This window comes from Lissotriton vulgaris, chromosome 4_1, assembly GCF_964263255.1.
Source record: "Lissotriton vulgaris chromosome 4_1, aLisVul1.2, whole genome shotgun sequence".
Taxonomy (NCBI): domain Eukaryota; kingdom Metazoa; phylum Chordata; class Amphibia; order Caudata; family Salamandridae; genus Lissotriton; species Lissotriton vulgaris.
Genome location: NC_141691.1, coordinates 2,066,657,577 through 2,066,801,755, shown reverse-complemented (window position 1 = coordinate 2,066,801,755; position 144,179 = coordinate 2,066,657,577). Strand labels below are relative to the sequence as shown.

At 46.8% G+C, this 144,179-nt stretch overlaps 2 protein-coding genes and 1 pseudogene across 2 annotated transcripts; all 3 read right to left on the bottom strand.

Moving 5' to 3' along the window:
- Positions 1 to 51,100: 51,100 nt before the first annotated feature.
- On the bottom strand, positions 51,101 to 133,504 carry LOC147725002 (uncharacterized; annotated as a pseudogene).
- On the bottom strand, positions 104,650 to 106,497 carry LOC147725004 (uncharacterized). The gene is made up of 2 exons (XM_086966623.1): positions 105,535 to 106,497; positions 104,650 to 105,033 (listed from the first exon to the last, which is right to left on the bottom strand). The coding sequence occupies exons 1-2, from the start codon at positions 106,495 to 106,497 to the stop codon at positions 104,650 to 104,652; spliced, it is 1,347 nt and encodes a 448-aa protein (XP_086822749.1).
- On the bottom strand, positions 108,355 to 111,273 carry LOC147725003 (uncharacterized). The gene is given in 1 exon segment (XM_086966473.1): positions 108,355 to 111,273. A coding segment is annotated over 1 exon segment (2,919 nt).
- Positions 133,505 to 144,179: the final 10,675 nt, after the last annotated feature.

The window sequence follows — 144,179 nt, the reverse complement described above, 5'->3', positions numbered from 1 at the left end:
CAGGCTTTAGTAAGGGAAACATAAAACGATGACATTCAAAATAAAAAAAACTAAGACAAGACAAAAAGTGATAGAATCTGGACTCTATTCGCAAATCGCTGATGTCTATTTTGACTTGGTTTCTGTCGAAGGGGCTATACTTAAGTACTGAATTATGACAATGACCTATATGGACACAGGAGGGCGCATGTTACCATGTTTTTTAGGAGAACAAAAAATATATACTTTGAAAAGAAGAAGAACCCGTTAAGATTATCTTTAACGTAAAAAGTAGCCTTTTGTTTTAAGGCAATAACAAAGGTGACCATTATCGTATCTTGCAAGACCAGAAATGGCAGCTTTCCTATAAAGTCTGACTCACCCGGTTGCAGCGCCACAATCAGACAGACACACAGACAAGGCGCTTGTTTTTACATTTTGCCAAACTAGGCAGGACCAGTGTCCTAATCTAGACGATTACAGCAGCACAATGGTGACCGCAGGAACATGCAGACAAGAAAAACACAGCGGGATGCCCATGGTTCATGGTTCATTATACATAAATTGTTATATATTTGCTTTGATATAGCGCTTCACAAAACGCTACCTCGTTCTGTAAGCACTGCAAATAACAGGTGTAAAAATCACTCAATTTAATATGAATCAATTTACCATCATTAGAAGGATGGAAGGCTTAATTGGTCTGTGTGTCTGCGTTGCATAATACGCTCGTTAGGGGCGGGTGGGGGGTGGGGCTGCAGCTGCAGCAGAAACTGGAGCCACTGGCCGGCACAGGGGGAGTCTCTCTCGATCAGGGTTAAATCTGGAAATGAGTGACCTGCCCACAAGCTGCTGTGTTTAACTGCTGTTACCCTGTGAAGAGCTTAGAGCTATAAGGAAACATACTTTGGAAATATCAGTGGGGAATAATAAGTGAATTAAAATTGTGAAGCGGCCAGTACCATAGAGCCAAGCTTGAAATGAATGGAAAAGCCTGTTATTACAAGCTATATTTTGGGTGAAGCTGTTGAATGCTGGTTGCGGGTAAGCGGAGTGCTGAAAGCATTGGCGGCCCCTTTGAAGTGAAGCTCACGGCCTGGTGGCCGTGAAAGTGAAAGCGGGATGTTTTTTAGGAGAACAAAAATTATATACTTTGAAAAGAAGAAGAACACAACCCTGCTTCTTGGCGAGAAGACAACGGACACATCTGTAATTAACTAAAGACAGAGGAGAAGATGCAGCTCTTTCTCGTGATACCGATGCAAAGTAGATCATTGTGCACTAACAGGAAAAATAATTAAGCAGTGATTCTTTTAACATCTTCATGTTACATTTTTAAGAAAGACTGGGAAACCGAGATTCTCTCTGTTCGGCGGGCATGTACTCTTCGTTTAAGTAACATGACAAGCAAGCATACTTTGAGGAGCCTGCTGACAGTGGGGAGGCCGTGGGCAGCAACAGCAGGGGTAAATAATTAGGGGGTGGAGGAGAAATGCGAGACACGGCCTGGCGGCTGTGAAAAGTGTGAAGCAGGGGGCGGTGGAGCAGATGCCTTTGAAGTGAAGCTCTCGGAGGCAGGCGGGAGCAAATGACAAGCGCGTGCATGAGCTTATGCACTCGACGAAATCTGCGATGGTTTAGACCTTGGTTTGCCCCCAATACTCTTGTCTATTTATTCCTTGCAGAATATAATAGACAAGACCTAAAAAATGATGTATACATTTCTAATAATTCTCAGCAAGTCTTAAGAAGGAGCGCCATTCCTCCTTATTTCCAGGACAAGGAGCATTTGCTACTCACGGCGATAATGCAAATATGAGCCAATCCTTTTGTGATTTACTTGCCGCCACTCTTCAATCCAAAGTATTAAATGTCTTCTCAGCTTTTTTCTGCCGGTACCTTGCAACAAACAGATAACCCTCCTCAAGATATCTTAACCGACAGCCAACGGTCTCTTTCCAACTTCTCGCCCCTCAGTCCTGATCAAGTTTTTAATCTATTATCTAGGTCCAAATCAGGTTCTTCAGATGATCCTTGCCCTCCTAAAATCCTTCACGAAGTTGCAAAGATCATTACTACACAGCTGACACTCATCTTTAATGAAATTGTCCAGACAGGTACTTTTCATAAAGTATGTAAAAAATGTAAATAAATAAATAAATTTAAAAAAAACCCAGAAGAGTTGAGTTCCATTAAGTGGGGCTGGGTACTGTGTGGGACGCACCGCCTGTCTTCTTCCTTTGGACTGCTGCCGCCGGCAAGCTCTGGGTCATTTCTCTGGCATCCGCGATGCTTCCGTGGCACCTCAGCTATCTCCCTCGGAGCGGGTGTGTCTAGCTGCCATTGATAGAGCTCAACAGCACGGCCCGATGCCTGAGGGGTAGTGTGCTTCTCAGGTCCCCAGCACTGTTTCACACTGTTGCAAAGCTACTGTCGGGCTGTGGGAATATTGCGCCCCATGAAACCGGTCTGTGATGGGGCAGAAAGCTCAGTTGGGGCAGAGTTGGGCCCTCAGGAGTGGGGAGACGATACAGAGCACTTCTTACCCGCTCGCCATCTTGGCCACGCCTGAGTCAATACAATTTAAAGTGAACACTGGATGTGCTGGTGATTTCAAAGGTACCTTCCAGTGTGAGACGATTAGAAAAAGAACACCAAATTCATATAGTGATTCCAAAGGTACAATACAGGATCAGTCTAGTGTATGCACTCGCCGGTGACCAATGAACATTTCTGTATATGTGAGACGTTCAGCAATGAGTAACCACATTCCCATTCAGGGTCGTCACCCCATTCTAAGTGATGCCTCATCTTCCTCCTCAGTATTATCCAGCCACACTCCCATGTGGGATCGGTGCCCCATCTATCAGTGAGGTCTCATCTCTCTGATGACCCATGGAAACACGCCAAAGTCACCCCTCTTTTGAAACTACCCTAGAGGAGGCACTTTGTTAAGGAGTTTTTTTAAATTAACATTTTGAAATTGCTTTTCACAAATTAAAGCTACACATCATGCCCCCTGGATAATAATTAGGTGCATTAAGTGCAAAGAGAGGGAACATCATTTTATATCATCAAGTCATCCAAATGAGGAAAAAAACGTGTTATAATTTGCAGATTTTGCTATGGAGTAACTAGGGTTGCCGCTAGGCTCTTTTACACCAGTATTTTCACGTCATAGGTGTCAAGCTTTCAGGTTGCTTAGGTGTGAATCAGTGTTTCAGTGTACATTTAAGTGACATTCAACTGCCAAATGTGTGACACTTAAGGCGGCACTTTCACACAAGTTACAGCTAGTGATGACACCGCCTTGATAATTGTACTCATGAGTTTAGTGCTCTGCCGCACTCACCCTTGCCATTGTAAGCAGGGCCACTGGAATGATGCGATTCTGCAGCCCCAGCTTTTCCCCCGCATAATTAAGGAGTGGCCATATTTGCCACGTAATCCATCATCTGCTGCATAATCTACAGATATTAACAAAAAGCAAATTGTTTCTAGCTCAAATGATCAAAAGTTAAAAAATGTGGCAAAATGCGTTTGTGTGCTTTGGGGGGACCCTTCAAATCTTTGCCCAAACAGTATTACCACGTGCAAATATTACAAGATATTGTAGTAATACTATCAAAACTGTGCTGCATTATACCACACAACTTGCCTTTACTTGCCGCATAATTTAGTCAACACTGCTGCATAATTTGTTGCTACCCTGCCGCATATTTCCATGGTCCTGATTATAAGTGCCTTCTCAGTGACTGGAAGGCAGAACCAGAGTCAGTCTTCAGGCTGGGCTAAGCAGGGGGGGGGGGGGGGGGGGGGGGGGGGGGTTCAGGCAGCAAGCAGTACTGATTGTAGGCTGAGGCGCCTCAGTAGTGTTTGATTCCCGAGCAACAGTCTGTGCCATTGCTCACTATCCTAATCATGTTTCCTGTTTCGCTATACCTGTTCTGCAACCCTATTCCAGTCCACAGCATTAAACAGGAACTCTTACTCCTCTGGCATCCCATTCTCTTGAGCTCCCCTTGGCCACTGTTAACCCTCATACACATCCCATCCCTGGTGTGCATGACACTGCCCCTTTTGCACTCTCTTTGTAAACCTCTCTCTTGTACTCTGCCTGTTGCTACATTCCTAATTTATAAAAATCACACATATTTAATTGGATTAAAGTAGGAGATGCTCTTTAAGAAAAACATTGTTTTATGGCCTGCATGAAAATGTAAAGCAGATGTACAATAAACAAGACGCTGGTGAACTCTAGTGGTCCAGGTGTATCACAAAAAGAGGCATCACTCATGCCTTTTTCTGTAACACCCCCATGCATTCATGCCTCCTTTAATACACTTACCATTGATTATAGTGACATACACTTCTTTTGGTAACAGTCTGATCATGACGCCAATAAGTGATGTCATTTTGATGCAATCCAAGACACATTTTCGAAAGCAAAGACAATAAAGGGCCACGTGCAATCTGGTATATTCTTGTTGCCTATAATAGGCAAATCTTGGCCACTGAAATGGCTTTTACCAGTCTCAGAATAATTTGTAATTGATGTTTGGTAACAGAAGTTCAACATGGCAAGTATTTCAGCACATCCCTGCCACGACTTCCTGGAATAGAGCACTTATCCTTACGATGAAGAAGGAAAAAGGGGTAGATGGAGGTGGACGTTTAGAGAGCAAGTACTTCTAAGTATGCTTCAGGAGTGACCGCGAAGGCTGTTCGCATAGACAGGAGATTCCTTTTAAGGTCCGAGAAGTGTTGAGATGTACAGAGTTCCTTCATCTATTAGCCTGGACACATTCAGGAAGATGACTCTGGTATGAGGATTCTGCGTTTGTCAGGATGGGCTCTAGTGGGTTTTGGCTGACAAGCTTGTGCCACTAGAGTGGGTGGTTCGTTTGGATAAGTCTGGAGAGTGTGCGTCTGAGGCAGAGCGTTCCTTTGGGAAGGCGCAGGGAGGCCACTAAACACGACAACGATACCTGTGTAAGAGATTTTACTGACAAGGCTCTCTCCACTAGGAGTTATAGAAACACAAATTAAACAAGTCAAAATATGATAGACTTAGATGATTGAAATCAAGCCAGCCATGAGGCCTTCCTCTTGGCAGCACACCAGTCCACTGCATTGTACATTGTCTCCACTATTAGAGATGGGGATCATCTCTATCAGGGTTTCCAAAACTGTGGGCCCTGACCCTGTGGTCGCTCATGAGCTGGTGGGTTGTGAAAGTCCAAGAAATAAATAAAGATGCCTTTAAATTCTGTATTTATCTTGTCACATTCATTGCCCTTCTAAATCAGAGGGCTCAATGTCAGTCTAAGTCATCTGACAAATTGCTGCTTATTTTTTAAAGATGGGCATTGGTGTTTACAAACGCCTCTCACTTCACTTTGCAGTTAGAAACAGAAATGTAAATTGAATTATATGGCAATCTTACGAGGGAACAGAGACAGTGAGAGGAAAAGCTGCAGAATGTTATTTTTTGTAACACGCAACAAAATGTAATTCCCTATCAATAAATTGGGCAAATTCAGCAGTTCGGAAAGTAAAAATGAAGCAAATTTTTGTGTAATTCTGAAGTGTGATGGAAACAAAGTTTTTACCTCGTGATGCACAAATGGTAATGGCCACACATTATCATTTGTGTGCAATATATATAAATTGTAGGTCTGTGCCTAGACGCCCTCGGGTAGTAGTGCGCTATATAAATAAATAAAGTGCTAATTTCAACGGAAAATATGCTGTTTGTAACTGACAGTGCCCCACCACTGTCAGTTACATTGCATTGCGCTGGTTACACTGAAAATATTGCCCACCTCTTGTCCATGTGCTTCATGACAGTTTGATGATCTAAAAAGGGGGTCCTGGTCCAACAAAAGTCTGTGAAGCAGTGATCTCTATGCAAGTCGGTCTTTTTTTTATTCCAAATGGGCAGGCCAGCCCTTACTCGCACATCACTTCCTCTCTGATTGGGACCTAAACAAACAACCTAAAACCTTGCTCTGGCCTGGTTGGTCCTCATCAGTGTAGCGAGTAGCTACAAAAGTGTGTATACACCTCTCAGGTAAGGAGACAAATGTAATACACCAATGCTACACAGAGACATACCACAATAGCACAAGGCTCTCTCACTTCATTTAATACCTCTCAGTATTTCCTGAGATTGACACTCAATTTCTCTTGTGTGACCAACCTCCCTTCAGAAAATGCTTGATTTTCACAAGTTCACCATCCTTTTCATATGCAGTTGTCTGCTCACTCTTAGTAATGCTGTATTCCTCACCATCTTCTACAATGGCTACTGCAAAATCCTCACAATTATCCATTGGCACTTCCTTTAATGGTAAAGGTAATCTGCTGAGACAATCCGTAACCCAATTTCTTGCCAGTTACATACGATACCTTGTAAACAAAATCTTGTAATCTTATTAACATTTTTGCAATATGTGTTGACACTTTTTGTACCATGCAAGTAGTAAGTATTTTTGTGAGTGGCTTGTAATCTGTTCTTAAATCTAAATCATTTCCCCCCCACAAATGGCCTAAAATGTTCCATCCCCCCACATACTTGCCAAGGTCTCACATTCAATCACAGAATATCTTTCTTCAATGTGTGTCAAACACTTTAATGCAAATGCTATCACCACTTCCTTACCATATACCTCTATCTGAGTGAGAACAGCCTCTAGACCCTTACCTCTTGCATATGTTGTAATCACACTCAGTAGATTTGAGTCAAACCCCTTCAAAGGCAGTGCACTCATTATGTTGTTTTTGATACTCTCAAAGGCATTTACACACTCATTCGACCACAAAAATTCTTATTTAACCTTTAATGTATATATACTGGTTCTTGTTGAGCGCATATATCACCCTAGGGTCTTATAGCACTTTGCCGAGACTCAGGAACAGACCAGAAAGATGACTGGAAAGAAAATATAAATTTAAAATAGCCATGTCTTGAGGGACCTACGGAACTTCTTGTGGTTAATCTCAGTACGAAGGTAAGGTGGCAAGGAGTTCCAGAGAGTGGGAGCTAGTTTCGAAAATGATCTACTGCCGTACTTGACTGTACAAACCGTACAACAGTTGTCTGAGAACAGGCGCCTACAATGAACAAGCATTTGCAATGCAATATGTCTCGCTTTAGGAAAGTTTGAGCTATTGGTCTTGTAAAGGACAATTTTTTCATTTATATGTTGGTTTTGAAAATAGCTAAATTATTAGCTTTGTCATTTACAATGCCAATAGTTATAGCTTTCGCAAATGTGACACCTTAACCATTTGTAATGCAACATGTTTTGTATTTTCGTGACTCAGATGTATTGATATTACAAATAACAATGGCTTTTAATTTTTTTAAATAATTAATACTTAAATAAAAGTGATTTATAATGGCAATAGCTTAAACTTTTGTAAATAACTTTTGTGAAGATTATGTTCAGTGTATTTTATTGTGATGAAAATCCAAGAACAGAAGTGAAATATTAACATCTTTTTGTGACATTTGTAATAAAGCTCGAAACATTGAGAGAACATATTTGAACCAGTTGTTGTTGAATGGTTGCACAGATTGATGCTGTGATGGCACGGAGTGATGTTGTGGTGGCGCTGAGTGATGCTGTGGTGGTGCTGAGTGATGCTGGGGTTGCGCTGAGTGATGCTGGGGTGGTGCTGAGTGGTGCTGTGGTGGTGCTGAGTGATGCTGTGGTGGTGCTGTGGTGGTCCTGTGGTGGTGCTGAGTGGTGCTGTGGTGGTGCTGAGTGGTGCTGTGGTGGTGCTGTGGTGGTGCTGTAGTGGTGCTGAGTGGTGCTGTGGTGGTGCTGAGTGATGCTGTGGTGGTGCTGAGTGGTGCTGCGGTGGGGTTGAGTGGTGCTGTGGTGGTGCTGAGTGAAGCTGTGGTGGTGCTGACTGATGCTGTAGTGGTGCTGTGGTGGTGCTGACTGATGCTGTAGTGGTGCTGTGGTGGTGCTGAGTGGTGCTGTGGTGGTGCTGAGTCATGCTGTGGTGGTGCTGAGTGATGCACAAAAGGTGCATTCAACAGGAAGCAATGAGGTGCATGATATAAAAAAGAGGAAGCAATGTACGTTGTTGTTGCTATCATCATCAACGGTGTTGTTGCCTTTGAACATTCATAATCAACAACGTATTAAAGAGGAAATACAAGCAAAGAAAAAAGGTAACGTATTGATGAAAAGAGCAGAAATCAGGAATTGATGGAAGAAGAATGAGCAGGCTTTAGTAAGGGAAACATAAAACGATGACATTCAAAATAAAAAAAACTAAGACAAGACAAAAAGTGATAGAATCTGGACTCTATTCGCAAATCGCTGATGTCTATTTTGACTTGGTTTCTGTCGAAGGGGCTATACTTAAGTACTGAATTATGACAATGACCTATATGGACACAGGAGGGCGCATGTTACCATGTTTTTTAGGAGAACAAAAAATATATACTTTGAAAAGAAGAAGAACCCGTTAAGATTATCTTTAACGTAAAAAGTAGCCTTTTGTTTTAAGGCAATAACAAAGGTGACCATTATCGTATCTTGCAAGACCAGAAATGGCAGCTTTCCTATAAAGTCTGACTCACCCGGTTGCAGCGCCACAATCAGACAGACACACAGACAAGGCGCTTGTTTTTACATTTTGCCAAACTAGGCAGGACCAGTGTCCTAATCTAGACGATTACAGCAGCACAATGGTGACCGCAGGAACATGCAGACAAGAAAAACACAGCGGGATGCCCATGGTTCATGGTTCATTATACATAAATTGTTATATATTTGCTTTGATATAGCGCTTCACAAAACGCTACCTCGTTCTGTAAGCACTGCAAATAACAGGTGTAAAAATCACTCAATTTAATATGAATCAATTTACCATCATTAGAAGGATGGAAGGCTTAATTGGTCTGTGTGTCTGCGTTGCATAATACGCTCGTTAGGGGCGGGTGGGGGGTGGGGCTGCAGCTGCAGCAGAAACTGGAGCCACTGGCCGGCACAGGGGGAGTCTCTCTCGATCAGGGTTAAATCTGGAAATGAGTGACCTGCCCACAAGCTGCTGTGTTTAACTGCTGTTACCCTGTGAAGAGCTTAGAGCTATAAGGAAACATACTTTGGAAATATCAGTGGGGAATAATAAGTGAATTAAAATTGTGAAGCGGCCAGTACCATAGAGCCAAGCTTGAAATGAATGGAAAAGCCTGTTATTACAAGCTATATTTTGGGTGAAGCTGTTGAATGCTGGTTGCGGGTAAGCGGAGTGCTGAAAGCATTGGCGGCCCCTTTGAAGTGAAGCTCACGGCCTGGTGGCCGTGAAAGTGAAAGCGGGATGTTTTTTAGGAGAACAAAAATTATATACTTTGAAAAGAAGAAGAACACAACCCTGCTTCTTGGCGAGAAGACAACGGACACATCTGTAATTAACTAAAGACAGAGGAGAAGATGCAGCTCTTTCTCGTGATACCGATGCAAAGTAGATCATTGTGCACTAACAGGAAAAATAATTAAGCAGTGATTCTTTTAACATCTTCATGTTACATTTTTAAGAAAGACTGGGAAACCGAGATTCTCTCTGTTCGGCGGGCATGTACTCTTCGTTTAAGTAACATGACAAGCAAGCATACTTTGAGGAGCCTGCTGACAGTGGGGAGGCCGTGGGCAGCAACAGCAGGGGTAAATAATTAGGGGGTGGAGGAGAAATGCGAGACACGGCCTGGCGGCTGTGAAAAGTGTGAAGCAGGGGGCGGTGGAGCAGATGCCTTTGAAGTGAAGCTCTCGGAGGCAGGCGGGAGCAAATGACAAGCGCGTGCATGAGCTTATGCACTCGACGAAATCTGCGATGGTTTAGACCTTGGTTTGCCCCCAATACTCTTGTCTATTTATTCCTTGCAGAATATAATAGACAAGACCTAAAAAATGATGTATACATTTCTAATAATTCTCAGCAAGTCTTAAGAAGGAGCGCCATTCCTCCTTATTTCCAGGACAAGGAGCATTTGCTACTCACGGCGATAATGCAAATATGAGCCAATCCTTTTGTGATTTACTTGCCGCCACTCTTCAATCCAAAGTATTAAATGTCTTCTCAGCTTTTTTCTGCCGGTACCTTGCAACAAACAGATAACCCTCCTCAAGATATCTTAACCGACAGCCAACGGTCTCTTTCCAACTTCTCGCCCCTCAGTCCTGATCAAGTTTTTAATCTATTATCTAGGTCCAAATCAGGTTCTTCAGATGATCCTTGCCCTCCTAAAATCCTTCACGAAGTTGCAAAGATCATTACTACACAGCTGACACTCATCTTTAATGAAATTGTCCAGACAGGTACTTTTCATAAAGTATGTAAAAAAAGCCTCCATTCTTCCTTCCATTAAAAAAAAGTGTAGTTTCATCTTTGGACCCAAATAACTATTATCCCATATCCCTGCTTCCTCTCCCAGCAAAAATCATAGATAAAGATTTGAACCTACAACAATCCACTTTTATTAATGAGAACAACTTGTTATATTCCTCTGAAATCGGTTTCCATAATCAACACAGCACCGAGACAGCCCTTATAGCGGCAACTGAAAAACTAAGAACTATTATTGACAAATGTGACAACGCTGTTCTTATTTTATTAGATCTCTCAGCAGCGTTCAACACCGTCCATCACAACATTCTCATTGCTCGCATACTTTAGCTGGGCATTAGGGATTCAGCCTTTGCCCTCTTGTTTCTTTCCTTTCCAATAGGTTGTCCTAGATTCCTTTACCTCAAACTCTTTCACTCTTCCTAGTGTGGTGCCACAGGGGGCCCTCTCTCAGTCCCACCTTATTTAGTTTATACATCAGTCCACTAGCTAAACATAAAAAATCCTTTGGTTTTTCCATTGTATCATTTGCAGACGACACACAGTATCTCTCGATCTGGCAACCCTTCACACACAGCATCGAGATTCAAGTCCTGCATGATAAGCATAAACAACTGAATGAGCGAAAACTGCCTTCGTCTTAATTCCGGAAAAAAATAGATTTTCTTCTTTGGCAGTAACACCATCCTCTAGGCTTCTGACTGGTGGCTACCAGCGCTTAGCTCCCTACTTACACCAGTGGACAAGGTTAGAAAAGTTGGTGCAATTTTTGACAGAAGACTCGCTTTTGCTAATCAGGTAAATCATATCGCTTTCTCAGTTTTTTTATCTTTTATTAAGAAAATGCTTCCTTTCATCCCTCCTACTCTCAGTTGTAACAGCTCTGATTTTATCTAAACTGGAGTGGTTTGTACCTTAATGTGCAGCAACATATTCTTGACAACTCCAAGTTTTACAAAATGCAGCAGCTCAGCTAGCCTTCAATATCCCCAAATATCACTCTGCCTCTACACAAAATTTATTGGCTTCCCATAAAGAAAAGGATTGCTTTCAAAGCCCGGGCTATTGCCTTTAAGGCATTACACAACATTGGACCTGAATGCTTTATTCAAACATCTTACTGGTATATTCACCCTAGATCTCTTCATTGGCTAACTTTAAAGAACAGGATGGTCACTAAATTTAGAAAATCTTCCTGAGGCAGCAAAAGCTTAGTCGTGAGTACCGCCAAATTGTGGGACTCTCTGTTCTACTGGACCGTAAATGTTGGAAAAACTTCTTGCAGTTTAGAAAGGCCTTGAAAATATGGCTTTTATTTGCTCTAGCTCAGCTCTGTAAATTTTTATCTGGTTCCTCTGCTCAAGGCAGCGCCAAGATACCCTAGGGTATTCGAGCGCTATACAAACTTAATACAACACATAACATTTTTCACAGCATGAACCAATTCAAGCTTGTGTTTCATTCCGTGGTTACATAGCTCATGAAAATAAAAATGTATATAAATATTTTAAAGGGGGGTCAGAGACGATTTTAAAGGCCAGCATGGATACCTTGCCCCAAATTACTATCATCACAAACTTAGAGTATCCATGGGTCTATATTAAATATTCTGTAACCTGCAAAAATCTGCAAGAGAAACAACAAGGATACCGACGTCACAAGAAAGAAAGAAGAAATCTTAAAGAACATTTCGGATTCCCATCACTCACCAAACCTGGTGACATGCTTTATCATCTGGGTCTCCTCTTTTTTAGCCACACTAGTGGCTCTAAGGCATGGGTACTCAAACTTTCTCTCGGGGGCCAAATTTACAGTGTGGTTTGTGTCCGAGGGCCGCACTGGTGGGGGCGGGGTCAGGGGGGGGCGGGGCTAGAGCAAAAAAAACTGTGACCATGAGGTTGAACACAGGTCCCTGCAGCAGACGCCTTCGTCCACTGAGCCCCCAGACTCGACACACACGCCTCTCTCTCTCTCTCTCTCACCCACCCTCTGTCACCCTCACTCTGACTGTCTCTCTCTCTCTCTGTCTCCCTCCCTCCCTCCCTCTGTCTGTCTCCCTCTGTCTGTCTCCCTCCCTCTGTCTCCCTCCTTCCCTCTGTCTCACTCCCTCTGTCTCCTTCTCTTTGCCACCCTCCTCTCTCTCACTGTCTCCCTCCCTCTCACTGTCTCCCTCCCTCTGTTTCCCTCCCTCTCTCTGTCTCCCTCCCTCTGTCTCCCTCCCTCTGTCTCCCTCCCACTGTCTCCCCTCCCTCCCTCTGCCCTTCCCTCTGTCTATCTCCCCCTCCCTCCCTGTCTCCCTCCGTCTCCCTCTCCCTGTCTCCCTCCCTCTGTCTGTCTCCGTCTGTCTCCCTCTGTCTGTCACCCTCCTTCTGTCACCCTCCCTCTGTCACCCTCCTCCCTCTGTCTCCCTCCTCCCTTTCTCTCCCTCCCTCTCTCTCACTGTCTCCCTCCCTCTCACTGTCTCCTCTGTCTCCCTCTGTCTGCCACCCTCTGTCACCCTCCCTCTGTCACCCTCCTCCCTCTGTCACCCTCCTCCCTCTCTCTCCCTCCCTTTCCATGTATCCCTCCCTCTCACTGTCTTCTCTGTCTCCCTCTGTCTGCCACCCTCTGTATCCCTCCCTCTGTTTCCCTCCCTCTGTCTCCCCCTCCCTCCCTCTGCCTCCCCCTCCCTCCCTGTCTCCCCCTCCCTCCCTCCGTCTGTCTCCCTCCCTCTGTCTGCCTCCCTCTGTCTGTCTCTCTCTCCCTCTGTCTGCCTCTCTCCCCCTCTGTCTCCCTCCCCCCTCTGTCTCCCTCCCTGTCTCCCTCCCTCTGTCTCCTTCCCTCCCTCTGTTTCCCTCCCTCCCTCTGTCTGTCTGTCTCCCTCCCTCTGTCTCACTCTCCCTCTGTCTCACTCTCCCTCTGTCTCACTCTCCCTCTGTCTCACTCTCCCTCTGTCTCTGTAACGACTGCACGTCTACACCCAAAAACTGATCTCACTAGTCGGCTTTAGTCTGATGTCCAGGAACTACTGGGTCACCCACCATAAAGTGTTGTGGTGCACAGGGGTGGTGTGATTCAGCAGGGGAAGACAGCGCTAAGCTTCTGCATATTTCTGCAACACCACTGGTCTAAGGTACCAAAGGAACAAATCTGAGTGGGAAAAATCAGAGTGGGCACCAAGCTCCTAAGTATCAATACTCAACCTAAAGTCTAAATGATCTTGATATTACTCATGGTTTTAAGTGAACAATGATACAACATGAGTAATGCAGAGGACTTCATTAAGCTTGAAGTTCACGAAATCTAAAAATATCTGCTTGTGTGTTCAGAAAAAATAACCGGGCGGTTTGCCGTAATGGGATATAGAAATAAAAAATCAGTACCCTAAATACATACCGAAAGTGTTAAGATGAAATACTTTCACTATGAAATATTCTATTTTATAAACACAAAGGCACGGGTTTGTGTTAGGCTTAGGTTTAGCATTGATTCAAGACATGTTTTAATGCATTTCATATTACTATTTTAGAATTATAGTAACAGAAATCGTTACTGTTGTTCAGGTATGGAAATGTCATTTTCAATAAAAATACATTTACGTTTTTGTCCAGTTAATTAATGTGCACATCTAGCATTTGGGAAATATTAGCTTTCCTAACATCTTAAATTGTGTCAAGTTGAGACAGGAAGGCGGAAGAGCATTGTAAAGCTCACAAATTCAATGTAATTGGTATTTTAAATAGTTGGATTATGAAGAGGAAATGCCAACCTATTGTAAAGCGCTCTGATATCCTTCGGGATCTTGTGTGCGCTATATAAAACTTAACAAATAAAAAAATAAAACCTGTTTACTTTCTGCTTTTTTACTTCTTGCCTTGGTCACTCAGCAACAAATATGAGGTTATTGATGGGAAAAGGATGCAAAAAGCAGGCAACCCTGTGCCTCCCTCCCTCTGTCCGCCTCCCTCTCTCTCTCCCCCTCTCCCTCCCTCTGTCACCTCACCTGGCGTGCGTGCGTGTGTGTGTGTGTGTGTGTGTGTGTCAGCCGGGGCCGAGACAAGACAGCTTCCAGGCCGCACCGGAGTACTTCACAGGTCTTTAAAAGACCACTTACTCGTTAATGAGGCTTTGATATGTTTCACCTCTTGGCGCCCCTGTATCTCCGCTCTGACCTTCCCTGGATTCGCCCGGCCGCATAGAGCGCTGCTGCCACCGGCAGAGTTTGCGGACACAGGACACTTTAAAAAAAAAAAAAAAAAGACACAGGTAGGATGGCTGCATGGTCCGCGGGCCGCCAAGGAAGCCTTGCCGGGCCGCTGGCGGCCCGCGGGCCGTACTATGAGTACTCCTGCTCTAAGGGCTACAACCTTATCATAGTGATAGGGAGCCTGAGGATGTTTTAGTTTGATTGTTTTAGGTCCTACCAGATGAGAGTGGTTGTTTTGTGTGGGAACTAAGTGCAGTGCGTGGGTGAAACATGAAGATAAAATTGAGTTGTGGCAGACCGAAACTTTATTGATGTCTCCCACAATTCAAATTAAAAACAGTGCAAAGAAGACAGTGTCAACAGATAACTGTCTAGGATATTAAAGTGGTCAACATGTTTCAGCACATGAGGTAAAGATTCAACCAGTGCCTTCGTCAGGACCCACCCAAGGTTTACTACTGCAACAGTGTCAAAAGCAAATATAATGTGAAAAAACAATACTAACATTAATCAAGGATAAAGAATCGTTCATCAAAAATCACATTTCCGTTCGCAAGGTCAGAAAATATTTCTTTTCACAATCGACTTTTCTCCGAGCCACTCCATTTTCCAATGTGACCACATCACTCAGACATTTCTAGAAGCTGACTGTGAATTCAAAGTCAATTCCCAATGAAAACACAGGCAACCGATGAGTAGGGATCTCTTAGGTGTGTAATAAGATGCCCTGGGCCGCAGAATACTGCATGAGAGGAGTGGTTGCCATCATTAGAGCTGCAACCAACCACACAACCAGCGCTCTGAATGGGAGTATTCATAAATAGGTGAGCTAGAAAACCAACCAAAAAATAAATAAATATAAGTAAATATATATTATTGAGCTGCTGTCTAGTGATATGTACTGAATTACATCTAAATATATATGCGCATGCATCACCTATCTTATATGCCAAAGATGCCCTCTCCATTAGAACAAGCATTGGCATAGCCAATAGGTCTAGATTTTGGGACCTCATAAGTATTTAGCACAATATCCTTGCTGCAACAACATCCACTGTTGCATGGCTAAACACTAATAAGGTCCCAAATACGAGACCTATTGGCTATGCCAATGCTTGTTTATAAATCCTTTTGCCATATACTGGCCCCAAAGGGTGTACAATGCTGTTAGGTCTACATCGCAGATTCCCCAAACCATGATATCAGTGGTGTTGATTCCCAAGCCTGGTAAGGATAAGAGACACTGCCTCTTATAGGCGGATCACTCTGCTTAACGTAGATCTTAAATTATTTACAAACATGCTGGCCGCCAGACTGTCCCCCCTCCTCCCTGGCCTAATAGATCCAGACCAGGTGGGATTCATCCCCGGCTGCCAATGCGCTGGTAACACGAAGAGATTACTCCATATCACGGATAAAGCACAGAGTTTTGAGACAGCGCATATGCTACTATCGATCGAAGCTGAGAAAGCATTTGATAGTGTCCATTGGCCCTATCTAAAAGCAACCATGGGACATTTTGGGATCCCCGACAAATTCATTTGATGGGTTTTTAACTGAAGCTATAGGATTGGTATAGCCACTAGAGTGAACGGATATACCTCCTCTCCCTTCCCAATACAAAGAGGGACTAGACAGGGTTGTCCTCTTTTCCCTCTCCTTTTCACCCGCTACATGGAGCCTATGACTCAAATTGTGCGTGATAATGCTCAAATTACTGGGGTATGGTTTGGGGAGACAAGCACACCCTAAGTTTGTATGCAGTTGATGTCATAGTGTCTCTGGAGGTCCCTGAGGTATCATTCCTGGCCTTTTTGGCTGAGTTGGAGGAATTTTCTCAAGCTGCAGGGTTTAAAATGAATATTCAGAAATCCCAGGTTCTTAGCCTATCCCTTAAAGCATCCAAGCTAGCAGACCTACAAGCAGCATACCCTATCCAATGGGCACCAGACACAATTTCCTACTTGGGGATACAATTAGCCGCTTCCCTACAACAAATGGTATCACTGAATTACAAAACCCTGCTCAAGAAAATACAAACCTCTTTTAGCCATTAGAAATCATCATATACCCAATCCTGGCTGGCCCGAATAGTGACGAACAAGATGACAATCTTACCCCAAATTCTATTCATTTTCCAGACCTTGCAGTTCGACCCCCCTCCGGGTACCATACTTACCTTACACCAAGAATTAGAGAACTGTATTTGGGCCGACAAGAAAACCCGCCTATTCTGAGATCTAAGTCCTAGACCCCCCAGGGGGAGGGTGGCCTCGGGATTCCGAATCTTCAAAACTATTATTGGGCAGTGCAGATCAGGCCCTTGGTGGAATGGTCCCAGTCTGAATCTGAAAAGCACTGGCTGTTAATGGATAGGGCCCTGACTAAAACACCCCGTAGAAGATACTCTTCCCTCCCGAAACGGAACTGTCCCAGGAATTTCTACCTTTCACAGGTCACGCAGACAGCTCTGGGGCCTTGGGATAAAGTGGCTGAGAGAAAGATGTTAACGACGTTCCTAACTCCCCTGACACCCATAGCAGGACATTTTGATTTTACTCCTGGGTTAGGTATACAAAATTACCACTGGTGGACATGAGAGGGTAGTCGATCCATTGGGCACCTCGTTGATGAATCTGGTCCCCTGACATTCCAGGATTTTCGTCAACGTGTAGACCTGAATAGAAACCGAGAGTTTTAGGTATCAACAAATCTGGCATTGGGTGATGCAACCCAAGATACGGCCTTAAGCACAACGACAGCTGAAGTCATTTGAGAAGTAGCTTCTGTCCAAGTCATCAATTTCTCGCCTTATCACAGAACTACATAACCACTTAAGGCCCCCTCCCCCAACTATCAAATCTCCTAGCCAGAGGCGATAAGAAACTGAACTGGGTGGAGAACTCAGATTGCGCGAGTGGGAAAACATACACTATAGAGCTAGGCACACAGCTAGAAACGTAACAGGTATAGAAACAAACAGCCTAAAAAATATCTACCTATTGACACCTCACACCAATCAGATAATATCGTGGAAACCCTGCACGGGACCCTTTATGTTGGCGGGTGTGGGGCTCAGGGAACCTTGACACATATCCTATGGGACTGCCCAAAATTATCTGAATATTGGACGCAGGTCCTGAATGATATAGAAAAGTGCTTTGACATACAACTTCGCCGCTTTCCGAGCTATGTTGTGTTGGGCCTACCTAATGATCTTATGTTTCCGCTTAAATGTCGGAAAGGCAGACAGATAGGCCTTGAACTAGGTACAGCTCTATTTTGGCATTTTGGGGAACAGATAGACATCCAACCGATATGGGCTGGCTGCATCGCATATGGCATATCATGGGCATGGAGCGGATATCTTACTCTTTGGTTAACTAGGGGATATCTTTTTCTGAACTTTGTAAGCCATTTATAGAGATCCTCTCAATTGAATTTAAGGAACTCACGTTCCCCAAGATGAATGATGCCGCCCGCCTCATCTTCAGACGGCCAAGACGCACTAAAGAATCCCCCCTGCTGCAAAGTCTCCACTGGCTCCCTGTCAAGGAGCGAGTGGAATTCAAAAACTTGTGCATAGCCCATAAAGCCATCCATGGTACGGCGCCCGCATACATCAAAGATCGCCTGGCAATGTATAGCCCAAAGAGAGCTCTTAGATCCTCAGACTCTCAGCTACTAGTCTGCCCTCGGTATAAACTCGCCACCAAGGGCGGAAGAGCCTTTTCGGTGTTGGTTCCGCATCTATGGAACACACTACCTGAGCCACTACGTAAGGAAGGAAACCTCCTACGTTTCAGAAAGGGGCTGAAAACGGTGTTGTTCAGGAGAGCTCTGTGAGCCACTTAGGCTAGTGGCTGCCCTCTGTACTGTCAAAGTTGTTGTTTACCATCGATTCCCGAGCGCTTAGAGGCCTGTAGGTGATTGAGCGCGCTACAAATCAAAAATAACAATAACAAAATAACAATTTACGAATACTAACACTTAGGAAACCAACGCAGGTGGAACATTAATAGATTGCAAGGGGGATTTTTATGAGAAAGGGCCGGAGCTGGGAGGGAGGGGGTTGGAAGAGGGAGGGGGAAAGGGAGTAGGGAAGGGGGTTGTTGGGGTGCACTCTTCAAAAGGCAGTGGGTTGGCGAGGTGTACAGTTAATCAAGTTGTTTTCTTCTTCATGGTTCATTTATGTACCTAACATGAAATGTAAAAAAAAAATTACAATCCTAAAAAGATTATAGGAGCTCCCACATTAGGGATTCCATGTAGTGTTAAATGTGCATAGACTGCTGGTCAGCACTTGTTTGTAATAGCAGCAGGGTGCGCCATAATTAGTTACAAATAGATTCAAGGTGTAACACAAACTGGGTTGTAACCTTTTAATAGTCAAGCTTGAAAAGCCAACATAACTAGTTGATCCCTAAAAACTGGAGGATTAATCCGTAACACCACGGATTGCTCCGGTAAAAGGTGTGTGAGTATTTTGAACAAGTACAAACACGATTCAAAGTTCCCGCAAATAAGTACCTGACCAAAACGCTGGCTGCGCCATGTTGCATGGATTCTGCTCAGGAACAGAACATCAGCATGTAGGGACTGAGAAACCATACCACCTCAGTATCTGTGAGCCTGAGACCAACCACCTCAGTATCTGTGCCTTACTTGCTCCCCTACCCTTTCCAGAGAAATAAGTGAGTTGGCACCCAAGAATACAACACTCTCGACCCTCTCAGGGATTACTATAACAGGACCCACCCTTTTGCTCTCTCTCACTCATACTTGTCAACAATCAGATAAACAACAAACACAAAGGAAGTTTGTAATACTTATTTAAACTATTGTGGTCTAAGATGTAGTACGAGCACCACAATTAGACAACAAATGCATATCAAAAATATCATTAGCATGGTTAACAAACCATATACCATAAAAGGCCCTGTCATGTTATAAAACAGCTTAGCCTAATACCCCTCCTTTCTACTGAAGCTAAATGATTATATATATTATAGATCTCTGTGATTTGTGGCGGACCCCGTACCTTAGCATACATAGGAATCTTGCTTTAGGACCTTGATTCAGTGTGTGTTTTTTCAGAACCGCTGACCTCAGTTATATGACAAGATACGTGTGCTCAAAAAGAGAAGCGGTCCAGGGAAGGCATGGCTTGGCAGTTCGGGCTGGACTGTTCCCATGAGGCACAGGGTCAGACTGATTTGCATATAGCCATGTCTGAACTGGGGTGACAGAGTGGGCTAAAGAACGGTGATGGATCAAACCCAGATCTTTTGACCGGGTGTGAGTGTTTGATTGGTTCAGATGCTCCGTCCATCACCACCCCCTTTTGTACCACAAAGAGAAGCAGCATTCTCTTGTTATGTCTAAATGCTAGTGACTCACCAGAAAAAACAACAAGGGGCATTGTTGTTTGACCATTTTTTGTGTGTTCAGACTAAATCACAGGAAAAGAATAATATTATACGAAAACGTGCAGTTTCTGTGCAAAAAGACAATGTGGCACAAAGGCAAGCGTGTGCTAAATTAAACTGCCCCTTAATGTTTACAGTTAGGCTAACATAGTTAAAACGACAATAGGCACTGCAGGAAACACACAACTGTGGTTTTCCCTTTCAAGCTCGTCTTCTCGGCTCGACACCCTACTGGCCATCCTTCCAGAAGATAACACCTCTTACCCTGGGCAGACTGTTCTCACATCTTCGCAGGGGGGCAGCAGGCTGTCTCAAGGACAACAGTTGTGTGTAACTAAAGACGGTTAGTGGAATGTTGTTGGGCAACTAAGTGACAACCTTCTAAAAAGTGCCATTATAAAATAGTTACACTACACTCAACGTGGGCATCTAGCTGGATTTAATGCAACTATTCTTTTGAAACCTTAAAGCTTCACCTTTAGTAGGTCCATTTGGAAGTAAGCAATACTGAGTTGCAAGTGTGTAACTCCACACTAACCAATGGGGCTATTAGTCTTAATACAGTGAAAACAACAATGCAGGGTTTTTGCTGTCAAAACATGTAAAACATAACGGATATCCTTCTCTTTATTATAATGCACACTTCCTTTGAAGCTCGTTAGACCTACCTTAGGTGAGACTTACAGGTATTAACAAGCATTGGCATAGCCAATAGGTCTCGCTTTTGGGACCTTCTAAGTATTTAGGTATGCAGCACAATATCCTTGGTGCAACAACATCAACTGTTGCGTGGCTAAACACTTATAAGGTCTCAAAGGCGAGACCTATTGGCTATGCCAATGCTTGTTATGTTTTGTTCTTGAGGTGAGGAAATAGAAATTTTTAGGTAATCAATGTGTCCCCCCACTCGCACCCTATCCATGCACCCATGTTCCATGTATGTCGTGTAATTTCCTTTCCCGTGCATGCCATGAAAACGCATATGCATTTGCGTCCAACGTTAACATGTCAGTTATTCAGTCCTCCAAGAAAACTACGTTAATTTGGCTTTTAGGCCTATGGTGCCAACGTCTTTACATGGTGCACTTTTAAATAACGCGAAGCACACGTTTTCCACGTTTTCTGGCTCAGTCGAGCCAGGCCCTTAATTGAGGCTCCGAGTCTCTTCTGTCTCTGAAAACTGCAGTTTAGGTATGCCTCCCTGACCTCTGTCTTACTTCCTGCCCAGCGAAGCGGTGCCCGGCTCAGCCTGGCCTGCCTGCCAAGACAGTATTTTGCCTACAGTTATCTGCTCAGCCTCCTCGAAAACACATTCTAGTCTAGTGAAATAGGTAAACATATTCCCGGCTGCAGAGCAAGGGCCCGGCCTTCCTGTCCTCCTTGCAAGTGATTTACAGAACCCGTTACCATGGTAGGCCCATGGCCACGCGCATTACACCAAGACACGTATGCACGCACTAGCATTCAGTATTGAACGGCCTCTGCCCGAGAGACCTTTTACTTCAGACAACACATCCTCCAAACATAAGATACCAGATATGCTATAGGTACAGGTCGTTCTGACATCCCAGACACCAGACTCCTCTACTAGTGCTAAAAGTCAAACCCCCCAGTTTCCCCAGTTACACGTCTATACCACGTCATGCTCAGTTGCGCACGCACCCATGCCAAAGGTTTCTGCTGACCCTGCAGAATTTCACTATGCATCCACCCACTTATGACACTTCTGTGACGTTTCCAATACACGCCTACGTGTACGCCCTCTTGCACGCCTCCTGTTACGCACATGTGTTCTTATCTCTCTCTTTTCACTTGTTACGCCTACTGTATTCATTTCAATTATACTGTTTTACTATATATAATGTGTGATGTTAATAAAATGTTGAATATCCCTTCCTGAACCTTAGTGGTGATGGAACTCGATGTCCCGGTTCTCGAGAATCTTAATTAAAGCCCGTATGACTCAGATACCACGGACTCTGCCTCTCATTTATTGAGCTATCCTTTATTGTCATTTAATGTATAGAAAAATAGTCCGGTAATTTTATTTACCACATAAATCTGGCGCCCGAATAGGGACCCCTCCCCTTCATCACGCGCCGGTGATGTACGCAGGCCCCTGACCCCTTCTACAGCCGTGACGGAATCCTGTGCACACCTGCGGGTTTTCCTGCTATCTCCCTCAGACCCACGTAGGAGACGGAGACTGCGGTCCGGCATCCAGACGAGGCGGTGAGGAATGCGGAGAGTCCCAACCAGAGCCCCAAGCCGAGAGAGCAAGGTCCGAGGTATCCGGAGGCCCACCTGTTCCGAAGCGCATGCGTAGTAGCAGCATAGACGTCGTAGCAGTCCAGTCCAGTCCAGTTTCCGAGGCCTTCAGTTTTGCTTCCCGGTGAGTACCGTTGTTGGGAACGCATCTAGACGGGTTCATTAATTTGTGCCCGGTCGAGACGGGTCTGGGTACACAGACCTGGTCCAGACATGTTCACTTAGGTGAATACGGTATGACGTGTCTCTTTATGGGACCGGTATTGTCTGTACCGTTTTAGCAGTGCATCTAGTGATTCAGTATTCTAGTATTGTTTCAGAATTTGTGTTTTCTATGTACCAGGTAATATCAGGCTGAAATGTTTTAATGTGTTTAATGTCGTGGTATGAATGATTGTTTGCTATTCATTACTGTGTTTATTGTGTTCACGTTCAAGTCAGTTCAAATATGCCGCTGTTCTCGAAATATCGTCAGATAGGAACTAGGAAAGGGATAATCGAAGAAGCAGTTCCCGTCCCGCCTAGGGACACTCCAGGACATTTTATGTACCACAAGCATGGCTTAGATGCCATATTGTACTTAGACTTGTGGGTTGATTATACTAGGGATCTGGAAGAGAAATATAGATGGCCTGTCTCAGGGACATGGGATGCTGAATGCATCATGAGAGTAGAAGAAGCACTATGGAAAAAGAAAGCCAGACAATCCCAGAAAGATGCTATAGAATTGTGGCGTAAAGAAGCGCATAGAAGAACAGAGAAAGAAATCAGGAAAGCAGAGAAAAGTAGAGAAGAATCTGAAAAAGCTAGAGAAAGAGAGCTACTAGAAGAAGGTGAACGAGTTAGAGCAGAACAATTAGACAGACAAAGAAATGCCCTTATTACAGGCATGTATCCTGTTCTCGCCGAGGGCCTGCCCAGGGCGACCCCGGAAGTATCCCGTAATTTGCCCCCACCATTGGTCCCGACTAAATTACGTCATAAACAGACCGCCGCGGAAATTTTCCTTTCTTCTTATTTAGATGACACTGTCCCCGAATATGCAAACAGAAATCCTCCTCCAAATGCTCGTCCTCCCAACCCTGTTCACATTCCTGTTGATGACACGACCCCTCCCACTGTCTCATCTGCCACCGTTCCGGCCACTGGTCCTACCAATCCTTTTAATGCGCCTGCAACTCAGGGCCCACCTGTATTACCTGCATCTACTTTACCGCCTACACTGCCACCAGTGACAGCACAGCCAGTAATAGTCGACGATCCCGCTTCAGGGGGAGCAGTAGGAGGTCTCCCTATCACCCCGCCTCAAATAAAACGAACCACACTCAGAGAAGCAGCATTACAACGCACACCAAAAGTAGCTACATACGCAGCTCTTAGACAGTACATTACAGATTGTAGATATGATCCAGTACCAGGTGAAGACGAGATGATATTATATTCATTACGTATACGACGTGTTACAAACTATTTGACTATTTTACCAGACATGACTAAACATCTAGACAACATATATCATTTTATTAGAACAGGGGAGAAACCAGAAAGTATTCACGAGGCCATGGCACACAGAAAGGTGGAGACTCAAGGTATGATCCTGCAGTTTTTGATAAATTGTTTGATTAGGGAACAAGACCAGCCAGGTAAACACAAAGAAGAAATGAAACTTCTGATTAAATGGAGTGACAACATAGCTGATGGAAAACACAGTAAGCAAGCTTGTATAGAATCTATGTACAGAAAGATTCGTAAAGAGATTCTAGACATACACGCAAGGGAAAAAGCAGCGAGAGAAAGCGAGAAAGCAGATGATGACGTCTCAGAAGACGATGATATAGAAACAGAAACACAAGGCAGGATAGCGTACGTAGGTAGGGCGAGACCTTTTGACAGACCCTTTGACAAACCCATACGCCTAGAATGTAAGAAAAGTTTTCTTTCTCCCATACCAGAGCAATGTTCTCTTGAACATCTATTCCAAGCCACCGATAAAATACTGAAAGAACGAATAGGTTACAGTGAACTTAGTACCATGCCTGAACAGGAACTGGCCCGGTCAGCAGTCCAATGGGCTGGCAATACTAGTGTATATAAAGATGACATAGTAGCGCAAACATTTTTGAGTCTTTCCCCAGACGAACAGCGACTAGCTGGTATGTACATGATCCAACACCTCATTACACTGTATGAAAGTCAGCATTCTGATCCAGGTCCCCTATATAATATATTGGAAGAATTACTACTAAAAAGATGGAGAGGCCTAGGTACCGATTTAATTAATATCATTCTAGAACAACGACACAAATACAGAACTTTCCTGACTCCACATTTCGTTCCTGTTCCACCCCCAGTAAGAAAACCATTTTACATAGACAGACAGAATCCCTTACGAGAAGTTCATCCCGTCCGGACCACAGGAGGTGAGCTAGAACGAGTATTCGTATACACCCCCTTGACTAAAATGGAATTATTGGAAATGAAAAAATTAGTACCGTGTCATGATAAAGATCCAGCAGGGTTCCATCGTGAATTAAAAGACATGCTACTCATGGGGGATTATACGTATCCCGATATTCTTAAAATGTTAAAGGTATTGTTGCCAGCCGGCATTTACGAAAAACTTAAAGAAAAAGAATGGGAGGTAGGAGATAAAAAGATCATTTGGGCAGAATTAGAAACCGAAGAAGATGGGTGAGTCCCAGGTACAGGTCTTGGGGAAAAAGCTAAAGCATTACCAGGATTATTAGTACAGGTCTTGCCGAGGTTATTGACAGTTAAAAAGGAAGACTGGGATGCAATCTCAGCCTGCAAACAGAAACAAGACGAAGACACTAGTGATTTTTATTCCAGATTCGAGAAATGTTTCATTATTAATAGCGGCATGAAAACAAGTAGTGAATCGTATCCACATCTTTTTGTGACCAAACTAGTCGAGAATTCCTTGCCACAGGTTAAAAACAGAGTACTGAAAGTCGAGAGTACCTGGCAAGCTAATACCCCTTCCCAAATGCTACAAATGTTACAGTACCACCAGAACCGAATCAGAGAGGAACACGAACATGAACAGAGACGTATGAAAGACACGAAAATGAAAGTACTAGTTGCCCAGTCCGTCCCAGCAGATGGTCAGAAGAGGGGTACGACACAGACTAGTCATCCTGCAGCTCCTGTTAAAGGGAACTGCAATTATTATAAACAGCCAGGTCACTATATAAACGAATGTACCGTTATAAAATACAATATCGCTACAGGCAGGACGAAAGAAAGACCGCGTCCACCTAGACCAGAACAAGTTCCACAGAATATTCCACAGAACACGCAACCTCCACAGAATGCACAGCAGACAGTAGCTGTACCTCAGCCCCAACCCATTGCTGCCACGCAACATGTCACGCAACAAATGTATCAGTCAGATTACCCCGATTATCAACAGTATTCATGAAACAGCCTAGAGAGGGAGGTTGGCTTGCCCCTTATCAAGATTCCTGTAGATCAAGAGGGTGCCTATGTACATAGTCAGGTATTAGGGAAAGACAGAAAATTTTTGATTGACACAGGGGCGAGCAGAACTACCATCAGTCATGACGAGGTTCCAGGGGCACCCCTTTCAGGCTCACAGAATGTTTCCCTTGGATTTTCAGGAAAGCCTATTGTTAACGAAGTGTCAAAGCCAGTTTCCTTAGAAGTTGGTCCATTGTCTCGTACTACAGACTTGTTACTTACGAAATCATGTCCTGAAAACTTGCTTGGTATAAAAACGTTGAAAGCACTAGGAGCAGTGATATGTTGTTCTCCGGAAGGAGTGAGATTGTTTTTACGTGATTTTAAAGGACATTATGTGTTGAGAGATTTTGATTCAAGATTGCAGAATGTACCACAGCATTTATGGGCACAAGGTCCAACTGATGTAGGTTGTATGCACATTACACCATATCGTGTCACTCTCAAACAAGGTGTTGTACTGCCTCAAATCCGACAATACAAGTTGCCACCTGAGGCTGTAGCAGCCTTACTGAAAATTATAGATGAGCTCATTGCACAAGGAGTGGTTGTAGAAACTGACTCCAATGTATGTAATTCTCCAATCATTCCGATTCTTAAACGAACTGACCCGAATGCACCACCGGTCTACAGACTGGTGATCGACCTTCGAGAACTAAATAAATGCATAATACCCCAGTACCCAGTGGTCCCAGATATTTCTTCCCTATTGACTGCCATTGATTCCGAAGCAGCGTTCTTCACTGTTATCAATCTCAAGAACGCCTTCTTTAGTGTCCCCATTCATCCGGAAAGCCAGTACCTTTTCGGATTCTGTTTAAATGGCCGAAGCTTCAAATTTGCACGTGCACCTCAAGGGTTCACAGAAAGTCCTAGTATTTACAGCCAAGCACTGAAACGACAACTAGACTGTATTCACATGCCTACTGACACTGCCCTACTCCAATATGTTGACGATCTGTTAATTACAGCACGGACCGAACGTGACTGCGAACGCGCATCACTGACAGTCTTGTATTTTCTGGCCGAAAAGGGGCATAAAGTGTCCCCTTCGAAGCTACAGTTCTGTGCCCAGCAAGTGGTATACCTTGGACACTTGCTGTCCAAGAGGGGTAGACAGTTGACACCTGATCGTATTCAGTTAATTGCACATCTGCCACAACCCAGGACACAAAAGGAAGTTCGGGTCTTTATTGGCCTAACTTCGTACTGCAGACAATGGATTCCTCAGTATGCATTTCTAACCAAGCCACTCATACAGTTGACAACACAGGAGGCAGCGACTTCGACTGTCCTCCCTTGGACAGAAGAACATACACTAGCTTTTGATGAACTGAAGAAAGCTTTATGTCAAGCACCAGTTTTAGCGAAACCATGTTACAGTAAACCTTTTACACTTTTTGTTACTGAACGCGATGGCACAGCATTATCTGTTCTCACACAAGATCAAGCAGGGAAACACAAGCCTTGCGCTTATTTTTCTAGTACATTGGATCCAGTAGCCCAGGCTCTGCCTGCGTGCCTAAAATCTGTTGCAGCAACAGCTCTAGCTATCAGACAAAGCGACTCAATAGTGTTAGGACATCCTCTGACAGTACAAGTTCCACACTCCGTGGAAGTTCTCCTAAACCGAACCCAAACTCAGAACTTGACCATAGCACGACTGACAGGTTATGAACGGACACTGTTCCAACCACACATAGAAATCAGACGTTGCAACATACTCAACCCTGCTACACTGTTATCCTTGATTACAGCAGATCCAGCACCACATGACTGCGTGGAAGTCATTAATACCGTGACAAAGCCCAGACAAGACTTGACAGACATTGCGTTGCCCGACCCAGACCTGACACTTTATGTGGATGGTTCATGTAGGAGAACAAGTACAGGAGAGTTAGTGGCCGCATATGCAGTGACCACTGAAACCGAAGTCATAGAAACACATTATATTGACACATTGTCTGCTCAAGCAGCAGAGCTCATCGCTCTGACCCAAGCCTGTATACGAGCCAAGAACAAGAAAGTAAACATACACACAGATTCACAGTACGCATTCGGAGTCGTTCACGACTTCGGTGTTCTCTGGCAAGAAAGAGGTTTTTTAACTTCTCACGGCGCCAAGATACAACACGGTCCCCTCATTCAAGCCCTGTTAGAAGCAATACATTTGCCTACAGCCATAGCCATCATGAAGTGCAAAGCACATATTAAAGTCACCGACACTATTTCCCAGGGTAACGACCTGGCAGATCGAACCGCTAAGCTCACAGCTCAGACTCAAACAGACATACCGACTGACACGACAAAGACTGAAGTAACGTCACTGACACATTGCATGACAGTTAAGGATCCCACACTAGATGTACTTGACATACAGACACATGCAACCCCAGATGAAATCAAGAAATGGACTGAACAAGGAGGGATCCAGACAGATCAGGGATGGATGACGAAGGGAAGAGCCACATGGTTTCTCCCCGACTCTATGTTTCAAGTTATCATTAATACAGCACATAGTCCAGCACACTTAGGAGAGAAAGCCATGTTAGACAGCATTCAGAATCTTTGGTTCAACAAGCATTTACGTGCAGCAGCAAAACAGAAAGTGCGTACCTGCATGATCTGTTGTCAGTTCAATCCAGGCAAAGGTATCCCCGTGGAACAAGGTGGATTTCATCCTCCTGACCATCCTTTTGAAGTCCTCCAGATGGATTATATCCAGATGGACAGATGCCGAGGATTCAAGTATGTCCTCGTAGTTGTATGTGCCCTTTCCCGATGGACAGAAGCATACCCAGTCCCAGATTGTACTGCTGTAACCACTGCCAAACAGTTGGTCCGTGAATTCTTCCCGCGATACGGTTTGCCCCGTGTCGTTTACTCTGATAATGGACAGCTATTCTCGTCCGAGCTTATGAAACAGGTATCACTCCTGTTAGGATACCAGTGGAAATTCCACTGCGTACGACACCCCGAAGCCGCCGGTCTCATTGAGAGACATAATCAAACCCTGAAAACACGGATAGCGAAGGTCTGTGCAGAAAAAGGAGTAGATTGGATGGTAGCCCTGCCGGTTGCCCTCTTTTACATGCATATGGTAGCCCATTCCAGAACCGGACTGTCCCCGTATGAAGTAGTCTTCGGCCGTCCCCCAAATATGTGGGGTACGCCTATGCCTCGTAAAATAACTGATGTTGATAGTAACATGCTGACAGATTACCTGGCTTCCTTGATGTCTGCACTACTATCTTGTCGTTCACAGGTCGCGGCTGCCTTCCCGGACAACACCCAGGTGAAACCGCATGAAATCGTTCCCGGAGACCTGGTGTTGGTCCGCAACTTTGATCGATCAAGCCCTCTGGAGCCCAGGTGGAAGGAACCCAAACTGGTGTTGATGACCACGAGGACCGCTGTGAAGATTGAAGGCAGGAAGGGGTGGCTCCACTCCAGCCACGTTAAAAGATTTCATGGACTGTGTCCAAAGACTTTTCCCAAGGACTGCCCCGCTACAGACTCTAAACTCCCCCTGTTAGAGAAAACTCCACAACAGGAGTACCGAGCCAAGTTGAGGTCTAGTAAGTCAGACAGCATTTAATTGTTTAAGTCCCCCTCGGGTGAAGCGGTTAGACAGGTTTCTGACATGTATAAGATAGACCCAAGTAGTCAGAGAGATAGGCGAATTGAAAAGAGAGAAAAATATTGCAAAAACCTGCACAGCAGATGCGTCATTACTTTAATTTTTATGTTTTTTCTGAGTCTTACGATCATATGCAGAAGTTTAATGCTACATGTTTTCTTTCCTTTTGGTTCTCATGTACATATTTCCTCTAATGACACTGTAGAGCACACTTTCAGTGACCTGCCCCCTCACGAGCTGTCTTATCGATTAGCAATGCGCAACAATACTTTTATCCGTATGTTACACCATTCTCACCAGACCAGCAATGCCACAAAATGCTGGGTATGTGGCCGACTCCCTCCCTATCAGAAATACAAGGGAGCTCTGCCCCTCTTTCCTTATCCGTTTACACATAATGGTTTGTGCGGTGCATGGTTTACTTTAATGTCCTCCCTAGACAGTAAGTCCACAGTTTCCCAAGGCAATTGGATATGGGGGAACCTTAATACAGTTATGAATAAAATATGTTTCCCAGACAAGGAAGGTCTTCCCCAAAGGACAGGGACCGATCTAGAAAATGAAGTGTATGGATTAGGTAATTTTACACTTAACCTCATGATTCTGAACGTTCAATCCGAGACTAATTCGGACTTGCCGTTTATTACAGTTTTGCCAGTGAAAGGCGAATTATGCGTCAGAAAGAATGGTTCAGTACATCTAGGACACAGTGATTGTAATACTGTGGTCGAATTCAGTGATAAAGGAAAGTCTACTTTCAAAGCTTCCCGCCATTCTTATTTTATGTGTGGTCAGACAGCTTATGTACGTCTGCCATTAGATTGGGATGGAACGTGTTATATCGCGTTCCTATTACCACCTGTTTTCCTAGCCCCACCTGATTACCATCGAAATCCACATCTTGTGCATGTAAGACATAGAAGGGAGATCAAGACCCCGATTGTCGACCAGACTGAAACAACATGGGAACAATATACAGATTTCAATAAAGGATTCTTTTTCTTTGTAGGTCCTGCCCAAAACAGTAAACTGATACGCAAATTAACCAGAACTATGGAAGCAGTAGTGAATGAGACTACTTCTGCTTTAGGTAACCTGACCGAAGAGCAATCTGCTATGAGACTTGTTGTTCTTCAAAACCGCCTTGTACTTGACGTCATCCTGGCCGATAGGGGCGGAGCTTGTAGAGTGATCGGATCCAGTTGTTGTATTTTCATTCCTAATAACGCGCCATCTGTGTATAAAGCGATAACAAGGCTTCATGAGATAGCTCACCCGATACACCAGAATCCTGGCACCTGGACTTGGTCCGGTTGGCTTTGGAGTGTGATATCCGCCTGGGGATGGAAAGCATTGTCATTCCTAGGAATAATACTGCTCATAGTATTCAGTTGTTGTCTCTGTCTGCAATGTGGGCCAGCGATTTGCGGCTTGTGCACCACAGCTTGTATTCCCCGTCCAAGTGCACGTTCCCGTTCCCGAATAAAAAAAGATGAACAAATGATGCTATACGAACAGATAGAAAGTCTCATGAAGATAGACATATCCTAAAGGGAGTAGTAGGGGCCAAGGAGGGAATGAGGAAATAGAAATTTTTAGGTAATCAATGTGTCCCCCCACTCGCACCCTATCCATGCACCCATGTTCCATGTATGTCGTGTAATTTCCTTTCCCGTGCATGCCATGAAAACGCATATGCATTTGCGTCCAACGTTAACATGTCAGTTATTCAGTCCTCCAAGAAAACTACGTTAATTTGGCTTTTAGGCCTATGGTGCCAACGTCTTTACATGGTGCACTTTTAAATAACGCGAAGCACACGTTTTCCACGTTTTCTGGCTCAGTCGAGCCAGGCCCTTAATTGAGGCTTCGAGTCTCTTCTGTCTCTGAAAACTGCAGTTTAGGTATGCCTCCCTGACCTCTGTCTTACTTCCTGCCCAGCGAAGCGGTGCCCGGCTCAGCCTGGCCTGCCTGCCAAGACAGTATTTTGCCTACAGTTATCTGCTCAGCCTCCTCGAAAACACATTCCAGTCTAGTGAAATAGGTAAACATATTCCCGGCTGCAGAGCAAAGGGCCCGGCCTTCCTGTCCTCCTTGCAAGTGATTTACAGAACCCGTTACCATGGTAGGCCCATGGCCCCGCGCATTGCACCAAGACACGTATGCACGCACTAGCATTCAGTATTGAACGGCCTCTGCCCGAGAGACCTTTTACTTCAGACAACACATCCTCCAAACATAAGATACCAGATATGCTATAGGTACAGGTCGTTCTGACATCCCAGACACCAGACTCCTCTACTAGTGCTAAAAGTCAAACCCCCCAGTTTCACGTCTATACCACGTCATGCTCAGTTGCGCACGCACCCATGCCAAAGGTTTCTGCTGACCCTGCAGAATTTCACTATGCATCCACCCACTTATGACACTTCTGTGATGTTTCCAATACACACCTACGTGTACGCCCTCTTACACGCCTCCTGTTACGCACATGTGTTCTTATCTCTCTCTTTTCACTTGTTACGCCTACTGTATTCATTTCAATTATACTGTTTTACTATATATAATGTGTGATGTTAATAAAATGTTGAATATCCCTTCCTGAACCTTAGTGGTGATGGAACTCGATGTCCCGGTTCTCGAGAATCTTAATTAAAGCCCGTATGACTCAGATACCACGGACTCTGCCTCTCATTTATTGAGCTATCCTTTATTGTCATTTAATGTATAGAAAAATAGTCCGGTAATTTTATTTACCACAGAGGGAAACCGGGCTAGTGCGAGGAGGGTCAAGGGTGAGTGGCAGGGAGGTGAGGAGTGAATGACAGGAGGGACAAGGGTGATTGTCAGGCCATGGGGGTGAAGGGTGACTGCCAGAGGGGTGAGGAGTGAGTGCCAGGGAGATGAGACGTAATTCTCAGGAGGGTCAAGGGTGACTGCCAGGGAGGGGAAGGGTGAGTGCCGAGAAGGGGAATTATGAGTGCCAGGGGTAAAGGGTAGCTGCCAGGCAAGGAGGGTGAAGGGCTAGTGCCACCGAGGTGAAGTTTGAGTGCCAGGTCAGGGGGATGAAGGGTGAGTGCCAGGGATATGAAAGTTGAGTGCCATGGAGGTGAGATGTAAGAGTCAGGAGGGTCAAAGATAAGTGCCAGGGAGGGGAAGGGGGAGTGCAAGGGGTGAAGGGTAGCCTCCAGGCCAGGGGGGTGAAGGGCTAGTGCCATGGAGGTGAAGGGTGAGTGCCAAGGGGGCGAGTGGTAAATGCCAGGAGGGACATGGGTGAGTGTCAGGGAGGTGAAGCATATGTGCCAGGGAGGGGAAGTATGAGTACCAGGACGGTCGAGGATGAGTGTCAGGGAGGTGAAAGTTGAGAGTCACAGAGAGTCAATGCTGAGTGCCAGAGAGGGAGAAGGGTAAGTGCCAGGTGCAAGGAGTGACTGCCAAGCCTGAAGGGTGAGTGCCAGGGAGATGAGGGGTGAGTGACAGACTGCAAACAGTAGTGAGCTGGGGTCTAGAAGGAATTGCGGAGATCATCACCCAGTGTGTGCCAGGCTGGGATGCACCAATACGAGGCCAGAACTGGGTGGTTGCAAGAACCTCTGAAAGGCGGGTGCCAAGTCACTCGTAACCTTAGTACAGGAGTGGGGTGCGCAGGAGAGAATTACATCTTCAAACAAGAAACTATTCAATATCCTGAAAACTCCACTTTATGGTCTTACAACCTTATGTGGAAAATAATTAGCAAATGAATGGACTTCTATTGAGATAACGTTTGCATTGCAAATAAGCCTAAGCTAACACAATTTGAATTAGTAACGGTAAGATTCGCAATGAACTAGCAACAAGTTGAAAAAGCACCTCAGAATTGAACTGAGGATACAGAATAATAATAATGGGGGCAATATTGGTCTCCTTTTCACAGCTGACAGCCAAAAAAACAGGGTGTTTTGGAGGACTCGGATGTGTGGTTGTGTGTGTATGATTGTGCGTGTGTGGTTGTGTGTTTTTGTGTGTGTTTGTCTGTGTGGTTTTGTGTGTGGGTGTGTGGGGTTGTGTGTGTGGTTGTGCATGTGGTTGTGTATGGTTGTGTGTGTGGTTATGGTTGTGTGTGTGTTTGGTTGTGTGTGTGGTTGTTGTATGTGTGGTTGTGTGTTTTTGTGTTTGTGTGGTTGTGTGTGGCTGTGAGTGTGGTTGTGTGTGGTTATGTGTGTGGTTGTGTGTGTGGTTGTGTGTGGTTGTGTGTGTTGGTTGTGTGTTTTTATGTGTTTGTGTGGTTGTGTGTGGCTGTGAGTGGTTATGCGTGTGGTTTTGTGTGTGGTTTTGTATGTGGTTGTGTGTGTGGTTGTGTGTGGTTTTGTGTGTGGTTGTGCTTGTGTGTGGTTGTGCTTGTGTGTGTGTGGTTGTGTGTATGGTTGTGTGTGTGTGGTTGTGTGTGTGGTTGTGTGTGTGGTTGTGTGTGTGGTTGTGTGCGTTTGGTTGTGTGTGTTGTGTGTGTGTGGTTGTGTGTGTGGCTGTGTGTGGTTGTGTGTGTGGTTGTGTGTGTGGTTGTGTGTGTTTGTGATTGTGTGTGTGGTTGAGTTGAGTTGAGTTGGGATTTATAAAGCGCATAGCTACCCTAGGGCATCCCAGCGCTAGTGACCATAGATCCAGAGAGTGGGAAGCAGAGAATAATGAGGGTTCAGGGGAAGAGCCAGGTTTTCAATTGTTTCTGAAAGCTGAGGAGGTTATGTTCTCTCCTCAAGGTAAGTGGGAGGGAGTTCCACAGTTTAGGGGCGTTGTCGGAGAACAGACGACCGCCGGTTCTGGCCTTCCTTATCCTTGGAACGCTGGCAAGAGTGAGAGAGTCGGATCTTAATTGTTTATTGGACTGATGTGGTTTCATCAAAGGTCTCAGGATAGGGGGGCCTTCATCGTGCATTATTATGTGGGAGATACACAGAGTCTTGAAAGTAACCCGTTCTTTCAATGGAAGTCAGTGAAGGCTTCTGAGAGGTGGTTTGGCCGAGCATCTCGCTTTAGTTCCAGTCAGGATTCTGGCAGCCGTGTTCTGCGCGCACTGCAGTCTATGAACTACTGAAGCTGGGGCCCCCAGATACAGGACGTTGCCGTAGTCTAGTCTGGAGTTCACCAGCCCCTGCATCAGAAGTTTTCTAGATTGGGGTGGAAACAGATGGAGGATCTTTCAGGACATCTTGATGAGGCCGAAACAAATGCCTTCGGTTTTTCTGGCCTGAGTTTTAAAGCTAAGATCCTGGTCCAGCCAGATACCAAGACTCTTAACTTCGGACTTGGGGATTGGGGGCTTTCCCATGCATGGTGGCCAGGAGAGGGATGTGGGGATCTTGTTTGAATTTCCCAGGAGAAGTATCTCCGATTTATCTCCATTTAGTTTTAAACGGAATTCACACATCCACTGATACACCTTGTCTAGGCAGCAAGCCAGATTGTGTTGGCTATTGCTTAATTGGTTGAGGGAGACCACCAGCTGGGTGTCGTCGGCATACATTATAGTTTTGATCCCAAAGGGCGCTACAACGTCCTCTAGAGGGGACATGTAAACATTAAAAAGCGTGGGGCTCAGGGAGGAGCCCTGTGGAACCCCACACTGGAGTGGCTGGGCCTTGCACGTGGCGTAACCATCCGACACTTGGAAGGAGCTATCTTCCAGGAAGGATTTGATCCAAGCTAAGGCGGAGCCAGCGACTCCTATCAGACTTAGCCGGTGGACAAGGATTGCATGGTCCACCGTGTCGAAGGCGGCACTCAGGTCGAGGAGGATCACTGCCACTGATCCTCCTGCGTCCATGATGCTCCTAGCTTCTTCGACCACGGCTAACAGTGCAGTGTCTGTGCCTTGTCCAGGTCTGAACCCTGTCTGGGATTGGCGAAGCAGATGGTTGACCTCCGCGTACCGGTCCCGGAGGACGATATACTAGTATCCCGGATAGTGTAGACGAAGGAGGCCGGTGGATGGAAAAATGAAAATTTTCACAGTCTAAGATGGGGCTTTCTTTAAACTGGCAGGATAGGTAGTCACGATATATGATCGCTAAACCCCCTTCAATACCCGTGGGTCTGTTGTGGTATTTTATGAGGTAGCCAGGTGGTAGTGTTTGAATAATATCTGGCTCCGAACCTGATGAGAGCCAGGTTTCCGTGAGGAAGAGGACCTCGATATCAGAGTCGTTCAGGAGTAAATTGATTTCTGTCTGATGCTTCGGAAGGGATGACTTATAACTGCTGCGCCCACCATAGAGCTTTGAGATCTAAAGCGATACATAGGTTTAATCGACTAACCAGTCACCAACATGCTGTGCTTTTAAAGAGAATATGCCAAAAGTGTCCAGCTTCCTCATCATGTCCTCATGAAAGCGCCAACAAAAGGACTCCCTGCATGGTGCAACGGACATGAAGCAGCCGCTGCGATCAGAAATAAACACTATGAACGTTGTCCAGTTTCACGGAAACATTTCCTTAATGTTCCTTAAGTCAAGCCGAGTTTGTGGAAGAGAAAGCATGTTGCAAGTCAAACGGGCGCAGCAAAGCATTAACACAACAACAAAACAAGATCACTTAGCAGAAGCGCTCATTCTACATATAACAAGCCCTGGAGTGGAAAATACAAACCAGCACAAGCGCGCGCCTCGGGGGGGGGAAGGGGTGAGAGAGGGGCCTGCACGATTCCCTCGCAGGAGCGAGCGGCAAGGCGTGATAATTGCTGCCAAATGGCGCCAGCTGCTCGCTGTCGCGAGGAAATCGCTAGACGTGCACGCGTTGCCATTGGAAGCAATGCAACGCATGCACGTTTTTGCAGGGAAAGCTATGCTGATTTAAGGTCTCTTTCCTATTGGCGAGACCTAAAAAGGAAGGTTTAGGCTTTGCCACAGATGGAAATGGCACAGTTAAGTTAGCAGGGGTCCCACACCAGCCTTGCATTGACCTTGTTCACCTGCTACCGACTTGCCCTCCTGCAACAGAACAGCCCGGGGGCTGCAGCGACCGCATATTGTGGTGCCTGACGCGAGCGTCATTTTTTAGCGCCAGGGGGCGCATTAAAACCAGATCAGGGCTCCCGCGGCGCAGGACCCGCACGGGGGTGCCCGGGCAAAGCCCGGGCCCTTCCGCGCCCGTCAGAGGATGGAAGAGGCCGGGCCGGGCAACCCCTCTAACCTCCGTGACTTGGGACTACACAGGAAGGTACTGTGGCTGAGGACATGTTTCTCATATATTAAAGCACCAAACACTTTAATGCGCTTTAACAAAACTGCATTTTGCACATTGGGACTTTTTTGCTGCTATTGTGATTGGACTTTGCACTTTGTATCATGGTATTCTGTCGTGCTCCTATGTGTGCACGCTTGGCCTATTCTGAGTCAAATTGTTCCTAATTTTGTTTTTAGGTGTTGGAACCGAGATTATGTCTGAAGGGTTTTGTACATCAAAGGACTCTTGTCAAGAGGGAGTATTTTGCCCTTAAGCCAGGTTAACAGGGCTGCATAAACTCTAATTGTTAAGGTGCTGCTGGATACTGGTGAGAGGAATATGGGGAAAAGGAAGCAGGCCGCGAGCCAGACATCTAAAGTGCCAAGCAAACACAGGAAGATAAATATGACACTACTAAATTACTTAACCGGGGCTGTTGGGGACATTGGGCGGCAGATTATTAGTGTAGAGGAGACTATAAATAATGAATCCGCAATTCCCCATCCTGCCCAACAACAAGACCAAGGGATCAATTTGAATAGTAATGCTAATGGCATAAAAGTGGGAGGAAATGTGACACCAATAGATGCTGCCTGTGCACAACCCACTTAAAGGTAATTCCAGATAGCATCATTAATGATTCTCCAGAAAGCAATCAAATACCCCAACCCTCCCAGAAGAAAAGCTGTAATTTGCCAAAATCGCGGGCAGCTAATTATTCCAGTGGAGTTACTGCAACAATCCATCAGGCCCCTGCCCATACTCCCAGACTCCCCAGGATACAGACAAAAAGATCAAACAGGAATGGACAGCGGGGCAGGAGCAAAACACAAAGGGACCAGGCCCATTCGGGGATGGGGGGGAACTGGCCACTGATAAGCACAGTGAATTATCAGAGGTGTTCAGCGCAATAAAAGACCTACAAAAAATTTGTGACAAATTCCATTAATACCCTTGGGCTAAGATTAGATAAAATAGAATGTAGCCTAGGGACACTTTTGGGGGAAAATCAACAATACACACCAGGTAATGATGTACTAACTCTACATCCTTTAGATGGATCTTCGTAGTTAGCCAGGCCTAACACAGAAACTATTGCAGCAGTAATTAGAACAACTAAGGAGTGTGGTGGGCGAGGAGAGCGCCAGGACCAGCGATCGAATACATTTTACCCTCCAGAAAATAGTTGTTACCAGAGTGAAGCACAGCTAAGGCCTAATACACCGGGCAAAGAGTAGGAGGTCATGTTGGACCTGGGCCTCTTGGCAGGGTCATTCCTAAACTTTTTGCCTTCCTCCAATACTCTCTCTGACCTATTTTTGTTGGTTTAACAACTCTGGGCACTTTACCACTGCTGACCAGTGCTAAAGTGCATATGCTCTCCCTGTATAAAGTGTAACTGTGATTGATGTTCATGATTGGTTCATTGGATTTACTGTCAGTCCCCAGTAAAGTGCACCAGGAGTGCCAGGGCTTGTAAATACCAATACTGCTAGTGGGCCTGCAGCGCTGGTTGCGCCACCCACACAACCAGCCTTTTAAAATGTGTCTAGGGTCTGCCATTGCAGAACCTGTGTGCAGTCTGGTACTGCCATGCTGGCTGGGCAAGTGCACACACTTGCCAGCCCCTAAACCTTCCCTTAACTTCATATTAGTCACCCCTATGGTAGGCCCTAGGGCAGGGTGCATTGTAAGTGTAAGGTAGGACATGCTCTGATGTGTGTGGCATGTCCTAATAGTGAATTACAGCCAAATTCGTTTTTCACTATTGTAAGGCTACCTTCTCCCCTTAGGCCAGGATGGGCTGCTGGAATTATTACACTCTATAATCCCAGCAGACTCAGGGAACATGGTAGAAATTAATGTTTAGGATGCCTGAACTCAGAATAATAAAATATTTCTTTTAGTAAAGTTTATTTTAATATCCTGTGTTTGCAAATGCTACTTTTAGAAAGTTAGCATTTGCTTGCCTAACCAATTCAGCCCGCCTCTGCAGTATGTGTATCTGACTGTCTGGGATGTGTGAGTGACAGGGCTGGGGGATGACAGGTGGTGAATGCAAGGATTACACCTTAGTGGGAGGTAGGAGTGCCCCATGACTCTTAATCTGGCTGTGCTCTGCCACCACAATGCTGGCTCCGCCCCCCTGGGGAGCGACTGATGACTCAGCCTGCACCTGGCCCAGGAAGGGCGAAGCCCCATCATCAAGGTACTCCTGGCTGCCCCTGTCCACACAATGCTGGCTCCACCTCCTGTGGAGCGTCTGATGTGCCTGCCCTCACACTGAATGCAGAAGCCAGAAGTACCCCCAACAAGTGCTCAGAGGCTGAGAGCAGTTATGCAAAGGCCCCCCTGGCCTGTGAGAACAAAAGAAACTATGTATAAAAGTAGGAGCCCTGCTCCTTGTAAATTAGAATCCTGTTTTACCACAAAGGACCTCTGCCCGACTAGAAGGAGAAGAGACGCTGGAAGGACTGGCCTGCTGCTTGCCTTGCTGAGAAAGGAGAGGAGAAGACTTGCTAAAAAGACTTTGTTGCTTTGTGCTCTAAACATTCTCCAAGGGCTTGTTGGAGCTTGCCCCCTGACCTGAACCCCAGGACTAGTGGGTTCTTGGTGCTTCTGCTCGTCCTGATATTCGAGCCGTGTGTACATCCCGCCGGAGCCAGACTGCGCCCCTTATCCCCCCCTCCTAGGGCTGTGGCACTCGGGAGCTTGCCAGGCTCTGCCCTGTGAGAGCCTCGCTCCGACCGGAGTCGCTCTCTGCCCCCAGGCTTGGCTTCCTGCTCCTCTGCCCCTTGCCTGCTACTGGAGTGCCTTGAGACGCTTTTCCCCCCTCCTGCCGGATTGTGGATTGTGATCCACGCCGGGTCCACAGCTGCACAGTCCGTGCCCTGTGACCCCGCTTTGTGATCCCAGAGATTGTCAGGCCGCGCCGCCCCCGCTGAGGAGACCCCCGCACCGTCGTGCTAAGGGTCGCGGACCGCGCCTGCCTGATTGTACACACCCGCTGACGTCCGGATCCAGAAGTGCCCCCATCGCCTGAGTCGCACTAAGCCTGTGCCACTCTCGCCAAGAAGAAGAAGTGTCGATAAATCACCATCGGGCTCGGGGCCCGCAACGTTTTATTTCCCCGTCAGCCTTCCCTGTGTCTTGGCCCAAGAGGCTCCTCTCATCCCTCCCTGCTCCTCAGTGCAGCCAGGAGCCCCCAGCTCTGGAAAAGGCCGGGGCTCCTCCAGGCTCCTCTCCTCGCCTGCTTGCTGCTCCGCAGCTCAGCCCCCACCTCCGGAAAAGGCCCAGGGTTTTTGAAGGCTCTCTCTTGTCTCCATTCAAAGCCTACCGCGAGATGCGTGAGAGTTGGTAGGGGCCGAGTCAGTTTCACCCTTGAAGGCAGGAGAGGCGCTGCAAGGCACGCCGAAGGCCAGGGAGAGTCCCAAAGCCCCAGAACAGAGAGAGGCTTTCTTTTGAAAGGCAAGAACACAGAGAGAACTGTGGAATTTGAGACACCAAGGGAGATAAAACGTAACAGAGCTAATGTTGGAACATTGAAGTTCAGAAATCCGCAGTAAAAGCAAATTACCAAAGAACTTCCCCTTTTTGAACTGAAACTAAGAATCTTTGCCTATTTACAACCTGTGGTGCACCAGAAACGTTATTTGGTCTTATGATAAGTCTGACCTAAGAGATATATATATTTTACATAAAGAAGCGTATTTTTATATACTCGCAGCCTGGTATCCATTTGTGGGGGGATTGGTATATTTTACTGTGTGTGTGATTACAAATGCTTAACTCCATAACGCCTGAAGAATAGCCTTGGCTGCTCACGCCACGCACCTAGAGGGTGAGCAAGGGTCATTCTAAGGGGTCATCCTTCGCCCTGACTTAGAGGAGAGGGTCCCTGCTTGTCACAAGTGCCTACTTGCGCCAACCAGAGACCCCCAATTCTAACATTGGACGCAGCGGTGAGGATTTGCGAATTTGCATTTGTGATTGACATACAGTGAATTGCTGATCACCACATAGTGAGAGCAGACCGATAACGCAGCCACAGATTTCCATTTTGTTTAATTTTGCTGGGAGATCTCCATGTGCTGGTGAAACGTCATGTCTGGTTCAGTAAGGATGGAAAAGGCAGAAACCAGATGCCTGTCGCCAGAGGAGTTGGCAGACAGGGCAGCAACCAGGGCACATGAAATGGAGATGGCGAGATTAAAAGGACAATTGGAAATGGACAAGCAAAAATTGGCAATGGAAAGCCAAAAATTAGCCATGGAGGTGCAAAAACGCCAAAGAGCTCACTACTTGAGGATGAGAGAACTCGATTTGGAGCTTGAAGCCAGGAGGGCTTCAGCCCAACATCCAGAGATGTGTGTAGCTCGCAGATGGAGCTTTGCTGAGTTGGAGGTGGAGTCCAGCTCAGATGGTGGCAGCAACATTCAGGTATCTAGTGCTGACAGCATAGTGCGCGCACCTAGAGATATGGCACCTGACTTGGAGGGGGTTAACTTACACCAGGAGGTTCAAGGGCATGAGGTAGCTCCAGTAGTGCGAAGCGTCCCTGAAGGGAATAGGGTGGCTGGCGTAGGAGTTCATGGTCCTAGTGGTGGGAGGGATTCCCCCATGGTTGAGGTCCTGGTGGGTGAGTGTAAGGACCGCCCAGAAGAGTGTGGGTTGTGTGACAGAGACAGTCTGCTACTGTCTGGCCAGTCTCAGAAGAATGGTGTGGAGTATGTGTGTGAGGCGCTGGATGGAGAGGTGAAGGATAGTTTGGTTAACCCTGCTAGGGGGCTGTGTGATCCAATTCTGGGAGAGCATACTTTAAGTCCCAGTTTTCCAGAGCTATGCCAACACCTGTTTGAGAGTGAGTTCTCTGACCCCAGGGAGCGCACATTGAAGGCAGACCTTGTGGTGGATTCCAGAGGGTCTGGAGAGGCATTGGGGTGTGATCCTGTGGGGAGTGGCTCAGGTATCTTCCAGCCCAGAGTGGTGGAAGTGGCGCAGAGTAGCCCAGCTAGGTCCTGTAGTAGTGAGAGGGGTGTAGGGCCTCACGTCCTGTCCTTGAGGGGAAGGAGTGAGAATGGGTTTTGTCCCGGTAGTGCCCAACCTCAGTCTCAGAGCCTGGATGGTTCTTTAAGGGAACATCAGGTGGGGAGCCTAGGCTGTCCGGATGAGTCACCCTCTGAGGGGGATCCCCCAGTGGCTAGAGAACGTGGAGGCTCTGTAGACAGAGCTCCAGTAGTTCTGGTGTCTGGCAGTACTGCTCCAGTTGGGAGGGTGCAGAAGTCCAGAAAGAGGGGCGAGAGGGGGAAAGAGTCCCCAGTGGAAGAACCAGTGGGTCAGGGGCCAGCCAGCAGGGCTGCGTCCCCAGTGAATGACCATGGGGACACCACTTCTGTCCTGGGGGATCTTCCCGCACTGTCAGAGGGACAGAGGCTGGGAGATCTGCGCCAGGCAGACTGTCGCACGGCACATGAGCTATGTGCCACCCTCAGGGGGGGCATGCGTGCTCCCCGGGAAGTCCTGGTGCGCCAGGCAAGTGTTCAACTGCAGGGTTGGGTCCCTGAGTTGGAGAGCCAGGTTCAGGTGTTGTCTGACCTGGAGGGTGGGACCACTGTAATCAGTGTCCTGACCCATATCACTTCTAGGGGTACCACTCCAGTGGGGAGTGGGCAGTACTCTGGAAGGGGGTGCAGAGGGAGGGAGTCCTGGCCTCTGACCCCGGTGCAGTTTGAGGGTTTAGACCCTGGGATAGAGGGCCAGGTGCAGGGTGTCCCCCCTGACCTGGTACCCCAGTTGCAGGATAGCACCCCTGAACTGGTGGGAGAATTGTGCAGATCACCTGCCCCATGTGCCCTAACAATTCTGGAAGGGGGTACCACTCCAGGTGGGAGGGTACAGAGCCCCAAGGAGGAGGACCGGGTGTGGGAGAGCCCACCCCAGTCTTTGGTCCAGCCGCCAGGTACAGGCCTGGAGCTGGTGGGTCAGTGCCAGGATGACATACCTGACCTGACAGGAGGGAGAGTGGACAAAGGATGCCTAGCACCTGGGGCTACTGCCCCCCGCTCTCTGAGGCCACAGAGGTTTGAGAGCCCTGAGAGGCATGAGGCCTGGGTCTCAGCCCTGACTACTGTCAGTGGCCACTGTGATTTAATGATTGTCTGTTGGGACACACCTGTGAGCAAGTTATGGTTAGAGGCTGCACAGGTGGTGTCCACAGAGGAAGAAAAGGGTGCCCCATGGAGTAGCTGGGTGAACCCTGAGAGTATGGACAGAGGATTTGAAATAGGTTCAGATTGGCGTAGAACTGGAATGTGCCCCTGCTGTTGCGGGCCAGGTCCAGGTTCTATCGCCCAAAGCAGGGAAGCCCATCACAGTGGTGATTGGTCTACCATGCGTTTTGGCTGGAAGGGGGTTGTGTTGGACCTGGGCCTCTTGGCAGGGTCATCCCTAAACTTTTTGCCTTCCTCCAATACTCTCTCTGACCTATTTTTGTTGGTTTAACGACTCTGGGCACTTTACCACTGCTGACCAGTGCTAAAGTGCATATGCTCTCCCTGTATAAAGTGTAACTGTGATTGATGTTCATGATTGGTTCATTGGATTTACTGTCAGTCCCCAGTAAAGTGCACCAGGAGTGCCAGGGCTTGTAAATACCAATACTGTTAGTGGGCCTGCAGCGCTGGTTGCGCCACCCACACAAGCAGCCTTTTAAAATGTGTCTAGGGTCTGCCATTGCAGAACCTGTGTGCAGTCTGGTACTGTCATGCTGGCTGGGCAAGTGCACACACTTGCCAGCCCCTAAACCTTCCCTTAACTTCATATTAGTCACCCCTATGGTAGGCCCTAGGGCAGGGTGCATTGTAAGTGTAAGGTAGGACATGCTCTGATGTGTGTGGCATGTCCTAATAGTGAATTACAGCCAAATTAGTTTTTCACTATTGTAAGGCTACCTGCTCCCCTTAGGCCAGGATGGGCTGCTGGAATTATTACACTCTATAATCCCAGCAGAGTCAGGGAACATGGTACAAATTAATGTTTAGGATGCCTGAACTCAGAATAATAAAATATTTATTTTAGTAAAGTTTATTTTAATATCCTGTGTTTGCAAATGCTACTTTTAGAAAGTTAGCATTTGCTTGCCTAACCATTTCAGCCCGCCTCTGCAGTATGTGTATCTGACTGTCTGGGATGTGTGAGTGACAAGGCTGGGGGATGACAGGTGGTGAATGCAAGGATTACACCTTAGTGGGAGGTAGGAGTGCCCCTTGACTCTTAATCTGGCTATGCTCTGCCACCACAATGCTGGCTCCGCCCCCCTGGGGAGCGACTGATGACTCAGCCTGCACCTGACCCAGGAAGGGCGAAGCCCCATCATCAAGGTACTCCTGGCTGCCCCTGTCCACACAATGCTGGCTCCACCTCCTGTGGAGCGTCTGATGTGCCTGCCCTCACACTGAATGCAGAAGCCAGAAGTACCCCCAACAAGTGCTCAGAGGCTGAGAGCAGTTATGCAAAGGCCCCCCTGGCCTGTGAGAACAAAAGAAACTATGTATAAAAGTAGGAGCCCTGCTCCTTGTAAATTAGAATCCTGTTTTACCACAAAGGACCTCTGCCCGACTAGAAGGAGAAGAGATGCTGGAAGGACTGGCCTGCTGCTTGCCTTGCTGAGAAAGGAGAGGAGAAGACTTGCTAAAAAGACTTTGTTGCTTTGTGCTCTAAACATTCTCCAAGGGCTTGTTGGAGCTTGCCCCCTGACCTGAACCCCAGGACTAGTGGGTTCTTGGTGCTTCTGCTCGTCCTGATATTCGAGCCTGAGCCAGACTGCGCCCCTCATCGCCCCCTCCTAGGGCTGTGGCACTCGGGAGCTTGCCAGCCTCTGCCCTGTGAGAGCCTCGCTCCGACCGGAGTCGCTCTCTGCCCCCAGGCTTGGCTTCCTGCTCCTCTGCCCCTTGCCTGCTACTGGAGTGCCTTGAGACGCTTTTCCCCCCTCCCGCCGGAATTCCCTCTGTGGATTGTGATCCACGCCGGGTCCACAGCTGCACAGTCCGTGCCCTGTGACCCCGCTTTGTGATCCCAGAGATTGTCAGGCCGCGCCGCCCCCACTGAGGAGACCCCCGCACCGTCGTGCTAAGGGTCGCGGACCGCGCCTGCCTGATTGTACACACCCACTGACGTCCGGATCCAGAAGTGCCCCCATCGCCTGAGTCGCACTAAGCCTGTGCCACTCTTGCCAAGAAGAAGAAGTGTCGATAAATCACCATCGGGCTCGGGGCCCGCAACGTTTTATTTCCCCGTCAGCCTTCCCTGTGTCTTGGCCCAAGAGGCTCCTCTCATCCCTCCCTGCTCCTCAGTGCAGCCAGGAGCCCCCACCTCTGGACAAGGCCGGGGCTCCTCCAGGCTCCTCTCCTCGCCTGCTTGCTGCTCCGCAGCTCAGCCCCCACCTCTGGAAAAGGCCCAGGGTTTTTGAAGGCTCTCTCTTGTCTCCATTCAAAGCCTACCGCGAGATGCGTGAGAGTTGGTAGGGGCCGAGTCAGTTTCACCCTTGAAGGCAGGAGAGGCGCTGCAAGGCACGCCGAAGGCCGGGGAGAGTCCCAAAGCCCCAGAACAGATAGAGGCTTTCTTTTGAAAGGCAAGAACACGGAGAGAACTGTGAAATTTGAGACACCAAGGGAGATAAAACGTAACAGAGCTAATGTTGGAACATTGAAGTTCAGAAATCCGCAGTAAAAGCAAATTACCAAAGAACTTCCCCTTTTTGAACTGAAACTAAGAATCTTTGCCTATTTACAACCTGTGGTGCACCAGAAACGTTATTTGGTCTTATGATAAGTCTGACCTAAGAGATATATATATTTTACATAAAGAAGCGTATTTTTATATACTCGCAGCCTGGTGTCCATTTGTGGGGGGATTGGTATATTTTACTGTGTGTGTGATTACAAATGCTTAACTCCATAACGCCTGAAGAATAGCCTTGGCTGCTCACGCCACGCACCTAGAGGGTGAGCAAGGGTCATTCTAAGGGGTCATCCTTCGCCCTGACTTAGAGGAGAGGGTCCCTGCTTGTCACAAGTGCCTACTTGCGCCAACCAGAGACCCCCAATTCTAACAGGTCAGAATGGGATCAATGGCTGGTGTAAATACCAACAAGGAGGTCTTTAACGTCTACGGGGAAAAACACAATGCTCAAGTTTTAAATCTCCCCCCAGCGGCGACACCACACATAATCATTCTAGCTAATGCCCCCCAACTTTCCTCTGCAACTATAGAAAATTGGTCTGCACTAAGAAACAAGACCATTAACTGGCTGGGAAATAGGACAAGTTTAACAAACAAAGTTTTTAAAGAATTCAAGATGGTAAGGAGGGTGGCATGGGTGGGAAAGGGTACCAAACTATACAAAGGAGACTGCACAGTTCTCTCACTAGGCTCACCAACGTTAGTCAGGGAAGTCCTATTAAGAATGTATAAATTAAATGTACCAAAGTCTGGCATACAAGTACGCCCGCTGTTTTTTTTTACCAACCACACTCTGTCAATCACCCAACACATCATGGCGAACCAGGACGGAGACAAGATAGGTCACGTTATGGAACGGTTTTGTCAAACAGTTTTGCCCCCCTAGCTTCACTAGACGAAAATGATTGACATCCAACAGACAGAGGTTATAACTTACACAATAATACTCCTAACATGGATATAGTGGATGTTATTCCTCCACAGAGCCCAGTCTTAGAGGTACTGAGGGAAAAAACTGTTGACAGCCGAAGTTATCTTAATGCCTTAGGAGGTGGTAACATGACCCAAACCGAATATCAAACAGGATCATGTAGAATTCTTTTTTGGAACGTGGCAGGTCTAAAGAATAAGATCATTGACCCAGCCTGGCTGTCCTTTGTTAATAATTTTGATGTTTTGTGTCTCCAAGAGACTTGGGCGATAGAAAGTACACACATAATGGGGTTCAAGACATATCATACCCCTGCCATTCAATCCTCCAGCAGTAGGCCCAAAGGAGGGCTATGCTGGTACATTTCTAACTTACTGACTTACATAAGAGTAACATGGTTAGCTCAGAAATCTTTATCGAGACGGTTTTCATACAGATGAATAGGTATCATGCCATGCTCCTTGTTAATTTTTACAATAATGCCAAAATTGGGCATTTGGGCACCATATTAGATAAACTAAGTGGAGATATCGCCTACTTGGATTCAAAGCAAAACTTGGACATTTTACCTATTTGGGTTGGGGATTTTCCAGAGGAACCTCTCCAGTTGGGAGAGGGCAGACCTCTGGAAGGGGGTGCAGAGAGTGGGAGAGCCCACCTCTGACCCCGGTGGAACCTGAGGGGTTAAACCCTGGGTTGGAATGGCGTGCTAGGTGTACCCCTCGCCGGAGGAGGAGGAACCATAGGAGAAGAGGTAGGGGGAGGAGAGCCTTCCCTGAGACTCCTGGTCCACCTGAGGTTGTAGACCCTAGGCTGGAGAACCAGTGGCAGTCTAACCGTTTTGCAGACAGGAAGGGTGGAGAGTGGCTACTAATGTGCCAGGGGTTACTACCCCCCACTCTGTGAGTAGGCAGGAACCAGTGGCACCTAGAGGGCCTAGGGCCTGGCCGAGGACAGCTGGAGAGTACCAGTGGGGTAGCCCAGTTAGTCGCTACAGTAGTTTTAGAAGGAACCCCAGGGGTTCACCGTGGCGTAGAACAGGAGGGTGTCCCTGCAGTTGCGGGCCCGCGTCCGTGTTCTTTCGCCCCAAGCAGGGAAGTCCATCACGGTGGTGATTGTTCTCCCCTGCGTTTTGGCTGGAAGGCGGTTGTGTTGGACTTGGCCCTTCTGGCAGGTTCACCCCTAAACTTTTTGCTTTTAATGGTGACCTGGTGATGGTGATTTTTGGTTTGTGCGCACTTTCACTGTGTCCCAGTGGAAAGTGCGTGCGCACTCTGAGTGCATGTGATGAGATAGGCCTGCCCTCCCATAGGAATGCATGGGGAATGTATGTGTCCTTGGGAGTTCCTGATGCGTGGGGTGTACAGGTTCGAATTGGATATGTGCGAACTCGTGAGAGTGAATGCTTCGCAATGATGTATGTGGCATGAGTGTGTCTTGTGTACAAATGCCACTTCTAGGAGTTGGCATATTAATGTAAAATATGCCTGGCATGTGATTGGCTGGAGCTGGCTGGTGAGCCTTGCTCCAGGAAGGCTGGATGGGTCTGCCCGGTGGCGAGTGTGAGATTAGCATGTTGATGGCTGGGGAGGAGTGCACCTGGTCCCTGATGGGCCTGGACTTTCCCCACACAGTGCTGTCTCCACCCCCTGGGGTGCGACTGATGACCCTAGCCCTGCCAGTGAATGAAATGGGTGGTTGAGCTATCAAGGGTACTTAAAAACCAGCTGCGACTGGTTTCCCCCCACCCTGCACCTACAAAGGATCTATGTGTATAAAAATGGGGCTGTGTCCCCACAGATGTTGTTCTCTTCCAGGATCCTGCCTGAGGGGGCTGCTGCTGTTGACCGCCACTTGGACTGTCTCCCTGCCTGGAGACCCAGTGAGCTGGCTCTGGGCCCAGCCTTGCCCCCCCCTGCCTGCCTAGGAGGACTTTTGCTGGGCTTGTTGGTCCCTAGCGCCTGGGAGCGCTTTTGATTGCCTTTTAGCGCTTGAGAGTGCTTTATTGTGACCCAGTGCTTAAGAGCGCTTTAATTTGCTTACAGCGCTTGGGGAGCGCTTTATCTGCCTAAAGCGCCTGAGAGCACTCTGTTTTCTGTTAAGCGCCTGGGGGCGCTTTATCGTTCCCAGCCGGTGCCCACCCGGCATTGCCCCGAGAAATTGCCGCTCCCTGGACGGGAGCTCACCCCGGATACTGCCCCGAAGTCGTCACCACCGCCGGCCCGGGAGATTTCGAGCCGAGGGCTGCGCCAGCCCCCTTCGCGCTGGGATTGGTCCCTGGGCCGCGAGGATTCCTGCAGCGTTATTCCTGGGCCGCGCAGGGATTGGCCCGACCTCGAGGGCTTCCCCACGCGCACCCGGAAGTACTGGGAGCCCGGCAGTCTCTCGCTGGAGAGCCCCGCGCTGTCTGAAGGAGGAGGCGGCATCCGGCCGGAAAAGACCCCCGGGCCCGGTTGCAGCTGAGGAGGAGAGGCGGAGGGGGCCCGAGGCACATTGCGGGTGCCTGCCCCCACTGCAGAGAGAAGAGACGTGCTGCTGTCCTCGCCGCCCAAGACCCGGTAAGCTGAGACCTGGGCGGGTGGTTGTAGAACAGTGCGGGCCCTTCGCTCCAAGCCCGAGCGGCCCCGACAGTCAGTGGGCCGCTCCCACAAAGCTTTCCCGTGACGAGGAAGAGTGGGGGCATTTGTTGTTTCCAGCCTCCCGAGAGAGGTTCCAGGTATTTCTTCTGAGCCCACGAGAGGCTCCAACAGCGGCGCCATTTGTTGTCAGAGCCCCGAGAGGCTCGTGCCCCATGTGTTGAGGAGCGCTGAGAGGCTCCAGGCGGTGCTGCATTGGTCACAGGTCCCCACCCATCTCTGGGAGCCCCGAGGGGCCCAAGAAGGCGCCATTTGTCTTGAGAGCCCAGAGAGGCTCGCAGCGCCACATTTGTTCAGAGCCACGGAGGCTCAGGGCAGCATTTTGTTGATTAGGAGCCCGGCGAGGCTCACAGGGGCCATTCATTTGTTTAGAGCCCTGAGAGGGGCTCACGACGCCACAGTGGTTTTGCGAGCCTGAGAGGTTCAAGGTGCCCTAAGTGTTCCTGGGTCCCCCGTGAGGGACCCCACCGCCCAGTGAGGCTGCATCTGTGTTTTGAGAGCCCTGAGAGGCTCCAGCGTTGGCCCTCCCCATTGTCTGCACCAGTTGCCCAGCACTTTGTGGGCAACTGCCACGTTTAGGCCCCTGACTCTGGGACACAGGGCGTCCTAGCCCCAACAAGGCCAGAGGGCCTAGGGACTGCCACAGGTTGTGGCTCATGTGAAGTTTTGCGCAATTGCTCGTGCTTGCACCTCTGAATGTGTTTTTATACGTCACTTGCCTTCTTCTACACAGCTGAATGTTTTTATGCATCATGTGCCTTGCTCTTACACCACTGAATGTATTTTATGCATCATGTGTTATTTGCACCTCTGAATGTATGTTATGCATCATGTGTTATGTGTTTACACCCCTACAGGTATTGTGATACTTAGGTGGTTGTTTTTCTTCCTAGTACAGGTGGTGCTAGTGAGGTCCTGGTTACCAGTGATTGCTGGTTGTGTGCTATTTTGTGCAAAAGTAAATTTATATTCTATGTTCTAAGTGCTAATTCTACCTAGTGCTAAGTCCTAAAGTGCTGATTCTTGACAGTGGTCCAGGTGGCCCTGTCTTGTAAATATCCCTTGTAAATTCTCCCCGTGCCTGGTGGCACATTGTAAAGTGTGTGTTTTATCTAATGTGTTTTGGTGTAATATAAAGGCTATTTTTATATATAACCTTGTGTGGAGTTTCGTTTGTGGTGGGCCTTGGGTGTTGTTGCTGGGGTGCGTGCGCAAAAACTTAACTCATATCGCCTCCAAGTTTAGCCTTGCTGCTCGTGCCACGTTACCTAGAGGGTGAGCAGGGATTATCTTGGCGTGTAACTCCCTTGCCCTGACTTAGGAGGGTGGTCTCTGACTGACTTTGGCGGAAGCCCTGGCCAGCCAGGGATCCAATTTCTAACAATGGTTAAAGTCGCTACTCAAACAGGGAGGTTGGAGGCAATGTCGCCCTGCTTTCACATATTTGCAGATGTTGGTTAGTTTTGATTCCATTGGTTCCATGGTAGGATTCTTAAAGAGTGTAATATGGATCAGGAAAGTTACTAATCAGTGAATCCAGGGAAAAGCCTATTAGAAAATCTCTTAGGAAGCACTATATGTTTATAACTACTTCTATGAACTTGCTAGTATAATTAATTGGATCGTTGTATATAGATGTACTTTAATGCGATATTAATTGATGATTTTTTTCTTCTTGTATGTATGCTTTTATGATTTTATTACCTGAAATCGAATAAAGCTCATTTTGATTTGAGTTAGAAGATTTAAAGCTGCTCCGCCAGCTGGCATTGGCATGTGTGGGAGAGATGTTACATTTTCTCACACATTAGAGATCAATTTATTAGTACACTTTTACCAATTGGAAATAAGCCAATCAAACAAAAGACTTTTACGGGTCAGAGTACATGCACCGAGGCCTGGAATGCAGGGTCCACAGGCACTACAGTCATTACACAGCACAGGAACCGTAGAGCAAAAAGTATACGGGGAGCCTGCAAAAAGAGTTTCTCTCACACTTAACTACATGATTAAGCATTGGTCTTGGCTTTTTATAGTATAGCATTTCACGTACTCATGAAATAAAAATAAATCTTTTTTAAAAATAGCAATGATAATAAACAGCTTATTGCAAGCTACGGATCTCCATACGCCATGATGTTTCTTCTTGAGAATTAGTTACAGGTCAGTCACATTGCATTCAGGATATAACATGGAACTTTGTCACAATAAGACCTTTTTGAATCGTGCTTTGTTGTTGCAAATAAGGTTTTATTACACATTTATTTTCAGTTAAGTGTCTACATGTGTGCATATGAATTTATGATACAAGAAGTATTTTTTAAAAAGGAAAAATAGTTGTCATTGCGCGGGGACAATGTTGTCATTGCAAGGAAATCTTAGAAAGTGAGTGAATGGGGTAATTTGGACATTAAAAAAGCTCTTGATCCGATACCATGGCGATGATTATCTTTACATTTATACTTTTGACAATTACACACACATTTCTATTTACCAGTCTCATACCCCAGTGCAGGGCAAGACGGCAATGTTTATAATATGAAGAAATTGTCAAATAATAGAATACATAAGATGAAATAGAGGACTCTTATTGTCTATTGGATCTGACTTCTGGATTTGCTCTAGTATCTATTCTATCTCCCAAATGCTGATATATTTCATGTCCCCATGCTTCACTAGTATTCCACATTCAAGGCTATGAGTTTTCTACAATGAAAGTATTCTAAGATTATTTTACAATATCTGCATTCTTGTGAAGCTTTTCTCACGAATGCCACAATGAATTGCCTTTATTGAGGGTATCCGAGTGAAGTTTTTTCTAGATTTAGAACAAAGGAAAGGTTTCTCTCATTAGTATGAATTCTCTGGCAGTGATTTCTTAACCGTAACGCTTTCCCTCTGTTCTGTGCATGGATACGGTGTCTCACTAGTGTGGGTTATTTGATGTCTTAAGAGAGCTTTCTTCCTAGTGAAGCCCCTCCAACATTCAGTACATCAATGCGGTTTCTCACCAGTATGGATTCTCTGATGCTTCAACAGCGTAGCCTTCTCAGTAAAGCTTTTCCCACATTCTGTACACTGATAGGGTTTTTCACCAGTGTGAGTTCTCTGATGATTGAACAAAGTGCTTTTCACAGAAAAGCTTTTCCCGCATTCTGCGCAACAATAGGGTTTCTCACCAGTATGGATTCTCTGATGGGTGAACAGTGTACTATTATGAGTAAAGCTTTTGTAGCATTCTGTACACTGATAGGGTTTCTCCCCATTGTGGATTCTCCGATGCGTCAACAATGTGCCCTTCTCAGTAAAGCTTTTCCAGCATTCTGTACATTGATAAGGTTTTTCACCAGTGTGGATTCTCTGATGTTTCAACAAAGTGCTTTTCATAGAAAAGCTTTTCCTGCATTCTGCGCAATGATAGGGTTTCTCACCAGTATGGATTCTCTGATGGGTCAACAGCGTACTATTATGAGTAAAGCTTTTGCAGCATTCTGTACACTGATAGGGTTTCTCCCCATTGTGGATTCTCCAATGCGTCAACAATGTGATCTTCTCGGTAAAGCTTTTCTCGCATTCTGTACACTGATAGGGTTTTTCACCAGTATGGATTCTCTGATGAGTCAACAAATTGCTTTTCACACTAAAGCCTTTCCCACATTCTGTACACTGATAGGGTTTCTCACCAGTATGGATTCTCTGATGCCTCAACAGTGTACCCTTCTGAGTAAAGCTTTTCCCACATTCAGTACAGTGATAGGGTGTCTCACCAGAATGGATTCTCTTATGCCTCAATAAATTGCTTTTCACACTAAAGACTTTCCCACATTCTGTACACTGATATGGATTCTCTGATGCCTCTACAGTGCATTCTTCTGCGTAAAGCGTTTCATGCATTCTGTACACTGATAGCGTTTCTCCCCAGTGTAGATTCTGTGATGTTTCAACAAATTGCTTTTCATAGTAAAGCTTTTCCTGCATTCTCTGCAATGATGGGGTTTCTCACCAGTATTGATTATTGGATGCCTCAACAGCGTACCCTTCAGAGTGAACCTTTTTCCAAATTCTGTGCAGTGTAAGGGGTTCTCTCCAATATGGAATCTTTGGTGTTTCAACAAACTCTTTAAAATGGTCCATAAAGACGAGCTCTTATATCATAGGGTGTGTATCCAGGTCCAATCTACAACCTCCAGCCGAGGGTTTTCTCAGTCTCTATACACTGATACAGTTGATCATCTGGTGCTGTCATGCTGCACGTCTCTTCATCAGGTCATTCGATTCTGTGAATGAGAAACAAATCTGTGAGGAGGGGAATGAAATCAAAGGGACTATAAAAAGACAGAGAAACTGGATGAGGAAGGAGTGATTTTGAAGAGAAAGGCAGAGAAGGAGGGAGGAGAAAAGCAAAGGGATCTTCACTTGAGCTAGGTTTAATGTCACAGAGCATAAACGTAGAGTACCCTTTTCTGATTGCAACTGGTGAACTCCAGCAATCCGATCAGAACTGATCAGACTGTTCAGTTTTGAGAAAAAAAAACTCAACATGAAACTTAACTGATTTCTAGACCAGCTACAGCACTAGTGCACCCAAGATTGAACAGTAACTTCTAGGACTAGTAGAGTGTGTGGGAACCATCCACTGACTCAGACTCCAAATACCAGAGTCCTGGAAGCACCACTGGAACTGCCTTAGGATCTTATTGACTTTGTGAAGTAAACTTCCATAATGCAAGTAATATTGGATTACTTCTCTGAACAAATTAGCAGTATTTCAGATCTAAGGAGTTGTTTCAATCCATTGCAGACATACAATGTCCTAAGTCAAGATAGTTATCTCCCATTAAGCAGCGATGTGAGGACGTCATGCCATTTCAAAAATCTATAAAGAGATATTGCAGTAGAATCTTTCTCCTCTTGTCTCGGATTGACTCCAACTGGGCAAGAAAGCATAAAACAACCAACAGAGAACAGACACAGACAACTGGTGTCTAGAGAAATATATATTCTATATTTACTAACCCACTACTAGTAAACAACACACATCAGTGAATCAGTTGGCCTAAAGGCTAGGGCGGACGACCTCGAATCTGGGGAACTGGGTTCGAGTCTCAGCAATGACGCTGAACATCCTGTGTTTTTGGGCAAATCACTTAATCTCCGTGCCTAACAAAAATGTATGTGTCCTCATGTAATGCAACTGGTGCTATGTTAAGCGTTCTGATACCCGATTGGGGCCAAGTTCAGGCTATATAAAAATCTGTAAAAAAAAAAGAAATTCATAAATCACGCAAGCACACATGGGAGTACAAAGCCAAGAATTATTTATGATCCTAACACAAGCAGCCCTACCTCGCAGAGCACATGTGGGATCCAAGACAGCCATGGCCTGGTACTGTGAGGATGGGTAGACAATATCCTTCTCTCGCCAGAAAAGAATCAAGGACCATGAGAGCCTTTCCAGCCTTGCAAAGTAAGTTATACCCCTTAGGAAGCCAACTCACACCCATCAGCAATCATTTCCTGATCGTGTACACCCACCATCAGACCATGCTGTTCCAAGGGAATAGGGGTTGGGGTAAGAGGCGTGATAAAGGTTCAGGGAGATCTGGGAGGGTGACACCCACCTCTGCATGGAACAACTGAGCATGCTCACCAAAGAATTGACTGCTGGGCAAAGAGTCACCTCCCTAAGATTGAGCATGTCGGGGAGTGTCTGACCACCTCCCTCATGCATGGACTCAATTTTGCTACCTTAGTAGAGAGGGGATTTTCGAGATGCAAAATAGAGACCTGGTCCTACACAAACCCCAGACAACCTTTCACTGTAACATTTTCTACACAACCATTTTGCCACAAAGTCCCTCACTCTTTATGCACACATTTCCAACACACCAATAATTATTTCCCAGCTCTCTATGCATTCCACACATACCAAGGGAGGAACACAAACATTCCAAGGTTGATACCCCACAGGGTAAAAAGGACTTTCCAGAGAGAGCTCAGATCTACAGCCATGTAGGGTCTGACATGATATGTGCCCTGATCTGCATGGGTGTGAACAGAAATTATCACCCTCCTCAGCACACCAAGAAACACAATGTGCCCACTAATCAGTCCTGGCAGAGGGGTAGCGCGCCACCAGGATATCGTCTGCCAGTTTATCTGCAAATCAAGAGTGCTTGCATATCCTTGCTCAGTCTCGAACCATAAAGATGGAGACATGTTTTTTCAGGTTGTATTCGTCGAAGCATTTTAAGATTCAATACAACTTAAAGTGAACACTAGATGTGCAAGTGATTTCCAAGGTACCTTGCTGTGCGAGATGATTAGAAAAAGAAGACTGAATGCATACAGTGATTACAAAGGTACAATACAGGATCAGTACAGTGTATGCACTAGTCTGTGACCAATTCATATTTTTGTATATGGGAGACTTACTGCATTCCCAATCAGGGTCCTACCCCATTCTTAGTGATGCCTCATCTTTCTCCACAGTAATATCCAGCCACAATCCTACGCGGGATCGATGCCCCATCTATCAGTGATGTCCCAGCTCTCCCAAGACCTATGGAAATACGCCAAAGTCATCCCTCTTTTGAAACTAGCCTTGAATGATGCAGCTCGGCCAGGAAACTATCAACCAATTTCTCTCCTGGCGTTTCCATTGTTCAGTGCTCCACTGATGCTACAGGGAGCTCAGAGGAGCACTGGGGCTTCAGGGAGCTCAGAGGAGCATTTAGGCTGGAGGGAGCTCAGCCTGACCTGCTCACTCTACGTGAGCTTCTCACAGTTGCTGCACTGAGGCAGATTTAAAAGCTTTCATCAGACCTCAGGACTGGAGTGGAGTACCACGCATCAAGCAGCCGTGACACACAACACCAGTTAGCAGGCAGAAGAATACCTTAGAAGTTGCCACACTCCCCTGCTCCTCGTGCTATGTTCACAGCTCACTTTCTGCAGGGCCCAGCTGCCAGCCCTGCCTGTTTTGAAAGATGGAGTTCATAGTGGGCCAAGAAGAGGCAGATCGAGCACAGGGACGGCCATCACTTGACCTTCTTTGCTGCTCCAGTCCAGTTTCCAAGTAGCAGGCAACAGACATGCAGCTATTGCCGTCTACAGCAGGTCTTCACAATCCTTGTTTTTCTAACACCCATTGAATACTCTCTGTAAAGAGTACCTTCCATAAAGGAAAGTTAGTTCAGTAAGGACAGTATCCAGTCTCTTAAGGCTGAAAAGGAATGATTACAAATAAAATAAAGTGCTGCAATAATGCTGCAAAATTTCAAATTTTTATGTATGCCACAATATCCTGGGGGGTCTGCTCAGTGCTCCTCTGAGATTCCTGCAGCCTCAGTGCTCCATTGAACCCCCTGAAGCTTCTAAGCTCATCTGAGCTTCTTACAGCATTAGTGCATCCCTGAGCCTCAGTAATCCTCTCAGCCCTCTGCACCATCTATGAGCCCTCTACAGCCTCAGTGGTCTTCGGAGCGCCCTGTAACCTTAGTACTTCTCTGAGCTCCCTGCAGCCTCAGTGCTCCCCAAAGCTCCCTGCAGCCTCAGTGCTCCCCTGAGCTCCCTGAATCCTCAGTGCTCCCCTGATCTCCCTGCATCCTCAGTGCTCCCATAAGCTCCCTGCATCCTCAGTGCTCCTCTGAGATCCATGCTGCCTAAGTGGCCCACTAAACCCCTGTAACCTCATTGATCCTGTAAGCCGCCTGCAACGTCTGAGCTTCCCATAGTCTCAGTGCATCTGGGAGCTCCATGCAGCCTTGGTGCACATCTGAGCCCCCTGCAGCATCAGAGCTCCTCTGAGGCCTCTGCAGCCTCAGTGCTGCAGAGGAGTAGTGAGGCTGCTGGGGAGCACCGATGCTGCAGGGGCTCAAAGGAGCTGCAGGGAGCTCGGTGGGGCAATGAGGCTGTAGATGCCTCAGAAGAGCACTGAGGCTGCAGGGATCTCATAGGAGCACTGAGGCTGCAGGGAGCTCGGAGGAGCACTGAGGCTGCAGGGAGCTCGGAGGAGCACTGAGGCTGCAGGGAGCTCAGAGGAGCACTAAGGCTGCAGGGAGCTGCTCAGACGTGAGTCCCTTGCTCACTTTGCCACTGGATTCAAGCAAGCCGGGCTGAAGACGGCTGGAATGCCAGAAAGCGGTCCTCTGAAGCTTGTTTCCGGTCCAGGGAAGGCATGGCTTGGCAATTCGGGCTGGACTGTTCCCATGAGGCACAGGGTCAGACTGATTTGCATATAGCCACGTCTGAACTGGGGTGGCAGAGTGGGCTAAAGAACGGTGATGGATCAAACCCAGATCTTTTGACTGGGTGTGAGTGTTTGATTGGTTCAGATGCTCCGTCCATCACCACCCCCCTTTTGTACCAAAGAGGACTGAGGCAGCAGGGAGCTCAGAGGAACACAGAGGCTGCTGGGTGCTCAGAAGAGCACTGACGCTGCAGGGGGCTCAGAGAAGCACTGAGGCTGTAGAAACCACAGAGAAGTACAGAGGCTTCAGGAGCTCAGAGGAACACTGAGGCTGCAAGGGGCTCAGAGGGGCACTGATGCTGCAGGGAGCTCAGAAGGGCACTGATTCTGCAAGGGGTAGACCTTCTGGATATGTACAGGGGTTAAGCACAATGGGTCTGGTCAGATGATTTTGATACTGTTAATGGAGCTAGGATGGACTGGATTGGTTCAGGCTCATTTCAATTGATGTTAATGTTGTTAGAATGGACCATATAGTCAAGATTTTGCGGGGGTGGTCAGGTGGTGCTATAGTGGTGCTGTGCTGTTGCTGAGTAATGGTGAGGTGGTGCTGAGTGTGGCTGAGTGACAGTGATAGATAGATAGATAGAGTGAGGGCGATAGCTAGATAGAGTGAGAGCGATAGAGTGAGGGCGACAGATAGATAGAGTGAGGGCGATAGATAGATAGAGTGAGGGTGATAGATAGATAGAGTGAGGACGACAGATAGATGCCCTCAGATAGAGTGAGGGCGACAGATAGAGTGAGGGTGACAGATAGAGTGAGGGCGATAGATAGATAGAGTGAGGGCGACAGGTAGAGTGAGGGCGACAGGTAGATAGAGTGAGAGCGATAGATAGAGTGAGGGCGAGAGATAGATAGAGTGAGGGCGAGAGATAGATAGAGTGAGGGCGAGAGATAGATAGAGTGAGGGCGAGAGATAGATAGAGTGAGGGCGAGAGATAGATAGAGTGAGGGCGAGAGATAGATAGAGTGAGGGCGATAGAGTGAGGGCGATAGAGTGAGAGCGAGAGATAGATAGAGTGAGGGCGAGAGATAGATAGAGTGAGGGCGAGAGATAGATAGAGTGAGGGCGAGAGATAGATAGAGTGAGGGCGAGAGATAGATAGAGTGAGGGCGAGAGATAGATAGAGTGAGGGCGAGAGATAGATAGAGTGAGGGCGAGAGATAGATAGAGTGAGGGCGATAGATGGATAGAGTGAGGGCGATAGATGGATAGAGTGAGGGCGATAGATGGATAGAGTGAGGGCGATAGATGGATAGAGTGAGGGCGATAGATGGATAGATTGAGGGCGATAGATGGATAGAGTGAGGGCGATAGATGGATAGAGTGAGGGTGATAGATGGATAGATTGAGGGCGATAGATGGATAGATTGAGGGCGATAGATGGATAGAGTGAGGGCGATAGATAGAGTGAGGGTGATAGATAGAGTGAGGGCGATAGATAGATAGAGTGAGGGCGATAGATAGATAGAGTGAGGGCGATAGATAGATAGAGTGAGGGCGATAGATAGAGTGAGGGTGATAGATAGAGTGAGGGCGATAGATAGATAGAGTGAGGGCGATAGATAGATAGAGTGAGGGCGACAGACAGGCAGAGTGAGGGCGATAGATAGAGATAGAAGTGTCTCAAGAATAGAGCTATCCCAGACAGACAGCTGTGCGCATGACCAGGGTCCCTGAAAAATGCCCTGGGAACTACCAGCGCAACTGACTGCACATGCAATAGCATCATTCGAGAAGGATGGATGAATACATGGATCAGTGAGTGGATGGATGGATGGATGGATCTGTGAGTGGTTGGATGGATCCATGAGTGGATGGATGGATCAGTGAGTGGATGGATGGATCCGTGAGTGGATGGATGGATCCGTGAGTGGATGGATGGATCCGTGAGTGGATGGATGGATCTGTGAGTGGATGGATGCATGGATGGATAGATCCGTGAGTGGATGGATGGATCCTTTAGTGGATGGATCAGACAGTGGATGGATGCATGGATGGATGGATGGATAGATCCGTGAGTGGATGTATGGATCCTTGAGTGGATGGATGTATGGATGAATGAATCAGAGAGTGGATGGATGGGTGAGTGGATGGATGGATTAGTGAACGGATGGATGGATGAATGAGTGGATGGATGATGAATGGATCTATCAGTGACTGGATGGATCAGTGAGCGGATGGATGTATGGATCAGTGAGTAGATGGATGATGAATGGATGGATCAGTGATTGGATGGATGCATGGACGAATGGAGGGATGGTCAGATGGGTGGGTGGAGGAATGGATGGACGGAAGGCTCAGTGAGTGATGGATGGACGGATGTGTGGTCGGAAGAATGGATGAGTGAGTGGATACACGGATGGATGTATTGATGAATGGTAGTGACCGAGACAACTCAGAGCACAAAGTACACAATCAGTGCCTGTGTCTATGCTAGCCTCACGCACAGGTGCGAAAATGCAGGATCTGGGTTCTGCCTATATGCTATCTGCGGGGCTCAGCCGCTGCTCACCCTGCTCCCTCCCCTGTGTGCAGCAGGAGCAGCTGTGCAAATAAATAAGCCTCGAGTTAAGGCACTTTATGTCACCCCCGCCGGTCTGCTGAAGTGGCTGAAATTGGCCTCCCTAGAATGGGAGGCGCTCCGCAAGAGTAAGATAAAACTAGAAAATGTTGCTATTCATCTTCTACACAACAGATAGACCTTGTTTGGGAATGTAAATCTTTACTGAAGTGGCCATAAACACAGGTAATATATCCCAACGTGCTATATACTCCCAAATTTGTATCTCTGATTTTATCTCAAGTAACCTTTTACCATAATGGTGTACCTTTTATCATTAAGTCACAGACGGTACAGGGGGGTTACTGGTATAAGTAGAAGCTATCTCTGGAGTAGACGTTTTTGATTCAAATCAGTTTACATCAGGCAAAAATGAGGCAACGTTCTGCCTTATGCAAAATGCCAAAAAGTGCACATTTCATGTAATACATTGTTGCCAAGATTACAAGGGCACAAACAAAAATTTCACAAAAAGCCTAATCAAGACCTGACTGACTCAAGCCTGTTGCTTAATGTGGAAGAGGTGTGGTGCAGCGGCCAGGGCGACTGACTCCAAAACCTGGGAGTTCGCGGTTCGATCCCCGGTCCCCCCTTTTTTTTTATACATACGTCAGGTATAATAATTATTATTATTAATAATAATAAGAATGCAATTGTAACATACATGCAATTAAAAAACAAAGTAGCAATAAAATATGAACAGCTCATATATGTTGACTTGCAACAGAACCTATGAAAAATAAAAGATATAACTTCTGGTTCATATTATGGCAACACACAACCTTCCCTGAACAACATAATATTTATAACTAAAACTACTTCACTTAAGCGTATTGAATACACCACACCCTACCGTCACTTAAATGTACTAAATATGCCACACCCAACTATCACTTAAACATACTGAATATGCCACACCCAACCATCACTTAACAGTATTGAATATGCCACACCCTACCATCACTTAAGCATACTGAATATGCCATACCCGAATGTCACTTACCTATACGGAATTCCTCAGACACTCTACCACCTTTAATGGTTCAGAGAAAGAACTTTTACCGTTTGGAACTCTGCCTGCCTTCTTAATACAGACCCATTCTTCTTCAGACAAACCAACGCCAGTACAAGCATGCTTCTCATTATAATAATCCTTATAAACTTGTTACGCCTTTATTATGCTATTCCCCACTTCCTCAGCAGATCATACCACCTTTCTAGACTCACTCATCCAACCCAAGTTGTCCTTAGTATACGGTTTCCCACTTCTCATTAATTGAAAAGGACTATATCCAGTGACAGAAGAAGGGGACATATAAGCTCAAATAATTTTCTTTACTTTAACTAACCAGTCGTTACTCCCCATTTCTGCCAATTGATTTGAGACCTTGCCAACTCTGTTGAACCTCTCAACAGTACTGTTACCTGCTGACACACTGATGTAACGCATTCCTTTGTAAGTACTCGTTAGCCATGACAGGCTTAAACTGCTCACTCAGCGGCAGTTCCTCCTCAAGGGCGGAGGAGCCCCTCCCCGCCTGCTGGGTGTGTAGCAGTGAATGAACCTCAAAAGCATTAATAAAACAGTATCACTCTCATTACCATTTCTAGGCTGGTGCTTGCTATCAGCGAGTTTGGGGGCGGAGCCAGGATGATTCCTGCTTATTGACAGAGCAGGATGACAAGAAAAGTGCGGAGTTTGCAAGTCGGATTGGCTGGCAGTCTTGCGATTGACCAGTCCAACATGCACTCTTCTGCCCACAACAATCCAGCAACTGAATAACAGCCAGGGTATTGAAGCCACAGACCACCGTCACAAAAGGAACGCTGGGTTGGACTGCTCCATCCAATCCTGGCGCTTCTCATGCTGAAAACAGGATTGGGTAGTGTGCAGAATTGGTTAGGTTTGCGTTAGAGTGACTAAACAGCAGACTCAGAGCGCACAGGCGTTTGCAGTGGACCTCCCTTTGTGGAGAAGGTCAACTAATTTTACCCGCACCCTGGAAATCTCCGGTGGTGGTGAGAGCCCCGTCCCTCACCTTCCCCTTGGACGGGACTACTTGTTCTTGGTTCACAAGAATAAAGTAGATGAAGAACCGGACGACTCTGAGGCGGGTTTCACTCTATTTCAAACAAATGACAGTTGTTGTCACGCACAGTGACTCTCCATTCGATGCCGCTGAGTCCCCAATCACCACACCCTCATTGATAAAGATCTTCGGAGCTGTGGTATATTGTGATTTAGGTGACATCAGTAGCGCTACTTGCACAATGAGCTATGTAACCACAGATACAATTCCAACCCTGTTCTCATCTTATTTGCTCCAGTTCCAACTAGCTCCTTATAAATGTCTTGGAAAGGATTTTGCGCTTGAAAGAAGGCCAGCTCGCGCACCCATTTTGAAAGGCACACACGTGCACAGATTTGCATGGTTCACTTATGCTCGAACACAGACACATGCACACACTAACATTTTAATTAATGAGAAAAAATGATTTTACCTCTCATAAGTGCTCTAATGTGTGTTCATTGCAGAGCTGCGCACTCTGTGAAAGGCCTTGAGTTAATGAGGTTTCGGCTGGTCTCTCTGCGTTACAATTAAGAAAAAAAACGGAGAGAGAACATGAGCTTCAGAAAGAAAAAAAGAATGCAATGCAATCGGTGTCACCTTTGGGACCTTTTATGTATTTAGCTATGCAGCACATTAGCCTGGGTGCTGAAACATCTAATGGTCTTTAACATGGAGGGAAAGTAAGCACCAAACTGCATGACACGCCAGGTATGGGAACACATGGAGAAAAATATTGACTTTAAGCGGGAAATAGTATAGTTCAAAACTCTAGTTTTGTTTTTAAAATAAAATCAGGGCCTTCGGTAGCCATATCACTGAAAATACAAGATTTCACAATTTCTATGGACTTGAATCTAGAGAATGCTAACCACACTTGAAATCAATCCCATGTCAGAGGTGAACCTCCTAAAAACAATGATTATTTATTTTACAGGAAGTAAAGTGGATAAGTGAAAATACTTAACACCACACAACAGAGCATTCTAATATCTTCTGAGCCAGATATATAACCCCAGTTTTAAGACACATAATTGATAAAGCACTATGAAAGAACAAGGGAGTCCGTCAAACAATGGCAGCCTCAAATGTTCCATCGAATGTGAAAAAGATGCAGAACAAGACACACAACAATGTTACACATGCACTAAATGTTTTATGATATCTATTTGCCCACTGTCCTAGTTTCTGAACAGTCCTGTGATCAACGGAGGAGTTGTATTGAGTTTGTGACAAAGCAGTCAAGGGAGGGACGATATACAAAGACAAACGTATAACTTGGGGACTGGGGTTATACACCTTTGTGAGTCAAGCCCCCCAATTCAGTGTCATGGGGGGAGGGGTGGAGAAGTGAAGACACAAATGATCAGGCTTAGTGCCTCTGTGATACCTGCTGTAGCGTCCCTTCAGTGTCCTTACAAATATATGCATTCTCTTGGGAACAGGAAAGACAGAGCCAGCAGAGACTTGGCCTCTCTGTACTCAAAGGCGCTCTGTCTGCACTTCCCAGTGACCGCAGCCGTCTGGACCCTCTGAGAGAGTGATTGGATACTCCAGGCACACCCCTTCATCCCAAGAGTGAATGAATACTCCAGGCACACCCCTCCATCCCAAGAGTGAGTGAATACTCCAGGCACACCCCTCCATCCCAAGAGTGAGTGAATACTCCAGGCACACCCCTCCATCCCAAGAGTGAATGAATACTCCAGGCACACCCCTCCATCCCAAGAGTGAGTGAATACTCCAGGCACACCCCTCCATCCCAAGAGTGATTGAATACTCCAGGTAGACCCCTCTATTCTAAGAGTGATTGAATACTCGTGGCACACCCCTCCATCCCAATAGTGATTGAATACTCCAGGCACTCTCCATCCCAATGCTTTTCACCCGGGTCTCCGTTCCTCACCTGTCCTATCCGGGACTCCTCCGATACCTTCTGATCAGGTCCCAGCCCCGCCCTGCGGCCCCAACAGTCGCTGATTAATATTGTTTTCACTTGTTGCACAAAGACTCCTACCGGAAGTGAAATGGAAACCGGAAAAGCGTCACTTGCCCAGGTCCCCTTACCCATTGGAGTAGGCGGCTCAGAGGAGCGGCCAACCGTCACCAGTGTCGGGAGCAGCTGCCAATGACACGCGAGTGACGTCACCAGCCCGGAAGATTGGCTCGATGCACTTCCGATGCAGAAAGAAACGAAAGTGAGACAATTGAATGAACACTGGAATTTGCGGCTCCATGTGAAGCTGTTGCCGGACATATACCCCTACGCATAGGGCGACCAGGCGTCCCGGGTTTTGCCAGGACAGGTCCGGGTTTCAGCAGCTGTTACAGCAGATATCGGGAAATGAAGCTTATGTCCCGGTTTTTAGAGAGAGTCGACCGAAAACGTTGGGAGGTGTCCTTTTATGTTTCCCAAAGCAGGGATAGTTTGCAGCTGTGATCAGAACGCAATTTAATTAACCGGCATGTTACTGGCTTAAAAAATTGCATTTGGTTTGTGTAATCTCGGCTGAGGAGCGCTGTCATTTTCTGTGCTCGGTTGGAGTAAATTGCAGTCCTATTTTTCCGGTTTTTGGCTTTCAAAGTCTGGTCACCCGAGCAAAGCACAGGGCGCTAATGTGATGGGTAGAAATACATGGTACTGAGTGACTTGAGCTGAGGGGGTGTCTCTCGCGAGCTACTTCCCTGAATGATGGAGTATAAAAGTCACATTGTCACATGCCTAATGCACAGGAGGGTGGGTGCAATGAATGGTGCTGTGCCTAGGCCACTCGATTAGTGCCTTGCCCAGAGCTCCTCGCATGAATGCCGCGTTGCATATAAACCCACTCACGTGGATGAATGTTGCTATGAATATGGCTAATTATACTTGAAAGAGAACTACACTATGGCAATGACTGGTCAGGTCTAACAACATGAAGGGTGCCACAAGCAACGACCACTTTACAACAAATAACAGTACTGGTGCCCCTACAAAATCATCTGAAATATCCGTGCTATAAAAAGGTCGAACAATTAGTGGGTTATTAGTGAAAGGTCTATCCTTGGGCTCAATACATAGTACAAATGGGACTCGCTCCAAGACTCCTCACATATGAATGAATAGGACTCCTCGCACATGAATGAATGGGGCTTCACGCTAGCCTCCAGCAGTTCGGACACTACAAAGTTAGAAGTATATTTACTCATCCACCGTTCTTTTCCAGCCATTTGCAGTTCCTCCTGCGCCAGGTAGTGGCTCAAAACCCCCGCCAGTCTGTGGGGGTCTCTGCACAGCCGCTGCTCCTCTTAACCAGAGATCCAGCGAATGCGGTGAGCGCCACCGCCTGACCCCAGCTAAGGCCGCCTCGTCGCCCAGCTGCTGGGCCAGCCGCTGCCAAACCAGGGTGGGCTCGGTCCTGCCGGCCTCCAGGGCACAGAAGGGGGTGGTAATGGACGGAGCATCTGAACCAATCAAACACTCACACCCAGTCAAAAAATCTGGGTTTAATCCATCACCGTTCTTTAGCCCACTCTGCCACCCCAGTTCAGACATGGCTATATGAAAATCAGTCGGACCCTGTGCCTCATGGGAACACTCCAGCCCGAACTGCCAAGCCATGCCTGCCCTGGACCAGAAACAAGCTTCCGAGGACCGGTTTCTGGCATTCCAGCCGCCTTAAGCCTGGCTTGCTTGAATCCAGTGGCAAAGTGAGCAAGGGACTAACGTCTGAGCATACCCTGCCACACTTATGGTCGCCAAAAGCGGTACAAAAGGGGGTGGTAATGGACAGAGCATCTGAACCAATCAAACACTCACATTCAGTCAAAAGATCTGGGTTTAATCCATCACCGTTCTTTAGCCCACTCTGCCACCCCAGTTCAGACTGACTGATTTGCATTTAGCCATGTCTGAACTGGGGTGGCGGAGTGGGCTAAAGAACGGGGATTGATTAAACCCAGATCTTTTGACTGGGTGTGAGTGATTGATTGATTCAGATGCTCCATCCATCACCACCCCCTTTTGTACCGCTTTTGGCCAATATAAGAGTGGCAGGGTATGCTCAGACGTGAGTCCCTTGCTCACTTTGCCACTGGATTCAAGCAAGCCGGGCTGAAGACGGCTGGAATGCCTGAAACCAGTCCTCGGAAGCTTGGTTCCGGTCCAGGGAAGACATGGCTTGGTAGTTCGGGCTGGACTGTTCCCATGAGCACAGGGTCAGACTGATTTGCATATAGCCATGTCAGAACTGGGGTGGCGGAGTGGGCTAAAGAACGGTGATGGATTAAACCCGGATCTTTTGACTGGGTGTGAGTGTTTGATTGATTCAGATGCTCCGTCCATCACCACCCCCTTTTGCACCACTTTTGGCCGCCATAAGTGTCGCAGGGTATGCTCAGACGTGAGTCCCTTGCTCACTTTGCCACTGGATTCAAGCAAACCGGGCTGAAGACGGCTGGAATGCCAGAAACCGGTCCTCTGAAGCTTGTTTCCATTCCACGGAAGACATGGCTTGGCAGTTCGGGCTGGACTGTTCCCATGAGGCACAGGGTCAGACTGATTTTCATATAGCCATGTCTGAACTGGGGTGGCGGAGTGGGCTAAAGAACGGTGATTGATTAAACCCAGATCTTTTGACTGGGTGTGAGTGTTTGATTGATTCAGATGCTCCATCCATCACCACCCCCTTTTGTACCGCTTTTGGACACCATAAGTGTGGCAGGGTATGCTCAGACGTGAGTCCCATGCTCACTTTGCCACTGGATTCAAGCAAGCCGGGCTGAAGACGGCTGGAATGCCAGAAACCGGTCCTCGGAAGCTTGTTTCCGGTCCAGGGAAGACATGGCTTGGTAGTTCGGGCTGGACTGTTCCCATGAGGCACAGGGTCAGACTGATTTGCATATAGCCATGTCTGAACTGGGGTGGTGGAGTGGGCTAAAGAACGGTGATGGATTGAACCCGGATCTTTTGACTGGGTGTGAGTGTTTGATTGATTCAGATGCTCCGTCCATCACCACCCCCTTTTGTACCGCTTATGGCCGCCATAAGTGTCGCAGGGTATGCTCAGACGTGAGTCCCTTGTTCACTTTGCCACTGGATTCAAGCAAGCCGGGCTGAAGACGGCTGGAATGCCAGAAACCGGTCCTCTGAAGCATGTTTCCGGTCCACGGAAGACATGGCTTGGCAGTTCGGGCTGGACTGTTCCCATGAGGCACAGGGTCAGACTGATTTTCATATAGCCATGTCTGAACTGGGGTGGCGGAGTGGGCTAAAGAACGGTGATGGATTAAACCCAGATCATTTGACTGGGTGTGAGTGTTTGATTGATTCAGATGCTCCGTCCATCACCACCCCCTTTTGTACCGCTTTTGGCCGCTATAAGTGTGGCAGGGTATGCTCAGACGTGAGTCCCTTGCTCACTTGGCCACTGGATTCAAGCAAGGCGGGCTGAAGACGGCTTGAATGCCAGAAACCGGTCCTCGGAAGCTTGTTTTCGGTCCAGGGAAGACATGGCTTGGCAGTTCGGGCTGGACTGTTCCCATGAGGCACAGGGTCAGACTTGTTTGCATGTAGCCATGTCTGAACTGGGGTGGCGGAGTGGGCTAAACAACGGTGATGGATTAAACCCAGATCTTTTGACTGGGTGTGAGTGTTTGATTGATTCAGATGCTCCGTCCATCACCATCCCCTTTTGTACCTCCTCCAGGGCACAGCAGGAGTCTTGGAAGAAGTCCTGGTGCGGCTCCAGCACCTCGGCAGTCACCCTCATTAGTGTGCTGGCCTTGGGGCTGACTGGTGGCTGTGAGCTGGAGGGGCCAAGGCTGCAGTGTCGGAGGTAATCCTCCAGCAGCTGGGAAGTCTCCTCGCTCAGACAATCAGGCATGGCAGGATATAACAAATCCTTTTTTTGCGCTCAGTTATTAATATGGAACGCGGAAGACAACACATGTTACCCTTGCACGAGTCTCCGTCAACAGATTATCAATTTTAGCTTGTTGTCACATTAATCAATCAATCAATTAGCGATTTGTAGAGCACACTAATCACCAGTGAGGGTCTCAAGGCACTGTGAAGGGGGGTGCAGGCGGCGAGATAGGAGAAGGATCTTACCGGTGGAGGTCCTGTGGATGCATGGGGTGGTGGCAAGGTCGGCGGAGCGAAGCTGGCGGTTCAGGGTGTAGAAGGTGAGACGCTTGTTAAGGTATACTGGTCAGGAGTTGTGGAGTGCTTTATGAGCATGGGTGAGGGGCTTGAAGGTGATCCTTTTGTTGACTGGGAGCCCGTGCAGGTCCTTCAAGTGGGCGTTGATGTGGGATTGCCTGGGCATGTCGAGGATGAGGCGTGCGGAGGCGTTCTGTATGCGTTGGCGTATTTTCTGGAGTTTGGCCGTGGTTCCTGCATAGAGGGCGATGCCATAGTCCAGTCTGCTGCTGGACTATGGCAACGTCTTTCTGGCTCTGGTCTTTCTGGTTCCGTCTTTCTGATTCCGGTGGGGATCCATCTGTAGATCTTGCAGAGGGTGTTGAAGCAGTAGGAGAAGACTGCGTTGACTAGCTGGCTCATTCACAGCGGCGAGGAATCCAGGATGAACCCCAGGTTGCGTGCATGGTTGGTGGGTGTGGGTGCAGCTCCCAGGGTAGCTGGCCACCAAGAGTCGTCCCAGGCGGAGGGGTTGGAGCCGAGGATGAGGACCTCTGTCGTGTCTGAGTTAAGTTTCAGGCTGCTGTTCTGCGTCCAGTTGGCGACAGCCTTCATTCCTTCGTGGAGGTTGGTTTTATCAGTGGCACGGTTCTTGGTGAGGGAGAGGATCAGCAGTATGTCGTCGGCGTAGGAGATGATGTTGAGGTTATGCAAGTGGACAATGTTGGCGAGCGGTGCCATGTAGATGTTGAAGAGGGTAGGGCTGAGAGATGACCCTTGGGGCACGCCACAGATGATTTTGGTGGCTTCAGAACGGAATGGGGGAGGGGGATCCTCTGGGTTCCGACGGTGAGGAAGGAGGTGGTCCAGTCCAGGGCCTTTCTCGCGTATTCCTGAGTTGTGTGTGCATAGTGTGTGGTGGCAGAGAGTGTCGAAGGCGGCCGAGAGGTCCGGGAGTATGAGGGCCGCGGTTTTGCCGTTGTCTAATAGGGTCCTGATGTTGACTGTGGCAGTGATGAGGGCGATTTCGGTGCTGTGATTGCTGCAGAATCCAGATTGGGACGGGCCAGGATGTTCTCCTTGAGGAAGTGGGTAAGTTGCCTGTTGACTAGCTTTTCAATGACTTTCTTCGGGAACAGAAGCAGGGAGATAGGTTGGAAGCTCTTGAGGTCCTTTGGGTCCGCGGTGGGTTTTTTGAGTAGGGTGTTGATCTCGGCATGCTTCCCAGTTTCCGGGAAGGTGGCGGTCTCAAAGGAGCTGTTGATGATCTTCCAGAGTTGGAGTGCGATGATGCGGTTCGCTTTGTTGAAGATGTGGTGAGTGCAGTGGTCGGATGGTGAGCGGGAGTGGATGAAATGAAATGAAAAGAAGAGATATAAAGCACGGTAGCTGCCCTGAGGCATCCTAGCGCTAGAAAAGCTGTGCCTTCTGGTCAAACTGTTAACAGGAAAGATTGATCAGACTTTTGTGAAGAGGAAGGTTTTTAAGTGTTTGCGGAACAGGAGTCAGTTGGGCTGAGATCTCAGATGGAGGGGGAGAGAATTCCACGGTTTAGCCGCATTGTAGGAAAAAGATCAACCCCCGCATCTTGATCTTTTCATCCTAGGGACTGTAGCAAGGAAGGACTGAGCAGAACGGAGTTGTTTAGTAGGGTGGTAGGGGGTAATTAAGGAGTGATTATTAGCAGCACCTGTTCTCCAGAACGTTTGGTGGGAAATGCAAAGGGTCTTGAAATTGATTCTCTCCCTGACCAGAAGCCAGTGAAGACTTCTGAGGCCGGATTTAACTGAGAGATGGCGGGGAAGCTGCAGCAGAGTACGTGCTGCACAGTTTTGTATTATCTGAAGCTTTCGTAGGGTGTTTTCAGGGGCTCCTAAGTAGAGGGCATTACCAAAATCCAGGCGGGACTGAATTAGGCCCTGGACTACAATCTGTCTTGCCCCAAAGAGCAGCAGGGGGAGAATCTTCCGAATGAGCCTGAGAATCCCAAAGCAGGTAGCTGATAGTTTGGTTGCCTGACAATAGAGGCTGAGTGATTTGTCCAGCCAGATACCGAGGCTTTTTATTGTGTCCTTAGGTGTAGGGGAGGGGCCAAGGCAGACAGGCCAGATTGAATTGATCTATGATGTTCATGGTCTTGATGGTGTTGTCATCGTTGATGTGAGTCCAGGAGATCAGGTGGTTAGTGAGGCTGGGGGGGTCTGCAGTGAGTCTGAGGTGTCGGTAGCTGTATGGAGGGTCTGGGCGTTGAAGCTGTTGTGTATGTCTGCGATCTTGCGATGAAAGAAGGTGGCTAGGGAGTTGCAAAGGTCTTGCAACAGCGGTATGTCGTTGGAGCTGGGGTTGGAGAGTTCCTTCACAACGTCGAAGAGCTCTTTGCTGTTCTGTATGTTGTTGTCTGTGTTCCTTGAAGAAAGTCCTTTTGGTGGCTCGGATGAGTTGGTGGTGCTTGCGGCTGGCATTCTTTAGGGCTGCGTGGTTGTCCGGTGTCTGTTCTCGGCACCACTTTTTCTCGAGTCTTCGGCAAGTCCACTTGGATTCCTGGAGGTCGGTGGTGAACCAGCTGGCCTTTCTGTCAGTGGGTCTGTTTGAGTTTTTTGTATCAGGGCGAGAGTGTTGGCGCAGTCGTCGATCTATTGCCTGAGGTTGCAGGTGGGTGTGTCGGTGGTGTCGGTTTGTGGGTCTCGGGCGAGGGTGGTGATGAGCTGGTCAGGATAGTCTTTAGTGGGTGGTGGCTGACAAGCTTGTGCCACTAGAGTGGGTGGTTCATTTGGATAAGTCTGGAGTGCATGCGTCTGAGGCAGAGCGTTCCTTAGGGAAGGCGCAGGGAGGCCATTAAAGACAGCAATGATCCTTATGTAACAGATTTGTACCGAAAAGGCTCTCTACGCTACCGTTACAGTGACGCAAATGTAACAAGTCAAAATATTATAGACTTTAATGATTGAAATCAAGACAACCGTTAGGCCTTCCTTTTGGCAGCACACCAGTCCACTTCATTGTATGTTGTCTGCACTATTAGAGTGGGGATCATCTACATCAGTGTTTCCAAAACTGTGGGTCCCAACACTGTGGTTGCTCAGGAGCTGGTGGGTTGGGAAAACCCAAGCAATAAAATAAATACCTTTAATTTCTGTGTTTAACTTGTCACATTCATTGTGCTTCAAAATCAGAGGGGTCAAATGTCAGTCTATGTCATCTGACAAATTGGTGCTTATTTTTTAAGAGCTGATTTGCATATCACCATTGTCTAACCCAGGGTGGTGTGGAGTGCAAAAAAACAATGGATTTGGGCCCAGATCTTTGGACTGGGGTGAATGTGTGACATTGATCGACATTCTGTCCATCACCTGTTTTGTTTGCAATTGCCGCCATGGGTGCGCTGGGGATGCTCAGAGGTGGGTCCCAGGCACTCCACACCACTGGAGTCAAGCTAGCCGGGCTGATGAGAGGTGTTACCTCGAAACTGGTCCGGTCCTCAGATGCTTGATTCCGTTCTGGGAAGGACATGGCTTTTGTAGTTCGGACTGGACTGTTCCCATGGGGCACAGGGTCAGAGCTGATTTGCATATCGCCCTTGTCTAACCCAGGGTGGTGTGGAGTGCAAAAAAACGATGGATTTGGGCCCAGATCTTTGGACTGGGGTGAATGTGTGACATTGATCCACATTCTGTCCATCACCTGTTTTGTTTGCAATTGCCGCCATGGGTGCGCTGGGGATGCTCAGACGTGGGTCCCAGGCACTCCACACCACTGGAGTCAAGCTAGCCGGGCTGATGAGAGGTGTTACCTCGAAACCGGTCCGGTCCTCGGATGCTTGATTCCGTTCTGGGAAGGACATGGCTTTTGTAGTTCGGACTGGACTGTTCCCATGGGGCACAGGGTCAAAGCTGATTTGCATATCGCCATTGTCTAACCCAGGGTGGTGTGGAGTGCAAAATAACGATGGATTTGGGCCCAGATCTTTGGACTGGGGTGAATGTGTGACATTGATCCACATTCTGTCCATCACCTGTTTTGTTTGCTATTTTTCAATCTTGGGTATTGGTGTTTACAAACTCCTCTCACTTTGCAGTTAGAGAAAGAAAAGTGATTTATATGACAATCTTACTAGGGTACAGAGACGGTGAAAGGAAGGCTGCAGGGTTTTGTAACACACAAAGAAATGTAATCCCTGCAAATGAGATATATACATTCAGCAGTTAGGAAAGTAAAAATGAAGCATATTGTTTTGTAATTCTGAAGGGTGAGGCAAACAAAGATTGTACTAGGATCAATACAAATCAAGACACTTTACATGGTGATGCACACATGATATTCGCTGAAATGTGATGTGCACATATAATCACCTGCATGCAAAATATTTTCTCAGTAAAATTGTTGGTCCGTGCAAATTTAGTGGTCAATGTAACGGAAATGTGCTCTTTGTAAATGACAGTGCCATACCAAACTGTGCTTTAGTTACATTGAAAAAATCGTCCACCTTGTGTCCATTCTAGCTCAGCCGTTTGCAAATGTTTGCTGATCTTAAAAGTGGGTCATGGTTCTTAAAAGTCTGGAAAGCAGTGATCTATATGCAAGTCAGTCTTTCTGTTTTACATTTTTTTTATTGATCAGCTTGTAACTAGAGGATACATATGCCTGAAGGCGAGACCAAGCAAGTCAGTTGGAACAATATAGCAATACAAGCATTTTACATTTGACACAGTACCCAAAAGAACAGACCTTCCACCCTCCCCACCCCCGATATCAGCACTGAATGTGCTATTCTTGAACCCAGTGTAGTAGAGAATCTATACACACAACAATCCTCAACGGTTGTCCCAATCCCACTAGAGCGAACAGCCAGATCATCATTACATCGGTCTACTGCAATTCAGGGTTTCCAAGTAGGTACCCTGTCAGTGGAGCCCAAAAGTCCTTGGGCTGCGAGGCTTTGGGCAGTTCCTCCGCATTGGTCCCCAATTGTTCCCTGCAATACAGCAAGTCTATCGGAATAGTTTTCGCACCCTAGCATTGCACAACTGCCCACTTAGCAAGCAAATTAGAGACAGCCACCAGTTTCTGATTGCACTGTTTGAGGCTCTTGACCCAACCCAGTTGGCAGACATCAGGCGCACATACCACATTTTCAAGGAATTCGATTATCTGGGAATTCGCCTGTCTGACTCTATGCAGTGGAGCTCCCATCTCCAAAAACTGTTTTTGGGCCACGAAAGGGTCGTTGGGGCACTTCTCAAAGAGCAGCGCTCCTCTTCATTCAAACCTATTGCCCCTGTGTTGGACATCTACAAAGCAAAAGGAGTCAGTGCAGCATTATATGGGGCAGAACTCTGGGGTGTAAATAAGATCGATCTCCTCTCCAGATCAGAAAACAAATTCCTGAAGGACTTGATGTCTCTCCCTCAGAATAAAGCAACGTTACCCCTGCAGCTGGACATGGGTTGCCGCCCATTTGGAGACCAGGCCAGCCTTCGACCTCTACTTCTATGGGCCCGTCTTTGGAGGGTTCCTGAACTCGCTAGCTACGCAGAAGGGTTGTCAGAGGTGCTGTCGATGCCAGGCTGGTCTAAAATTGGGTGGCTTAGTAATGTCAAATTCCTGCTTGAAGACATGGGACTAGGGGACGCATGGACTTCCAGAAGTGCCTCTCCGCAAGCTGTCCTCAAGACTATTTACTGGCAGTGGGTAGCCAACAATTTAAACTCCAACCCCAAGGAATGCAGAACAACTACGGAGTTCCTTAAGATTAAGGATTTGCCCCAATATGATCCCTACCTGGATTTGATATCAAAGCCTCTCGATAGAGCCTTGTATTTTAGATTCAGGGTGGGCCTGCTCCCCTTGAGAGAATTGACGGCCCGTTGGAAAATCCCGGGGCAAACTGTTCCTTTCTGTATATTTTGCACATCTAGAGTGAGGCTGTTGCCCACTTTTTATTTGAATGCCCGGCCTATAAATCCCCGAGATCTAGGTGGCTAAAACCACTTTGCAGGGGGCTGGCGACAAGACACCATACAGTCGCTCTGCGAAATTTTATGTCAGATACCTGTCCATTGATTGTATGTGGTATGGCCAAATATTTAGGCTGGGCATGGTCAATTAGACTTAAACGGCTAAAAATGATTGTTTAATTGTGGTCATGTATTAGGACCATTTTATCTAATTTATTGAAAAATTATTTTATCCCAACTGTTTAGCCAATGGTTTTTAATGTATTGGTTTTTTTGTTTACTGTTTTGCAATGCTTTTAAGATATCTCTGTTTTATCGAAATAAAGCTAATTGACTTGACTTCTCAATATGCTTTTTTTATAGGGTGCACCTCTTTGGCCCCCTGGTCGATCAGATGTTGGATAAGATCAACAAGCATTTGCAATGCAATAGGTCTCGCATTAGGAAAGTTTGAGCTATTGGTTTTGTAAATGACAATTTTTTTATTTATGTGTTGGTTTTGAAAATAGCGAAATTAATAGCTTTGTCATTTACAATGCCAATAGTTCTAACTTTCGCAAATGTGACACCTATAGCATTTTTTATGTAATATGTGTTGTATTTACGTGACTTAGATGTATTGATATTACAAATAACAATGGCTTTAAATTGTTTTTAATAATTAATACTTAAATAAAAATAAAAGTTATTGTAATGTATAATGGCAATAGCTTAAACTTTTGTAAATAACTTTTGTGAAGATTATGTTCAGTGTATTTTATTGTGACAAAAATCCGAGAACAGAAGTGAAATATTAACATATTTTTGTGGCATTTGTAATAAAGCTTAAAACATTGATAGAACATATTTGAACCAGTTGTTGTTGAATTGTTGCAGAGATTGATGCTGTGGTGGCGACGAGTGATGTTGTGGTGGCGACAAGTGATGCTGTGGCGTTTAGTGATGCTGTGGTAGCGCATAGTGATGTTGAGGTTCCCCTGAGTGATGCTGTGGTGCTGATGATGTGGTGATGCGTTAGATAGATAGATAGATAGAATGAGGGCGATAGATAGATACAGGGAGGGCGATAGATAGATACAGGGAGGGCGATAGATAGAGTGAGGGCGATAGATAGAGTGAGGGCGATAGATAGATAGGAGTGAGTGCGATAGATAGATAGGAGTGAGGGCGATAGATAGAGTGAGGGCGATCGATAGATAGATAGAGTGATGATGATAGATAGAGTGAGCGCGATAGACAGATAGAGTGAGGGTGATAGATAGATAGAGTGAGGGCAATAGATAGAGTGAGTGCAATAGATAGAGTGAGGGCGATAGATATATAGAGTGAGGGCAATAGATAGAGTGAGGGCAATAGATAGATAGAGTGAGGGCGATAGATAGATAGAGTGAGGGCGATAGATAGATAGAGTGAGGGCGATAGATAGATAGAGTCAGGGCAATAGATAGAGTGAGGGCGATAGATAGAGTGAGGGCAATAGATAGAGTGAGGGCGATAGATAGATAGAGTGAGGGCGATAAATGGAGAGAGAGTGATAGATAGAGTGAGGGCAATAGATAGAGAGAGTGAGGGCGATAGATAGAGTGAGGGCGATAGAGTGAGGGCGATAGAATGAGGGCGGTAGAATGAGGGCGATGGATAGATAGCTAGAGGGCAATAGATAGAATGAGGGTGATAGAGTGAGGGCAATAGATAGAATGAGGGTGATAGAATGATAGAGGGCGATAGAGTGAGGGCGATAGATAGATAGAATGAGGGCGATGGATAGATAGAGTGAGGACGATGGATAGAGTGAGGGCGATAGATAGAGTGAGGGCAATAGATAGAATGAGGGTGATAGATAGAATGATAGAGGGCGATAGAGTGAGGGCGATAGATAGATAGAGTGAGGGCGATAGATAGATAGAGTGAGGGCGATAGATAGATAGAGTGAGGGCGATAGATAGAGTGAGGGCAATAGATAGAGTGAGGGCGATAGATAGATAGAGTGAGGGCAATAGATAGAGTGAGGGCGATAGATAGATAGAGTGAGGGCGATAAATAGAGAGAGGGCGATAGATAGAGTGAGGGCAATAGATAGAGAGAGTGACGGCGATAGATAGAGTGAGGGCGATAGATAGAGTGAGGGCGATAGAGTGAGGGCGATAGAATGAGGGCGATAGAATGAGGGCGATGGATAGATAGAGTGAGGGCGATAAATAGATAGCTAGAGGGCAATAGATAGAATGAGGGTGATAGAGTGAGGGCAATAGATAGAATGAGGGTGATAGATAGAATGATAGAGGGCGATAGAGTGAGGGCGATAGATAGATAGAGTGAGGGCGATAGATAGATAGAGTGAGGGCGATAGAGTGAGGGCGATAGAGTGAGGGCGATAGATAGAGTGAGGGCAATAGATAGAGTGAGGGCAATAGATAGATAGAGGGAGGGCGATAGATAGATAGAGTGAGGGCGATAGATAGATAGAGTGAGGGCGATAGATGGATAGAGTGAGGGCAATAGATAGATAGAGTGAGGGCGATAGATAGATAGAGTGAGGGCGATATATAGATAGAGTGAGGGCGATAAATAGAGAGAGAGTGATAGATAGAGTGAGGGCAATAGATAGATAGAGTGAGGGCGATAGAGTGAGGGCGATAGAGTGAGGGCAATAGAGTGAGGGCGATAGAATGAGGGCGATAGAATGAGGGCGATGGATAGATAGAGTGAGGGCGATGGATAGATAGAGTGAGGGCGATGGATAGATAGAGTGAGGGCGATAGATAGAATGAGGGTGATAGATAGATTGATAGAGGGTGATAGATATATAGAGGGTGATAGATAGATAGATAGATAGAGTGAGGGCTATAGATAGATAGAGTGAGGGTGATAGATAGATAGAGTGAGGGCGATAGATAGCTAGAGTGAGGGCAATAGATAGATTGATAGAGGGCGATAGATATATAGAGGGCGATAGATAGATAGAGTGAGGGCTATAGATAGATAGAGTGAGGGCGATAGATAGATAGAGTGAGGGCGATAGATAGCTAGAGTGAGGGCGTTAGATAGCTAGAGTGAGGGCGTTAGATAGCTAGAGTGAGGGCGTTAGAGTGAGGGCGTTAGATAGAGTGAGGGCGATAGATACAGTGAGGGCGATAGATTGAGTGAGGGCGAAAGATACAGTGAGGGCGATAGATTGAGTGAGGGCGATAGATAGAGTGAGGGCGATGGATAGATAGAATGAGGGCGATGGATAGCTAGAGTGAGGGTGATCAATAGATAGCTAGAGGGCAATAGATAGAATGAGGGTGATAGATAGAGTGAGGGCAATAGATAGAATGAGGGTGATAGATAGAATGATAGAGGGCGATAGAGTGAGGGCGATAGATAGATAGAATGAGGGCGATGGATAGATAGAGTGAGGACGATGGATAGAGTGAGGGCGATAGATAGAGTGAGGGCAATAGATAGAATGAGGGTGATAGATAGAATGAGTGAGGGCGATAGAGTGAGGGCGATAGATAGAGTGAGGGCGATAGATAGATAGAGTGAGGGCGATAGATAGAGTGAGGGCGATAGATAGAGTGAGGGCAATAGATAGAGTGAGGGCAATAGATAGATAGAGTGAGGGCGATAGATAGATAGAGTGAGGGCGATAGATAGATAGAGTGAGGGCGATAGATAGATAGAGTGAGGGCAATAGATAGAGGGAGGGCGATAGATAGAGTGAGGGCAATAGATAGAGTGAGGGCGATAGATAGATAGAGTGAGGGCGATAGAAAGAGTGAGGGCGATAGAGTGAGGGCGATAGAATGAGGGCGATAGAATGAGGGCGATGGATAGATAGAGTGAGGGCGATAAATAGATAGCTAGAGGGCAATAGATAGAATGAGGGTGATAGATAGATAGAGTGAGGGCGATAGATAGATAGAGTGAGGGCGATAGATAGATAGAGTGAGGGCGATAGATAGATAGAGTGAGGGCAATAGATAGATAGAGTGAGGGCGATAAATAGAGAGAGAGTGATAGATAGAGTGAGGGCAATAGATAGAGAGAGTGAGGGCGATAGATAGAGTGAGGGCGATAGATAGAGTGAGGGCGATAGAATGAGGGCGATAGAATGAGGGCGATGGATAGATAGAGTGAGGGTGATAAATAGATAGCTAGAGGGCAATAGATAGAATGAGGGTGATAGATAGAGTGAGGGCAATAGATAGAATGAGGGTGATAGATAGAATGATAGAGGGCGATAGAGTGAGGGCGATAGATAGATAGAGTGAGGGCGATAGATAGATAGAGTGAGGGCGATAGATAGATAGAGTGAGGGCAATAGATAGATAGATAGAGTGAGGGCGATAAATAGAGAGAGAGTGATAGATAGAGTGAGGGCAATAGATAGATAGAGTGAGGGCGATAGAGTGAGGGCGATAGAGTGAGGGCGATAGAATGAGGGCGATAGAATGAGGGCGATGGATAGATAGAGTGAGGGCGATGGATAGATAGAGTGAGGGCGATAGATAGAATGAGGGTGATAGATAGATTGATGGAGGGTGATAGATATATAGAGGGCGATAGATAGATAGATAGAGTGAGGGCTATAGATAGATAGAGTGAGGGTGATAGATAGATAGAGTGAGGGCGATAGATAGCTAGAGTGAGGGCAATAGATAGATTGATAGAGAGCAATAGATATATAGAGGGCGATAGATAGATAGAGTGAGGGCTATAGATAGATAGAGTGAGGGCGATAGATAGATAGAGTGAGGGCGATAGATAGATAGAGTGAGGGCGATAGATAGCTAGAGTGAGGGCGTTAGATAGCTAGAGAGAGGGCGTTAGAGTGAGGGCGTAAGATAGAGTGAGGGCGATAGATACAGTGAGGGCGATAGATTGAGTGAGGGCGATAGATACAGTGAAGGCGATAGATTGAGTGAGGGCGATAGATAGATAGAGTGAGGGCGATGGATAGATAGAATGAGGGCGATGGATAGCTAGAGTGAGGGCGATAAATAGATAGCTAGAGGGCAATAGATAGAATGAGGGTGATAGATAGATTGATAGAGGGCGATAGATAGATAGATAGAGTGAGGGCGATAGATAGATAGATAGAGTGAGGGCGATAGATAGATAACGTGAGGGCGATAGATAGATAACGTGAGGGCGATGGATAGATAACGTGAGGGCAATGGATAGATAGAGTGAGGGCGATAGATAGAGTGAGGGCGATAGATAGATAGAGTGAGGGCGATAGATAGATAGAGTGAGGGCGATAAATAGAGAGAGTGATAGATAGAGTGAGGGCAATAGATAGATAGAGTGAGGGTGATAGATAGAGTGAGTGCGATAGATAGACAGGTAGAGTGAGAGCGATAGATAGATAGACAGATAGATAGAGTGAGGGTGATAGATAGAGTGAGGGTGATAGATAGATAACGTGAGGGTGATGGATAGATAGAGTGAGGGCGATGGATAGATAGAGTGAGGGCGATGGATAGATAGAGTGAGGGCGATAAATAGATAGCTAGAGGGCAATAGATAGAATGAGGGTGATAGATAGATTGATAGAGATAGATAGATAGAGTGAGGGCAATAGATAGAGTGAGGGCGATAGATAGATAACGTGAGGGCGATAGATAGATAACGTGAGGGCGATAGATAGATAACGTGAGGGCGATAGAAAGAGTGAGGGCGATAGATAGATAGAGTGAGGGTGATAGATAGAGGGTGATAGATAGATAGAGGGTGATAGATAGATAGATATAGATAGATAGATAGATAGATAGATAGATAGATAGATAGATAGATAGATAGATAGATAGATAGATAGATAGATAGAGGGCGACAGATAGATAGAGGGCGACAGATAGATCGATAGATAGATAGATAGATAGATAGATAGATAGATAGATAGATAGATAGATAGATAGATAGATAGATAGATAGTTGTGCAGAACTCCAGCAAACAAAGCCATGGGCAGACTAATGACATCCAACCATACTATGCATTTCACTAAAAAGAAGTCCTACAAAAAAACATAATCTTAGTATGGCTGTTAAGAATGGGATGCAGGATGCAGCATAACAAACACTCAGTCCATACATCTAAGGAGAAACATTGACATCTCCAGGAGATTGGCTTTTGTACAGTGCATGCACACATAGGTGCACAGTATACATGTTGGACACATGCATGCAGGTCAGCAAGCATGTAGGCAACAATGCACACAGATCAACATTCATTTAGCACCCTGTACAGTAGAAGACATGGGTGACTGGGTGATGTCCAGCAGGGGGCAAAGGTAATGTGCATAGGGGCACACAGGGTGACGTGCTCCAGAAGATTTATACTCCAGGATAACACTATACATTTGGTGTGAGGTACACGGTGGTGGCCCCATTTCAAAAGCTTCTCCTATGAGGGATTAGATCTTATTCTGCCTTACATGTTAATGGTGCTGAGTCACTTTTTTCTGAGTGTGCATGTTGAAATTCATTTTTGAGTGGATTTCAGGTGTTCAAAACATGTCTGTGCTTTGTGACATCTCGGCAGATTCTTTGCCGGTGGACAAACTCACTGAGTTTTCTCCCCTTAAACCACTGGGTAGAGAATACCTCATGGCGGGTGTCTCTAAAGTGTTTGCTCTCACATTCTGGCTCTACAAGGGTTAAAAGCTAGTGTCTCGGATAATGAATTCTGTAATATTGTATGTTTTACGACTCAAGTTTATGTTTGTTTTGCTGTGGGATGGCCACTTTCCACCCGGTTGTGTGAAAATCAATAAAGAGCTTAAAAAAACAAGTCAAACCAGTCCAAAAGGGCAGGAATTGAATGCAGCTGAAAACAAGGGCATCATGGAGGGGGCAGGGGAGAAGCGCACAGGCAACAGAACGGGAGGCGGAGGATGGAAAACACAGAGAACGGGAGGAGGTGTGAACAAAGGGATGGGGAAAACAAAACGAGCGAGGGGGAACGGATGAAAAGCAGACACCTCTTTTAAGAAATATAGCTTTCACAGATACAAAAAATGACAAGGTCAATTTTGACATAATAACGAGTTTGTTAATAGCATTCCCATCGGTGTTTCTGAAAGCGCTATATTTTTTAGTGTTTCTGAAAGCACTATATTTTTCTCTACGTTGTGAGTCCCAAGGACACTTGAAGTTTAGAGTTTTAAAAAATAAAGCTACCGGGCCTTAATGCAGGTTAATGCCCAAATGCTGCACCGTCTGTTTCGCGGAGCTAATTTCCGTATCAGTCTTCTGAATGAATGCTAGTTTAAATTTTGAACGCCATCATGGGTTCTTTGTGATTATTTTAGTCTTTGCTGCATGAAGTATACAGAGATATTTTTTATGCATACCATATAGTGGACATACTGTGCCTACTTATTTTACCACTTAAACTCTGTGTTATTTCTACAAAGCAGTGTGCACTTTTTTTTACGTGGACTCCATGATGATAGAATAGGCGTAATTCTTCTAAATAAACTGTACTGCACAGGAAAAATGGGTCAAAAAAGCAAGTTTTAAATGTTGCATCCTACGGTTTGTTGTTGTGCTTTCAAAGGGCTTGCTGCTTGTTATGATAGAGAAAGAAAGGGAATCAGTCGGAAAAACAAACACTTTAGGAGAAAGATTTCGGTTTTATTTAAGTAAATGAACAGGTAAGGTTGGATTAGAAATCAGCAGTTAAAGCTAACAGTCAAAGTGAAATGTAGAGAAACAAGCAGTTTGGTGCTGGTTTGCGGAGCTTCATTCTGCTGCGTTTTGCTGGCTCAGGTGCGGTTATGTAATATTAAATTGTCCTTAGGCGAAAAATAAGCACGCTGTGCAGATTTTTCTTTTTTAACCCAAAGGTGAGTAAGAATTTATAAAAAATTTAAATGGCTGTAGACTTTACACTTTTCTGTTCCAGATGCATTTGGAATGTCTTATTGGAGGCCGGCATAGGGGTTGCTGTTGGCTAACAGGAGGCTGTGTAGAGGTGCCGGCAAAGCACTGGGGACCCGCAGTGTATGTAGAAGTAGGCCAGTCGTCCGTGTTTTGAAGGTATTCAGCAAAAGCGGCTGGATCCTTATTAGTCCCTGTCACTGGGGGAACTCGACACAGTACTGCTGCATGCCAGGCTGCCTCTGGTGGCTGCAGAGGGAGAACAATGGCAGGCTGTGGAAAATGTAAATAAAATAAGCACAAAAGAGGGCACCGCATTAAAACATGTAGCATGGCGCCCGTGCATGTGAAAGTTTATAAAGAAAACAAGTCGGGTGGGGGGCGGGTGAGAAGAAGGGGAGTGAGCGAGTGGGAGGGAAGCGCTGGCGAAGCGTCGCGCTTCAAGAGCCTGAGTTTCCATCGCCTCGCCTAGGCTTTGTTGTCCCAATTGTTATTTTCCCTGCATTTTTTACAGATTTATTGTAACTGGATTTAGTCTGTTTGCAGTGTGGTTGCAATTGTGTGCCTTGTTGTTCGCTAAGCTCTGTCTGTGCAAAGATGCTGCAGTGCACCTGGCTCGGGTAACGGGAAAGTGCAATGTTACAATGCTCTGGGTGTGTATACAAAGTTCTATGGTAGGATGCCCACTACGACTGAAATTCAGGCACACCTCTTTACTCGTGTTCATTAGCTCTACTCACCTTTGGGTACTGGAGCTGCTGTTGGCCTCTTCGATGGGATGTTGCAGGCTGTCGCAGGGCGGACTCTCATTCTCACGTGCCGTTGGTAGATCAGGGGTGGTGCTCTGGACGAGTGCTAGTTCAGGAGCAACAGGGACGGGAGGCACGGGGCCACCTCTACATCCTGCAGGAGGTTTAACGTTGGGTTTAACACTGAGCCTGGACCTACGGAACATCTCCACTCGCAAACAAGGGGCACTCGGCACATCCAGCAACTGTCGAGCTTTCCTTCTTTAACAGGCTGCCTCCTGCCACCGGAATAAACAAACCATGTAGAGTCCATGACAGCCTGGGTCACATGGGCGAACTGCGGCTCGCTTATAATGACGTCATTAGCCGGCGCACGCGTTTCACGTTCCAGAAGCCGAGTGGGGTGGGAGTGGTAAAGCTGTCTGGAAACCGATGACATTTCGAGTCACAGAGGAACGCTGATATTCCGAACTCAGCCACTACACTAAATATGCCTCGATGCGGACCAATGTTTCCAAAGAAACTGCTGTTGTTGGGGGACGGTTCAGCTTCTCCGGGTGTTTCGTGAGTGTGACCTCACTGAGCCCGGGCGCCGTGGGCGGAGCGTTCGCAGAATAGTCTCTAGAACTTTCTTTTCGCCGCGTCCGGCTTCAGACTTTGTCTCGTTGCGGCGGCAGCGGGCGAGCGGAGTTGCTTCTGCTATTGAGCGTACGAGAACAACCATGGCCCGTGAGTATTTCTAAGAGCGGTGTGCAGTTATTGTGTATTTTTAGCAGGTGTAGCAGGTATCGTTGCTTTTATATGTGTATGTTACGGCGTTGTGATCAGCTGTAACGTGCAACCGGTAGTGTCTTTAACAGAGAGCAGGTAAAAAAAGCTTGTCTGTTTACCTCAAGGATGCGCGCGCATGTGTGCCAACTTCAAGAAATCCGAGGGATGTGCACGGCGCGGCGCGGGACGGAACGTGCGCGTTCGCGCACCCAAATCCGGCCGAAAAGCTCGTAACACCCTTTTGTCCCTCATTCCCCCAAGACAGGCAACATTAAGTCTCCAGCCTGGACGCATCCTTCGGATGCTAATTCCAGGCGAGACCTAAAAAGGACACAAATAAGTAAATTAGTGGGTGTCTTCCAGTCCTCCAACCCAAAGTCTGCTTTTCGGTAACAGGAATAACCATACTCAAAATAATATTAGTAATAAGCAAAGCTAATGTACAGAATGTTTTAATAATTTGTGCTATTTTAATATGATGTTAAACTTTTTATTATAGACCAATTTTATCACAAGAAATGTTATATCCTTTGTATGCAACGGTTTTAATTAATCAAGCATAATAAAATAAAATAAAATGTAAAAAAAAAAAAAAAAAAAAAGCTTTTCGGTAGCACCAGACTAGAGGTAGGGCCAAAGCTCCAACATCCAACCAAAGGCCGGGCTGCCACCTTCAGTCCTTTCTTGGCTCACCTTCCACCCAGAAATTTACACAAGGTGGTAAGACGGAAAGACTAGGTGGCTACGTCCGGGTTGCCTTTTGATCAAGGAGCAGGTGCAGGAACTAGTGGCTAAAGTTACCATCAAGCAGGTGCGCCCGAACTAATGCAACAAAGAAGCGTAGTCCATATGCTTCTTACTTCACAAAAAAGATGGGTTCCTGCAGATGGGTTCCTGCAGCTGAACCTAGACCTCAAGCCGCTGAACTAGTATATCCTTTTGGAACACTTTCCATGACTACCTTCAGGACATTGTTTCCCTGTTCACCTGCCCAGTCCCCACATCCATCCATCCCTCCCTCCCCACCATGTCACAGTGGCACAGGACTTAAGACCTTTGTCCCCTTTATTCCAGTTCTCCATCGGGAACTCGGAAGTGGTTGTGTAGTCCTGTTACCACAAAGCGAAGTTCTGGCCTTTGGTATAACTAGGGCGATAAAGGCTTTCAGATTGTTGAGCAGTGGTGGCTGCATCCGCGCGGTTTGGCCATTCTGATTTTGGCACATCTAGATGACTAGCTGATCAAGAGCAGCAGCAGAGAACAATGCCTAGAACACACTCAAACAGTAGTGTCCTTACTTCACATGTTGGGATTTACCAGCAATGCTAAATGGTGCCACCTCTAGCAACAACAAATCAAGCCCTTCGTAAGGTCCATCTTAAAATCTGTCACCAGAAAAGGCATGCCCCAACCAAGACAGGGTGGTGGCATTCCAGAGGCTGCCTCTTTTTTAAGCAAGGTGCCTTCGATTGGGACTGTAGTGCGGTTTTTGGGTATGATGGCATCTGATAGAGACTTCTAACCCCAGATTTCTTACCTTACAATTATCCTCAGGTATGAGATTGAATCTAGAACTTTTTCGCAAGCAGTACCCTTACGCGCCGGGGTAGTTGGTGTCATTCTGCTCCTCGTGGCATAGTCTGCCCTTGCAGTTACTTGCGCAGTGCTTGTGTAGGCGTCAACACAGCACGCTGACATCAATTTTGCAGAGTACAGGAAACAAGGGAGACCCTACTCAAACCAGGGTAAGTACACTTGTGTAGACGGACTCTGGCAGTTCTACACCAACATGTAGCAGCTGTACGCGCATTTGGTCTCTGGCAAACTAACCACATTGAAGATAAATGGACCGTCGTGTATGCTTTGCTTAGTAATTGAAGGGCCACACCCCTCCGGCCGAAGTGGTTACATTTACATCAATTCAGTCGTTGCTTTGCTCCTGAGACGCATATGAATCACACGGATTGACGTGTTTCCATTTGTAATTTCTACTCTCTTAACATCCAGTCTTGCGACTCAGTGCAATTGACCGCACTGTCAGCTACCTTCCCCTCACTGGGTGCCCAGCCTGGGTCCTTGTGAGTAAACTTTTGACGCTTTCACTTCCCTGGGGTGCACTGCAATTACGCTGACAGTTAATTCTTCATCTCAGACGTCCCTACATCATTAGGTCCTGAATAGAACCCTCAGTGCTTTAGGGGTCGAAACGCCGTCAACAAAAATAAAGCGAACCATTCACCAGCTCCTTTTATTTTATAAGGACTCTATTCAAATTTCTCAATACTTTTGATGGTCTACTTTACTAAATGTTGGAAACCAAGTGTATAGGTCACAAATATGTTACTATTTATGTAGGTGCCATGCTCACTGGGGACAGCCTGCACTGTTTTTTGTAAAATTGCATTGTTATCTACATAAACAACAACTGCTGTTATTACCAGATATTAAGTTGTGTATGGTTTCTTCTCCTTTGGATATCGACTTAACCCTTTCCTTTTTTGCGATTATCAGTATTAATTGTATTACGCCACAGGAACCATTGTTTCTGTTTATATGACATCAATTTTGCAGCTTGAATCCTTTTCTGGATTCACATGCTGTGCATTATTCTGCGATCTAGTGGTTGGGTCCAGAGTGGTTTAAATTTTTTTTTTAATTGTAAGTATTGTAGAACACCATTTGGTGGTATACCTGTCCCTTGTGTGACGTCAGACGGTGGCCCGAATATTCCTTTGTGTAGTCTTCATCTTCAGATTCTTTTTTCGCCATTGGATGTGGAAGCGATGGAGGAGCTCTGAAATTGTTTTTGAGAAAACATTAATTTGCCTAAGACCGTATATATAGTTAGGACCTAGCTACCATAGGAAATCCACAACATTCTATTGGGAATAACTTTGGCGCCGGTTGAGGAATTTGCGTGTAATTTTCCAAAATTCTGGCCAGCTCCGCTGCGCTCCTTCCCTGAAAGATTCGGGGAGATTCGTGAAGTGGGGGCTGAGAAAAAAGGGGGGTCCCAAAACGTGTTTTCCCCATGTTAATTTCCATAGGATGTACTGACAAGGCTACAGCCCGAACCGCTGAACGGAATTACACCAAACTTGGCAAAATTGTAGGGACTGGTACGCAGAAGTGCCTTTGCTATATTTGGTGAAAATTGCTCCAGTGGTTTTTATGAAAATGAACTTAAAAAACACATATATATCTGGGCGGAGCCTAACCACACATCTCATCGTGAGATCTGATTGGCTGTCAGCACTTCATCCAAGAAGTGTTGGCAGCCATCTTGGGATCAATATACATGATAGCACCTCATTAAAAAGCATTGTAGTTAATAGAGGGTTTTAGAACTTTAGTTACATTATAAATCATTTGTTGATGGTACCATACTCATTTTAGGAATTGTGGCGTGTTCTAAGGTGATTTTACCATGTGAAAAAGCCTTCTGCTGGGATATCATGAATCATGTTTGAAAGAAAACTATTATCTCATGCTTTTCCCACAGTGGTTTGGAAGGGGATCTATAAGCTAAACTGAAAGCATATTTTCTGTAAATTCACATTATCTTTCTCAGTCATGTGAGAATGAAGTCTGACATTCTCAGTAAAACATGTACATCCAACAAGGACAGAGACTGTCAATTGATTCCTTTGTGTTCTACTGCAGCCTCCTAGAGTGTTCTAAAGAACAACTAGAGCGCTAACAGTCCTACTTATTACAAAGGTATGTCACACCTGAAGCCATCTTGATTGGAATAAAGTGGTAACTCTTAAAACATTTAATTTAAAAAGGAACAGAATGAGGAGGTATATTTTGCCATAGAAAGTATGATTAGTGCTGCAGAAAGAAAAATTAGGGCACATTTTGAGTGACTTCCCAAATCCTCTTCTATTTCATCAAAAAATTCTGACATGCAGTCTCCCAAGATGGCCACCAGAGACAAAAGAGCCCAAATGTAGCCCAAATATCACCCAGATGTAGCCCAAGTATAGCCCAATGACAGAATGTCCCAGAGTGTTCTAAAGAACAACTAGAGCGCTAACAGTCTTACTTATGACAAAAGTATGGCACACCAGAAGCCATCTTGATTGGAATGAAGTGGTACGTCTGAAAACATTTAATTTAAAAAGGAACAAAATGATGGGGTTCATTTTGCCATAGAAATAGAAAGTATGATTAGCAGCAGACTTCCCTGGTGAGCAGTAGCTTTACTACAGTGATCTAATGAGCAACTAGAGTGCTAACATTCAGAATTTATGGCAAATGTGTGACGCATCTAAATGCCTTCTTGATGGAACCAAAGTAAACAAGCATTGAAAATGCAATAGATCTCGCCCTCGTTTAAGTTAAAGCCATTCTGTTTGTAATGAGGTGGCTTTTTAGCTTTGCTTTTATTAGTATTTTTAAAACTTTCATGTAAATAACATGCATATGTATGCATATATGTATATGTATGCATGCATTTATATTTGTATTTATATAGATATGCAGATCATATATGTTTATATATGTATGTATGTATATATATATATATACACATACATAAATGCATATGCATATATATGCATATATATATATGTGTATATGTGTGCGTGTAGAGAGAGGTAGAGGTGTAGAGGTAGAGGTAGAGAGGTAGAGGTAGAGGTATAGAGGTAGAGACTAGTAGAGAAAGAAGTAGAGAGGTAGAGAGAAGAGAGTGAGTAATAGATTAGAGAGTGAGTAGTAGAGAGCAGTAGAGAGAGTAGCAGAGAGGGAGTAGTAGAGAGTAGTAGTGTGAATAGTAGAGTGAGTAGTAGAGAGTAGTAGAGAGTGAGTAGTAGAGAGTAATTAGTAGAGTGAGTAGTCGAGAGCAGTAGAGAGTGAGTAGTAGAGAATAGTAAAGAGTGAGTAGTAGAGAGTGAGTAGCAGAGAGAGAATAGTAGAGAGTGAGTAGTAGAGTGAGTAGTAGAGAGTAGCAGAGAGAGAGTAGTAGAGAGTGAGTAGTAGAGAGTGAGTAGTAGAGAGTAGTAGAGAGAGAGTAGTAGATAGTGAGTAGTAGAGAGTAGTAGCGAGTGAGAAGTAGAGAGTGAGTAGTAAAGAGTAGTAGAGAGTGAGTAGTAGAGAGTAGAGAGTAGTAGAGAGTGAGTCGTAGAGAGTAGTAGATAGTGAGTAGTAGGGAGTGAGTAGTAGAGAGAGTGTAGTAGAGAGTGAGTATTAGAGAGTAGTGGAGTAGTAGAGAGTAAGTAGTAGAGAGTAGTGGAGAATATTCCAAAGTTTGGCACAGCACCACTTGCACAATAAGTCCAATCAAATCATATCACTTAGAGTGCTTATTGAAGCGCTGAATCTTGGTGTATATTCAAATGCTTTTATTTTCCTTAAGTTTATGTACCACAGCCAGCTGACGCGTTTCGTTCTGTACAACAGAACGTCTTCAGGGCATTCTTATTTCCTTCAAGTTATGTCGGTATCCTGTTGTCATATAACTAGATATTTCTTCCAAATGTTAGACGAGACGTAAGTACATTCTTATTCAAAGTGACTAGGTATCAATTTTACCCACACAATTCGGGCAGACTTGAGTAATTTATCCTCAAAGTCAGTCTTTCAAAAATTCCAAAGTATAGGACATGATAATCCAAATCCAAATGTTTCTCAAGAAAAGTCATTTTCAATCGTTCGGAATTTCGGCGTTTGGGCAGATATGACCCAGGGACCCCTAATATGCAAGGGGAATTAGTCCCCCCTCTGCAAACGCGCCAGTGGCCTGCTTTGCAGAGAGGTGTAAAAAGAGGCATAGCCTCATTACACCTCTGTGCAATGCAGCCCCCTGGCGCATACTGGAGTTTCCAGGTGGGCTAGTTGGCCCCAAGGGACCCCCAGTATGCAAGGGGAATTAGTTCCCCCTCTTCAAACATGCACGGGGGCTGCGTTACAGAGCTGTGTAAAAAAGGGTGTGGCCTCATTACACCTCTCTGCAATGCAGCCCCCTGGCGCATACTGGAGGCTCCTGGTGGGCTAGTTGGCCCTCAGGGACCCCCAGTATGCAAGGGGAATTAGTTCCCCCTCTACAAACTCGCCAGGGGGCTGCGTTGCAGAGAGGTGTAACAAGGGGAATAGTCTCATTACACCTCGGCAATGCAGCCCCCTGGTGCATACTGGAGGTTCAAGGTGGGCTAGTTGGCCCCCAGGGGCCCCCAGTATGCAAGGGGAATTAGTTCCCCCTCTTCAAACATGCACAGGGCTGCGTTGCAGAGAGGTGTAAAAAGGGGCGTGGCTTCATTACACCTCTCTGCAATGCAGTCCCCTGGCGCATACTGGAGATTCCTGGTGGGCTTTCAGGTCTTATATAGTTAGGAATTAGCATTAAAAAAACTTTGAAATTCACTGAAAAAAACATAGGTTTCAGGCCTTATATAGTTAGGAATTAGCATTTAAAAAACCTTTAAAATTCACTCAAAAAACTATATGTTTTAGGGGTGTTATAGTTAGCTGGACATTTCACTCATACAAAACCATTGAAATTGCTCCTATATAGTTAGTTGTACTACCGTCTAAAGGAAAGACAACAATAAAAGGTGACCCTTTGCTCTACATTCCAACGAGTGACCCTGCCGGCACCAGCCACATGGTCGGAGAATGATTCGGGGTAGTGGAAATGGAAAGTATCCGCTATAAATTGGGCCCAAACTGCCACCACATATTCACACAGAGAACCCCATGAGACCACAAGATGAGGACTGCGAGGCCTGCACCGCATTCGTACAAAAGACCATGAGTGTAGGAAAGTAAGATCTGCTTTCATGGTTACCTCCACTTTTTACTGGCGTCTGTAGGTTTTTTTTTACTATTCTGACTGGGGATCCTGCTAATCAGAACCCCAGTCACTGTGCTTCCTCCCTAAATTTGTCACGGTAAGTACTTCTGTACCTCCACAGTTGGCTACTGCTGCACCCCTGAAAGTCCCTAGTACATGGTACTAAGGTATCCAGGGCATAAGTACCCCAGAGGCCTCCCATGGGCTGCAGCATGTATTGTACCACACAAGTGACCACTGAAACTGTGACTACAGGCCTGCCATTGCAGCCTGTGTAAGCTGGTGCTAGCACCACTTATGACAGGTGTAAGTTTCCTTATATCTGAGGTCACTGCACTTAAAACCATTACATCACCCCATAGGAAGGCCTTTCAATCCTGAAGGCAGGGTGCTGGGTTATAAGTGTGAGGGTGACCCTGCATGAGCGGGACACCTACAAACCCCGAAGTAGATTCTCTATGATATGTAAGGGCGGCCTGTTGTTTTGATACATATAGTGGCCATCGGTCATTACGCAATGGCTAACTATATAGTGGCTGTGCTGAACATGGGGTGTTTGGTATCAAACAGGTTGGAATCATACCCCAACATTGTTATCGGTGTTGGAGGTATGATTCCATGCAGTGCGGGGTTCCTCCAGGAAGCCCCCAGTAATCCCGGTAACAGCCTTTCAGGTTCTGCTAGCGAGCTAGTAATGCTGCCGACCACAGGCACGATTCTGCCCTCCTCCTCTTGCTTCTGAGCTGAGCTCGAGCAGGGGAATGTTGGGTGACCACTTCCCAGAAGGGACTTAGTGTATAGGGCTGGGTGGGATCTCCTGCCAGTGCCACCAGACTGCTTTGAAGAGCACATTTGGTGACCCCCTTGTATACTCCAGTTTGAGCCAGTTTGGCTCCCCCTCTGGCGCAAAACTGACAAAGGACATGGGAGTATCCTTCCCTCTGTCAAAACCCTACTCTGGGAGGAACCCTTGAGTCATTCTAGCCCCTTTCTAAGGGTAATAAAGGGCTTACGTGTAGGTGGGTCCTCAGATTCGTTGTGGGACAAGACTCAAGCCTGAAACCACGTCAGTCTTCGACCATCTGGACACTTGGACGTTGCTGGACTTTGCCTGGAACCGAGACTGCATCAAGGAAGACTCCTGCTGCTGCGGTCTCGCTGTTCTGCAAGTCTTTTTTGTCTGTGTCTGTGCTTCTTACAGGATCTTCAACAGACCTGTGGGCATCAAGGACACTCGAAGTAATCTCCCTTGGAGTGAAGGCGTCACTCCCCTGTATCTGCAGGCACTGCAACAAAACTGACCGGTCTGTTGCTCCTGACGTCTCACGTCTCCGAAAGGCTCAGCGACACAGGTGGTGGTTCTGTAAATCACTCGAGGCCTGACATGTCCTCTCTGCAATTTTGTGGCCAGCATCCCTCGTCGGAACTGCTCAGACCCCCAGGATATAGCGGCATGGATTAGCAAATTTAGCGGCACAAATATGGAAACTTAGCGCACAAATATGGAAATTTAGCGGCATTTTAGCGGCACTTTATTTTACTCATAATCATTCATTCTCAGCCTTAAATCAATGGAAACTGTTTTAGCAGAGTGTTCCGCTTTGAAATAGGCAACCTGGGATATGGAACAGAGGAAGCAGCCCACAGGTGAAGGCTGTTATCCCTTGGAAATGCAATCCTCCATTTGAGGGGGGAACGCCAGCAAATTATTAGAGAGAGCCAATGGGCTGACATGGCTCTAAGAACCCTAACACGATGCGCGCCATCATAGCGTTTGCTGTGCATTCTGTGCAACAAAGATCATCTCAAAATATGATATAGCCTCTTCAAAATTCAAAAAAGTGTATTTTTTAACACCTGGAAGAGTTTCACTGAAGTACATTAGGTTGTACTGCTGCATTCAGTGGCATTGGTTAGAAGTAATAGCACCAAATGTACTAAAGCATTTTCCCATAGACACAGAATGCGTAAAACCCTTTGATCCATCGGGCCCATAGTTTCTAGACATAAACTTAGAACCATTCATGCCACACCTCCCTGAGGACGATGGAGCCGGTGGCCTGAGAGGCGAGTCAGTCCTCAGGTGCACCCCATAGTAGCCTCGATTGTATTGTGTTGTAACACTTTTATAGTGCTTCATGCCCTTTCTGGCAGATAGTACGCTGCTCTGTGGGGGGGGGGGGTGCATGATTTAACAAGCGCTGTCTTCGGTGTGATGTCCGTGGGTGGCTAGAAAGGTGCTCTCGCCGAGCAGTGTGAATGTGGAGGAGGTGTGAAAGACAAGTGCACAAATGATGACTATAATTAGGACTAAAACATATAGGCAACTGCAAACACAACAATGATGGACAGAATGTGGATCAATGTCACACATTCACCCCAGTCCAAAGATCTGGGCCCAAATCCATCGTTTTTCCACTCCACACCACCCTGGGTTAGACAATGGCGATATGCAAATCAGCGCTGACCCTGTGCCCCATGGGAACAGTCCAGTCCGAACTACAAAAGCCATGTCTTTCCCAGAACGGAAACAAGCATCCGAGGACCGGCCCGGTTTCGAGGTAACACCTCTCTTCAGCCTGGCTAGCTTGATTCCAGTGGTGTGGAGTGCCTGGGACTCACGTCTGAGCATCCCCAGTACACTTAGAGCGGTAACTGCAAACACAACAATGATGGACAGAATGTGGATCAATGTCACACATTCACCCCAGTCCAAAGATCTGGGCCCAAATCCATCGTTTTTCCACTCCACACCACCCTGGGTTAGACAATGGCGATATGCAAATCAGCGCTGACCCTGTGCCCCATGGGAACAGTCCAGTCCGAACTACAAAAGCCATGTCTTTCCCAGAACGGAAACAAGCATCCGAGGACCGGCCCGGTTTCGAGGTAACACCTCTCTTCAGCCCGGCTAGCTTGATTCCAGTGGTGTGGAGTGCCTGGGACTCACGTCTGAGCATCCCCAGTACACTTAGAGCGGTAACTGCAAACACAACAATGATGGACAGAATGTGGATCAATGTCAAACATTCACCCCAGTCCAAAGATCTGGGCCCAAATCCATCGTTTTTCCACTCCACACCACCCTGGGTTAGACAATAGCGATATGCAAATCAGCGCTGACCCTGTGCCCCATGGGAACAGTCCAGTCCGAACTACAAAAGCCATGTCTTTCCCAGAACGGAAACAAGCATCCGAGGACCGGCCCGGTTTCGAGGTAACACCTCTCTTCAGCCCGGCTAGCTTGATTCCAGTGGTGTGGAGTGCCTGGGACTCACGTCTGAGCATCCCCAGTACACTTAGAGCGGTAACTGCAAACACAACAATGATGGACAGAATGTGGATCAATGTCACACATTCACCCCAGTCCAAAGATCTGGGCCCAAATCCATCGTTTTTCCACTCCACACCACCCTGGGTTAGACAATGGCGATATGCAAATCAGCGCTGACCCTGTGCCCCATGGGAACAGTCCAGTCCGAACTACAAAAGCCATGTCTTTCCCAGAACGGAAACAAGCATCCGAGGACCGGCCCGGTTTCGAGGTAACACCTCTCTTCAGCCCGGCTAGCTTGATTCCAGTGGTGTGGAGTGCCTGGGACTCACGTCTGAGCATCCCCAGTACACTTAGAGCGGTAACTGCAAACACAACAATGATGGACAGAATGTGGATCAATGTCACACATTCACCCCAGTCCAAAGATCTGGGCCCAAATCCATCGTTTTTCCACTCCACACCACCCTGGGTTAGACAATGGCGATATGCAAATCAGCGCTGACCCTGTGCCCCATGGGAACAGTCCAGTCCGAACTACAAAAGCCATGTCTTTCCCAGAACGGAAACAAGCATCCGAGGACCGGCCCGGTTTCGAGGTAACACCTCTCTTCAGCCCGGCTAGCTTGATTCCAGTGGTGTGGAGTGCCTGGGACTCACGTCTGAGCATCCCCAGTACACTTAGAGCGGTAACTGCAAACACAACAATGATGGACAGAATGTGGATCAATGTCACACATTCACCCCAGTCCAAAGATCTGGGCCCAAATCCATCGTTTTTCCACTCCACACCACCCTGGGTTAGACAATGGCGATATGCAAATCAGCGCTGACCCTGTGCCCCATGGGAACAGTCCAGTCCGAACTACAAAAGCCATGTCTTTCCCAGAACGGAAACAAGCATCCGAGGACCGGCCCGGTTTCGAGGTAACACCTCTCTTCAGCCCGGCTAGCTTGATTCCAGTGGTGTGGAGTGCCTGGGACTCACGTCTGAGCATCCCCAGTACACTTAGAGCGGTAACTGCAAACACAACAATGATGGACAGAATGTGGATCAATGTCACACATTCACCCCAGTCCAAAGATCTGGGCCCAAATCCATCGTTTTTCCACTCCACACCACCCTGGGTTAGACAATGGCGATATGCAAATCAGCGCTGACCCTGTGCCCCATGGGAACAGTCCAGTCCGAACTACAAAAGCCATGTCTTTCCCAGAACGGAAACAAGCATCCGAGGACCGGCCCGGTTTCGAGGTAACACCTCTCTTCAGCCCGGCTAGCTTGATTCCAGTGGTGTGGAGTGCCTGGGACTCACGTCTGAGCATCCCCAGTACACTTAGAGCGGTAACTGCAAACACAACAATGATGGACAGAATGTGGATCAATGTCACACATTCACCCCAGTCCAAAGATCTGGGCCCAAATCCATCGTTTTTCCACTCCACACCACCCTGGGTTAGACAATGGCGATATGCAAATCAGCGCTGACCCTGTGCCCCATGGGAACAGTCCAGTCCGAACTACAAAAGCCATGTCTTTCCCAGAACGGAAACAAGCATCCGAGGACCGGCCCGGTTTCGAGGTAACACCTCTCTTCAGCCCGGCTAGCTTGATTCCAGTGGTGTGGAGTGCCTGGGACTCACGTCTGAGCATCCCCAGTACACTTAGAGCGGTAACTGCAAACACAACAATGATGGACAGAATGTGGATCAATGTCACACATTCACCCCAGTCCAAAGATCTGGGCCCAAATCCATCGTTTTTCCACTCCACACCACCCTGGGTTAGACAATGGCGATATGCAAATCAGCGCTGACCCTGTGCCCCATGGGAACAGTCCAGTCCGAACTACAAAAGCCATGTCTTTCCCAGAACGGAAACAAGCATCCGAGGACCGGCCCGGTTTCGAGGTAACACCTCTCTTCAGCCCGGCTAGCTTGATTCCAGTGGGAAACATATAGGCAGCTACACAGCTCCAGCCTAACGAGACGGACAGCAGTGTGTTGTGACTGTACCCCAAACAGGGGGTAATAATCAGGGAAGGCCCAGTAATTCTCATGGCAACATTCACAAGCTAATGATGCTTTCAAATGAGTCAAATGATGCCCAATGGGCTAGAGTTGACGTTGGGTCATGATCAGTATCCAGACTCCATTTTTAAAGGCAGGGATACTGGCCACTGCAGAAGAAAATACACTTCATGAGCGAGGAAACCAGTAGAAGAGGCGTGAAGCTTTGCAAGCTGAGCAAAAACTACACAGTCATGAAAAGGCCCAAATCTCACCTACTCCTGCAAGGAAGAAGTGAAACATTTGAACAGGTCTTCACACTCCATGCCCCTCTCATGCTCCCGAAGGTGGATGATTCAGGAGCGACCACTGCGCCTACCTGCCTGGTCGCCCCCACGATCCGCCTGTCTCCCGCTCCTTGCCTTACCTGCTGCCTGTGCCTGCCGCCGCCGCCGCCTGCTCCCTCCTCCAGCGCCCCAGCCGCCGCAGGGCCGCCCGCCAAGCCCGTACTCAATTTTCCCGCCGCTGCCAGCCCGCGGCCCCCCCCCGCCAGCCGATTGGCTAACCCGCTCCCGCCTCCCCGCAGACCCTCCCTACCGGCTCCCTTCTTATGACGCCCCCAGAGCGACCGCCCAGCGGACGCGCGCAGCGGGAGCACCGATTGAGCGCCGAAGGTGCGCCAAAGGTAAGCCCGTCTGCGCCCGTCCGCCCCTGGACCGCGCCCAGTGCCAGGACCCCTGGTCCCCGCCGTTGCAAGACGCCCCGACAGACCTACGACGCCGCCGCCCTCAACGCACTCAACACCGGCCGGATCCCTGGATGCTACAGAGCCACCCCGAGACGCACCCACGGACCCTTCAGCTGCCACTCCTGCAAGTTCACCTGCATCCGGACCTGCACCACACCAGCACCGACCAAGCCGAACTCCAGCAGCAACCACCTCAAGTGCATCCTGCTCAACACCCGCTCCGTCCACAGACACGCCGTCGAGCTCTGGAACCTGCTCGACACCACAGCCCCAGACGTCGCCTTCCTCACGGAAACCTGGATGAACGCCTCCTCAGCGCCCGACATCGCCATCGCCATCCCAGACGGCTACAAGATCATCCGGAGAGACCGCATCAACCAGACTGGAGGAGGCATCGCCATCATCCACAGGAACACCATCCGCATCACGACCAACACCGACGACACCCTCAAACCCGCCGAGCACCTGCACTTCCAGATCCACATCAACCCCAAGACCACCCTCAGAGGCACCCTCATCTACAGACCCCCGGGACCACGCACACAATTCAGCGAAGACATCGCCGACTTCATCAGCCCACATGCCCTCGCCTCCGCTGACTACATCCTCCTCGGGGACCTCAACTTCCACCTGGAGAACAACAACGACCGCAACACCACCACCCTGCTGGACAACCTCGCCAACCTCGGACTCAAGCAACTGGTGACCACCCCCACCCACTACGCCAGACACACACTCGACCCGGTCTTCTCATCCAGCAAGGACATCGCCTTCAGCCACGCCACCGGACTCCACTGGACGGACCACAGCTGCGTCCACTTCAGCTTCAGAAGGACCACGATCCACCATCACCAGCATCAGGCTGCACGCAGAAGCTGGAACAAGATCACTGCCGACCAGCTCGCTACTTCCCTGAGCAAGAACCCTCCCACCAGCACAACGAACCCCAGCCAAGCGGCCACCAACCTCACGAACTGGATCAGCGACTGCGCAGACGACCTCACCCCTCTGAAGACCCCGCCGAGCAGACCCGGCAGCAAGAAAGTCCCATGGTTCAACGACAAACTCAAGAGCTCCAAGAAGAACTGCAGAGCAATCGAGAAAACCTGGCGCAGAGACCCTACACCGGACAACATGACTGCCCTCAAGCTCGCCACCCGAAAACACCACCAACTGATCCACGCCACCAAGAAAACTGCATTCAAGGAACGACTGGACAACAATGCACACAATAGCAAGGAGCTCTTCAACATCGTTAAAGAGCTCACCAACCCCAACACCGGAAACAACAACATCACCCCTTCGCAAGACCTCTGCAACTCCCTCGCCTCCTACTTCCACAACAAGATCGCGGACATACACAACAGCTTTTGCACTCAACCGACGCACGCCACGATCGAACCACCGCCCCCCACCACCACCCTCCACGCCTGGACCCCAGTCAGCACCGAAGAGACCGTCCGCACGATGAACTCCATCCACTCCGGATCTCCGACCGAACCCTGCCCTCACCACGTCTTCAACAAGGCCGACGCTGATATCGCACCCCACCTACTGGACATCATCAACACCTCCTTCGACACCGCCACCTTCCCGGAGAGCTGGAAGCACGCCGAACTCAGCGCTCTACTAAAGAAACCATCAGCCGACCCCACCGACCTCAAGAATTACCGCCCCATCTCGCTGCTCCCGTTTCCTGCAAAAGTCATCGAGAAGACCGTCAACAAGCAGCTGGCCGCCTTCCTCGAGATGAACGGATCCCTCGACCCCTCGCAGTCTGGCTTGCGGGCCAACCACAGCACCGAGACCGCCCTGATCGCAGTGACCGATGACATCCGAGCCCTGCTCGACAACGGAGAAACAGCGGCCTCATCCTCCTAGACCTCTCCGCGGCCTTTGACAATGTCTGCCACCGCACCCTAGTGCAGCGCCTCAGCAACGTCGGAATCCAGGAGAAGGCATTGGAGTGGATCATCTCCTTCCTCGCCGGAAGGACACAGAGAGTCCGCCTCCCCCCGTTCAGATCAGAAGCCACCGAAGTCATCTGCGGCGTCCCTCAAGGCTCCTCGCTCAGCCCAACCCTCTTCAACGTCTACATGAGCACCCTCGCAGCCATCGCACGCCAGCACAACCTCAACATCATCTCCTACGCCGACGACACCCAGCTGATTCTCTCCCTCACCAACGACACCGCCAGAGCCAACCTTCACGAAGGGATGAAAGAGGTAGCCGAATGGATGAAGAACAGCCGCCTGAAACTGAACTCGGACAAGACGGAAGTCCTCATCCTGGGACCTTCACCCTCCGCCTGCGACGACTCCTGGTGGCCCTCCGCCCTAGGCAACGCACCCAAACCAACAGACCACGCACGCAACCTGGGCTTCATCCTGGACTCCTCCCTCTCCATGACCGGACAAGTCAACGCCGTCTCCTCGTCGTGCTTCAACATCCTGCGCATGCTACGTAAGATCTTCCGGTGGATCCCCACCGAGACAAGGAAGACGGTCACCCAGGCCCTCGTCACCAGCCGTCTGGACTACGGCAACGCCCTCTACGCCGGAACCACCGCCAAACTCCAGAAGAGACTCCAGCGGATCCAGAACGCCTCAGCACGACTCATCCTGGACATCCCCCGTCGCAACCACATCTCCAGACACCTGAAAGACCTGCACTGGCTCCCGGTCAACAAGAGAATCACCTTCCGCCTCCTCACCCACGCACACAAAGCCCTACACAACGAAGGCCCAGGATACCTCAACAACCGCCTCAACTTCTACGCTCCCAAACGCCAGCTCCGATCGACCGGCCACGCCCTCGCCACCGTCCCCCGCATCCGAAGAGCCACCACAGGGGGAAGGTCCTTCTCCTACCTCGCCGCCAAGACCTGGAACTCCCTCCCGACCCACCTCCGCCTGACCCAGGACCACCTCGCCTTCAGGAAGCAGCTCAAGACCTGGCTGTTCGAGCAGTAGCGGACCCCCCCTAGCGCCTTGAGACCCCCCGGGTGAGTAGTGCGCTATATAAATGCTCTGATTGATTGATTGATTGAGGCTGGGCAATCCATAGGCAGGCCATAGTGCAGACCCCTGCACGTAGAACGGTGAGAAACAAAGCGCCTGGTAGATTTCTACCCTAACAGAACAAGCATGAAACAGCCCCTCACACGTTACCATTCTTTCTTTCAGCCCCCGCCCTTCCCAAGGCTAACCAAATGCTTTCGTTTCTATTATACCACGTACAAGAACCTTTTTTTGAGCAACACACTGCCACATGTCAACTTCAATTTCGCGGGCACTTTTGTAAAAATCGCGGTCTTTTTACAAAAGTGCCGATTTCGCGGGCACTTTTGTAAAAATCGCTGCATTTTTACAAAAGTGCCGATTTCGTGATAAACCGCGAAATCGCAAAATCCTGGAGGGTCTGACTGCTGGGACCGAACCCCTGTGCACCACGTTGACTTGCTGTTGCCAAGGCTTGTTGGCTCTGCACTCCAGAGATCTTCGGGTTACAAGAAGCTCTAGCCTCCAGCACCTCTTCCCTCGAAGATCAGCGTCCTCGCCACATCCTCTGCTCTGTGGGGATCCATCTTTGGTTAGTTGCTCTAGGTCGTCTTGCAACTCCTGTGCCTTTGGCCTGTGGGTCCTTTGAAGGGTCTTCTCTTGCTTCAGTGGGCTTCCCTGCTTGCTTGGGGCCTGCTTTGACCCTCCCTTACTTGGTAAGTCCCTTGGACTTTGCTGGTCCAAACGTTGCTCCTTCATTGTTTTCCACACCTGTCGCAGCTGCCAAGGCTTGTTGGTGCTCCCGCCGGACACCACGCTCTGGTTCTCAACTTCCAAATTGGGACGGCTCGCGCATGACTCCTGGACTTTCTCAGCATTTTCTGGTCCTTAAAGCTACAGCAACCTGCTCACCGTCATCACTCCTGCATCTTCTGACATCGGTGGGCATTGCCCATCAGTGCCTCCCGGTCACCTCTGACTGGCATAGACTCTGTCCCCTCTGCTTGCCGGATCTCCTCTTCTAGAATCCACCCTTGGATTCCACGGACTCTTGCTCAGTCTTCGCCAGCCTTTACTAAAGTCCTCCATTGTGGTCTACAGCGGTTTTCAATGTCACTTCGCACCTAGGCTCCCGGCTTCCCTGAGGCCGGCATCCTGGTTCCTGGGGTATCCACTGTGGGGTGATTCCCCAACCTTCTGTCTTCCACTGGGTTTCTTCAGGGTCCACTGGGAAGGGTAGTTCTTTGTAAAAACTGCAACAGCGACTTTCCTTTTGACTTCTATTTAGTACAGGGCTGTGTTTCCCCTCTACACATAACCTTCATGAATTTCCTGGGTACTTACCTCGGGTGGTTCCTTGTATCCCCATCTTTTTCTGAGTTTCCTGGTCCAAATCCCGACTTCGGTTGCAGTTTGCAATCCACTTTTTAGTATATGGTTTGGTCTCCCCCAGGAGACTACTGTGTAATGTACTTACTTACCTCTTGCAATTGAAGTATTGTGTATGTGTGTTAGTGAGTGCTGTTTAATAAATATACATATGTGTATGTGTGTTAGTGAGTGCTGTTTAATAAATATACATATTGTTATATATACGCGGTGTGGTTCTTTTTCGTTTAACCTGCACTACATAATTAGACCTGGTAAAACAGTTGATTAACACTCCTGGATAAGGCTGAAGGCTGCTCTCCACAGCAGAGAGTTTTCTTTGGTTGTCTAATACCTCTAAAATCACCATACGTGTTTTGGGGTTTAGTGCATAGTTCTTCACTGAAATAGGTGAGCACCTTATACTAAGTCAGCCTCCTACAGTAACCAAGATGCTTTCTTCGGGGAGGATTGGCCACTTGTGTGAAGAATGTCATTTGATTCAAACATCTGCCTCAAACTGAGATAAGCGGGTATAGGCCCCTTGGATGTGATCATTGTAAATGTACTTTGATTTTACAGTTATCTTTCCTTTTGAAATATAATTATCTTTCCTTGGGTTAAACTTTGCAGTTGTACGTTGATAATGAGTTACGCAAATGTAATGCGTGTTTAAACATATATAAGGGACATCTCAACTCAAACAAGACAAAACATTTGACAGATTGCACTCTGTTTCTGCTCCGGGGCAGAAAGCAAATAAACCTTTGCTTCTTTTTAATCACCATGACTGCGTCTTAACTATTATTTTCCTTTCAGATAAATGATTTTTTACAAATACGGTTAGGTTCTCAGGCCAGGGGCACTCGTTTCCACCTTGCAGAGGACTTTTCCATCCGAACAGCCTGCTGGGATAGACATCATCCCTCTCATAGCCACTCGTTTTCTTTTGAGTATAGATAGCAGAGCGCTTGCTGTGCACTTTCTGTAAAGGCGTGACAGACCCTTTGTGCAAAGGGGTGGTGAGAAGATTTAAACTCGTCACCTGGGGCTGTTCAAGTTTTGTAGGTTGTATGACGCTACAACGCATACTTTTACAACGCACACCTTTTTTTTTTCAAATTCTTTTTATTGAATATAAACAGCAAACAACAAATCATGACCATCAATCCAAGGCATCAGCATAGCAGAAACGGGGAGTACAGATTCCAACAATTCAGAATTATGCAGGGGTATAGCAAAAGGGCTCAGGTCACATCCAGTTCCTCCCGGATTGGATCAATATTGGCTGGAGTGCAAATATCCCCTCGATAGAAGTTCCATGCGTCCCAAATCTTCCCCCACTTACGGGGTCTCCCCCTAGCGACATACACTGATTTCTCCCGGAACATGCACCAATCAAGGTCCTCCATCCATTTCCGTATCTGAGGAGCTCGACCCGCCCCCCACAACTGAGCTATGTTTCTCTTGGCAAGCATACATGCGAGGGTAACCCAAGTCCTACCATGAGATGTGAGGTCGGTAGTGTGGTAAATAAATAAATAATACCTCTATTTCTGACTGGATATAACAATAACAGATAGCTCAATAAATAAGAGTCAAGATTCGAGGTAGTAGGAGTTTGCAGGTTTAATACAGCATAAAGGACAGGAACAGGACAACCTGCACGGGCAAGATCTGGGATGGCTAGCTCTGCTTTTAATAACAGTACACAAGTATATATACTAAAACAATTGCATTACAGTTCATACAGTAGGCGTGGCAGTGGGTGGGGTTCGTAACAGTTCGCGAAAGATAAGGGTGAAAGTGAGTGTAACAGGAGGCGTGTACATAGACATGTGATGTAAACGTAACAGAATATGTCATAAATGGGGCGGAAACATGGAGGGGGCTACCTAAGGAGCCGGGACCTCTAACCTAGTGGTGCGCGCAAACTGGCAATGACGTGTGACTAGGGAGAAGCTGGGGGCTATGACTTCTGCGCTAGGAGCAGAGACGAAAGTCTGGAGAGTCAGAGCGACATGTACCTAAACACTATCTAGTATCTGATGTTTAGAGAACATGTTGATAGAATCCAAAAGTTATCAGGGTAAAGGCTAACAGACACTAAGACTGGTGCATGCATTATTCTACATGTAGTGTGTGTTGAGGAATATTAAATGACCATTAATACAGTATTTCTCTTACATGGAGACGTAAAGGCTAGACTGTGACGGAAACTATTGATGCGATTCAGTAGCTTAGGAATGCAGAGGAGGAGGGCTGGACTGATAACTAGAATCATAACATACTTTTGGCAGACTGGCAGGCAGAGCCAGGACGAGCCGGGCACTGTGAGGCAGGAAGTAAGTGAAGGGTCAGGGATACAGGTGGGGGCTGTATCGCTCCTCAGCGAGGGTTCAGGAGACAGGAGCTGAATCTGAGTCCGGGCCCTTTTGAGGCCTAGAAACGGGGATTTTACAATGAAATAACGTGCACACTGAGAAACGTGGCAACGTAGCTTTACATAGGCCTGATATTCGTTGTATTCACGAAAACTGGGAACTGGCATACTAGAGTTGGACACAACTGTAATTGCGTCTTTAATCGATCATAAGGGATACATATGCATATTGATCATGCACATATAACATAAGATGGGGAACACGTAGGGACACAGAACATGGCAAAATTTACTTTTCCACATTCCCTCCTTGTCACTACATTTCCATCAGGAAACATCAATATTCATGATACCATCTATCATTTCATACAGTATCATTTGCTCGTCTCGAATTGTCTTGGAACGGGATTTAGGACGGGACTTGGGACTAGGAATACAAGAGGTAGCACAAATGCCGCAAATCGCAGGGCCACATTGTATACAGAGGCAGCAACTGAATATGATCGCTACTGCAATACCTAGGAATGACAATACTTTCCATCCCCAGGCAGAAATTATACTCCAGAACCAACCGGACCATGTCCAGGTGCCTGGATTCTGGTGTAACTGATGTGCAATTTTATGAAGTCTGGTTATAGCTGAATAAACAGACGGCGCGTTATTAGGAATAAAAATGCAGCAACTAGATCCGATGACCCTACATGCTCCTCCTCTATCGGCCAGTATGACGTCAAGAACGAGACGATTTTGGAGCACGACAAATCTCATAGCAGATTGCTCTTCGGTTAAGTTACCTAGGGCAGAGGCAGTCTCATTAACTACTGCTTCAAGGGTTCTGGTTAATCTACGTATTAACTTACTATTCTGGATAGGGCCTATAAAGAAGAAGAATCCTCTATTGAAATCCGTATACTGTTCTAGAGCAGTTTCAGTTTGATCGACAATCGGGGACTCGATCTCCCTTCTATGTCTAATATGTACTAGATGTGTGTTTCTATGATAATCAGATGGGGCTAGGAAAACTGGTGGCAGTAGGAAGGCAATGTAACAGGTTCCCTCCCAATCGAGGGGCAGACGAACATATGCGGTCTGACCACAAACAAAATAAGAATGACGTGAAGCTTTGAAAATAGATTTCCCACTGTCACTATACTTGATAATAGTAGTACAATCACTATGTCCTACATGTGCGGAACCATTATTTCTAACACATAATTCGCCTTTGACTGGTAGTACTGAAATAGCAGGTAAGTCTGGAGTAGGATCAGACTGAACATTCAGGACCATGAAATTCGAAGAATAATTACCCAAATTATAAACTTCATTTTCTAGATCTAACCCTGTTCTGTGGGGAAGACCTTGCTTGTCTGGAAAACATGTACTGTTCAGAAAGGACATATCTGTTGAAGATGACGTTAACGTGGACCATGCTCCACATGAACCATTATATGAAAATGGATAAGGAAACAGTGGCAGAACTCCCTTCGGTGTCTGGAAAGGGGGGAGTCGACCACACACCAAACAATTAGTGGCATTGCTGGTCTGGTGTGAATAATGCAACATACGGATAAATGAATTGTTGCGCATAGCAAGACGATAAGATAGTTCATGAGGAGGCAGATCACTAAACGTGTGCTCTACTGTAGCATTAGAAAACTTATTTACATGAGAAATTGGAAAACATAAATGAAATGCATAACTCGTGCAGGTAACCATCAGGCTTAAAAATAATATGAAACTTAGAAAAACGATACATCGGATTGAGTTTTGACTAACTCTCTCACTATGGGGGTCTATTTCATACATGTCAGATACCTGTCTAACCGTTTCACCTAGGGGAGGACTTAGACAATTAAACTGGCTGACTTATTTTACTAGACCGTAACTTCTTTTTATACTCCTGCTGCGGAGTTTCCTCTAACAGGGGAGGCTTGGTATCAATGTCATTTGCGGGACAGTCCTTGAGAATAGTATTTTGGCAGTCTTTAGGTAAAATGCAATCCTTGGCAAAAGTTTTAGGTTTTAGTCCATGAAATTTCTTGACGTGAGACAGATGGACCCACCCCTTACGGCCCTCCAACTTCACGGCCGTACGGGTGGTCAGAAGGACTTGCTTCGGCTCCTTCCAACGAGGCTCCAGCGGACTTGAACGATCAAAGTTGCGGACGAGGACCAGGGTGCCGGGAAGGATCTCGTGTGGCTTGACTTCAGTATTGTCGGGAAATGCAGCGGCAACCTGTGAACGACAAGAGTGGAGGGCAGACATCAAGGAAGCTAGGTAATCTGTCAGCATATTACTGGAAACATCTGTAATACTTCGGGGTCTAGGTGTACCCCACATATTTGGGGGGCGGCCGAATACGACCTCATACGGAGACAGACCTGATCTGGAATCTGCGACCATGCGCATATAAAATAGGGCGACTGGCAGAGCTACTAGCCAGTCCACACCTTTCTCTTTACATATTTTAGCAATACGTATTTTCAAGGTTTGATTATGTCTCTCTACGAGACCGGCTGCTTCAGGATGGCGTACACAATGAAACTTCCACTGGTACCCTAACAAAAGGGAGACGTGCTTCATGAGTTCAGATGAGAATGGCTGGCCGTTATCAGAATACACGACCCTAGGGAGTCCATAGCGGGGGAAGTATTCACGAACCAACTGCTTGGCAGTGGTCGCGGCTGTATAATCTGGGACTGGATATGCTTCTGTCCATCTGGACAAAGCGCATACAACTACAAGGACATACTTGAAACCTCGACATCGCTCCATCTGAATATAATCCATCTGGAGGACTTCAAAAGGGTGGTCAGGGGGCTGGAATCCACCTTGTTCCACCGGGACACTTTTACCTGGATTGAATTGACAACATATCATACAGGTACGGACTTTCTGCTTGGCTGCAGCTCGTAAATGCTTGTTGAACCAAATGTTCTGGATACTGTCTAACATGGCTTTTTCCCCTAAATGTGCTGGACTATGTGCGGTATTGATAATAACTTGAACCATTGAGTCGGGGAGAAACCATGTGGCCTTTCCCTTCGTCAACCATCCTTGATCTGTCTGGACCCCTCCTTGTTCGGACCATTTCTTGATTTCATCGGGAGTGGCATGTAACTGGATATCTATGACATCTTGAGTGGGGTCCTTAACTGTCATACAAGTAGTCGGATCTGGAGTGTGTGTCAGTGTCTTGTTAACTGGTATGTCTGGAGTCTGGGCTGTAAGCTTGGCTGTTCGATCTGCTAGATCATTACCTTGGGAAATAATGTCAGTGACTTTCGTATGTGCCTTGCACTTCATGATAGCGATAGCTGTCGGTAAATGTATTGCATCTAACAGAGCCTGAATAAGGAAACCATGCTGAATCTTGGTTCCATGAGAAGTCATGAAACCTCTCTCCTGCCAGAGCACTCCAAAGTCGTGTACGACTCCGAATGCGTAGCGTGAATCTGTGTAAATATTAACTTTCAGGTTCTTAGCGTGTATGCAGGCTTGAGTCAGAGCAACTAGCTCTGCGGCTTGGGCAGACAGGGTGTCAATACGGTGTGTTTCAATAACTTTAGTGTCAGTAGTCACTGCATACGCGGCTACTAGTTCTCCTGTACTTGTTCTCATACATGAACCATCCACATAAAGTGTCAGGTCAGGATCTGGTAATGGAATATCTGTCAGGTCTTGTCTTGGCTTAGTCATGGTGTTAACTACTTCCACACAGTCATGTGTGGCAGGACTTGAAATAGCTGACGGTAACAGTGTAGCAGGATTCAGAACATTGCAGCGTCGGATTTCTATGTGTGGCTGGAACAGTGTCAATTCATAACCTGTTAAACGTGCAATTGTCAAGTGCTGAGTCTGTGTTCGGTTCAAAAGAACTTCCACGGAGTGTGGAACTTGTACTGTCAAGGAATGTCCTAATATTATGGAATCACTTTGTCTGATAGCTAGTGCTGTGGCTGCAACTGACTTGAGGCACGCAGGCAGAGCCTGGGCTACTGGATCTAGTGTGCTGGAAAAATAAGCACAGGGCTTGTATTGTCCTGCTTGATCTTGTGTAAGAACAGATAATGCTGTACCATCACGTTCTGTGACAAAAAGTGTAAAAGGCTTACTGTAGTTCGGTGTAGCTAGAACAGGAGCTTGACATAAAGCTTTCTTTAGCTCATTAAAACTAAGTATATGTTCAGATGTCCAAGGGAGGACAGTCGATACGGCTGCCTCCTGTGTCGTTAACTGTATCAGTGGCTTGGCTAGAAATGCATACTGAGGAATCCATTGTCTGCAATAAGAAGTAAGGCCGATAAAAGCACGTACCTCCTTCTGTGTCTTGGGCTGTGGAAGACTCGCTATTAACTGGATACGATCGGGTGTCAACTGCCTACCCCACTTGGACAGTAAGTGGCCTAAGTAGATCACTTGCTGGACACAGAATTGAAGCTTCGAAGGGGACACCTTGTGCCCCATCTCGGCTAGGAAATACAGAACTGTAAGTGATGCTCGCTCGCAAGCACGCTCAGAACGGGCTGTGATCAGTAGATCATCGACATATTGGAGCAGGGCAGTGTCAGTTGGCATGTGAATATTGTCTAGTTGTCTCTTAAGTGCTTGACTGTAAATGCTAGGACTTTCTGTGAAACCTTGAGGAGCTCGTGTAAATTTATAGCTCCTTCCGTTTAAACAAAAACCGAAAAGGTACTGGCTGTCTGGATGAATGGGGACACTAAAAAATGCGTTCTTGAGGTCTATGACTGTAAAAAATGTAGCTTCAGAATCAATGGCTGTCAATAGGGATGAAATATCTGGAACAACTGGGTACTGGGGAATGATACATTTATTAAGTTCTTGAAGGTCAATCACTAATCGATATACTGGGGGTGCATTTGGATCAGTACGTTTCATGACTGGAATGATAGGAGAATTACATACATTGGAGTCAGTTTCTACAACTACTCCTTGAGCCATAAGCTCGTCAATAATTTTGGATAAGGCCGCTACAGCCTCAGGTGGCAGTCTGTACTGTCTGATTCGTGGTAACACTACACCTGACTTGAGAGTCACACGATGGGGTGTGATTTGCATAAAACCAACATCAGTTGGACCTTGTGCCCATAGATGCTGGGGGACATTCAGTAATCTTGGATCAAAATCTCGTAAAACATAGTGACCCTTGAAGTCACGTAAAAACAAACGTATTCCCTCTGGGGAACAACAAATAACTGCACCTAATTCTTTCAGTGTCTTAATGCCTAACAAATTTTCTGGACATGACTTAGTAAGTAACAGATCAGTAGTTCGGGACAATGGACCTACTTCTAGAGTAACTGGTTTTGATATCTCGTTTACAATAGGCTTTCCTGAAAATCCAAGGGAAACATTTCTTGAGCCTGAGAGCGGAGCCCCTGGAACCTCGTTGTGACTAATAGTCGTCCTACTTGCCCCTGTATCAATCAGATACTTTCTGTCTTTCCCTAATACTTGACTGTGAACATAGGGACCCTCTTGATCTACAGGTATCTCGATGAGAGGCAAGCCTACCTCCCTCTCTAGGCTGTTTCATGAGTACTGCTGGTACTCTGGATACTCGGACTGTGCATACTGGTACATCTGCTGTGTAACATGCTGCGTTGCAGCGATAGGCTGCGGTGCTGGAACTGTCTGTTGTGCATTCTGTGGTGACTGAGAAGTCTGTGAAACTTGTTCTTGTCTAGGCGGACGTGGTCTTTCTTTAGTCTTACCAGTAGCTATATTGTGTTTCAGAACTGCACACTCGTTTATAAAATGACCTGGCTGTTTACAATAATTGCAGGTCCCTTTAACGGGAGCTGCAGGATGACTGGCTTGATTCGGACCCCTCTTCTGACTATCTTGAGGAACAGATTGTGTAACTAGTACTTTCATTTTCGTGTCTTTCATACGTTTCCTTTCATGATCTTGTTCTTCCCTGATTCTATTCTGGTGATACTGGAGCATCTGAAGCATCTGGGACGGAGTATTAGCTTGCCATGTACTTTCGACTTTCAAAACTCGATTCTTAACTTGTGGACTTGAATTCTCGACTAATTTAGTAACAAAAAGATGAGGGTATGACTCACTACTCGTCTTGAGACCACTGTTAATGCTAAAGCATTTCTCGAATCTAGAATAAAAATCACTAGTATCTTCGTCTTGTTTCTGTTTACAGGCTGAGATTGCATCCCAGTCTTCCTTTTTAGTGGCTAATAATCTTGGCAAAACTTGTATTAACAGTTCGGGTAATTCTTTACATTTACCTCCTAGACCGGTACCTGGTACACGTGTATTTTCTTCAGCTTATAGAGCTGCCCAATCTATCTTTTTCTCTCCCACCTCCCAATCTTTTTCCTTGAGTTTTTCATATGTGCCCGCAGGCAACAGGACTTTTAGCATTTTAATTATATCTGGATACGTGTATTCTCCCATACGGAGCATGTCTTTTAATTCTCGGTGGAACCCTGCTGGATCTTTGTCGTGACAGGGAATTCATTTCTTCATTTCTAAGAGTTCCATCTTGGTAACTGGGGTGTAAACAAATACTCGTTGCATTTCACCACCCGCTGTCCTAACTGGGTGTACTTCTCGTAACGGATTCTGTCTGTCTATGTAAAACGGTTTACTTTCTGGAGGTGAGACATGAACAAAATGCGGGTTCAGAAACGTTCTATATTTATGGCGTTGTTCTAGAATGACACTAATTAAATCGGTACCTAAACCTTTCCATCTATACTGGAGTAACTCGTTCAGAACATCATGTAACGGACCTGGATCGGAATGTTGACCCTCATACAGAGTAATGAGGTGCTGGATCATATACATACCCACCAGTCGCTGCTCGGCTGGGGGCAGTTTCAGAAACATTTGTGCCACTATTTCGTCTGGAAAAGTGGTAGAATCAGTAATCCATCGGACTGCTGATCGGGCTAGTTCTTGTTCATGCATAGTACTGAGTTCACTATAACCGATTCGTGATTTCAGAATTTGATCGGTAGCTTGAAATACTTGTTCTAGGGAGCCTTGCTCTGGTGCTGGAAGATGAAAGACTTTCTTGTGTTCTAGGCGTAAATGTCGGTCTGGAAATCTAGATTTACCTACATACGCTATTCTGGCGGTATTCTCGTCGTCTACCTCTTCAGTAGAAGAGTCATTTTCTTTCTCGCTTACTTGTGCTTCTCTGCGTTGTTCGTGTAACCTTATTATTTCTTTACGTATTTTCTTGTACATATTCTCTATACTATTGAGTGTCTTGTGCTTACCCTCGGCTATATTATCACTCCACTTTGTCAGAACTTTCATTTCGACCGGATCTTTAGTCGGGGAATCTTGTTCCCGTATTAAACAATTGATCAGAAACTTTAATAGCATAAACTGGATCTCAGATTTTCTGTGAGACATGACTTCACCGATACTTTCTGGATCTTGTCCTGTACGAATGAAACAATACATTCTGTCTAGATCCTCTTTCATATTTGGTAGGGTGACCAAATACTCGGACACCTGCCTTATACGTACGGAATATATAACCATACTATCCTGGCCTGGGACTGGATCATAACAACATTCAGTAAGAACTCGCCTGATTTCTGCAATGGACTGATATTTGGGCGTACGCTGTAACGCTCGTTCATGTAACTCGACTGCTCCTAGACGTCTACTTGGCGGCGGGGTACCAGGAGGACCTCCTCCTGCGGCCCCTATACTGGAATCATCGACTGATACTCTTCGTGCTGGCAGAGTGACTGATGTGGCGGGGATTTGTACTACGGGCTGGACCGGGGGTACCGTAACAGGTACTGCAACAGGTGCCCCGGTGACTGGAGGAGCAGGAATTACATTATTCACAGGAGCTGGCTGAGCAGGATTTGCATATTCTGGGACTGTGTCGTCCAAATAGGACGAGAGAAAAATATCAGCTGCGGTTGGTTTGTGACGTAGCTTGGTCGGAACTAACGGTGGCGGAAAATTACTGGATGCTTCCGGGGTTGCTTTTGGCAAGCCCTCGGCAAGAAGAGGATACATACCCTTAATAAGGGCATTTCTCTGTCTGTCTGACTGTTCGGTTTTAACTCGTTCACCTATCTCGATTAGTTCCCTTTCTTGGGCTCTTTCTGCGGATTCCCTACTTAATTCTGACTTCCTGATTTCTTTTTCTGTTCTTTTATGAGATTCTTTGCGCCATAACTCGATGGCATCTTTCTGTGACTGTCTGGCTTTCTTTTTCCATAATACTTCTTCTACTCGCATGATGCACTCGGCATCCCACGTACCTGATACGGGCCATCTATACTTCTCCTCTAATTCCTTGGTGTACTCCACCCATAAATCTAGATATAATATGGCGCTTATGCCATGCTTTTGATACATAAAGTGACCTGGACTGTCCCTAGGCGGGACAGGAACTGCTTCTTCTAACAAACCTTTTCTAGTTCTTAACTGACGTAATTTAGAAAACAAAGGCATGACTGGGCTGGAGCCTAGACACAATACAATACACAATGAACACAATAATGACTTGAAAAACACCACTTTCATACCACGACATTGAAATACATGAATGACATTTAAAATAACAGTTCGGACAAAATTCCACCTGGAATACTGAAAACAGAATACATGAATTTCTCGACGACAGAACGGACTAGAACAGAAACTAGATGCACTGCTAAAACAGTACGAAACTTACCGGTCTCATAAAGAGACACGTCAGGACCCGCATCCACCTAAGTGGACACTTCGTGTTGGATCTGTGTACCCCAAACCCACGGACCAGAGACAATGCAATTGACCCTGTCTAGATACTACCCCAGCAACGGTACTCACCGGGCAGCAAGAACGGAAGGCCTCGGACTGGACTGGACTGCTACGACGCCGGACGGACGAACTTCGGACTTCTGTTACGGGTGGGCCTCCGGATACCTCGGACCTTGGACTCTCGGCTTGGGCTCTGGTCGGGACTCGCCGCGTTCCTCCACCGCCTCGTCTGGACGCTGGACCGCAACCTCCGTCTCCTCCGTGGGCCTGAGGGATACTTGAAGCAGAAATATCTGCCACTGCGCAGGATGGTTCCGTCACGACTGCAGAGGATCAGGGGGCTTGCGTGGCTTCTCCGGCGCGTGGGGAAAGGGCAAGTCCCTATTCGGGCGCCATTATGTGGTAAATAAATAAATAATACCTCTATTTTTGACTGGATATAACAATAACAGATAGCTCAATAAATAAGAGTCAAGATTCGAGGTAGTAGGAGTTTGCAGGTTTAATACAGCATAAAGGACAGGAACAGGACAACCTGCACGGGCAAGATCTGGGATGGCTAGCTCTGCTTTTAATAACAGTACACAAGTATATATACTAAAACAATTGCATTACAGTTCATACAGTAGGCGTGGCAGTGGGTGGGGTTCGTAACAGTTCGCGAAAGATAAGGGTGAAAGTGGGTGTAACAGGAGGCGTGTACATAGACATGTGATGTAAACGTAACAGAATATGTCATAAATGGGGCGGAAACATGGAGGGGGCTACCTAAGGAGCCGGGACCTCTAACCTAGTGGTGCGCGCAAACTGGCAATGACGTGTGACTAGGGAGAAGCTGGGGGCTATGACTTCTGCGCTAGGAGCAGAGACGAAAGTCTGGAGAGTCAGAGCGACATGTACCTAAACACTATCTAGTATCTGATGTTTAGAGAACATGTTGATAGAATCCAAAAGTTATCAGGGTAAAGGCTAACAGACACTAAGACTGGTGCATGCATTATTCTACATGTAGTGTGTGTTGAGGAATATTAAATGACCATTAATACAGTATTTCTCTTACATGGAGACGTAAAGGCTAGACTGTGACGGAAACTATTGATGCGATTCAGTAGCTCAGGAATGCAGAGGAGGAGGGCTGGACTGATAACTAGAATCATAACATACTCTTGGCAGACTGGCAGGCAGAGCCAGGACGAGCCGGGCACTGTGAGGCAGGAAGTAAGTGAAGGGTCAGGGATACAGGTGGGGGCTGTATCGCTCCTCAGCGAGGGTTCAGGAGACAGGAGCTGAATCTGAGTCCGGGCCCTTTTGAGGCCTAGAAACGGGGATTTTACAATGAAATAACGTGCACACTGAGAAACGTGGCAACGTAGCTTTACATAGGCCTGATATTCGTTGTATTCACGAAAACTGGGAACTGGCATACTAGAGTTGGACACAACTGTAATTGCGTCTTTAATCGATCATAAGGGATACATATGCATATTGATCATGCACATATAACATAAGATGGGGAACACGTAGGGACACAGAACATGGCAAAATTTACTTTTCCACAGTAGGCTCCCAGACATTGAGCAGGCAGCGCCTCAAGCGCAATCGATACTTCCAACACCTCGCTCATTTTTTCATGTATCTTGCTCCAGTAATTCTGAACCACTGGGCATTCCCACAAAATGTGTAAAAATGTTCCAGGCAAACCACATCCCCTACGGCAGTCCGCGCCTGAGGCAAGCCCCATACGGCACAGACCGGGGCCCGTGGTATAGGACCGGTGGAGGATCCTAAGCTGTATCAAGCGAAGTCTCATGGAGATCGCAACCTCCCGAGGGGAAGAAACAGCCTCCACCCAGTCCTCATCTTCCAGAACTAAACCATCCGCAACCCATTGTTCCCGGACTCTGACTAGGGGATCCTCAGTGTGGTTAACCAGTTTCTTATAGACCAGAGAAATCGCCTTAGTGGGAAGGAACCCATCCAAGAGTCGGTCCTCTAGCGGGGAGGCCGGCGGCGGCGGCCTTTCACCATCAGGGACAGCCACCGCCAGCGTGTGTTTAATCTGTAGATACCGATACTTCTCACTGTCGTTCAGTTGGTGCCTGGCTTGCAATTCCTCAAAGGTCAAAACCCCCTCTTTGCCCCACATATCCCGGAACTGCGATATGCCGATCAAGTCCCAGCGATCAAAGCCCTTCGACTTCCACAAACTACCCAAAGCTTCAGAGCTCCACAATGGCGTGGACATCATTATCTTACCGTCCCATTTAAGAGCACGGTTAGCCTCGTGCCACACTCGCGCCGAAACCGACGTCGGACCCAGCAAAGGATACCTGCCACGTCTAGCATAAAGAACTCTAAGGAAGTCCCCACCCGGCAGTTGTCCGCGATCCATGGCAAAGCCGGGGTCCGCCGGCGAGCCGTAGACCGCATGATTAATAGGGGTCAACTGAGAGGCCCAATAATATTTCCTGACATTAGGAAGTCCGATCCCACCATCATACCAGGGTAACATCAATTTGAATAGTGCGATCCGCGGCTTCCCAGTCCAGAGAAGCCGGCGCTGCAATGACTCTATTTCGTTAAAATAGGACTGAGGGACGGGATCAAAGGAGTTCTGCAGGGCGTACAAAAACCGTGAAAGAGCCATCATCTTGAATAAAACCGCCGACCAAGCAAGGAGAGCGGCAACTCCCTCCATTTAGTAGTATCACAACGGAGTCTAGCCAAGGGGGGACACAAATTGGCATCAAAGTGCACCTTGGGATCCTTCGAGATGTGTATACCAAGGTAACGAAAGCTAACCAGTTCGATTTTCACCGGACAATTAGCGGGGACTCTGGGAGAATCTCCGCTCAACACAAAGAGAACCGACTTCGCCCAGTTAACAGCAAAACCAGAGTATCTACCGTAGATTGACAAAATATCCATAAAAACTATGAGGGACTGCCGGGGGGAAGTCAGGTACAGGAGTATGTCATCTGTGTAGAGCGATATTTTATCTTCCCACTCCGGAGTCCATCGCAAACCTTTAATCGATCGGTCCCAGCGTACCCAAGCCGCGAGCGGCTTAAGGGCTAGGGCAAACAAAAGAGGTGAAAGGGGACAACCCTGACGGGTGCCCCTCCGCAGGGGAAAATCGTGGGACTTATGATTATTCACCACCACTCGGGCCAACGGTCCTGTGTATATCAGACGGACCCAGCGTATGAACTCTGGACCAAACCCAAGCTTCTCCAACACTGCAAACAAGTAAAACCATTCCACCCTGTCGAACGCCATAGTGGCGTCCAAAGACAAAAGCACCGCCGGTTCATGTATATGGGAAGCGGAGGCCACCACTCCATGGAGTCTACGAAGATTAAGGGCAGTATTACGGCGCGGCATAAACCCAGATTGATCTGGGTGTACCAATCCAGAGACTACCTTCACCAAGCGGTTAGCTAGCAACTTGGCCAATACTTTGGGTTCCACATTAAGGAGAGAGATCGGTCGGTAGGAGGAGCACTCCAAGCTGGGCTTGCCATCTTTATAAATCACTATAATATTGGCTATACGTTGGTCATAGGGTAGTACGCCAGTCTCTCTACTCTCAATATACATGTCTTTTAGGAACGGAGCAAGACGGTCCGCATGCAGTTTATACAATTCTACTGGAATACCATGCGGGCCCGAGGCCTTCCCGGAGTGAACACCCCGGATCGCCATCCCGACCTCGTCATTAGTGATCGCGGAATCTAAGAACTCTCTATGTTCAACAGACAGCGCGGGCATCGGGATATCTCTGATAACCTCTGCGTTCTCCTCCACTGTATAAAGGCATGGCGAAGCATAAACCCCTTCATAGTAACGAGCGAATTCATCCACAATGGTCTGCGGGTCAGACGTAACGCCCGAGCCCGCTGTGTGCAGCTCCGGCACCAGTCGCGACCCCCAGTCTCCCTTTTCCAGCCACGTAATCAATTTCCCTGCCTTATCACCATGTTCATAAATTCTACTTTGCGTGGCGGCGTGTTGTTCCTTCGCCTTATCACGCGCCAAACGCTTGTACTCATCCCGAAGAAGAGCCAGGCGGTGGACCGGCCCCTGTTCTCCGTGTGCTGCCACCTCCCTCTCCAATGCCACCAGCTCCGCCTCAATCCTATCAATATCCGCCCTGCTCCTCTTCTTCTGCCCAGAGATAAGGGATAGCGCCTCCCCCCTGATAACTGTCTTGTATGATGTATCCGGCTCATTTAAGGATTGAACGCGACAAAAAGACTTGGTTTTTTGACAATCCTGAAATGGCTGCAGACTGGCTGGATCGAATTGTGGGGTCGGAGCAGGAGGATCGTGCCCGATCGGACAACGAGGAACCTGTTTCAGACTGTAGGGTTGGCGCATAAGGGTCTGGTGTGGGTTATCCCTGTTATTTTTCCCCCCTCTGGTCCAATTTTGTTCAAGACTCTTTTTCTTTTTGTGTTTTTACCAAATGGGGAGAACAGTGGTTGGTCTGGGATGGTGAGGGTGGGCGGCCTGTTGTAAGGTCCTCCTCCGTTTTTCTACTTTTAGATACCTGTAGTTAGTTGGGGGCGACAGGCACACTGCGAGTTGGGGATGTGCATTTGCTGCATGCCGGGGTGCAGGGTGGGGGGTCGTGGGTCTGGGTGTTGGGCATTTTTGTGTTCTGTTTGGTTTGTTTTGTTTGACCCGAGATTGATGTGGGTGTTTGTGGATCTCCTGTGCTCTGAGATGATGTATGCCTTCCGTTAGACAGGGACTGGGGTTCTCCGTCCTCAGCTGGAATGTGAATGGTTTGGGTGATAAGATAAAGCGAACCATGGTGAGTCCGCTCATTAGGCGATAAATGCCAGAGGTTGTATTGTTGCAGGAGACGCACCTCATGGGGAAGCGCTGTATGGCTTTGTACAGGGGCGGTTACAAACTCGTTGCTCATGCTGGCTTCACATCTGGCTCTAGGGGTGTGGGCATCTTGGTTAGGAACTCCTTCCCCCTTGCGATCCGTTCGACCTGGTCTGATAATCGCGGCCGTTATGTAGCCATATCGGGTCTATGGGAAGGCAGGATTGTCACACTTGTATCTATCTATGTCCCCCTGGCACGGCAGGTGGACACGTTTCGTGATTTAGGCCGGCTGCTTTTAACTTTGCCCGTCGGCACCACTGTGCTGGGCGGGGACTTTAACGCAGTCATGGACGGGGAGCTGGATAGGCTCCCCTCCCGTGTGTTGTTGCCCTCTCGGAGGTGGTTGCCTGACTTTATTGCTGCGTCGGGGCTGGTAGACTGTTGGCGTCTCCGACACCCGTGCGCTACTGAGTACACCCATGCCTTGGCGTCGCATCACTCCCTTTCGCGGATTGATCATGTTTTGTTGCCAGCGGCGCAGGCAGCCATCGTTCGGGACATAGCTCATTTGGCGCGGGGGTCTCCGACCACTCGCCGATCTTGCTTCGGCTGTGTCTGGGGCAGGGTGATGTGGGCAGGATAGCCCCCATAAATGCGTGGCGTCTGAAAGACCCTGTGGTTAAAAAAGAGTTGGTGCGGATTGCGGACAGCTATTTCCGTGAGAATGAGGAGTCGGTTGCTTCGAGGTGCTCCCTTTGGGAGGCGTATAAGACAGTTGTGAGAGGGGAGGTCCTCTCCCTCGTATCTGTGCAGAAGAAGAAGAAGAGGGGGGAGTTGGATAGGGTTGAGGCGGAGCTCTTGGCCTTGGAAACTGCTGATTCTTCTGGGTGGGACCCCGGGGCGAGTCATCGCCTCGGGCTCCTCCGGGATGAGTATAGGACTCTGACACGTGACAGTGCTAGGGCACAACACGCCTACACGCAGAATAGGATTTATGAGCATGGGGACAAGGCAGGGAAGTTGATTGCTTGGCTGGAGAAGGGTGACTGGGGGTCTCGCTAGGTGCCGGAGCTGAATATTGCAGGCTCGGGGGCCACGCCGGACCCCCAGTTGATTGTTGATGAATTTGCTAGATACTATGAGGAGTTTTATACCTCGGCCGGAACTTTTACTGAGGCGGATAACGCCGAAATGATACGGAACATACCGATGCCTGCCCTGTCGGACGATCAACGGGAATTATTGGACTCCACTCTCACGAATGATGAGGTAGCGATGGTCATCAGGAGGGTCCATTCTGGTAGGGCTTCCGGCCCTAATGGTCTCCCCATCGAATTGTTTAATCCTCATGCCAACCGCTTGGCCCCGTATTTGAAGGACATGTACATTGAAAGCTGCGACCGTGGGGTGTTGCCCTACGATCAGCGTGTCGCCAATATCGTGGTCATTTACAAGGAGGGTGAGCCTCGCCTGGAGTGTTCTTCGTATTGCCCGATTTCTTTGTTAACCGTGGAACCTAAAGTTTTGGCCAAACTGTTAGCCACCCGACTCGTGAAGGTCATATCGACTTTGATCCATCCGGATCAGTCCGGCTTTATGCCACCGCGTAACACCGCACTGAATCTTCGCCGACTCCAGGTGCGTCCCGCATTCACGAGCCGGCTGTGTTATTATCTCGTGACGCAACTATGGCCTTCGATCGGGTGGAGTGGCCCTATCTTTTCGCGGTTTTGACAAAGTTGGGGTTTGGCCCGGTGTTTATCGATTGGGTGCGTCTTTTGTATTCTGCCCCCTTATCTCGCGTCATTGTGAACAACCATAGGTCTCGCGCTTTTTATCTTGGTCGGGGAACTCGTCAGGGATGCCCCCTCTCGCCTCTTTTGTTTGCCTTGGCCCTGGAGCCGCTCGCGGCCTGGGTGCGGTGGGAACGATCGGTCAGGGGGCTGCGTTGGACTTCGGAGAGGGAGGACAAGATCTCGCTTTATGCTGTCGATATCCTGTTGTACTTGACCTCCCCTCGTAGCTCCCTTATTGTCTTTATGGATGTTCTTGCTATCTTCGGGAGGTACTCAGGCTTCGCTATTAACTGGGCGAAATCGGTCCTTTTCGTTTTGAGTGGAGATCCCCCTAGGGTGCCTGGGAACTGCCCCGTCAAAATAGAACCGGTTGGTTTTCGCTACTTGGGGATTCATATCTCTAAGGATCCTAAGGTGTGCTTTCAGGTGAACTTGTTGCCCCCCTTGGCCAGACTTCGCGCTGATGTTGAGAGATGGAAGACGCTACCGCTCTCTCTGTTGGGCAGATCTGTCCTTTTTAAGATGATGGCCCTCCCGCGCTTTCTTTACACTCTACAGAATTCCTTCAACCCTGTGCCCCCGTCGTATTTTAACGAGATTGAGTCTCTGCAGCGTAGCCTCCTGTGGGAGGGGAGGCCGTGTATTGCATTATCGAAATTGATTCTGCCTTGGTATGATGGGGGCATCGGTCTGCCTAATATCCGTAAGTATCATTGGGCGTCTCAGTTGGCCCCTATCAATCATGCTATCTATGGCTCACCAGTTGATCCGGGATATGCGATGGATCGCGGTCAGGTGCCGGGGGGCAAGTACACTCGTGTGCTATACACGAGGCGTGGCTATTCCCCGTTGGTGGGGCCCCCCTCGACCTCCACTAAAGTGTGGCACGAGGCCAACAGGGACCTTAAATGGGCCGGGCGCCTGACACTGGCTACTCCGTTGTGGAGCTCTGAGAAATTGGGGATGCTTTGGAAAACGAAAGGGTTTGAACGGTGGGACTTGATTGGTATAACTCAGGTGCGTGATGTATGGGGTAAGGGCAGGATGTTGACGTTTGAGGAACTGCAGGCCAAGTATCAGCTGAATGAGACGGAACGGTTTCGATACCTACAGATTAGCCATGCCCTGAGGGCCGTGATCCCCAAGGGTGAGACTCCACCGGTGGCCTCCCCATTGGAGGACCGTTTGCTGGACGGCCTTGTCCCCACTAAGACGATCTCTTTAACGTATAGCAAACTGATCAACCACACTGAGGACACCTTGGTGCAATTACGCGAACAATGGGTGGCTGACGGATTTGTGCTTGACAAGGACGATTGGAGGGAGGCGGTGGCGTCCCCCAGGGAGGTGGCGATCCCCATGAGGCTCCGTTTGGTTCAGCTAAGGATTCTGCACCGTTCTTATATCACTGGTCCGAGATTGCAGAGGATGGGTTTGGCCGGGTCTGCCGATTGTCGAAGGGGGTGTGGCCTGCCTGGGATGTTCCTGCATATTTTGTGGGAGCGTGGGAGGGTCCGGGATTTCTGGACCAAGATCTATTCAAAAATAGGTGAAGTGTGGGGAGTGAGGGTCGAGATGGAAGCGAGAAGATGTTTGTTGAATGTGTGGGAGCCTACGGACCTGCCAAGCCATGGTAAGGTCTGGGTGGCTCTCGCCTGTGCGGTTGCCAAGCGTAATATTGCACAGCTTTGGGGTGCTTCTCGAACGCCCCAGATCGGGCCCTGGATGGAGGACCTCGACTGGTGTATGTTTCGTGAGAAGTCTGTGTATGTGTCCAGGGGGCGTCCCCGCAAATGGGTCAAGATCTTGGGACCCTGGAATACCTATCGAGGCGACATCTGTGCACCTCCGGAATTAGATCCCGATAATTAGGATCTGGAGGACACCTAGTTCTGTTCTCTCTCTTTTTAATTGATTGCTTTTGCTTTGGAAGCCCGCATCTGAATATGTATAACAATGGTCACCCAATGTACTCTGGTCGATGTTTGTGTATGTATAGTTGGTCTCTTTTGTTAATAAAAAGAATTAAAAAAAAAACACTGTCCCACGCAGCTCCTCCCGATCTTTTGTTGATGGGTCACGGGCCTTCCGAGGGACTGCGGCGCATTTGAATGCAGGGGCTAACCCCGGTATCAGTGAGCTTTTTTTCCGAGGTCGCGCCCCGGTCTCCACCAACCTCAGCCACGTGTATAGACTGCTGCGTTTCTTCGGCTGAGCCGAAGAGGCCTCGTATCTTCACCGCCCAGCGCCTCCTCAGCTGATGCCGCCTACCTCCGTCCGGGTGGCAGTGTACTCGAGGTCCCGGCTTCAAATCGGGCCTAGGCCACGATCTTGCAGATCTCCGCGGCCCTTCTGTCTCCGGGGGTCTGGGTCAGCTCAATTCTCGTCGGATGTGTTCCTGCACATTATTCACGGGGCAGCACTGGGGCATTGACAGGATTAGTGCCCGGATTTATGTTGGGAGGCTCCGACTTTCACGGAGCTCGATCACTCTGCGGCCATCTTGTTTGGTCGCCAGCCATGCCCCCCTACTCAGTATTTTTGATCTGACTTTTGGGTACTGCTAGTTGCCATAACCGAGGAGGCTAAAGCGAGGTCTGCATTCTCCACCCCAGAGAGCCACTTTTAAATCAGTGTGATTTCCTTTGGGTTAAAGAATGCCCCTGCCACCTTTCAGAGGTCCTGGCTGGGTTGGGTGCATTTGGTGCCGCCTACCTGGATGACATATGTCTTCAGATCCAGTTGGAAAATCTACTGCTCCCCTCACAGGAGGTGCTCCAGGCTCTGCATCAGGCTGGCCTGACTATCAAGGCCAGCAAGTGCTAGATAGTGCAGGGATCTGTGGTGTATCTGGGACACCTGGTTGGCGGGGCAAAATGCCGTCCATCCAAGTCAAGACTGAAACTATACTGGCCTTGGACCTAAGACTCAGACTGACCCGCTGGCTTCCTGGGTCTCACTGGATACCATAGGGGGTTTATTAAGGGCTTTGGCACCACTGTTGCCCCTTAAATTAACTTGATTTTAAGAAGAACCCAAGAAAGTGATCTGGACTGAGGCCCATCACAAAGCCTTTGATACCCTCAAGGAGGCTATGTGTAGAGCAGCTGTACTCAAGGTCCCTGACTTCTCCAAAGAATTCACCGTGCAGACAGATGCTTCAGAACAAGGCATAGAGGCTGTGATCACACACCTAAATGAGGAGGGACTAGACCAATATGTAGCCTTCACAAGTAGCAGGTTATTCTCCAGGCAACCGAGGTAGAGGGCTACTGAGAGAGAAGCCTTTGGTGTGTTCTGGACACTGTATTAGCTGAGATCATACCTGTTTGGGACTCATTTCTAAGACGAGACAGATCGCAGGCCCCTTAGATGGCTCATACAGATGAGGGGTGAGAATCCCATATTGCTAAGGTGGTCCATCTCCTTACAAGGAATGGACTTTACACTGGAACACCGCCCTGGGTCTGACCGCGGCAATGCTGATGGTTTATTCAGGTTCTTCTGTTTTAATAATGAGAACTCCCAGGAGGGTGGGTGGCTATCCCAGCTTTCAGCTGCAAAAGAACACGTTAGACCAGACAGCCTTTGGCGTGCTCTTCCACTAAATGTTTTGCCTGGCCCCTCAAGTTTCCTGGAATTCGTTTTTTTCGGACTTAGGACACTGTGCTCTTTATTGCTGCTAACCAGTGCTAAAGTGTTTGTGCCTGCACCTTAAACATGGTAAAAATGGCTTATATCAATTTGAACATTTAATTTGATCATAAGTCTCTAATAAGAGGTACTACGTTCAAGTTCAAGTTCAGAAATTTGTATAGCGCACTACTCACCCAGAGGGTCTCAAGGCGCTTGAGTGAGGGGGGGTGCTTTACTTATCGAATATCCAAGTTTTTAGTTGCTTTCTGAAGGAGAGGTGGTTCTATGTAAGGCGGAGGTGGGTGGGGAGAGAATTCCGGGTTTTGGCCGCTAGGTAGGAGAAGGATCTTCCCCCCATGGTGGATCTATGGATGCGCGGAATTGTGGCGAGGGCTTGATTGGACGATCATAGTTGGCGGGTGGGGGTATAGAAGGACAGTCGCGTGTTGAGGCATTCGGGTCCTAGGTCGTAGAGGGCTTTGTGCGCGTGGGTGAGGAGACGGAACGTTATTCCCTTGTTGACGGGGAGCCAGTGGAGGTCTTTCAGGTGACCGGAAATGTGAGCTTGACGAGGGACGTCCAGTATGAGTCTGGCTGAGGCGTTTTGGATGCGTTGGAGTTTTTTCTGTAGTTTGGCTGTGGTTCCGGCGTAAAGGGTGTTTCCGTAGTCCAGTCGGCTTGTGACCAGTGCGTGGGTGACTGTCTTTCTTGTTTCGGTGGGGATCCAACGGAAGATTTTTCTGAGTATGCGTAGGATGTTGAAGCATGATGATGAGACGGCGTTGACTTGTCTGGTCATCGAGAGGGAGGAGTCCAGGATGAAGCCCAGGTTACGTGCGTGATCCGTAGGTATGGGTGCTGTTCCCAGGGCCGGTGGCCACCATGAGTCGTCCCAGGCAGAGGGGGATGGCCCTAAGATGAGGACTTCCGTTTTGTCCGAGTTTAGTTTTAAATGGCTGTTCTTCATCCACTCGGCTACTTCTTTCATTCCTTCATGTAAGTTGGTTCTGGCGGAGTTTGGGTCTTTGGTGAGGGAGAGGATCAGCTGGGTGTCGTCTGCGTAGGAGATGATGTTGAGGTTGTGTTGGTGCGCGATGGATGCGAGGGGACTCATGTAAACGTTGAAGAGGGTGTGACTGAGTGATGATCCTTGGGGTACGCCGCCGATGACTTTGGTGGCCTCTGATTTGAATGGAGGGAGGTGGACTCTCTGGGTTCTTCTGGCGAGGAATGAGATGATCCAGTCCAATGCTTTTCCTTGTATTCCGACGTTGCTGAGGCGTTGTATAAGGGTGTTATGACAGACTGTGTCGAAGGTGGCGGAGAGGTCAAGTAGGATGAGGGCAGCTGTTTCTCCGTTGTCCAGTAGTGTTCGAATGTCGTCTGTAGTTGCGATGAGGGCGGTTTCGGTGCTGTGTTTGGCTCGGAAGCCGGACTGTGAGGGGTCGAGGGATTTGTTGGATTCGAGGAAGGCGGCGAGCTGACTGTTGACGGCTTTCTCAATGACTTTGGCAGGGAATGGGAGGAGTGAGATGGGGCGGTAGTTCTTAAGTTCAGAGGGGTCTGCTGTGGGTTTCTTCAGAAGGGCGCTGAGTTCGGCATGTTTCCAGCATTCCGGGAAGGTGGCCGAGTTGAAGGAACAGTTGATGACATCGCGGAGATGGGGTGCGATGATGGAGTCTGCTTTGTTGAAAATGTGGTGGGGACATGGGTCTTCAGTGGTGATTGGGTTCCAGGCGCAAAGGTTGTTAGAGTGCTGTTTTGGTTCAGAGGTGGGTGGAGTGGACTGGTCTTCGGACTGGTTTTCAAAGCTGTTATGTATGTCGGCGATTTTGTTGTGGAAGAATGAGGATAGAGAGTCGCAGAGGTCTTGGGAGGGAGTGATGTCGTTGGTGCTGGCGGTGGGGTTGGTAAATTCTTTGACTATGTTGAATAGTTCCTTGCTGTTTTGGGCGTTGTTGTCAAGTCGATCTTTGAATGCTGATTTCTTGGTGGATCGGATCAGTTGGTGGTGTTTGCGAGTGGCGTTCTTGAAGGTGGCCAGGTTGTCAGTGGTTGGGTTTTTTCTCCAGGCTTTCTCGACGGTGCGACAGGACTTCTTGGATTTCTTAAGGTCATCGTTGAACCAGAGGGCTTTTTTGCTACCTTGCTTGATTTGATGGTTTTTCAGGGGTGCTAGTTCATCGGCGCTGAGGGTGATCCATTGTGTGAGGTTGGCGGCTGCTTGGTTTGGGTCCGATGATTTGGCAGGGAGGTTTTGGTGAAGCTATGTGAAGAGCTGGGCGGTGGTAATTTTGTTCCAATTTCTTCGGGGAATAGGTTGTGGGGGGATGTGGGTCTTGGTCTTTTTGTAGTTGAAGTGAATGCAGCTGTGGTCCGTCCAATGGAGAGCTGTGGTGTGGTCAAAGGAGATGTGTTTGCAGGAGGTGAAGATTGGGTCGAGCGTGTGCCCGGCAAAGTGGGTGGGGGTGTCAACAAGTTGTTTGAGTCCGAGATTGGCCAGGTTGTCCAGAAGGGTGGTGGTGTTGTTGTCGTTTTTCTTTTCCAGGTGGAAGTTGAGGTCTCCCAGAAGAATGTAGTTCTCGGAGGGGAGGGCATGTGGGCTGATGAAGTCAGTGATGTCTTCGCTGAATTGTGTGCGGGGTCCTGGTGGTCTGTAGATGAGGGTGCCTCGGAGTGTGGTCTTGGGGTCGGTGTGGATCTGGAAGTGAAGGTGTTCGGCGGTAGCGAGGTTATCGTCGGAACTGGTCGAGATGCGGATGGTGTTCTTATGGACGATGGCTATGCCTCCTCCTGTTTGGTTGATGCGGTCCTTTCGAATGATCTTGTAGCCGTCCGGGATGGCTATGGCGATGTCGGGCGCTGATGAGGCGTTCATCCAGGTTTCTGTAAGGAAGGCGACGTCCGGCGATGTGGTGTCTAGTAGGTTCCAGAGTTCAATGGAGTGTCTGTGGACCGAGCGGGTGTTGAGCAGGATGCACTTTAGGCGGTTGTTGTCGGAGCTCTGTTTGGAGTTAGAGGATTTGGTGTGGGTCCTGATGCAGTCGAACTTGCAGGAGTGGCAGGTGAAGGGTCCATGGGTGTGTCCTGGGGCAGCTTGGTAGCATTTTGGTGTGCGGCCGGGGTTAAGGGCTGAGAGGGTTGCGGCGTCGTATGTTATGCGGGTGGAGTGGATTTTGCAGGGGCCAGGGGGTCTGGCCCTGGGCGCTGTCCAGGCGCGGACGGGCGTAGACGGGCTTACCTTTGGCGAGCCTTCGGCGCAACCGCTGCGAGTGAACGCTGCGCGCAAAAGCATCTGTCATATGAGGATAGTGGAGGGGGGAGGGGCGAGGGAAGAGCAGCTGGGAGGCGGGAGCGGGGTGGAGAGCCGGGCAGGGAGGCACAACAACAACAACAAAATGGCAGCAAGCCAAAGCGAAACAGGATTGGGGCACAGAGTAAATAAATGCAAACAAAATGGCAGAGGCACCGGCACAATCAGGCGCAAATAAGACACACAGACAACACAGCAGAATTGAAATAATCGCGAATGTGCATCTTGGCAATACAGCGCTACGATATAAACAGAGTGAGCAACAGGTATATGGCGCTACGATCTAATTCAACAGAGCAATCAGGCAATAGCGCTACGATCTAACTCAGCAGTGCAATCAGGCAATAGCGTTACGATCTAACTCAGCAGAGCAATCAGGCAAGAGCGCTACGATCTAACTCAGCAGAGCAATCAGGCAAAGATGGTTCCCAGAGCACACTTGCGGTATAGCGCTAAGATGTCCAGCGGTAGGCAGAGCGGGGAGCTGCGTGGGGAGCGACCGCTTCTGACGAGATCAGGACGATCAGTACGTGTACCCTGGGCCTATAAATATATACTACTACTATTGTACCACTCACACAACCCTCTAAAACATCTCAGGCCTGACATTGCAGTGTACAATTTTAAACTGCTAATTCGAAGTGCCAAAATCAACCTCAACTAAGACGATGTGGCTTAACGGCTAGGGCGGTCGACTTTAAATCTGGAGCCGGGTTTAAGTCTTTGCCACAACACTCAACATCCTGTGATTCTGGGGAAAATCACTTAATCTCCCCCTGCCTAACAAAAATGAATGTGTCCATATTTAATGCAACTGGTGCTCATGTAAAGCGCTCAAATACCTTCGGGTCAAGTTTGCGCTATAAAAAACTCCAAAAGAAATAAACCTTTTGCAAGCCTAAACCTTCAATTTGAAAATATGTCTCATCCCTAAGGCAAGCCCTAAAGAGACCATAGGACAGCCTGCATTGTATTTGAAAAGTGGGGCATGTACTTACAAAATTTACATGTGCTGGTAGTGAAAACATCGATAATAGTTTTTTCTCTAATGCATGGAATAACGTTGGGTTACCTGATTACATCAAATAAGTGATAACTTTTGTTTGGGAATAGGTACACATGTCATGTTTGGTCTCTAAAGTATTGTAATTGAAATCAGATTTTACTATTAAAGAGGATTTTAAAGTCACAATCCTGAAAATACCACTTTTAGAAAGTTGGCATTTTCATGTCCTAGCCATTTGGTGCCTGGAACCTGTGTTCTGGTTCATATCACTGTCAATAGAGAGGATTTTTGTATTCCTTCTAGACAGTGAGACAAAGTGGGGGGACGAGGTATTGGCAGGATAAGAGAGGCAGAAGGGTTCCCTGGCCCACTTACATTTCAAGGGCCTACCTCTGGAACACTCACAAAGAACTCAACACCAGCCTTTTGTCATACTAGAACTCTTGGAGCCTGGTCACAGGACGAGGAGAAATTTCCAGAAAGAGATGTACAAAGACCTGCTAATACTGGAACCAGGTATAAATATTGGACCCTCAGGCCCACTATTTGGTATACTGCCTTGCTGCTTGAACACAGGAGTACCAGAGAGAATCCAAAGGCTACTTGGTTGGCCTTCGGTTCTGAGCTACAGGGACACAACAACAAAGTCCTTGATTCTGCCTGACCCTGCCTGAAGTGAGTCCTGACCCCAACTTGGTCTCCAACTAGTCCTGGATCCTTGGAAGTAGTGATAAAGGTGTTGTACCAGCCTAACCCTAAAACATGGGACTTACAACATTTCCCACCAAAAGGTAGTCTGAAAAGTAACTGGAGACCAGGACCTACCTGCTTGCCGATCTATCCAAGGTGCATCACCGGTCAGCCAGATTTTGCGGTAGCTCCAGCTACATTCTTTTCAACAGCAGCAAATCCTGTTCAACTGCCACTATCAGAAGGGATATGTGGCCTTGTGAAGCCCTGGTCAGCTACAGCCTGCAGCATCATCAAGCTGGAGATTTTCGACTTCTGAAAAATGGACACAGTAGAAATCTTCTCCGCAACTTCCTCAAGCTGCTCTTCGGCGATGATGTGGAGAAAGGCACCTCGGAGTACACAGCTGCCTTGCCCCACTGAACTTCATAGTCTCAGCAACGTTTTCTTAAATTTCTTCTAAGGCTGAAGGTAAGCCGGGACCATGCCCAATCCACTCCATGTAGCCGAGCCATGCTCCATCACTCTTGTCTTGTACGACCAGACACCTGTTGAAGGGGCTCATAGTTTTTTTGGTGCTATTTTCTACCTTAAACTTAAAAAATTCACAACTCAGGTTGTACTGCTTGAATTTACTTTGTAATTACATTTATATAGCGCTTAGTACCCCTGACGAGGTGAAGCACTTTGTGTTTGACTCATTTTATTTATTACATTTTATTCAATTTATTGTGTGGTATCTTTCTTGCATTGTGTTTCACTTGATTACTGTTTGTGTGCTGCATAAATACCCAACACAGTGCCTATACATTAAGCCTGACTGCTTTTGTGCCATGCTACCAGAGGATTAGGCACGAGTAAATTTGGTGACCTTTTGTGGTTCACCTGCCAAGGATTGTGGTTGTTGCTTGAGAAGATTTAACACTCCCCGCAACCCAAAAAAACGGATTTCTTACATGTGACACTTAGCAATCCCAGAATACACATTTCTGCCCACGCCCAACATGTCTGAACCTTTCTCTGTGTTTGTGTAGCTTTCCAGTCCATCCCGTAGGGGTGGCTACCTGGGGGTTACACTCCCCTTGAAAAAACAGTTTGACAATGGCTTTTCCCTCAGTGCCTGAGAAACCAGCTTGTCTGTCTAAACGAAAGAGCAACCCCTTCCTAATAGGCCTACCAGTGGGCCTTCAATGGTGGTGTTGCAAGGATTCTGCTCAGTAACATAACTATGCTTGGGACCATAGAACATCAGCATGTATGTACTGAGTCACCATACCACCTCAGTATCTAGGAGCCCGAGTCCGACTAGCTGGAGTGCCTCACTTGCCCTCAATCTTTCCAGAGAAACAAGTGAGTTAGCACCCTAGAACTCAACTCTCTACCCCTCAGGGATTGCTGTAACAGGACACACCCTTTAGCTCTCTCACTCGTACTTGTCCACAATAAGATAGGCTAGAGACACAAAGGAAGTTTATAATATTTATTCAAAATATCTTGCTCTAAGATGCAGTATCTGCGCCACAATTGGACAACAAATGCATACCAAACATATCATTAGCATGGTTTACAAACCATATACTATAAAAAGCCCTGTCATATTATAAGACAGCATAGCCTAACTCCCTCTTTCTACTGAAGCTAAATTTTGATATATTATAGCTCTCTGGGATTAGTAGCGGACACCGTACCTTACCATACATAGGTGGTTGTATGCATCTCGGCTGGCACAGCACTCTTGCTTCAGGACCTTCGCACAGTGTGTGTGTTTTCAAAACCACTGTCCTCAGTTATATGACAAGATATGTTTGCTCACAAATAGCAGCTGCATTCTCTTGTTATGTCTAAGTGCTAGTGACTGACCAGAGAGAAAAGCAAGGGGCATTGTGGTTTGGCCTTGTCTAGTGTATTCAGACTAAATCCCAGGAAAAGAATACAATATAAAAACATGTGCAGGTTCTGTGTGAAAATACAATGTGGCACGAGTGTTATGTAGTGCAAAAATAAAAGTGACCTACAATGTGCACAGTTAGGCTAATATAGGGAAAACTACAAAGGGCCATGAAAGAAACACACAACACTCTCCCTTTGGGCAGGATAATAGCAATAAATAGCATGAATGTAACTGAAAGATAAACAAACTCATTGCATAGCTTGTAAAAGTCATAGCCTGAATTTTTTTTAAAGAAATTGCCAATTTGGGAAAAATAGTCGAATAATGTTGATTTGGAGAAATCCATTGTGTCTGGTCAATTCAAAGGCCAGAAACTACATAAAGCTCTCTGATTCAGCACAAGATTACTGATCCACAGCCCAAATAAAAAGTTCCAAAGATCAGACATGATTTTCGTTCCCAGCCAATGCTGGAATAATTCACGGACAACCTGCATCGTGTTAGTAGAGCCTGTATTCTGTGATCCATGTGGCGATGCATTTATTTCCTCAAAAATGAGTGGCTCAACCCTCATATTGTGAAGAAGTCGCAAACCCAAGGGACAATCCTGAAAATGAGTTCCCTAAGGGACCCATTACCGGTCCAATTTTCAAGGCAGTGGGTGTCTTCGAACCCAGGCAAATATCCAGTGCCATTCAAAGGGACACCAAAGTCAGTGGAACAACGGTTGTACGCAGGCAAAACAGGCAGGCTGGAATGTTAAGAACCAGCAAAGATCCAGCTCTTGCAGTAGAAATATTCATAAATCTGAAGCATACGCTCACGATAGTGTTGGAGCTTTTTTAGTTAGAGAGGGCCAGCAAAAGGAACATCCATTGCGAAGAAGTAGAAATAGGATGAGAATGCTACAAATAAGCAATAACAGCAGCTAAAATCTTCAGAATACACAGGAAACAAATGGAATGGATAAAAGTCGATATAATTCCTAAGACAGATTGGAACGAACGGACGAGGCTGGAGCCGACAACTTTAAAGAAAGGTGCGAGACTAGTCATATTAGAGTTATTAAAAATTAGATGCACTAATTCACCGAAGTGCAGGGGAAGGTTTGTATTTAACAATGACTGGATTTCACTAGAAGTTCTAGCCACCTGCAATTCAGAGGTTTTGCAGGCAGATGGGAGAGCTACCTTATATTGAAACAATAATACTTTGAGTCTGCTTAGCTTGCTGAAGTCTGCCTTCAAAGTTGGAATGGAAGACGAGCTATCTGCAATCCCATCCGGACAGGAAAACAAGATGTTGTTGCAACATGTAACAAGCTGGGAACCGGACAAAATCTATGGGACTCCAGATCGCATTCCGCAGCAATCTTGATTGCTAAGCATTAAATAACTCCCATTTGAAAGGACCGTAATAAGTGGAATAATTGCGGGAACCGAAATTCTTTTTAATTAAACAGGCCAAATTTGAAGCCAAAGTATTACATGTGTGGTGGCTTTTAATATAATTGTAAACGAGTGCATGTCCAACAGAAGAGTCACATTCTGCTCCAGTAAGTAAACTGCCTGACTGTCCCTCACCCCAAGGGGTTCATAAGCAATATCTTTTTGGTCGACAAGACCGATGGCGGTCACAGACCGGTTATCAACTTAAGTGAGTTCAATGAATGGCTGGTCTATCGCCATTTCAAGATGGAGGGGAAACACCTCCTCCAAGGAGTTCTCGGTCCGCAAGACTGGATGGTCCGCTTAGAACTCAAAAACATGTACCTGGTGATTCTGATTTTTTCCCCTCACAGACGTTTTAAAGCTGCTCTGCCAGGAGAGATGTTACACCTCGTCACACTCATGGTGGCACAATAAGTGTTGCAATAAGTGTTGCAGTCCATGAGGAACACTTAACGTATAGGCCCGTGTACATCGGGTGTCATACATTAGGGACCAATGTATCAGAAAACTTATGTCAATTGGAGATAAGACAATTAAACAAATAATTTCAGGGTCAGGGTACATGCAAAGAGGCCAGGAATGCAGTGTCCACAGGCACTACACAGTCATTACACAGCACTGAATCCATTATTAGTAGGGCAAAAAGTGTAAGGAAGAAAGCCTGCAAAAAAGAGTCTCTCACACTTATCTAAATAATTATGCATTGCTTTTGGCTTTTTACTACTTACAACCAAACATTATAGCATTTCACCTACTCATGAAATAAAAGAAGTCTTTAAAAAAACACTACGATACAGCATATTACATGTTACAGATCTTCATATGTCATGATGTTTTCTCATGAGAATTAGTTGTAAATATTTTCTCAAGTCAGTTACATTGCATTGCATTGAAGCTTTGACATGGAATTTTGTCACAGATATGTTTGAATCTTGCTTTGTTGTTCCAAAGAACATGTTATTGCATATTTATTTTCACAGGTGTGTGTCTACATGTGTGATTTTAAATGCACGATACAAGTAGTATTTTTAAAAAACGGACAAACAGTTGTCATGGCGAGGGAATATTAGAAAGTGAGTGTATGGGGTAATAGGGACTTTAAAAAAGCTCTTGGTCTGACACCATGGCGATGATGATCTTTGCCTTCATACTTTCAGCAATTACACACACAATTATATTTACCAGTCACGTGCCCCTGTTCAGGGCAATACACCAATGTTTATAATATGAAGAAATTGTCAAATAATAGAATACATAAGGTAAAAGAGGGGACTCTTATTGTATTTTGGATCTGACTTCTGGATTCACTTTTGTATCCATTCTATCTCCCAAATGCTGATATCTTGCTTCACTAGTATTCCACATTCTAGACTTTGACAATTATACAATGAACAGATTCTCTGCTTATTTTACAATGTCTGCTTTCTTGTCAAGCTTTTCTCCTGTTTGCCACAATGAATTGCCTTTAATGAGGGAATCTGAGTGAAGTTTTCCCTAGATTCAGAACAATGAAAAGATTTCTCATCAGTACGGATTCTCTGACAGGGATTTGTTGTCAGTGAAGCTTTCCTCACATTCTCTGCATGAACACAGTTTCTCACACAGTGTGGGTTATTTGTTGTCTTAAGAAAGCTTTCTTCTTTGTGAAGCCTCTGCCACATTAAGTACACCAATGCAGTTTCTCACCTGTATGGATTCTCTGATGCTTCAACAGTGGGATATTCCGAGTGAACCTTTTTCCACATTCAGTACCCAAATAGGGTTTCTCACCAGTATGGATTCTCTGATGATTCAACAGGTTGCTCTTTTCAGTAAAGCTTTTCTCGCATTCTGTACACTGATAGGGTTTCTCACCAGTGTGGATTCGATAATGCGTCAACATATTGATTTTCGTAGTAAAGCTTTTCCCGCATTCTGTGCAATGATAAGGTTTCTCACCAGTATGGATTCTCTGATGATTCAACAGTTGGATCGTCTGAGTGAACCTTGTTCCACATTCTATGCACTGATAGGGTTTCTCACCAGTGTGGATTCTTTTATGATTCAACAAATTGCTTTTCGCATTAAAGCTTTTACTGCATTCTATACACTGATAGGGTTTCTCACCAGTGTGGATTCTCTGATGATTCAACAAATTGCTTTTCTGAATAAAGCATTTCTAGCATTCTGTACACTCATAGGGTGTCTCACCAGTATGGATTCTCTGATGCTGAAGCAGCACACCCTTCACAGTAAAGCTTTTTTCGCATTCTGTACACTGATAGGGTTTCTCACCAGTGTGGATTCTGTGATGATTCAACAAATGGCTTTTCAAACTAAAGCTTTTCGGGCATTCTGTGCAATGATAAGATTTCTCACCAGTGTGGATTCGATGATGCGTCAACAAATTGCTTTTCATAGTAAAGCTTTTCCCGCATTCTGTGCAATTATAGGGTTTCTCACCAGTGTGGATTCTCTGATGCTTCAACAAATGGCTTTTCAAACTAAAGCTTTTCGGGCATTCTGTGCAATGATACGTTTTCTCACCAGTGTGGATTCGATGATGCGTCAACAAATTGCTTTTCATAGTAAAGCTTTTCGCGAATTCTGTACACGGATAGGGTTTCTCACCAGTGTGGATTATCGATGATTCAACAGCATGCCCTTCGAAGTAAAGATTTTCCTGCATTCTGTAAATTGAAAGGGTTTCTCGCCAGTGAAGATTATTTATGTTTCAACAAAGGGCTTTTCACAGTAAAGGTTTTCCTGCATTCTGTACACTGATAGGGTTTCTCACTAGTGTGGAATCTCTGATGCTTCAACAATGTGCTCTTCTCAGTAAAGCTTTATCCGCGTTCTGTACACTGATAGGGTTTCTTCCCATTATGAAGTCTCTGATGCACCAACAGTTTGCTCTTTGCAGCGAAGCGATTCTCACATTATATACACTGATAGGGATTATCAGCGGAATGGGTTGTCTGATACATCATCAGTGTGCCGTTCTCATTGGAGCAATTCCTACATTCTGTACAGTGATAGGGCTTCTAACCAGTATGCATACTCTGATGAATGTACTGTATGCTATTCCAAGTGAAGATTTTCTCACATTCAGTACACTGATAGGGTGACACACACATTATCGTATGCTTCACCAGTGTGCCCTGATCAGTTAATATTTTTCCCTTTTCTGTACAGTCACATGGTTTCTAACCAGTATGGACTATATGACAACAGTGATTTCTTGTCAAGGAAGTTGATCCCACAGGCATTACACTGAAAGGGTTTCTCACCAGCACAGATTATCTGTTGCTTTACCAGTGTGCCATTCTCAGTGAAGCTAATCCCTGTCATGCCTCGAGTTCCGCAAACGGGCGGTCCCTTTAAGTGAAACCCCTACATAAGCAATCGTAGCCCTTGGAGCGACGCTTTACGTCCTTGCGTCAAGCTCCCGTTGCTGCATTCCTGTCTTGTTTCCTGTTGCCTGAATTCTGGTTGTCGTTTGTTTGGGACGGGCTCCTATCCGTTCCACTGCCCTGTGGCTTTTCCCTTGCTCTCTTTGTTGTTCCGAGCCCTGGATCTTGCAAAGAACCTTGTTTGTTTAATTCCGCTCTGCCCGACGGCCGGGTTTTTGCTCCGCCGTCCGGCCGGGCAGTGAGTCAGAGTTTCCCTGAGTCTTGCTGGCTCCGCCCGACGGCCGGGTTTTGCTCCGCCGTCCGGCCGGGTCGCGAGTTGAAGTTTCCCCGGTTCTTGCTGGCTCCGCCTGACGGCCGGGTCTTTGCTCCGCCGTCTGGCCGGGCTTCACTTCTCGCTCTCCGCCATCCGGTGGTGTCCTTCCATGACATTTAATTCCCTTTTTGGTCGTAATCATCTGCCATCACTTCCTGTGTTCCTGGCCATTCCTACAGTGTGTGTGGGGGTACTTGCGTGGACTCGTGAAGGGCACAGAAGTCTTCCACATCACCCAGAATCACGGTAACAGCGCTGTGCGCTACATTCATGTTATCACTATATAACCATACTTGAACTAATAGATGTTTGTTTTGTACCTCAGACATACAGTTATACATGGATATTATCTTCTGATTCTGGTGTAATCCTCTGCGATACAGATGTTTATTTAAGAGTCTTCTACATGTCATCAAGTAAGAAGTCTACAATCCTGAATAGTGTTATACGAACTCACAGTCCACATAGAGTAATCACCATTGTGTCCTTTGTTTGTTCTCTCATCTTAGCCCAACCTGAGCCCTGCAACCACTATACATTTATACTCCAGCAAAGTCTAACTTACATTGGTATGTGAAACTTATTTACTCAGTAGGTGCTGTCTTTAGTGTATGTTAATAGGGTTTAGAATTTTGTATTTTGTTTTAGCTCCTACATCCAGCAGAGGTCCAGTCCAGGTGCCTGTCTATTCACACAGAAGTCTACGACCAAGATTATATTATTTCCCCGCCTTTCCTTGTTTTGTCTCCCTGTTTTCCCCTGGCGAGCCTCTCGGTACTCTAGTGTTTGATAGAGTCGGAAGGCCGTAGGGGAAGGCTGTGGAATATTCTTCGGATCCTTGGCGCTCCTGCGGAACCTGCCTGAGAACCATTACAATCCCACATTTTTGAGAATTATAGCGCTCATCACCTGTATGGACTCTCTAGTCTCTCAACAGCTTATTTGGTTCAGTGGAGCTTTTCCCACATTCCGCACAGTGGTATGACCTATCCTCAGAAGGAACTATTTAATGCCTGTGCAGCGAAGTACCCTCAGTTCAGGTTTATCCACATTCCATATACTGCTAGATATTCGGTCTGGTAAGCATTCTCTGATATTTCAACAAAGATGTTCTGGGGTCACGCTTTTCTCACACTCCTTACACTGGTATGGCTTATACTCAGGATAACAATGATCCAATTGGAACGTGATTCCGCACTCCTTTTCTAATATTATTGAGTATCAGTGATGTACGTCGAACTTTCCTGCAGGTCAGTGGTGCGTAGGTAGGTTACCCTACTGAGCTGTTACGGTACATCCAATATGTGTAGCCTGTGTGGTTCCTGGCAATCAAGAATCACCCCTGCCTCGCACTCCTTTTAATTTTCCTTGAATAATTAATCCACATAAATTTGTTTCTTTCATGAGATTTTATTTTCAAGTATTTTCATTGTTTTCAATGGTCATACTTTCTGTATCTTGTATTGTTTTCATACAATATTTCATGCAATCTTAGTTCCCAATGCATTTCAAGCACAAAACACCTTCTTCAGGGGATTCCTTGTCTGAAACAGTTAATATGTATTGATTTAGTTAACTGGTATACAATCGCTCATGTTACAATTTCATACGCATTATTTTCACCAATTTTTACAGAGTTTTTAGAACCCCACATACCATATGTCCGGATATATTTGTTGAATGCAGCATTAGCCTTATAAGCCCATGACTTGGGCCTAGCAGCGGTAGAAAGTTTTTTAGTCAATGAGGACAAACCTGAAAATTTGAAAGTGTTCATAATGGAGTTGTTACATTTCACGCTGTATCACAGCTACTTTAAGTGGAAAGAAAAATTTTATATACAGGCCTCTGGTACATCTATGGGCAATTGCGCAGCTCCTTGCTACGCGAATACCTTTATGCACAGGTTTGAGATTGACCATATACTCAACAATGAACAATGGCAGTAGAATTTAATCACCTACAAGAGATACATCGACGATATTTTCGTCTTATGGAAAGGGAATCAAGACAGCCTAGAGCAGGCCTTAAAAAATTTGAACCAGGCTAATGAAAGGATTCAGTTTACTTTCACCATTAGCAAAAAAGAATTATCATTTCTGGATGTACTGATAAACAATAACGAGGGATGATCACTACCAGCGTATTTTCTAAACCAACTGATAGAAACAACTTACTACACTACAATAGTTTCCATCAAAACTCACTCAAACATCATTTACCATTTTCTCAGTTGCTGAGAATAAAAAGAATAGCATCAACCGAAGAACTGTATCAGAAACACAAAAGGGAAACATTGGACAAATTTAAAAAACGAGGATATCCTGACACCATCCTGGAATCAGCTGTGGAAAGAGCAGATAAACTTCAAAGGAGACACTTACTTACACAAAAAAACGAAAGAGGAAGAACAGAGAATGGTATTCGTGTCAAAGTTTTCCACAAGAAGTGGAGAAATCAAAAGAAGTATCAAAAATCACTGGCCACTTCTAACCCTTGAGGATGACTTTAAATGAATTTTCAGGAAACCCCCCATCTTTGCTTATGAAAGAACGAAAAATGTTAAAGAACTAATCAGACAAACCTCTAATCAAACGGCAATGACCTATAAAGGCACTTTATCCTGCCACAATTGTGGCAACTGCTCAGCAATAATAAAAAGCAACATAATCAATCACCCCACAAAAGGAACACCCATCAAGTTGAAAGTGACAGGCACATGTGTTTCGAGTAACTTAATTTACATGTTAAGATGCCCGTGTGGGATGTCATATGTGGGTAAAACCCAACGCAAACTAAAAACCAGAATAATCGAACATAAAAGTAACATTCGATTAAAGAACCAAAAATCGCCTATTGCTATGCATTTTAATGAAGCAAATCACAACGTGAGTCAACTTCGATTTTGCATTTTGGAAATTGTGTCAATCTTACCAGGAAGAGACAATAACAGTCACCTCTTAAGGAGAGAAACTTTTTGGATAAACTTTCTCAATACGATGAATCCATTTGGACTCAATGAAAAATTTGATTTTAATTGATTTTTATAAATCTGTTTTTCTAATTTGGATCATTACGCTTGATGTAATTATATACGTGAATTATCACAACCATGTTGCTATGACACAGGACCTAATGTGCTGTATGTACTTTAGTTTACTTTACTCTATTTAAATTTGTATTTTGATTGCCTAAAAGTTGGATATGAATTAACATCATAGAATTTCTCACATAATTCACTTGAAGACCCCCACAGCCATTCACACTGAGAACACTGTCCGTTTCATACAACAGCGATTCGAATACACCTTCCAGAGTGAACGCTAGTCGATTACCGCAACCGAGTCCCTCATTTATTTTTAGTACACCCGAGCACAATCAGGACGTCAATCCTTCGTTTCTTTTTGCACTCCTGATATCAAATACGATGTGGTTTCCGGTCACATGATCGGATCTTGCAAACAAGCTCAACTAACCCGCGGGAAGCGGACTATCGGAAAGACGAGAACGCACCGGTATTGACAACCACAGGTAAAACGCTATTTTGGCGTCATTTGACCTCGTTATACAGATTGTCATTGAGCTTAACCCGCAAACTTTGACGGCCATTTATTGGTTTTTTAGATCGTGATTTAAGACTTTTTCATCATTTGAAAACCCTTGACGATCGCGTAAAGGTCAGTCTCATCATCCCCTTCCATCACGATTTCAGATTAACAAGGATATAAGGTTTTCCTTACACCATCATACATCATTTTGTTCACAAAAACAATGGGTTATAAGGCTAATGCTGCATTCAACAAATATATCCGGACATATGGTATGTGGGGTTCTAAAAACTCTGTAAAAATTGGTGAAAATAATGCGTATGAAATTGTAACATGAGCGATTGTATACCAGTTAACTAAATCAATACATATTAACTGTTTCAGACAAGGAATCCCCTGAAGAAGGGCTCTGTGCTTGAAATGCATTGGGAACTAAGATTGCATGAAATATTGTATGAAAACAATACAAGATACAGAAAGTATGACCATTGAAAACAATGAAAATACTTGAAAATAAAATCTCATGAAAGAAACAAATTTATGTGGATTAATTATTCAAGGAAAATTAAAAGGAGTGCGAGGCAGGGGTGATTCTTGATTGCCAGGAACCACACAGGCTACACTTACACTCAGGATATTCAGATTAACTGCTCTAATTTTGCATTAGAATTACAATTGTGGGAGTGCTGAGCGAAGCTTTTCTCCCAATCTGCAATTGTTTTTTTCTCACTAGAACAGAACTTCTGAGGTACTTATCAGAGGTATAAATTCAGAACAAAGGTTTTCACACTTGGTATACTCAAAGAGATGATCTTTGGTGTGGATCTTTTAAATTGTCCATAAAGATGAGCTCTGCATGAGCTTTTTCTCACAAGAGGACTGTGTTTCTCCCCTGAACGTAAATCGTAGGGTGTGTATCCAGGTCCAACCTCTAGCTGACAGTTTTCTCAGACTCTAAACACTGATATAATGGATCATCTGGTGATGCTGCCAAGAGCTTTTCTGGTGCTGCAGGTCTCTTCATCAGGTTCTTTGATTCTGTGAATGAGAAACAACTCTATGTCAGGGTGGGAATTCAATCAGGTATCTGCTTTCAAAGGGACTATAAAAGACAGAGAAACTGGATGAAGAAAGCGTGATTTTAAAGGGGAGAGGCACAGAAGGAGGGAAGAGAAAAGCAACAGGGTCTGCACTCAATATATTAAGGTTTAATGTTACAGTTAGAGCATAAATGTAAAGAACAGTTTTCTGATTGGAACTGGTGAACTACTTGATCCAGTTGGTGCCTCTGCCAATCAGATCAGAACTGATCAGACTGTTCAGTTTAAAAAAATCTTGTGCCCCTAACAATGACACTTAACTGGTTGCTAGCCCAGCTACGGCACCACTACTCCCAAGATTGACCAGTAACTTCTTGGGCTAGTGGAGTGTGTGAACGGTCCCTGCACTGACTCAGACTCCAAATACCAGATCCCTGGAAGCGCCACTGGATCCCCTCCAGGATCTTTACTGACTTTGTGAAGTAAACTTCCACAATGCAAGTAATATTGGATTCCTTCTCAGAGTAAATTAGCAGTATTTCAAATCTAAGGACTTGTTTCATAACATTGCAAACCTACAATGTCCTAAGGCAAGTTAGTTATCGCCCATAAAGCAGCGATGTGATGACGTGCCATGCCATTTCAAAATTCCAGGGAAACTTTCTCTTCTTGAACTCATTGACTAACTGGGTAAGGAAGCATACATCAACCAACAGAGAACAGACACAGACAACTGATCTCTGGAGGAATATATTAATCCACTACAAGTAAAAGACACATCAGTGAATTATAAATCATGCAAGCATACATGGGAGTACAAAGCCAAGAATGATTTATGATCCCAACACAGGCAGCCCTACCTCACAGAGCACATGTGGGATCCAAGGCAGCCAAGGCCTGGTACTGTGAGGAACGGTAGACAATATCCTTCTCTCACCAGAAAATAATCCAGGACCAGGAGAGCCTACCCAGCCTTGACAAGTAAGTTAGGAAGCCCACTCACACCCATCAGCAATCTTTTCCCGAAGGTTCCCCCACCATAGCACCATGCTGTTCCAGAATAGGGGTTGGGGTGAGAGGTGCGATAAAGGTTCAGGGGGATCTGGGAGGGTGACACTTACCTCACCCAGGAATAACTGAGCATGCTCACCATAGAGTTGACTGCTGGGCAAATAGTCACCTCCCTAAGACTGACCATGATGGGGAGTGTTGGACTATTTCTAACAGGGAGTGTCTGATCACCTCCCTCCTGCATGGTCTAAATGTTGTTACCTTAGTAGTGAGAGGAATTTGAAACCCAAAATAGAGACCTGGTCCTGAACACACAAAAACCGACCCTAGACTAACCCAAGACAACCCTTCATTAATACATTTTCTACACAAACCATTTTGCCACAAAGTCTCTCACTCTTTGTACACACACTCCCCCAAAAATTATTTCCCAACTCTCTATGCATTCCACACATTCCAAGGGAGAAACATGGACATTCCAAAGTTGATAGTCCACAGAGAATAAAGCACTTTCCAGAGAGAGCTCAGATCTACAACCACGTAGGGTATGACATGACATGTGCCCGAGGTGTAGGCACGGGGCAGAAAACATCAACTTCATCAGCACACCAAGCAACACCATGTGCCCAGTAATCAGCCTTGGCAGAGGAGTAGCGTGCTAATAGGATGATGTCTGCCTCTTTAACTGCAGATCAAGAGTGCTCGCATATTCTTGCTCAGTCTCAAACCACAAAGGTGGAGAAATGTTTTTCCAGATTTTATTTCTTTAACCCACATCAGGCCTATTCTGACCTTGAGGCGCTTTATGATTCAATACAATTTAAAGTGAACATTAGATGTGCCAGTGATTTCAGAGGTAACTTGTTCTGTTAAAAGTGCTTATAGAGCGCACGTACACCAAACAGTTTCTTTACGCTAGGGGTCAAAGGAATCCTGCCGCTAGCTAATTCATTCATAGGCCTGGTGGACATTTTTTAAAGTTTTCTGGTGAGGGTAAATTGTAGTGGATCTGATATTTGTCGGAAGAGAATTCCAAAAGTGAGGGGCCAGGACGGCGAACCTTGATCCACCTAGTCTCTAGCTTTTGAAAGAAGGGGTAGCCAAGAGGTTAAGATGGGACAACCTAAGTTCCCGGCCTAGGAACATATCTTTGAACCCGGGTGGATACAAATTTCGGGCATGTGCCGTGGAGAGATTTAAAGAGGAGACATCCCATCTTGAATGCTCAGCGTTCTGCTACAGGGAGCCAGTGGAGCTTCTTCATTTAAGGGGGTAATATGGTGCCATATCGGCTGACTATAGATTAATCTAGCAGCCTGATTTTGTACCCATTGCAGTCTACTTGTTAAATATGCCGGGAGGCCTAAATAAAGTGAGTTTGAGTAGCCAATGTGGGAAATGACCAAAATTCGGATTCCAGGGGTTTGAAGGGCCCCCGACTAAGATCAGTTCTGTTTTATCGGAGTTCAATTTTAGATGATTGCTGCTCATCCAATTACTTATGTGTCGCAAGGTTGTCTGAAAGTTGGCGATGGAAGAGGCAGACTTATCGATGGTAAAGATCAATTGAAGATGGTCTGCATAGTTGAAAGTACACACCTTTCTTTCACCTAAGGACTGAATTATTGGAAAGACGTATAAATTGAATAAGTGGGGAGACAGGGAAGATCACTGCTGCACACCACATGTCACTTTGACTTCAGAGGCAGTGAATTGGGAGAGCCGAACTGATTGAGAATTGTAATCTAAAAAGGGCGTGAGCCATTTAAGGGCCAGGCCCTGGATCCCGGACTCAGTCCACCAGGAATTCATGGTTGACCGCGTCGAAGGCCACCGAGAGGTCTAGAAGCACCAGGGCCTGATTAGTGCCCTTATCCGCTTCTTTCCTTAATTCGTCTAGTCAGAATAAGTGCCTGCGTAGAATGAGAAGGCTGAAAGCCCGCTTAATGGGAGTCAAGGAATTGTTTAGAAAACAGGGGCTGCCCCTGTTTTCTAAACAATTGGAACTATTTCAGCCTCTTTAAAAGCTTTGGGAACCACCATCCGGATAAGCAAGTTGTTCAATAATGAGGAGTCAGGGCAAGTGAGAAAAGCTTCCCTCAAAATGTGCGGGGGGCTACTATCAGCTGGTGAGGCAGATTTAACTTTCATCAACAGGTCCAGAAAGGCTTCTCTGCTAATAGGGGGGAACTGGTGCAGAGAGAAAGTGTTCCTAATAGCAGCTCGCTGAGTTTCAGGGGGGTGGGGAGTATACAGGGATACTGGTTTTTATGGTGATGATTTTATCAATAAAAAAGGTGTTCAGGGAATTACATAGTATCTGGGTACGAGCTACTTTGACCATGACTCTGTCTGGATTGGATAGCTCTGCAATAATTGCAAATATGTCTTTGGATTTATTTGTTGAACTCTGAATTTTTATACCGTCTAAGTTGCGCTTGGTAGATATCTTTTTTATCTGGAGAGTAGTTCCGTCTCCACATATGTTCAGGTCTGTGTAGAGCTCATTTTTAAAGTTGTAGTTCTTCTGAGAACCATCTCTGAGCGCTGTGGCATCTAGCCATTATGACTTTGCTAAGGGGGCATAACTGTCGCTGGCGGCCACTATCCTGGATTTAATACTTTCTTCATGTTGGTTGGGACTGCTCAGTCGGCATTGTAGTTGCCAGCAGTTTACAAAATGCGTTGATGTTAGTACGGTTCCAATTTCTCGCCATTAGACTCGCCTTTTCTTGAGGTTTGGCTAAGTTCCAGTGTGAGACGATTCGAAAAAGAACATTGAATGAATACAGTGATTACAAAGGTACAATACAAGATCAGTATAGTGTACGCACTTGTCTATGACCAATTAACATGTTTGTATAAGTGAGAGGTACAGAAATGACTAACCACATTCCAGTCAGGGTCCTAAGCCCATTCTCAGTGATCCCTTATCTTCCTCTTAAGTAATATCCAGCCGCAATCTCATGTGGGGTTGGTGGCCCATCTATCAGTGATATCTCATCTCTCATATGACCCATGGAAACACGCGAAAATCATCCCTCTTTTGAAACTACCCTTGCTTGATGCAGCTCAACCAGAAAGCTATCGACCAATTTCTCTCCTAGCGTTTCCAGTGTTTAGTGCTCCTCTGATGCTGCAGAGAGCTCAGAGGAGCACAGAGGCTTCAGGGGGATCAGAGGAGCACAGAGGCTGCATGGAGCTCCGTGAAGCACTGAGTCTGTGGGGAGCTCAGAGGCTGCATGGGCTCACAGGACCAATGAGGTTCCAGGGATTCAGGGGGCCGCTGAGGCTTTATGGAGCTCAGAGGAGCACCGAGGCTGCATGGGATCTCAGAGGAACACTGAAGCTGCAGAAGCTCAGAGGAGCAATGAGCAATTGAACTTTCGGGCTCTGGACGGAACCTTAGAAGTACATCCACCCTACTCTTGAAACCACCAAGGTTCAAAAAGAAAAGATCTTACAATCGTACTTTCACCGGTCTTGCTCCAAGAATCTGGAACTCCCTGCCTTCCGAGATCAGATCTTTCAAGTAACTTGTCAAACGGCTACTCTTGTGTCATGTAGATAGGTTTTGCCTTCACACTGTGCTTTGTTAGCATGACCTTATTAGAAGTTTAAAGCCATTTTCCTTTTCTGCAGCCTCTGCACACAGCACATTTTGTTATTAAAGCTTTTTGCCTAGTAGAATATTTTGCTTCTCATGAGAATAATATGTTTGCTTATAATATCAGCCTTGCTTGGTAAGCTATGTCTGTACAGTGAGTGCCGAGGCCTTCAAGGTTATTTCAACACAGTGCTTTTTGTTCGGTTTGATCAGCGCACGGTCTAGACATAATACATACGCAGCTGTGGCCAACTCTGGGTTTTAGGCGGGATTATTAATGCACTACACAGGGCATGAATACACACTTGACGGAGATTCGCATGCAGAGAGTTGTGCAGGAGATGATGTTATCTTTTTCTGCTAAGACCAGAGGCATGGGCCCGCCCTTCTAAACCCAAAAAGACCTTCTATAGATATAATATAATATTCTAGCAGGGGAGGGTAAACTGAGGTTCTTTTTAGAACTTTTCCTTTTAGCATTTTAACATGCTTTCACTCGTTGTATTTTATGGAATAGTAACTATGCTGCTAACCTTGTTCCTTATAATATGTTTGCTTGTATTAGCTAAGATACTGCGCTTGAGAACACTACATTAGAAATAAATATTTCAAACTTGCACGTGTCTTCATTTACTCCTCGTTCTGGACTGATATGTTGGTATAACGAAAGAGTGTACATGTGTTCCACGTTACCTGAGGTGTACGAAGTTCATGTTCTGGGTTGTCTAATAATTGGGGGTTTGTAAGAACCAATGAGACACTGATTGCTAGTCTGGTAGGGGGATTTTGGATACTAAGGTGAGTTTTGGCGCACCCTAATTCACTGAGGTTCCAAGTCTATATGCACAGTTCTGTGTAGGAGCAGAATCCCTGCGACATGGCGTCCAACCGTTGGTGGTCTTATTACATAACACTTGAGTAGTACTTCTGTCAGTCCTTAACACCTTCACTGTTGTTTCCGGAAGACAGTGGTGTCGGATAAACCTACCTATACTTACATAGCTCTTTTGAAGCTTGAATCTTTCAAAACGGTTTCCTTGAATTACTACCCAGTTGTGCTGCATAGTTTTTATTGTACC

Excerpts from the sequence above, each read along its gene's own strand:
- LOC147725004 (XM_086966623.1), bottom strand. The coding sequence starts at position 106,497 with ATGACTAAGCCAAGACAAGACCTGACAGATATTCCATTACCAGATCCT. Across the intron at positions 105,034-105,534 it reads TCAAGTATGTCCTTGTAGTT|GTTGCCGCTGCATTTCCCGA; the intron begins GTATGCGCTTTG and ends TGTCGTTCACAG.